The sequence below is a fragment of the Hemicordylus capensis genome, chromosome 3, assembly GCF_027244095.1.
Source record: "Hemicordylus capensis ecotype Gifberg chromosome 3, rHemCap1.1.pri, whole genome shotgun sequence".
In the NCBI taxonomy this organism is placed as follows: domain Eukaryota; kingdom Metazoa; phylum Chordata; class Lepidosauria; order Squamata; family Cordylidae; genus Hemicordylus; species Hemicordylus capensis.
Window position 1 is genome coordinate 222541616 of NC_069659.1, and position 144179 is coordinate 222685794.

Genomic DNA, 144179 nt, shown 5'->3' on the forward strand with positions numbered 1-144179 from the left:
TTCCTGGCTCCAGCTGACCCCAGAACAAGCTCCATGGACAACTTCTGGGAAGATCCACTATAGCTTGACACTCTATCATGGGGTAGCAGCTACATCTATCCTCAGAGCAGGTTCCGTTCCATGGAGTAAGAACATACTGGGTTGGGGGGAAGATAGGGACATCTCAGCTGCATAGTTTGTGATCATGTCATCCACCCTGATCCAAGATGGTGGACGTGTAAACATTTGAGACTCAAGTACATCTGAGGTGCAAGCGGGCTAATTTGTGGACCATCTAACCAATTTGAACCAAATTAGGTACAGTTGCAGTGAGTGACAAACAGGGTCACCTCAATGGTGTAGTTTGTGATGATGTCATCCACCCTGAATCAAGATGCCGGACATGTACACTTTTGAGGCGCAAGTGGGCTAACTTGTGAACCACTTAACTGATCTGAACCTGAATTTGCTACAGCTGTAGGGACACATAGGGACACTTCAGCAGCATAGTTTGTGATGATATCATGCACCCCAATCCAAGATGGTGGTCATGTGGACATCTGAGGCACAGGCTGGCTAATTTGTGGAATGTCTAATCCATTTTAACCAAATTGGGTACAGTTGCAGTGAGTGACACACAGAGATGCCTCAATGGCATAGTTTGTGATGATGTCATCCACCCTGGTTCAAAATGGCAGATGTGTAAACTTTCGAGTTGGAAATGGGCTAACTTGTGAACTGCATAACCAATTTGAACCAAATTTGCTACAGCTGTATGGACACAAAGGGAAACCCCAATAGTGCAGTTTGTAATTACGCCATCCACCCCAATCCAAGATGGTGGGTGTGTTAATTTTTGAGGTGCAGGTGCACTAACTTGAGGACTGTCTAACCAATTTGAACCAAATTTGGTACAGTTGTAGTCAGTGACACACAGGGACACCTCAATGGTGTGGTTTGTAATGATCTCATCCACCCTGATCCAAGATGGCAGACTTTGAGGTGCAGAGATCTAACTTGTGGGCCTCAGTTTGAACCAAATATAGTTCAGTTAAAGAGACAGTAAAAGTTGGCTGATTAGTTCTTGTTTAATATAATAAAAATACTCCAAAATGGACAAATTCTTCAGTGCTCTTTCTCCCTATTTGGAGTAAAGGTTAAGCACTCTCTGTGTGCCAATATATGGCTGAAATGGGTTATCAAAGTGACAATCATTGTTCTTTGCAGGGTATTAAAAGTGCTGAGAGATGTTCAAATGGAATTATAATAAAAAAGAAAGAAATAGAGGGGCCATGGATAGAAATAAGTTTAGAGTTTCCTAAAGCTAGGAAAAATCGACTGTAAAAGGAGAAGATTTAAAGTAGATATTGTTGCTGTATCTCACAAAGCATATGGTGAAACTAGGAATCTTGACAAATAAAAAGGTAACGGTTCCCTGTACATTCAGAGCTACAAAACCTACAGGTAACTTATCCAGATAAGGCTCATGGAAGCAAGAAAAAATAAATTGAAGGCAGTTTTCCAAAAATTTGATATAAATCATCCAGCAAATGAGAGCAGACTTGTTCTAAGAGTCTTGCTAACACGAGACTCTTATGCGAATGTTGAAGCTTAGGAAATATACAACTACATTTTTCTTTTTGCCAGAAATATATCACATATTGTAACTGAAAAATGAACCTGCTTCAGTAAGGCATGCTCTCCATTTGTGGTTTGCTTTTTCCAAGAATTCTGGAAAATTTGGACAATTGCATCTGTTTGCATGCAAATGAATGCAGAAAGAAAATGTCAAGCTGACTTCCACAGGGTTTCAAAAAGCTGCTTTACAACCAGGCAGCATCCAGAACATGCTAATATTCCAATCTTCTTGCTTATCACCAGAGCAAGTATTACATATGCGCCTTATTGCTGGCAAAGAGTTATTACTGGAACTCAGATTTGCTGGGCCTGACCAGCATTCAAAGAGGGTATGAATCTGACATATGGGATATAGTCTGCTGTTCTCTGAGCTGGTGTAGTGTTATGGTTTAAGGGACTGAGCTATGAATTAGAAACTTCCTGGTTGGAATCTCATCATTTCCATGAATCATTAAATGGCTTGAGGCAAGGTACTCCCTCTTAGCCTCATCTCTCAAGATGAAATATAGGGACAATCTATGTAATATTTCCAAAAGTGCTGAGATTTGGGACTCTTATGCACAGAGAACCAGAGTGCCAAGTGGAAGATACTGGGTGAGCCTCAGGTACATCAACGTTAAAAAAAACCGGGGGGGGGGGCTAAAGGGGTTGTGGGGATGCAAACTGCCTTCACGTAAGTCAATGGGATGGAATATTCATGGGATGAGAGTGACAATCAGATAGGCAGAGGCAATAGTACTGAGTGGGGTGGGGAGGAGGGCTTGAGCAAAAAGAGCAGGACATATCTCAGCTTGAAGTATATTTCTTCCATAAATTAACAACCCCTTCTGCTCCTGAAGGGGAAAACTATCTAAAAGTTTCAACAGAAGAACATGCTGAAATTCTGTGGTCCCCCCACCAGCTAAGTAACCCTGTTCTGTTTCTGAAGGGGGAGGAGTTTGACTCTTGAGCCCCCTTTGGACACAACAACAAACCATGGGTTCATTGGATCCGTGGTTGTCCTCCAACCGCTTACCACTCACTCCCACAAGTCTGAAGTCTGGGAGCCAGCAAAGGGGGCGGGACTGGCTGCATGGGCTTCCTCCAACCATGGAAGGACAGCCTGCACCAACCAATGGGCTGGCAGCCCATGGGAGGAGCTTCCTCCCTTACCTCCAGTTTGGGGTGAAATCCCAATCCAGGTAATGGAGGAGAGAACAGACCCTTGGTTCGGTGAGTGGAACTCACTACAAACTGAGGATTCATTCTGAGGTTTGGGGGCAAAATCAGAACCATGGTTGGGTCTGGGAACCATGGTTCCAATAATGCGGACATTATGGGAGGCTAACCAGAGGTGAATTCACCTCCGGTTTGGCATGACGTCTGAAGGCAGCCTGGATGTTATTAAGTGCTGCCCTTCCAGGTGCTGTGGGCAAGTTTTGAGGGAGTTTCCTCATAACTCCCAGCTTTATGGGAACACTTTGGAGGTTCAGATTACCACAGTAAGACTTAACAGAAGAAATTGCCTTATCCCACTCTTTAGTAGTTACACAAAAACTGAAGTGCTCTGCTTCTTAACATTAACCATTAGAGCTTTAGGGTTGGCTGAAAAGGAGGTGGGAATGAGCACCAGTGCTCCTCCTCACAAAACAACAGGGGAAAATGCACATTAAGACCCAAATTAGAGGAGGGACTCCTATCTTTGTTGCTAACTCCCCCACCCTCCGCATGACCCACAACAGGTTCAGTAATACATGCACACCAGGAATATAGTGCAACGTGTGCGTCCATATTTGTAATACTCAATACCTTACAGGATTGTTGAAATAATCTCTAGAAGACAATGCATGTGACATGCTTAGGGTTGGAATGGAATTCATCCAAAGAGAAATTTGTAAGAGAATTTTGAGTTCCTCTCAAAGAGAAGCATTGGAGAATTTTCTCACAGTTTATCCATATCCCTGGAATACTTGAAAGTGCTATACAAATACTAAGTATTATTATGGTCCATACCATTTCTAACTTCCTAGAGAGCCAATGTGGTGTAATGGTATAGAGTATCAGACTAGGTCCAGGGAAACCCAGATTCAAATTCCTATATTGCCATGAAGTTCATGGGTGACTCTAGAGCAGTCACTGTTTCTAAATCTAACATGCCTATTGTTTTGAGCTTAAAATTTGTGGTAGACTTCTATATTACTTTGACTGAAATTGATAGAAATGTAACTACTAGTAATAATAATACTATTTCCCACTTACTCCAGTCACTTCTGATTCAATATTCTGACTCAGACTCAGTTCATACATTCATTCATCTGAGGATTCAGAAATAAAACCAACATCATTTAAAAGACTAAGGAGAATTCAGCAAGAAAAAGGATAACAACACCCCCCAGAAATCCATAATGCTAGACCAGGGGTTTTCAAGCTTTTTTAAACACATGTACCTCCTGTGTCTCTCAGAATCTTCAGCTCAGGTAGCTCATATATAGATATAGATAATATGTAAACAGCCAAGAATTGTGATCCTCTAGAAGTAAATGTTGCCAAAGCTGTTGAAAAATAAAATACAAGCTGAATCTAGAATCAAGCAAAAACAACAAAAGGAAAAAAAACAACCAAAACTCTATGCTTCCTCCTCCCATCCTCTGGTGCCTGATGGCCAAGACTCCACAGCATAACTCTGGCCTGGCCCTGCTCCACCCTCTTCCGCTCCTTGTGACTGACTGGCTAGGTGCTCAGGCTCAGCCCACCCCTTCCTTAGCCTGACTGACAGGCTCAGCAGTGTACCCGTGGCTTGGCCCTGCTCTTCTCTACTCCTCTTCTTGTGACTAGCTGGCTAGGTGCTCAGGTCCAACCCACCCCTCTTTCAGACTGTCAGGGTGGGGTTAAGCCTGAGCATCCAACCATCCAGTAATGAGGAGAGGAGGTTTTTTGCCTGACACTCCTCCACTCTCCACTCATCTCCTCCCTCATCCTGGAGAGGACTCATTGTCTTAACTTGTGAGATTGGAAGCCAATGAGGTGGTGTGCCAGTGAGTTTGAGAGGTGGGTGGGCTTCACATATCTCTACGAGTCTTCAAGTTATCCCCAAGGGTTTGTGTACCCCCAATTGAAAATGTAGGTGCTAGACGATTGCCATAGCAAAAGAGGCAAACCACGATGGACAGTCCTCGCAGAGGAGACAGTTCGACAGTCTGGGTGCTGCCACTGGGAAGGCCCTGTCCTGGGTCTCCATCAGCCTTAGCTCTGATGGCAATGGTGTTGCAGAGTAATTACTTATCTTGTATATTATCTTGTATAAGTATATTATCTTGTATAAGTAATTACACAAGAAGCTTACTTTAACTGAGAAACAAGAGTTTGATATTTATTATTAATTAAACATAGGCTAAGAAAACAATTAACTAACATTAGGTGGATTTGTACACTGTCTAGAGATTTACATATCAGGCATATAAAAATATGATAAATGAAATAATAAACTAACAGTCTCTTATGGAGTGAGAGAGAAAACCTCTAGTTTGAAATTCAAGACAGCAAGTGAGGAGGAGACAAACAAACACTGTGACTCCACCCGCAAGCTAGCACAGAAACATTCAAATATATGCAAGCATGCCCCACCCAAAGAACTGAGACAATGACCATGGCAAAATCCCAGCATTCCCCATCTCATTGTCCCCCACATTTTGAATTTTGAACCCCACATTTTGTTTTATGGTATGATGCAATCTTTTCTTTTCCTGATTGCAGCAATTTATCTGTCCCTGCATCTGGCATGCCTTCAGTTTTGTTCCAAAATTGTAGATTCTGGCATTTTCTCTTTCATGGCTGCCAGTTACTGAGGCTATTCCCACGATCAGGCAAAATCAGGCTAGGGGAGCCTAGCCTGATTTCGCCTGACCATGAAAACCACCGGGCTCACAGGTGAGCCTAGTGGCCTTCAAGCAGTTAACTCGCTTAAGTAACCCTCCTCTAAGCTCAGGTTAGCAAAGCGAGCACTCTGCCAACCCGGGCTGTATGATCGTGAGTTGCTGAAGTGTGGCTCCACACTGCGGCAACTCACGAGTAGACCCCCGACTGGGAGGCTGAAAAGCAGCCTCCTGGCTCAGGGGTCTCTCGCGCAGGGCATGCTGGAGCTTCCGGGGGCCACATGGCCCCTGATCCCCCCAGCCCCCACTGGCTCCATTATAGAGTCGGCAGTCATGTGGGTGGCCAGTTTGGCCACCCGGAGCAGACTGACTGCTTGTCTGTGGGGAGAGTGGGCTCATCCTTCTTGATTGGATCTCTCTGGTTCCATCTCAATCTCCCCTTCTTGATCGAGTCTCTCTATTGTATCATTATTACTTTTTCATTTTGTTGCTGTGGTTGCTGTTCAACCTCTTCACTTATTGGAAAATCCAGGTTACAGCCAGACATCACATTGCCATTTGACTTTTGCCTCTCATCAAAATATTCAACACTGTGCAGTTCAACAGTCTCTGTGACAGAATCAAGTATTCTGTAGCTTTTGGTATTCACTGAATAACCTATGAATATTCCTTCTGCACTTCTGAAATCTAATTTTCTTCTTAGTTCTTTAGGAATATATGCATATGCTTTGCATCCAAACACTCCAATATATGCTTTAATTTAGGTTTTGTCCCATTCCACAGTTCAAAGGTTGTTGCTCCTTTAGTTTTTGTTGGAAGCTTATTCTGCAAATAAGTTTCAGTCATTACAGCTTCTTCTCAGTATTTGTTTTCCTGGCCTGAGTGCACAAACCAAAAATTGTGGTTTGGTTCAAATTTGGACCGAATTTGAAACAAACTACTACTCCCCAAACAAACTAATACAGTTGAACCGAACCAGTTTGGCAGTACGAGGGCCTATACTTGTAAAAAGGAATCCAGTGAGGATTCTCCTTTACGAGCAAAGGGATAAGGGAATCCTTGAAAAGTATTCTAAAGGTGCCGGGGGGGCAGTGAAAGGAGTAGATTCTTACCAGCCTGGGGGAAGACACCGGCACTGCTGCTCGCCCCCTTGGAGTAGCCCAAGTGCACAGCACTCCCTCTCCAGCAACCCACTTGCATGGTTGCATGGTTCTGGCCTTTGTGGCTGCTGATTTTTACAGTTATTAATTAAACATAGGCTAAGAAAACAATATACTCAGTCTCATGCAGTGAGAGAGAGAACCTCTCAGTTTGAAATTCAAGACAGCAAGTGAGGAGGAGACAAACAAATACTGTGGCTCCACCTCCAAGCCCAACACAGAAACATTCAAATATATACAAGCATGCCCCACAAAGAACTGAGACAATGTCCATGGCAAAACCCCAACAAATTGATCCCAATGCAAAGCCTCCTGTGTTGTCCTCAGAGGGTGGGCAGTTTCATATGGAAACAGGCAGATCTTTAGGTACTCAAGCTGTTAAGGGCTTTAAAAATCAGATGTGGACAATTTTAATAATATTATCTATCAGAAACATGTGCCCTCAGATAATATTTTGGATTCCAGGCAGTTCCTCAGTCCATTAGATTGACCTAAACACCACGATCCCATTCATAAATTAGGTATTCTGGATTTTCCCCAGTTGGTCACCTTTTTCTCTCTCTTAAGAAATAATTAGGCAACTTGAACCAATGGAGTGTTCTTGATTCATTCAGAGAGAGGAAAAGCAATTATCACAATTTCTTTACTTACGTCCTGAAAAGATTCTGTGCTATTTCAAAGGCTTCCCTTCTGGTGTTTTACATGCTAAACTAGTGTAATGTGCCATTTGATATCACCCACAATGCATTTCTAGTATGACTGACACAGGATGCAAGTGTCTTAGATTGTATCATCTACATATTAATAATTCAAGATATTTCCTATGGGAATACCAACTTCTGCTTACCATCTGATAGCCAGAATGATACATAGTGCTCCTGGGTTGACATGTATAAGGATGCTATTTTTCTGTATTAGATTAACTTTCTGAAAGGTCTTCCCACACAGAAATAGATTCAGTCACCGCTATACACAATCAAATGCCATCAGAAATAGAGTGGAATCGTGTACGGTGTGGGAGGTAAGGGACTGAGTGATAGCCATATAAATGGGATATGGGGAAGTATTACATCTGGTTATAAAACCCATTTTGATGTTCTGAATGTTTTGAGTTTAGCCCATTCCCTTTGCCAGGGAAGGACAACCGGCAAAACCACAGGCTGGTTGCAGCCTCTGAAGGTTTTTTATATGGCTTACTAATGGCCTTATCAAGTTTTAATCAAAGTTTGAATAGAAGACTTCTTCACAGTTCCTCTTGTAAGGAAGAGAAGCTACGAGTCCCCATGTATATTTCATCTAAATTTTGCAGCATTGCTATTTCATGTGCTTTTCAAAAAAACCCTAAGTGTCCCTGAGGGGATATTTCAAGAAACACATTAATTCCCCAACCCTTTTTCCAAATCAGTGGCTTCATACCATCCATCCAAGCACTTGTGTTCTGAATCTATAATGGTCTTGCTGTTATATGATGCCAATTTTATTATACAGCCTGACCAACCATGAGGAAGCTGGAAAGCATTATGGTTCTAGTATCTAGAGAACAAAGTGACCCCTTTGAAAGACAGAAGGGGGCTATCCCTGAAAGAATGTCTTGATAGAGATGCCTTAGTATATCTTAATATGTGAACCCGCCAATAGGGATGTGTGGAGCCACAAAGCTCCTCTGCACAGCATTTTGGCTGAGAATAGAATGAAATCATTCTCTTCATTCCACTTTTCAAAAACTCCAGAGTGGATTACAGAAAATGGAATTTTCAGCAATTTCTCAGGCAGGTCTGAAGAACTCTCAGAAATATTTCAAAGCTACTGGCAGCCACCATTCTGTTCCAGAAACCAAATCTCCCTCAGAGTGACAGTACATAATGATTAGTGCTGTCATGGATGCCTGCAGAGATGTGGTGTAAACTAAAAAACAAAAGAAAAGTTACACATGCTGCTGCCGCCGCTGCCACCATCACCACCAAGAACAGTAAGCCATCCTTCTCAGAACTTTATCAGAAACTTTACAAAAATGTCTTCCCTTGGAATTGTTCTGTTCCATCCCCAAACCCTTTAGCACCTTCACATTTTGCTGGAACTGCACTGTTTGGCCCCATTAGTCCTTAAAGCCTTCAGCACCTTTGCATTTTAACAAAACTACAAGGCTGTTCTCATGAGCAGCCAAGACTGGGATAGGGAACTAAGCCTGGGCTTGGTTGCCCGTGGGAAAAGCTGGGAGCTGACTAGCTCCCTGTGGCACCTCGGAGGCAAACCCGGCTAAGAAGCTGGGTGCTTAAATTAGGTTAAGGGAGTGAGTGCTTCCTTAACCCCGTTTACCTGACCGTGTGTCAGCTCTGGCAGCTTTCAGCTGCAGCTGAAGCACTGACAGGTGGGTGCCCATCACTGAGGAGATCTCCACAATGCACCACGCACTCATGTGGTGCATTGTGGGATTTCCAGGGGGTGGGATGACACATCCTGATCCTCACACCTTCTTACTGCCCATGGCAGCCACAGACCATCTGGGAGTGCAGATTGTCTATGGACGAGGCAAGCTTCTGCTGCCCTCCCCGCCACCCTCCCTCAAGCCCTCTCACATGACTGTGAGAAAGGAATCTACTTCTAATTGAATTTTCTGATCGGCTCTAGGGTTGCTTGTGTGTGTGTAAGGGGAGGAGAGAGAGAGAGAGAGAGAGAGAGAGAGAGATGGGCCAGCCTGCATGTGTTGTCTCATCATTAGCCTAATTAAATATCTTACTTGCCAGAATTGTGTGTGTGAGAGAGGAAAATTACTCAAAGTAATCCCATTGAAATTAAAAGGACATGCAAGAGATTGCTTAACTTGTCCTTTTAATTCCACTAGGACTACTTTGAGTTATGTTCCTCTTCCATTGTTGTTGTTGTTATATATGTACTACTTTTCAATAAAAAAGCTCACAAAGTAGTTAACATAGAAAAAGAAATATGATGGTTCTATGTCCCAAAAGGGCTCACACTTTTAAAAGAATCACAAGGTAGACACTAGCAACAGCCACTGGAAAAGTGCTGTGCTGGGGTTGGATAGGGACAGTTAGTCTACCCCTGTAAAATGTAAGACAGTTACCGCTTTAAAAGGTGCCTCTTTGTTGGGTTAGCAGGGTTCATGGTAATATCCTGTAATAAATCTAATCTACATGGGCTACAAGCTTTCTGCACTAAAGTCTTTGCTTTAATTTTCTGCTTACCTTGCAGGAAATCAGGGATGTCTCTGAGTGTCTTTAAGTCAGCTGAACTCTCTGCAGCAACCTTCTTTTTATCACCTGCACTAAAACCATTTCCAGATGCAATAAAATCAGTGGCAAGTGACCTGAGAGAAGGCAATGCTGCATCCCTAGGAGTGCAGTATCTTCATTTCCATGCACTCTCTCTCTCTAACAAGGTCTTTAGTAGCAAAACAGTGAAGTGTTGCCTGATGCTGCTTGCTTCCTCAGTGCTCACAGTGATAATATGTGATTTTCATGTTCCTTTGTGTTGTAAGTGACCCTGACTGAACTGTTGTTTTCCTGCTGACTGATTTATATGTTGGTGGTGATATGATCCTTATTGCTCAACTGTTCTTTTGTAGGCTTTTTGATCCATGACTCATGCACAACTTCATTGAGGTGTGGAAGAGCTTCTAGGGAGGAATAGTTTGCAGTCAATAACATCTCAGGGTCACATGCATGAATAAGCCAATTAATTGATGTGTTTCCCTAGTTTGGACTTCATTGTTTTAAATTCCTTTTTTTCCCCCATCATGTTTGTGATGGGCAGCTCTAGGGTTATCTTTTTGACAACTTTGGATTCACAGGCATGTATGAAGCATGTTTATGAAGTTATCGGTGTCCCCTGCTAACTGAGCAAAGGGGCACCTTTTAAAAGTGGTGATTCTCTTTATATAGCAGAGGGAGAGCAACTGGCCATAACCATCCCCAACACAGCATCCCTCCAGTGGCTGTTGATGGTATCTATCTTGATTTTCTTTTTTAAGATTGTGAACCCTTTGGGGAAAGGAAGCCATTTATTTATTTATTTGTGCAATGAAGGACTTTGAACGCATATTTAGATGCCGTGATGTGACTATACTTACAAAGATTAGAATCGTTCCGACAATGGTTTTTCCCATGACACTCTATGGATACGAAAGCTGGACTTTGAAGAAGCAAGACAGAAAATGTTTTGATGCTTTTGAACTTTGGTGCTAGAGGATACCTTTGGTACTTTTGAGGATACCATGGACAGCTAGGAAAATAAACAAATGGATCATAGAACAAATCAATTCAGAATTTTCACTCGAGACACAAATGACCAGGCTCAAACTATCATACTTTGGACACATAGGGGCTATTCTCATGATCAACAAAAATTGGGCTAGGAGAGCCTAGCCGATTTTTGTTGATCGTGTAAACCACCAGGCTTGCAGGCGAGCCTGGTGGTTTATGAGCGAGTAACCCGCTCAAGTAGCCCTCCCTAAAGCCCGGGTTTGTGGTGTGAGCGCTCCGCAAACCTGGGCTTTCTCATCATGAGTAGCTGCGGTGCAGTTCCACACCACGGCTACCTCATTATATGAAAGCCCAGCTCCCTTGAGAAGTCCATAATGCTGGGGAAAAGTTGAAGGAAAGAGAAGAAGAGGACAACCAGCAGCAAGGTGGATGGACTTGATAACGACAGCAATGAATGCACCACTGAGTAGGGATCTACAAATCAGTTCAGGTACAAAACTATTTGTGTCCGAATCTGACTGATTCGGGTTATTTGTAGACAGAACAAATCACCCCTGTGCTCAAATGCCCAGATTTGGGTACAAAACAAATCACCCCAGATTCAGACCCCAAAAATTCAGATCCAGATCTCCATTTTGTGGCCAAAGTGTGTTGGGTGGTAGTGCCAACAGGTGGAAGCTACCACTCAAAATTCAAAGAAATTGGGCAAAGGGGTGTTTAAAAAAATATTTGAAGTTGGCATGTCTTTGTGGCAGATTTGGGCCAAAAAAGGGGCAGAAGATCGGGTCAGGTGCTAGTGCCCCAATTTTCATTTTTTTCTGAAGTGGATTCTCTCATTTCCTACCAGAGAATCTCCTCTCAGAATACCTCAGACGTGGAAAACAACAAAACCCAGTGCCCCATGGGCTTGTCGTTTTGGGGGTGGTTGGCACCCTATGTGTACTATCCCACAACCCACTATGGGTCACCCTAGTGCCCCCCAAGTGGAGTCATGGAGTTGCTGAAATTCCCCATTATTCCCTATGGGGAAACAGCTTAAAGAAGTGCAAACTGCAGGGGGGGAATTAAAAATCACCCCTTTCACCAATTTATTTGAAATCTGGGTGGTAGCAGGCATGCATTGGGGTACTACCACCTGACCCACTCTTCTGCCCCCGAAACCCCCTTTCTACTACAAAGACATGCCAACTTCAATTAAATACAAACTCCCCTTTGCCCAATTTCTTTGAAATCTGGGTGGTAGCTTCCTTTCATCCATTGGGCACCGCCACACACCACAATGCACTTTGGGACACCCTGGTGCCCCCCCCCACGAGTTATAACTAAGGCTGATGAAATCCCCATTATTCCCTATGGAGAAAAGCTTAAATACTCGCCAACTTCTACCTGTCACCTTTTGCGGGTCCTTCCAGGCCTTGCCCCGCAGCAAGCCAGTGTCATCACTCCCTCCCCTGCCCAGCAAATGACAGTCATATAAAGGCCTTGCTCCACAGCAAGCCAATGTCATTGCTCCACAGGCAAATGTGTTGGCCCCAGTGGTGTACTCCTCCAGCAGCGGTAGTAAGAGGTTCCACAGCATTCCTCAATGCCCCCAGCCATTCCATCTCCACATCCTCCATGAGGCCCAACTGGTTGCCCACGTTGGTCAGCTCAGCCCCCCGACTGACTTTTTTACTGGCTCCAAAAACATAGCTGTGACTGTAGATGAGTACATGAAAAAGGGAAGGAGGCTGCCGGTGGTCTGCAAAAAAAAGGCAAGTTAACATATTTGTCCTTGAAGCTCCCTTTACTGCTGTAACAAACATATGTAGTGGTGGCAGGTGGGTGAACGCTGTGTTCACATACATCCCCACCACTGCCATTGAAGAAGCTGTCTCAATCCTGATCTGCTGGGCTAAGGCCCACCCTCGGGCAATGCCTGGTTCAATAACAGGTAGTGTTATGTTACAAATGGAAAGTACTTGGTAAGAGCAATCTAGAAACAGGGCTTGATCACAAGTCATGTGACCTACTGTGGCACCGCCACCATGCTCATTGTAATATTAAAGTGATTCATGAGTGTGAGACGGGGGAATTAATTAAAGACTTTAAAATACAGCCATGTAGAGGGGCTGCATCCAGATGTGATTGTTGCCTTCATGCTTAAGGTGTGGAGCATCACAGCGCTCCCAAGCTGTGGACCCCACCTTCCACAAGGGAGAGAAAGAGTTGCCACACCCCCTATGGATGATTCACAGTAATCATTGTGATCCACTGGAAGAAGGCAATTGCTACTTACTTCCCTCTGTTGAAGTTTAGAGAGTATGTTGTACTGGCCAGTAACAAATTGGAAGGATGCCTCAGAGACTATGGCCCGGCATTGTAAGTGAGCACATGTCAAAGATAATGAATGAACACCTTCCTGCCAGAACAGGGGACTGAACATCAGACTTGAATGATGTGGCAGAGAGGAGGTTTGGCAAACAAGTTCTGGGGAGAAGATGTGAGGACTGCCTGCAATTTACAGAATGGAGCACCACCAAAGCATATGATCTGTGGTCAAAGGATCCAGATGATGTTGAACTACAACTTCCACCATCCCCAGATATGGCCTTTGTGGCTGAGGATGATGGGCGTTGTAGTCCAACAACATCTGGGGGCCCAAGGTTAAGAAACCCTGATCCAGAATCCTTAATGTTGAAACTGGTGCTACTAAAATTAGCAGTGTTGTGAGAAGACAGGTGAGTGGACTTTAATACTTCTCATGCCAGCCAGTGAACCTGAACCAAAACCAGATTCAGAAGGGGTGGCACAGCCTGGACTAGAACTGAGCTGTTCACAGAGGCCCAAAAACAGGATTCCACACCCAAAGACCAGAACCAGCCAGTGTGGCTACACATATCCTTCAATAATATTATTAGATGGGCTCCAGAAATGTAGGTAGAAATGTGTGTATGAATGTATGGTATCCCTCCGAAGGAAACTCTTCTGCAGTTATGTAGCACAGATTAACTGAATCCACTCAAAGTAGAGGGTCTGGTTTAGTGAACCACGAGGCAATTGAGAAATGTGAATGGACTCTTATTGATCAAAGAAAGAACAGATGACCATAGCCTCCGCTAGCCCGATTTTCTACAATCGTGAGAACCACCGGGCTCGGCTGTGAGCCGGTGGTTCTTGAGCGGGTAACCTGCTCAAGTAGCCCGCCCCTTAAACCGGGATTGCGGAGCGAGTGATTCGCATCTGATGACAGATGCAGGGGGAGTGGTCAGGCTCCTGAATGGGGTTGTGTGGCCCCATTTGGGAGTTAGATACAGGCCAGTGCTCACAGTGCAGGCAGGAACGGCTCTTCTCCTTGCCGCACTGCAAATGTAGCGCTGGCCATCTAACGCCCAAATGGGGCTGCACATTTGCAGCATGGCCAGAAGTGGTTCTCCCTGCCTTTAAGGCAGGAAGATCTGCTCCTGAACACACTGCAAATGCAGCTATGGTCATTTAACTCCCAAATGGGGTCCTGCCTGCGAGCTAAACGAGCCCCCCCCCATGTCTGACATCAGATGCGAGGGGTAATTGAGGCCACGAGGCATGGCCCCTGAGGGGTGGCAGCCCAGGTTCTTTGAACCCGGTCACCCAATGTTGGCTATGTCCCTGCATCGATCTTCTTGGGTGCCCCTTGGCTGAGAATGTTGGCGTTGTTGGAGTGGGGGCCTTTTGCTAGTCTTGGGGTCCTAGCAGATGCCCAACCACTCAGACACATGCTCTGTGTGAAATTTTAAGGAAATAGTTTTAGTGATGAGATGGAGCAACTTTAAGAGGATGGGCTATTAGTCATGCCGATGTTAAGAAAAATTAAAAAGTAAGAAAAAGTATCCTTAACTTGGTTCGTGATTGGGAATTTGGGGCACTCACCTACAGAAACACCTACATCCTAATATTTCGTGCTGCCAGGTACGCCTCTAAATGTTAATATCATTTATGGTAGTAGTAATTATGTTTCTCCTTTCAACAGAGTGATTTCTTTCTTTCTAAAGGAAAGTGGGGATTCACTCTGTCAGATTCATTCAGAGAAAGTAACTTAAAATAAACAGCAGAACCATTCTTCCATCCACAAAAATATTTCAAATGTATAATTTTAGACTGCTGTCAGAAAGTGACAATTGTCTGTTTTCATTAAAATCTTCAAGAACATTCATCTAATTGACAAGCTTTGCAAGATACTATGAAACTCTACACAGCTTTTTGTGTTACCATGGCAACTGAGCCCCCAACTGCTTGAGCAATGATGTGTTCAAATTACTTATATTCACTTATACTGAAGAGAAATGACTCAACTTTCACATGAATATACTGAGGTTCCCAGGTCTTTAAATATTTGTAGGTTAAGAGCCACACTTTCTTTAAAATCAATCAGCATTTAAGTGTATTTGCTTCTGTTCATGTTTGTAGTAATTAGCTTGTATAACCAGCTGTGGTTGCATGACAGCAAAGCTGACCCTAGACCAGGCTTGCCCAACTTGTGACCCACCAGCCATGTATGATATCTGCAGTTTGATAAATCTTTTACTTTTTGCTGCCTGACTGCAGAAATGGGGTATGGGCTGTGCACCTGGAAGGCCACGATATGGCTGGTAGGTTGTTTGGGTTACAATATGTGTAGGCCTGCCTTAGATGCTGATATATCCTGAACTGCAGTGGTACTTTCCTGCTTCAGACCCTCAACTCTTAAACTTTGTAAATGGGTTCCTCCTTTTCCTTTCCTTTTTGCTTTCAGCTTGTGTTTTCCCCAGATTCACCACAACTCCACTCTATGATTTTGCTGGATCAATGATATTAACTATTTTAGGAAACCAAGTTACCTGGCAACCAAACTGCTCTGTCCTACACCTGGCCCATTCTCACGCAATGCCAAACTGGAGTTGATTGGGGCAGAGGTTGGAATCCATGTATGTCCAAATGTGTGAAACCGCAGTTTCATGGCAAAAGTGACCTGTGGTTTCCCTTGCCAAACTCCAATTTGAACCTTGGGTTTGTAGTGTTTCATGTCTCCAACCTGAGGTTTGAAGGTGGCAGCATTACATTTAAATACAGATGCTGCCATAACCGGGGTTTTGTACTGTTTCTGGAATCAAAATCATAGAGGCGGTGGCCCAGACCCACCCAGGAACGTGCCCGACCCATCCCTGCCATGCTTCTTGCTGGCTGCCTTGCTGAATACTTGCCCTGCCCCCTATCTCTGCACTCCTCAAGCCATTGCTAGGCGACAGGGACACCTCCTTGTCCCATCCCAAGCTTCTTAGCCTGTCCAAGGGAAAAGTCACATTGGGGGATGCTGGCTTTGCACTGTGCCTACTGTTCCCACTTCTGGCAACCAGAAGCTGAAGGGGACAGGATGACGAGGCGTGTTCTATGTGTTTTGATCTCCAAAATAAATCAATTAAAAAGTGTGTTCACAAGCACATGCAGTCATGGTGGCACCATAAATTGGGCAACCCAATTAAATAGTTGCAAAGATAACATATGGCAGAGCAGGGATACCCAGTGTCTGCAGCCCCACCCAGGAGTTCTTGAATGTCTCTGCTCTATTTTTTGTACAATAAAGTTGGGGAATGGGGACCCAGCCCCTTCACCTTAGGTGCAAGAATGCAATCTATGGTTGGGTGCAAGAATGCATTCTATGACATTACTCATGAGAACAGTCCTGGGGTGCACAGGGATGGGTCAGAATCTCTAATACTGTGTGACACTGCCCCTTCTCACACGGACCGCTCTCTCATGAGAGTGAAAGGCCATGGAGACACCCATGCACTACTCAAGAGAAGAACCATCCTGGAGTACACAGGGACCACTGTCTCATGAGAGTGAAAGGTCATGGAGATACGCATGCAGGAAAGATGGCAGATGCCACCCATCCCGGTTGTTCTACACAAGCAAGCTGTGGAGACAGGTACCCTGGCAACATCTTTTCCTGTCTTGGCAATTGCCATGAAGATGCAGACCAAGCAGGCCCTGTGCCACTATGATCATCCATTAGCACATATCCATGGTTGTTTTTGTCCAGAACAGTGACCCCGCTTGCCAGGGATCACCGATAATCAGGGCTCCCGTCTCCTGTGATTCCCCATGGTGGCCGATCTGCATAGGTCACAACACTGGGCCAAACCTGGGAAATTTGAATGAGACTAAAGAGCTATCCCCAGTCCTGGTATCCTTCTAGTCTGTCTACCCGGGACCACCCAGACACATGGAGTGGCCACTACTCCTTGGGAGAATGAAAGGATTGCCTGGAGAGGAGGTGATCATAGTGTACAAGTTATATTATTTACCAGAGATAACGGGGGCTCCATACAAGGGGGGACCCCTTTATTTGGATGGCCTAACTCATTACAGTGCAGTGCGATGGAGGACCAAAGGCCTTGGGGTACCTGGTCCTCACTAGTGGACTGGTCCTGTCATGAGAGGTCTAATCCTTGAGCGGCAAGCTGACATGGGTGCAGGAGTGTGCTTGAGTGTTCCTGGACTGTTTTGCCTGGGTCTGCCATCATGAGATCATTCTTTGTCACTGTGGTGCGGACCGCAGGATCCTTTGCCCTCTCTCATATACATATTCCCTCCTAGGAATTCATCATGATCCCTTCCTGGAGTAACAGAAAAACAGTGCCCCTCAGCATTCCTCCCATTGTCAGAAATTGTGCTTGTGCAAGACTATTTTGGTCCAGGGCTCTTATGAGGTTGGCAGCGCATTTACAATTGGAATAAGGGCTTAAATGCCATTTAAGGGGATTTAAAATCCCTTTCCCTGCCGAGGGTGGGCGGTCCATGCTGAAAAGGCACATCCACACTCGGCTTACCCCCTTGAAGATTGTGGCCAATGGCTGCCACTCTGTAGACATTCTGACACCTTTCCACAGTCTGGCGACACGAGTGCTGCAGGGCTTGCTGGGATGTGGACTTGGGAGACCAGGAAGAGGGAGGGGCTCCCCTATGCTGAAACTGGAGGATGCCAGGCTACAGTTGGGTGAACATCTGCAACCCAATTCATAGTAACAAAAATTAATCTTGGTTCGTCTACCCATGGTTTGCCGTTATGTGTGTATGTGGCCCATGTCACCATTACTTTATTCCTCCCTGATTCATCAAAATCTGACAAAGTGTTTAGAAATGTAGTTATTAATTACAAGTTTGCCAACATATCAAAGATTACAATTCAAATGTTTATTCCAAATTTTGCCAATGAAGTCCCAAACTTTTTCAGAATGTGAAAATGTGCATCAAAATACAGTTCCTTTAGGCTTGTTGGTATAACCTGAGTGTTTTTCTTTTCAGGCATCATATTAATAAATACTGTAAGTTGTTGACTGCCCAGCAGCGTCAAATAATAAATACCATTGCATATAATCAATCAGCAGTACTAAATGTCAATACAAATATTCAATGGATATGTGGCAAATATTTGAATATTCGGGAAATATTGAAAGGACATCAGAGAAATGTATATTTGAAGTAGTATTCTGACAGCAAATTCATTTCATCTAGAGATATCTAGGAACCTCTTGAATGTTGCTTATCTTGTTGAAATTCTGTTTGCTTCTCTTACTATTCCTCAGATTGTTTTTCTTGAACAGGAGCCTGTGAATTCACCACAAGATTTCGGTCAAAGTGAACTTCATTGTCAACTCTGGAACTCTGGTCCCAAGAGATATCAACTGTCCCTGTTGTGGTGAACATTCCTTCAGCTGCTCTGGAATCCCATGAGAACAACCAGTGCTGATGAGAGGCACAGGATGACACCCACAGTGCTTAGGAGTAGCTAGTGGCAAGATTGTTTAAAAGTTTTGAGAACTAGCTGCTTGAAGCCCTTCAGAGGGCCAACACTTTGGCACATGTCCCACCCCAAGGCATCACTGAGAACTGTGGCAATTGTTCATGGGCTCTCATTTGTTTGGATAGAGATGGTTTCTTTAAAATTATCCTGCCCTTCTTCCAAGGTGCTCTGGACAGCATACATCGCCCCCCACCCCTACACAAAGGGTTGTTGTGAGAAGAAACTTAAGCATGTAGTACACTGCTCTGGGCTCCTTGGAGGAAGAGCGGGATGTAAAATGTGTGTGCGTGTGCGTGTGTGTGTGTGTGTGTGTGTGTGTGTGTGTGTGTGTGTGTGTATATATATATATATATATATATATATATATATATATATATATATATATATATATATATAGTCTTTCCTCACAACAATCCTGTGAGATACGTTAGGCTCACAGTAGGTGACTTGTCCATGGTCACTCAGGGAGCTCTACATTTGTGTGGGGATATGGAGCCGACCCTAGTCCAACACTCTAATCCAGCCTCATTAGTAAGCCCTCAGAGCAACTTGCCACCACCCACCACCAAATTTACTCACTTGTTCTGCAATTCTGTGGGGGTAGGATCATTTTATTGTAAAAAAATGTTTTCACTTCAGTGACAGCTTCGAACAGTGCCTGAAAGCACTGAGGACCATCTTGGAAGCCAGGTGCTTCTGATTACCTTTTTTAAAAGTCTAGCATGAGGCATGCTCATTATAGAATTAAAAAAAGATTGCAATTGGCAGCACCCGGCTGCTGCAATTGTTCTTTGCAGAATCTCCAGGAGCTCTTAGAAGCCATTGCTGTGGCAAAAAAGTTTCTTAAAATAGTTAGAGACTGCAGTCATAACAGGGCTGGGACAGCCCCCAACACAAGAAGCTTTCTCTCATCCAAACTCTGTGAAGACAGGAAGCAAAAGCAAGATGCAGGTGCATTGCCAGCTGAGGTGATGAAGGGTAGGGGTATGCATGGAACCAGTTGGTCCAGTTCGGTTCAAGTCTGAACTGGACACGAACCGGACCAGGCCAGTCGGGTATGGCACCCCTTCAACCCCGCCTGGTTTGTAGGGATGTGTGAAACGTTTTGTACCCAAAACAGCCTGTTTCGGGTGTTTTGTAGACAAAACAAAACACCCATTTTCCAGATCCAAAAGTTTTGTATACAAAACAAAACGCCCCTGTTTCGGCTACAAAACGTTTTGTTGTTTCGGATCTCCATTTTGTGGTGATCTCTGAGTCAATTTCCATTTTGTGTTTGACATCTCTGAATTTCCCACCCTTCCAGCCTTCTGATCGGTGACCTAAATCATGGGCTGACCGGCTGACAATTCCATCCTTATTACCCATTGGCTCTTTTGCTTCTTGCCACTCTTTACTGACCCCACATAGGCCAGGGGAAGGGTTGCTAACCCATGGGGTGCTGGGTTCTATTGTTTCTGTGGTGTTCTGAGTGTAGATTCTCTGGTAGCATATGAGAGTGGATTCTTGTTTTTTCACTGAAAATCTCATATGCTACCAGAGAATCTACACTCAGAACACCACAGAAACAACAGAACCCAGCACCCCAAGGGCTTGTGGGTATGGAGGTAGTTGGCACCCTATGTGTACTACACAACCCCTCACTCTGGGAAACCCAGTGTCCCCCAAGTGGAATTATGGAGCTTCTGGAACCTCCATTATTCCCTATGGGAGCAATCTTTAAACACACGTAAACTTCAACAATTCACAAAAGATCAGCCCTTTGCCCAATGGAGAAGAGAACTGGTCTTGTGGCTGAGCATGACTTGTCTCCATAGCTAAGCAGGATCTGCCCTGGTTGCATATGAATGGGAGACTTGATGTGTGAGCACTGCAAGATATTCCCCTCAGGGGATGAAGCCGCTCTGGGAAGAGCAGAAGGTTTCAAGTTCCCTCCCTGGCTTCTCCAAGATAGGGCTGAGAGAGATTCCTGCCTGCAACCTTGGAGAAGCTGCTGTCAGTCTGTGAAGACAATACTGAGCTAGATAGACCAATGGTCTTACTCAGTATATGGCAGTTTCCTATGTTCCTAATTCTTTTGAGATAATTCTGGAAGTTTCCTTACCCCCATTGGGCACTACCACCCACCGCACTCTGCTCTGGGTCATCCCTTTCCCCTTGATTTGAAGTGATACATTTGCTGGAATCCCCATTATTCCCTATGGGAAAATTCTTAAAGATGTGTAAACTTAAAAAATTCACAAAAAATCAGCCCTTTGCCTAATTCCTTTGAAATTTGGGTGGTAGCTTCCACCCATTGGACACTACCACCACCAACCACTCTTTTTGCCCCAGACCCTTTTAAAAAATCCAAATCGATTCGGATTTGGATTCGTTTTCAGATTTGGATTCGGAAAATTCGGCTACATAACAAAACAGGGCTGATTCGGATTCAGAAAATTTGGGTGCAAAACAAAATGGGGGTGTTTCGATTCGGATACAAATTTAAACAAGAAAATTGCAAAATGCACACCCCAAGGTGCTGACATTAGGGTTTTGCAGGGGCTGAACAGGGATTGAAGTGTCACTTGACTCACCCCTAGAAAGAGCCCAACAAGCTTCCATGAGAACAATAAACTATTTAATCCTGAAGAGGGCAGCACTGAGGAGGAGTGGTTTGTGAGTGAGACTGTTATTCCTGGGGAAGGTGTCCATTCAAGGACTTTGGGGAGTAAGTAAGGTGAACTCTCCCCAGTAAGAACTTGGGGGAGGAGAGAACAGATGAATGCAAACTCCCTCCCCTCCATATCTGAGGCATTTGTGTGAAGGAAACCATTGTCAATTCCTGGTGTAGCCAAGGGTGGAATTCACAAGTCTGAACAAAACTAAAGATCTCTCTCTCTCTCTCTCTCTCTCTCTCTCACACACACACAATATTCTAGGTTGTCAGTGACAACTGGGGGGATGGTTAGGGAATGCTTTAACCAGTGTATCATACTGTCTGGCTCTCCCTGACTTTGCTCGTAGACCATTTTATTTTCTGTTTGTATTATTTCCCCCCACATTTAGAATAATGCATTCAGAAGTCTGAAGGGACAAAAGTGTTATTAAATTACACTGTAAGGATCAAACTGTTCAATTAATTGGTGTGATTCATTGATTGATTGCGTATTAAAAACTGTACTCTGATTACTTGGAGCTGGCCATCTGGACTTTTTTACAGCTATTATTAGAATCCTTTCCAGATGATCAATTTATGCAGCTATAAATGCACAGTTGTTACATAGACTCTAGTTTTCACATTTACAAGCGACAGGCACTATTTTCTGCTACATGTTCCTGGTAAATGACTACCCAATTTTGCCTTTGTGAGAAGATTTGGAAAACGCCATTAATTGTGTGGTGTGCTAATGCACTGCTGTCCTTCAACCCTTGCCTCCTCCCCACCTTGGCCTCTCTAACCTAAATAGTAAATTTTATGGAATTATTTGAGTTGCAGCTGTTATGTAACAACTTTTTACAGGATTTGGATACCAGAACTGACAGTACACACACACCCCTCTTTAATGTTTGGCATGGTTGACATGTGTCTGTGAGGGAAAAGGCCCGGAATAAGTAGTTTTAGCACAGGAGATTGTAATAACCTAGGAAGCTCTACAGAGGGAGAAGCATAACAAATGTGTTTTACTCCCAGGAAAGTCCAATACAGGATTCATTAAAATCAGGCTGACCACATGGTTCATTCCCAACAGCCTGAGGCTTCCCTCAGAGGCAGTCTCAATTGCTCAGACACCTTCAGAACAAGTTTGCAATTTTTCTGACATTCCTGCATTCAGGTATCTAAATGGCTCACTCTCCTCTTGGATCCATTCTATTGCCCCAGGGAGACTGAGGGGCTATTCTTAAGATCACAAAAATTGGGCTAGGAAAATCATAGCCTGATTTTTGTGATCGTAAGAACCACCTGGCTCGCAGCCGAGCCCGGTGGTTCTGGAGCAGCTAACCTGCTCCTGTAGCGCACCCCTTAGCCCGGGTTTGCAGAGCGAACGGTCCACAAACCCGGGCTATCTGCTCATGAGTAGCCACAGCGCAGCTCCACACCGTGGCTACTTGTGAGTAGACCCCCGGTCGGGGGGCTTAAAAGCAGCCTCCTGGCTCAGGGGTCTCCCCAGTATGCCCTGCACACTCGCCCCCGAGCTCCTCTGCCCCTGCTGGCTCCGTCTCAGAGCCGGCCATCATGTGGGCGGCCGATCTGGCCGCCCAGGGCTCCCTCCCCACTCGTGAGGGGTAACTCTGACTTTTCTTAATTTCCCTTCCCCTCCCAAGCATGATTGAAGATGTATGGATGTATGTGGGTGAGTGAGCGTTTAAGGACCAGCCAGCCTTTCAGCTTTTAGACTAGAATAATGGGACTAGAATAATGGGGAAAGCCCTTATCCCTCGGGGAAGACAGCCAACTAGGGATGTGCATGGACCGCAGAGGTGCGGTCCTACACCATGCAGGGGGGTCTCTCTTTGACGGCGGCGGGTTGTACTTACCACTCCCACCGCTTTCCCCCCTCCAGAGCTCCATTTTTCAGCAAAACTTTAAAGGCGGCAGTATTCCTCCCTGCCACCCCTGCCCCCTTGTTGACCGGTAAAAGCAAAAGTATCTTCCGTGCATGTACCCACTGCGCAGCATGTGCACGCGTGTGACATGCATGGCAGGTGCGTGCATGGCAGCGGCAGGCACATGCACGGAAGTTACTTCCGCTTTGACCAGTCAAGGGGACAGGGGCGGCAGGGAGGAATGCTGCTTTTTTGCTGAAAAATGGAGCGCCAGAGGAGGAAAAGCAGCAGGAGGGGTAAGTACAACCCCCAAACACACACCCTGGTGTCGGACTGCCAGACTGGGCCACTTGCAAACCAGTTCTCAGGCCTCTAACATGGCCTGCAGACCCGTTCATGCACATCACTACAGCCAACTCCTCCCCAGGACAAGAGAAGAGTCAATGGGGACGCTCAATCCAAAGGGCTGCCCCAGGAGGCAGTTTAGAGGCTTTGGGGCTTTCACTGCCCAGCCATAGGCACAGGTAAGGATTCCAATCTTGCGTCTTTTAAGCAACTCCTGTCTCCAGAACCCCTCTAAAATGGATCCCAGTAGCTTAAACTCTGTAACTTTGCTCCAGTCACCCATTTCCTTGCTGGTGCCCCCCTGGCCAGCTAGGGACAGCCACCTCTGCAGATTTTGCTTCCAGCTTTAGCCAACTGCTTCATCCTAGAAAAGCTCAGCAGTCCTCCACTCCAGTTCCATTTCACCCCAAGAGTTCCTAGTTCACCTAATAGGTCTGTCTTTCCTCTTACTGCTTCCTTAATTGACCCAGTCTATCTGCTTATCTTGCTTTTTCTGCTCCCTGTGTCTTGGTTGATTGCAACCTCAGCTCTCTCTCCCTCCCTCCCCACTCCTTTCTCTCTTTCCTTGTCTCTTCTCTGACACAGTTTGCTCTTCGACCTTGGTTGCTTCTCCCCGCCTTTTTCCTTTTGCTTTCTTCCCTCATCTGTAATAGGAATGAGCCATGATTAGGAATTGACTTTGATTAGGAAGTACTCTGACTCTGCTTCATCTACATAGCCTAGACCTGTCTCCTAACTAGGAACCTGATAGATTTCCTTGGCCTCTGACTCTGCTTTTCGCTTAATCCTTGTCATTGTCCCTCCTCTAACGCTCCTTTTCTCCTAGTCCTTGTCACTGTTTCTTTGCTTCAATCATTATGGTATCTTGTTTTCTGGGTTGAGGTGAGGCTTCCCCTCACCCCACACTTCCCCAGATCCCTTCTCTGATTATTCTTAGGCCCCGGTAACTGCTCTTAATCTTATTTCCTTACTTCTTCCTTCCTCTATCCTCATTAGGATTTAGTTTTGGTTAGTGATTTAGATACATTTACCTAGTTTGTTTCAAGTCAAGCTCGTTAATCTTTTAATTAACAAATTATGGCACTACATGATAATTTTGGTATTTCTGGACCAGTTTTATTCCATACTATGCTCTTTAAACGGGGGAGGAGTGTTACTTGTTTTGCAGGACCTTCAGTGAATTTATGACAATAACTGATAGTTGCAGTCCTTCATTCTTGGGCATCTACAGCTAAACAGTTCCTTTATTTCCTGGCTTGAATGGGTAAAGCCCTTTCTTTGGTATTTCTGTAGAAATCAGAGGCTTGTTTTTGCGTGCAAATTGCACTTGTTGGGCCATGAAGCTAGAATACAAGTTTCTAGCTTTAAAATTAGTGGATGGTTTTTGCTCAACACAAGAGAATGTCTCCACTTCTGTGCCCTGCCTATTTCTACCTCTGCTTACAAATGACTTTGCCAATGTTTTACAAAATCCCCATACATATACCAAGCATGCAGCACATCTCACAATACATAGGGAGGGCAAAAAGTAATGATTCAGCCAAAGTTCAGCACTTTCAAGTCCCATTGATATCAAGGGGTGGGGGGCGGATTTAAGTACATGCCTGACCCATGCTTGCTTAATGTAAATCAATGCGAGTTTTAAAAGTGCTGAACTTTAACTGGATCTTGCCCTGACATTATAGGAGTTGTGTAAATGTGAAGTTGCATTAGCACTGTATTCCTTCTAAGGGTAAATAATAGTTTTGGCATCAGACCTTCTTTTTCTTTATACAATGGTCTCTGGAAATTAAAAGTGAAGACAAAATGTGAATGCAAGCAAATATATGGACAGGATGCATACATTTTAAACACCAAATCTGGTATTGTATTCTGAACCTTTCCTAAATTTACATGTAGAATGTATCTGTCTATATCAAGGTGGACAAGTGTGTGTGACAGCATGGTCTTCTGAATATGATTTAATTTGGAAAGGGAGAGAAATGGTCATTGTACCCTGGATGAAAGGATGCTTGTGGCTACAAGTGGGTCATGAAAGCAAAACCAGCCTCTGTCCTGCTTTTCAAATAGTAGGCATCACACATGAAAAGAATCAGCTGTCTCCAAATACAGAGGAGGAAAAACGGGAATTGTACATATTCAATCAGGGAATAAAGCCAAACAGAAAGGGTTAAAAATTGTCACTTTTCTCCAGTGTTTCCCTTAATTCCCCCAGGGTTCAACATGCTATGGGAAGAAAAGCAATTAACAGCCCAAGGAAGGAGGGATTTCTGTATGTGCCTTTCCTTTGCAAAGAAGTGATGGCTCTTACTAGATATGAAAACAAATAAGCTGAAAGCTTTTAGCTTTTGAAATCCCAACCAGTTTAAAAAATAACAACACCTGAATATTTGGAGAAGAGGAAAGCACAACAACACAGCTAATGTTAATCTATGGCAGGCGTGCAAAACACAAATGACCTGGTGGGCCAAAACTGACCATGACTTGGCTCATGGGGGCCGAGGTCAATTTTTAGGGTGCTGATTATTAAAGTAACACTTAATTAACTAATTAAATCAAATTAATTAAATCAAATCAAAGTGAAATTAATTAAAATGAATTTAATCAAAAATTAACATTTGAAGTTCTGGCAGGCCAAGACTCATTTAAAGTAATATAAAATAAATTGAATTAAAATTCATTCTAATAAAATAAAAACTATACAATCTGTACAAAATACATAATAAAATGCATTGTTCTTCCTTTCCACCTCTGCCAAATCATCACACTTAACATGGAGCAATTTTAAGGAGGGGGAAATTAGAGAAGCTTTTCTCATAATTTTGAAAAAGAAGGGAGAGGGAGAAAGAGAGAGAGAGAGAGAGAGAGAGAGAGGATGGAGGAGTTTTGGCTTGAGAAAAAGAGATAGTGAGATAGAGAAAAGGAGGGCAATGATGAAGGAGGCATGATTTGAGAAAGAGAGAAAGTGAGACAGAGAGACGGAGGGAAATGATGGAGGAGGCTTGGCTTGAGAAAGAGAGAGAGCTCACGTGCGAGATAGAGAGGAGGGAGGAAATGATGGGGCAGGAGGCTCAGCTTGAGAGGGAGGGATGCAAGGTTTATGAGAGGAGCCACCCCATCCTGCCAAACCTCCGTGCTTTTTCTTTTGCATCTCTGCTGCTACGTGGCCGAGGGACGACCACCTGGGGGGTCTGAGCCCACGATGGCAATGGCTCCCATTCCCAGAGCAATGCAGGGCTTGCCATTCGACTCCACCACCCCATGAGGTGTGCCTACAGTGAAAAGATCATCGCATTCTCCCCTACCGCATCAGATTTTACTACTTCCTCCTCCTCTCCTGATTAACTTCCATGTCATGTCTTGTCTGAGTTTGTTCATGCTCAGTCTCCCTGTTTGTAGCCACTCAGTTGCCCATACCTTTATGAGCATGCTCAGATGCACAGGTAAGTGTTCACTGAGGAGTAGGAAAGACTGTCACTACACAGGCCCTGCAATGCTGTGGGAGCCGCCGCCGCCCGGGGAGGGGGGAAGGGAAGGACCACCCCCAGCTCACCCTATCCCCTGGCAGCCATCCCTCAGCAGCATGGCAGCAGAAATTCAGAGGAGAAAAGAATACACAGAAGTTTGGGTCATGAGGGAGGCGAGGGGACAAGTGGAATGGCCCCATGGTGCCCACCTTCAATGGTGCCCAGCCAGAATGAACAATGAAGAGCAGCAGCACACACAGCATGCAAACTACCCAACAGCATGCGAAAGAACTCCCTCACCCAGCTGCTAGTCTCTCGCTCCAGTCCAACCCACCATGTGGTCATGCAAGCACATGCAGATTGAAGCATGTGCCCTCTCCGCCAGCAGGCAGCAGCCAATGGGAGCGCCCGCTGCTGTCCCTGCTGCACACCACCCACCCGGACTCAGAGACAGAGATCTCGCAACTCGTGAGTTGAGTGCACTGCTGGCTGTGCCTGTGTTCAGTGCTGTGCCTGAATGAGCGGGGGGTTGGGTGGGCTGGAGGGAGATGCTGGCCATGGTGGAAGCAGTGATAACAGTGAGTAGTTGTGGCAATGGCTCCCACTGGCTAATTGAAAAAAATTAAAAATAAAAATTTGTGCATGGCAGGCATTTTTTGCACCCTCTTCAACTGGCACCCAGGGCACATGCCCTGACTGCCCAACCCTGGATACGCTTAACCAGCACTTTGTATTTTGCCTGAGAACCTATTGCCAACCAGTGTACTTTCAAAATAGGAGTGATAAGGTTTCTTCAGAACAACCCAGAGACCAATCTAGTGGCAGAATTCCACACCAATTGTCTCTACGCCCCTGTGTGGTTTTCCTGACACCATCCCAGAATGCCCTTTTATCAGCTGGGGGTCCTCCAGTTCATCTGAATGGTCATTCTACCAGTGCTCAAAAGGACAATTTGCTCACACATGCTGCTTTAGAAAAGAATATTTAACAATGTGTTTAACAGAATGGATAGAATAATTCTCTGAAATAGTGTCTTCAATTATAATTAATATACTGGTGAATATCCTTTTCTGATTCTAGTACACCAGTGTAGAGTGAACTACTCCAGGGCAAATGGACAGAGCAAATGGCATACAGAACCTATGGTAAAGTTCAACTGGTGTCCATCATAAGTGGCGCAGCGGGGAAATGCTTGACTAACAAGCAGAAGGTTGCTGGTTCGAATCCCCACTGGTACTATACCGGACAGCAGCGATATTGGAAGGTGCTGAAAGGTATCATCTCGTACTGTGCGGGAGGAGGCAATGGTAAACCCCTCCTTTATTCTACCAAAGAAAATCACAGGGCTCTGTGGGCGCCAGGAGTCAAAATCGACTTGACGGCACACTTTACCTTACCATATGATGAAAATATTAGCATCCTTAGGAACAGTCTCTATCCTAAGTATGAGAATATCAGCATTATGAGTATGTGTTTTCTTCTTAGCACTCTAGCACTGTGTGGATCTTGCATGTGCCCATCATTCAAGTTGCAATATATGCTGCTGTGAAATGAAACAATACATCATCATCATCATCATCTACGACAAGCAACATTTGCTGCTGTGAAGACATGCTTACTAGCAAATGTTCATCATTATAGTGAGTGCTGTGAGGGATGTGCAAGGGAATAGTAGTTCTGTCCACACCCTTACAGCTTTGGAATTCCACATTAATTCTTCACTCCTTGCTTCTAAGCCTGGCAGTTTTTGTCTCTTTAGTGCAGGATATATTGGTTGTGAAACATACATGTAGATGTGAGACTGGAGGAGCGGGGATGATGTCATGGCTGCTGACGTCATCAGGGAATTGATGGCTCTTTAAAGCAGGACAAAAATGTCATCTTTCCATCTGCAGTCTCTAGAGAAAGGGGCTTCTCCCTAGTGGACTATGCATCTTGATATATACAGTAAATTATTTCAGAACATCCTCGCTTCATAAAAGAAAGAAAGAAAATATGGTCTCCTTTTTCACTGAAGATATTTAAAGCTCTTTCCTCCCTCCTATGTCACTATCTGCAGCTGTTCACCTTGCTTGGGCCAATGCATAAATCAAGAAGGAAAACTCCAAGAAAGAAAATGACATGTGTATATCTCCCTGTTTGCTCATCTTGCTACTTACTCTGAGTAGATTGTTTGGCATGGTAGTAATAGATGTTATCGGTTAATTGAATCAGTCACTGTCCATTTACCTTTGCATCCTTGATAGGATCAGTAAATTCCACCCCAGTCTCAGGCTTGTTTCAGAAATTAGATGAAACACTAAAACGTAATGTTTGCTCCCTGGTGGGCATATTCCAAATGGGAAGACAAGGAAGGACATATCTTGTGCTGATGTGCAGCTTAACCCCTTTTGGGACTCTGTGATGGTTGGGAGGACAAATAGATATTTAAATTTCAGAGACATCATTCTTGCTCTCTCTCTCTCTCTCTCTCAAATATCACTGCTGAATTGTTGCCTCAGAATGAAGACTCATTTATCTTCTGCTATAACAGCACTAAATATCATTGAGCCCCATACCTTAACAGCTTTGGGTTATTATTGTAGTGACATAAAATCTTTAATTGGTCAACAGGGTGTGTCAATTTTAGGTATCTTTTAATTGTAATTGTGGTATCTTTTAATTTTAATCTTTAATTAATTTTAATCTTTAGGTATCTTTTAATTGTAATTAATCTTTTAATTTTAATTGTGTCAATTTTAGGTATCTTATTGAACCCTTCTGTAGTGGACATGCCCATTAGCATCTATATATAGTATATTGGAGATACACTACTGTCACATGTTCTGTGTGGGTAGTTTGAAGACAGTCCAGAAGTATCAGCTAGAGCTGGTGGAATACCCACCTCTTCACAAGGGCTGCCATTTTTTAATTTCAAAAATTCTGGTACCTGGGCAGGGAAATGGAACCAAGGACAGCCCAGAGGGTGGAGCCTGGGATGGGTCAGAGGCAGAGCCCAGAGGATGGGTGCATCAGAGGCAAAGCGAGTATCAGAAGCTTTTTGTTTACTGCTGTGGTTGATGTTATCAGGCAAGGTGGTTTTAATCTACACATCAAGATATCCAGTTCATGCAAGTGCCATGTTAGTGACCTGCCAGTCTGACCAATGCTTGCTTTAGTTATCATGGTTCTAGCTCCTCACCGACTGTAGATGAGGAATCGTGCACCATCCCAAAGTTTGCACCAGTGGCCTGCCATATGTATAGTCTGTTTGCCTAGACTTTGTGTGAACTAGTCTTATATTGGTATTTTTAACTTTTATTATTACTACAGCCCATTTTTGTTCTAGCCTGGAGAGCAAGCCTATATAGCAGGGCTGCTCAACTTCGGCCAACCTGCAGATGTTGGCCTACAATTCCCATAATCTCTGGCTATTGTCCACTGTGGCTGGGAATTATGGGAGTTGTAGTTCAAAAACAGCTGGAGGGGACTAAGTTGAGCAAGCCTGCTGCACAGGCTGTGATCCAAACAAACACAATTCATTAACATTGTATGGTGATCCACCAATTAAATAATCACCTGTTTTTCTTGCCTGCATGGGACTAAACAACAGGGCAGGGTGTCAAGCAACTGGCTGGGGAGGGGGCTTTATAAGCCTTGGCAGGCCACAAATCCAATATGCCTCAGCTATATTGCATCATCTTTTTGTACCTGGAGGGGGGAAACATACAGTACCTCTGCATGGACTACACCTGAGCAGAACACAGGAGAAATAATTTAGTTATAACTCTCCCACCTTACAACTCTTTCTTCTGTGCCATGGTCTCTTTCTCTCTTGTTATTTGTAGCCTTTACAGTTGTTAGGGAACATGGTTTTAAAACAAGAATAGTTGACAGCGCAAGCAGGGCATAGTTTATAACTCCCAGAGCTACAGAAAACAGCTGTATGCAAGCATAAACGCAGAGAGCTGTCTGTCTGAAAACAGCTCCAGGTTACTATCGGCCCAATTCTCAGTTGTAAATAAAGCCCCAATCATTCCAGTCTTGTAGAGCCCAGAGGCCATAACGTCAGCTTTAACTAGTTATCTGGGAATTCCTCCAGCACTGGAGCAATCTTTGCATGGTAGAAAGCTCACAGAGTGAATGTCTACAAATTCCTCAGTGGGTGGCAAGGAAAAAAAGAAGAAGAAGACAGGCACACTTGACTTTTTCTGGCTTTTGGAGTGACCCCTTGGTTTCCTGGGAAGCCAAGTGCAAGAGAGGTCACATCTCCTGCTGCTCAAACTCCAGAGTCGTCTATTAGAATCCCACAAAGCAGTATTACTAGCCATCTCACCCAACCCTTGCACTGGAAGATTCTGTATCCCTGAAAAATATATTCTGTATTCTTAAAACATTATGAAGCTATTCACACATGCATGCAAAACTGGGCTAAGGGAGCCCAGCCTGTTTTGCACACATGCGTGTGCGCCAGAATCAGGCCCAATCCTGGCGGCTACACAGTGGCAAACCAGCCTAAGTAGCGTCCCTTTAAGATGAGGTGAATAAATAACCTCATTTATTAGTGTGTCCACACACTTGGGGGAGGGAGTGGGGATCCCAGTAACGCACTGCACACTCACACCGTGTGTTATTGGAACTACAGGCGGGGCACTTCCTTGCAACCTGAACTCTGGAGCTGCAGGGAGCAGCTGCCAGTTGTCTGGACAGGTGATCCACCCGCCCAGAGAGACACGGACGGTTGTCTGTGGGGAGGGTAAGTGAAACCCGCTCTCCCAGCAGACCTCCCCGGAGCTCTTCTCAGTGATTGTGAGAAGAGCTCCTATGTCAGTGATACAGCTTCACAGATCATGGTTAAATGTTTTTAATGCATTCCTTTCAGATCCCTGTTTCTGGGTGCTGACAGGGGGCTGGATTGACACCACAAGCAAAACTCAGATTGTCAAGCATACCGAAGCTCTTATATCCTCTCCTATGTGTGAGCCTCTTTCTACAGTAATTAGAACCAGGAAGTTTGGCCATGACCATGTCTGTCATATGAAGGAAATGGCCTTTGCCATTTGATATGGCTTGTGATTCTAAAGCAAGGGGAGGAGGGATTAAAATGCAGGTTAGTTGTAAAGCAGAAAAACCCTTTAATCCTCAGGCCAGAGGCATAGATCTTTTGTCTGCTTTGTTGAAAGGGAGTTTTGTTGAAAGAAGCCACATTGCCATGGCCTGACTTTTGGAGTAAGTATCCAAAGCTCCTCTGGCAGAGAAGCTGAGCCAGGGAATAGCAAAGACTGGAGAAAACATTGGAAACAGAGCACTCACATCTTAAAAACTCCAGAATATGAGAAGAATCCTACTGGATTTTATTAGAGATCTCTCAAGCCCTGTATTGTGTTTCTCACAGAGGCCAGTCAGGGGCTTCTGGGAAGCCTACAAGTGGGTCATGAAGTCAATAACTCTCCTCTATTGTTGCTCCCCAACAACTCGTATTCAGCAGAACACTGTCTCTGAATTTAGAAGTGACATATTGTCATCATGATTAACAGCTGTTGATAGACCTATCCTCCGTTCATTTGTCTAATCTCCCTTTACAGGGTTTTATTTCTTCTTTCCAGCATAGTAACATGCTTTTTGAAAATAAACCAGAAACTGGCATTTTAGTAAGCTCATGTCTTTGCTATAATTACAGATTCTATGATGTGTATTGTTTTATAGTACTGACAGATACAGTTCGTTCACAGTACTTGTCTACTAAACCCAAAGTGCAGGAAACTGGCAAGGCATACCTTCAAAATGCAGGTATCCTTTTTACATGTTTTCTAGACTCCCTCTCTCCCACAAAGCCTGCCAAATTGATAATGCACAATGGTCTGTGTGCACCTGGATAGCAGTAAACATCTATCCAGAGGAATATCTGTTGGCAAAATTATACACAAGCCGTTTGGGCTGGCCAACATTAATCGCACATTCATGAAGAGCCACTATAATTTCATAAATCACAAGTGGCCAAAAAATACATTGCAAAATGCTTCCATTTTGGATAGATGCAATGGAGAAATCAGCACAGTTTCTGGCTTCAGATAAGGTACACTACAATGGCACTATTTCTATAAGGCAGGACAAACAACTCACTTGGGGCAGGCTAGACCCAAAAAAGATTCAAAAGGGGTGTGTGTGTGTGTGTGTGTGTGTGTGTGTGTGTGTGTGAAATACAATTGCAAAATATCAGTGTATTTTTCTAGCATATACTGTATGGTTCATGCATATTCTTATAACAATCTCGTACTAAGGAAAACAACATTAACAACAGAGGTCAAACATTCAGTAGTGCAGTCCCTTTATTAAGCAAAGAGATTTGCACTTTTGGCATGCTTTCCAAGCACATTTAGATCAATTTAACTGTTGCTAACCATGCTTAACATGTTGAACCCATGAGCTGGCCAGAGATATGGGTATTCCTGACAAATTATGGCATATGATCTCAAACAGGAAGATGTGAGGCAGGGGGGGAATGCCTCCTCCTAAATTATGCCCCCCACCCATCTAGCTAAAAGGCTAGAAGTGGAACTCATTTGCAGAGGTGCTCTTACCACTGGACTTCAGGGCCAAATTTCAGGGCCTCCACAGTCCCTGCGGGCCCCCAAATCCTCTTTAGTCTGTCCTAGGTGGTGTGGTCGCCCGGTGGAGCATGCTAATGCTTAATTTGCAGGGGATGGGGGAGGCCTCCAGAGGCTCTTAGGTCCAGGCTCCAAAATTACCTAGGTGCACCACTGCTCAGTTGCCTCTTCTCAGGCTCAGCTGAACATTTCTCAGTATCACACCTAGTTTTTCAGAGATGATTGCCATGCTGTTGCCATGCTGTTGCAGGAGATCCATTTCAGACAACTGGAACTCAAAACACAGAGCAAATGGTTAGCTACCCACAAGCGGAACCTTAGGTTGCTCCAGTCAACTATTCTCTGTCCCATGTGCAAGTACATTGGAAAGGACATCTGCTCTGCAGAAAGTTTTTCAGTGTACAAAGACCGGCAAAAAGCCTGCTGCACTCAAGAAGGTCTGACACAACATGAAAATATGCTTAGTTTGCATGGACTTCCTGTTCCAGGTTAAGAGGATCCACTGAGGGTGTTTTGCTTGAATCCCCACTCACCCCGCTCCAGTATCCAGCACTGTAAAGAAGTTGCCTTTCAGGTGTTTGCATAAGTGAAGGTAACTGAATGAGTCTCATATTTATCTCACATGTGAGGAGCCCCAGGGAATATGGCCCACTGTAAGGACCTGATATCCTTAAATCTGGGTATCCAGATATCCTAAACATCCCAGTAGTTGGGGGTTTTTGTTTTACAATGACAGCCTTTTGTGTTGCCTTTGTGATTCTTTTCAACTCTAATGATATTAAAAATAGACACAGAGCACTTACAGTGCCATAGAAGAATACATAGAAGAATACATAGAAGAAGCCTGCTGATACATCTTTCCTGGCACCACAGAAATAGCAATCCTTCACCCTTTAAAAAAAATTCTATATTTTCTTTCTGCAAAGATCAACTGTCTATGAAATGAGAAGCAGTATAATGAAGAAATCATTTGATTGAATGAAAGAGACCGAAACTCACAGATGTAAACTACCAATTTGCTACTCTTCCAGAGTACACCTCTGAATGTATACTAAGAAGTTCCAGAAGAAAAATATCTCACCAAAAGGCAGGTAACCCTTAGAGCCATTGGAGGGATCCACATACAACCTCTGGGAACAGCTGATTTTGTTTTGTTTTTTTAAAAGAGCAAAGTCTAGGAAAATATTTCTAATCTTACCTTTTATGTTAACTCTGTCAGCACAACTTGTGAGGCTTTTGACCTAATTTGCTGGATCAATATGGTAGAGTAGGGGTCAGCAGCTGGCATATTATATCTATTTATACAGCCTGAAGAATGCCTCCAACTGGTTTATTGAAATTCCACCCCTCCACAGCTACAAACTTCAGGTTGTTCTCTGCCTCTCAAAGTTATGTTTGAAAGTAACGTTACACTGTTACTGTAGCTGGCTTCATCCTGACTGCTCAGGAAGGGAAGGGGAGGGGAGGGGAGGGAAGCACTTCTGTGTGTTGTTGCTAAGCAACCACTGTTATATCCTCCATTGTAACTTGGACACCAAAGGAGATGCCTTTCTGGTCACCTAACAGCTAATCATGCTACCTCCCACTCTCCTTCCTAGTTATATTACTAAGGCTGCAATCTTAACTACACAAAGGAGTAAGTTCCATTGAACACAATTGACCTAATTCTACGTAGAGGTGTGTGTGGCCTGAGGTTCGTGGTCGGGTCTGAATCTAGACCGAACAACGGTGCCGTGAACCAGTCCGGTCCAGACCAACTGTGAACTGGCCCAGTGGTTTGAGGACTGGTGAGGGCAGCGCTGGGGGAAGGGGGTAAGCCGTACCTTTAAGAGTAAATAAGCACGTCCTTACCAGCATTACTGCCATTCCAGGAATCTTCCTGCTGCAGTAGCACTCCCACCAGCAGCCCACATGTGGCAACATGCATGGCGGTCAGGTGAGTGCTGGTACTGCAGTGGGGGGGAGAACCACTGCCACAGGAAGCTGCCTGGAGTGGAAGTAATGCTGGTAAGAACCTGCTTGTTTGCTTTTAAAGGTGCTGCTCACCGGCCTGCCCCCGGGCACTGCCCTCACTTGGGCTCAAACCACCAGATTGGTTCATGGTTGGGCCAAACCAGAACACACCAGTTCACAGAACCGTGGTTCAGTCCAGATTCAGTCCCGACCACAAACCTCGGAACATGCATACCCCGAATTCTAAAGGAAACATGCATAGGATTGTGCTGTGTGGCTCTTGAATACTGCGTGAGATTGACTGCACATTGGCAGCAGCAAGGGCAGCTGCTGCCTGCCACAAGGATTGACATAAAGCTGCTGGCAAATTGAAAATGGTGCATGTGGCAATAATCTTGACCTTGCCCCACTCCAGATGAATAAAATGGACGATCTGTTTGACAGGTAGGAGAAGAAGCAGCTGAGAAAGCCAAGGCATGGAGGTGGAGAAGGAAAAGGGGCTAAATTGAGACATTTTAGATATGGTAACAAGAAGGCCAATGGAAATTTTAATGAGGATAGTTTCTGCTGAGTACTGAGGGCAGGGGAAAGATTTTAAGAGGTCAAGAGAGTAGTTGAAAAGAGAAAGGCAGCAGAAGTAAACAGCAGGAAATGTAGCTTTCCCTCGTCACTATGTGTCTAGTTTCCCCAATGGAAACAATAATAAGCTCCCCTTTTTAATAAGATACTCCAAACTAGTAATTCTCAACACACTCTGGGCCTGTGGGATTTACCCTCCCTCTCAGTCCCCTTCCTTATCCTTACCTAGCATGAAGTTACTTTTGCTGTTGCCATCTTCAAAGGAAACAATGAAATATGCAGGGTTGGAGGCAAGAAGACATACAATTATAAACATCTCCTGCAGAGAACATTAAGCCTCAAGGTTTGTAAGTACCTTTTAAACTTCTTGATTTTTAATCACCAGCCTGAGATGGCCAGGAATAAACAGGCGTGCTATACCAACAATGAAATAGGGTTGCTCCTGTAAAATGTAGTACAACAACTTCATAACCTTGATTTGTTTTTCAAAGCAAGTGAATGCTTCTATTCCTATATATTATATTCAAATTTATATGCTGCTTTTCCACAATAAAACTGTGCTCAGGGCAGCTCACAATACACAAACATCAATGAAAATAATTCAAAAAACAGAACAGCATATCAATGAGCAATTCCATTCTATAATACAAGGAGGCTATTCTCGTGCGCAGTAGAAACTGACCCGGGAGGCTACCACAAGCCTCCTGGCATCAGGCAGCTCCCCAAAAGGGGCCATGCACTTGCATGGTGCCTTATGGGACTTCTGGGGGCTGGGAGGCCCCCGAACCCCACAGTCCTAACCGGCTCCATGACAGAGCCAGTCCTCGTCTGGGCAGCTGACCTGGCTGCCCAGGAATGGCTGCCTGATCGTCTGCGGGGAGAGCGGGTCACCCACTCTCCCCGCAATCCCCTTTCAGCTCTACATACGGATCATGTGTAAGGCCTTAATATGCACTACACAATTTCCCTAGTAATCAATTTGAAAAAAATATAACATTGCCAGTTGTAAATATCAATACAATTATTATCAGTTATTTAAAACACAATGATATTTCGAATAACCTACATTGCACAGTTTAGGAGGGGAAAGATTAAAGCTAATCAGTTGTGAGAAAGAGTAGACTCTGGCACAGTAATAAACTAAAGGACAAACAGGTCCAGATAAAGGTCAAATAAGCAATTTTCAGCAGTAGAAAATTAAAGAATTTAGTGCATAGGAACAGAGGAAGCTGCTTTCTATCAAGTCAGATCATTGGTCCATCTAGCTCAGTATTGTCTACCCAGACTGGCAGTGGCTTCTCCAAGGTTACAGGCAGGAACCTCTTTCAGCCCTATCTTGGAGATGCCAGGGAGGGAACGTGGAACCTTCTGCATGCAAGCATGCAGATGCTCTTTCCGGAGCAGCCCCATTCCTTAGGGGAATATCTAACAGTGCTTACATGTAGTCTCCTATTCAAATACAAACCAGGGTGGATGCTGCTTAACAAAGGGGACATTTCATGCTCAGTACCACAAGACCAGCCATCTAATGGTGCAGTGGGGAAATGACTTGATTATCAAGCCAGAGATTGCTGGTTCGAATCCCCGCTACTACACCTATATTGGGCAGCAGCGATATAGGAAGATGCTGAAAGGCATCATCTCACACTGCATGGGAGGGGGCAATGGTAAACCCCTCCTGTATTCTATCAAAGACAACCATAGGGCTCTGTGGGCGCCACGAGTTGAAACTGACTTGACAGCACACTATACTTTACCACAAGACCAGCTCTCCTAGTACATAGATAAAACAAACATTCATTCAAAAATATAATATAAAAATGCATATCCAGTATGAACAAAATTCATCTAACCCAACCAGGGGCTTAGCTATAATTGAACAAGGTGGGATAAATGTCCCTGGGCCCCTGAGGAAGATAGTGGTGGCTGAAGGATAGGTTGCTCTACATTCTCGTGCAAGAAAAATGTGTGATATTATTTTTATAGAAACAAGAGAAAGGGCATGCTGAAAATGTTTTATTTTTCACCATTTTCTTACAGTTCTACAGCAAAGACAAATTGAGGAGGGGAGAAGTGTGGGGGAGGAAATGAAGGGGCCCATCTTTACTTCTTGTCCCAAGGTGAACTCCAACCTTGCTATGTCCTTGATGTAACCCCCATACCAGTGCAGAAAAGAGAATATAACAATATAGATCTTCCACTCCTCAAAAGCTATGGAGGGGGCCATATATACTGTGCATGCACGCGCGCGCGCACACACACACACACACACACACACACAATCAGCAGTTCAGTGTCTCACTTGGGACAGCTACCCTCCCAGTTCTCACCTGGACTTTCTCCACAGAGTGAAGCTGTCTGTCTATCTTGCTTTATTTATCTGGACTTCTAGCTTGTCTCACTTCTCCTGCTTTGGCTCTCTGATGATAGGATGCTTTCACCATTACTACTACTACTTCTACAAATATTTATATACTGCTTCTCAGCAAAAGTTCCCAAAGTGGTTTATTATTTATTTATTTATTCAATTTCTATACCGCCCTTCCAAAAATGGCTCAGGGAGGTTCACACAGAGAAATAACAAATAAATAAGATAAACAAAATGGATCCCTGTCCTCAAAGGGCTCACAATCTAAAAAGAAACATAAGACAGACACCAGCAACAGTCCCTGGAGGGATACTGTGCTGGAGGTAGATAGGGCCAGTTACTCTCCACCTACTAAATAAAGAGAATCACCACATTAAAAGGTGCCTCTTTGCCAAGTTAGCTGGGGGGTTTACATAGAGGAATAACAAACAACATACATACATACACACATATAAAGATGGATCCCTGTCCCCAAAGGGCTCACAATCTAAAATGAAACATAAGATAGACACCAGCAACAATCCCTGGAAGGATACTGTGCTGGAGGCAGATAGGGCCAGTTGCTCTCTCCCTGCTAAATAAAGAGAATCATCACTTTAGAAGAATGCTTCTTTGCTCATTTAGCAGGGGCAGTTAACAGGCCACTGTCATATGACTCATTGACCTTCCAGAAGCTGATCCTGCTTCCTTTATCAGCAAGTGCTTTGTCATGTTCTTCTTGATACCCCTCTTGGGACACCTAAAGCCACTGACAGACAATTGTGTCTCAAATGGCCACTTCCACTGGGGTCCTCTTTGGATAAAGTATAACACTGGGTACTGGTTTCCCTCACTCTCCCATGATCTGCAAGCATGGTTGAACCCCAGACAATGTATTTATTCGCATGTAACATGGAACCACAGGTCCAATGAACATGCAGTTCTGCTCCTCAGCCCACCCTGCTCTCCTGTCTGCATTTGGACAAAATTGAGAGCAGGGTCTCTGCAGTCAGGAGGGGGAACTGGCTTTGTGGGCTTCCTTCTTCCATGAAGGACAGCTTGCACAGCCAATCATAGGCAGAGAGAGGGAGGAACTTCCTCCCTCAACTCTGGTTACAGTGAATTAAGCCTCCAGTTCTGCATTTGCACATCACACTCCAGAACTCAAACCTCAGGTATGAGCAAAGAAATTCACTACAAGCCATGGGCTCAAATTGGAGTTTGCCGAGCACAACCTAGGATCGCTTTCCAAATGGGACCAGAGTTGCAGGCATTCAGGTGTACAAGTTTGGAAACTTCTGGCTCCTTTTACACTGGTTTCCCATTATAAGCAATTCAGCCATTGTTATCAGTCCTGGACCACAGGTAAATGTCAGAACTGATGAAATGCCTCACAGGTACATACAGGTAAAGAGAAATATAAGATCCCCCAACTTTTTGGTAGATGTAAATCAAAGTCAGCAGCATAATTTATTTGAAATTTATTTGTAAACTGTATTGATCACTTGTCTATAAAAAATACACTGTGGTGTACAAATATAAAAACCTAAAGACTACAACCAACATTCAGATAAAACAAACAACATATCAAATCAATAGCAACCAAAAACTATCAGAATAACCATGAGCGTTATTTATTTAAAAGGCTTTCCTAAACAAAAAAACTATTGTCCCTATTGGAAGACAGTGGAATCTGGTGCATGTACAAGGGTAGCAGTATCCATAAGGTTGGCAACACAAGTGAATAGGCTGTCTCAATGCCGTATACATCTCCGCTCCTGAAAATGAAGCCTCTGAATACTAGGTGCTGAGAAGCAATAACAGGGGATGGCTATTGCTTTCATGTCCTGCTTGCTTCCCAGAGACACTCTGACTGGGCACTGAGGAGAACAGGATGCTGGACTAGATAGCCTTTGATCTGATACAGCACGGTCTTGTGTCCTTTAGGAGCAGACCCTCACCTGCCAATCTGGAGCAGACATTCACCTGCTTATCTGAGGGAGAGGATATATCAAGAGCAAGTGCTCCACAGAGTGTGCAGAGTGCAGGCCATTCACAGCTTTAAAGGTGAGACGAGAGCCAATGATTTATGATAGTGGTGGATCATCTTGCAGGCCTCCAGCTGTTATTTTGAAAAAGCAACATTGCTACCAATGAAGCATTTATAAAGCACCAGGAGGATTGTTTGTTGTAACACAAAGAGAGACGAAAAACAACAACAAAAATGGAGGGAAAGGATTTCCTGGCTGCATTAACCTGCCAAATCTTCAGAATCAATTCTTCTCATCCATGCAACACCTGGGAGCATGGGCAATTACCGTCAATCCAAATTAGGGCTGCGATACTCTTGCAACCAGGGGTGTGATTTTAACTAAAACAAATACAAGCCCAAAGCTGCATTATTGATCGCTGTTATTAGCATCTCATCCCATAGTGGGGCCCCATCATTTAAACCTTCCCATTAAGGCACCAAAAATGTTTTCTTTTTCTTTTTCAAAGCAGGGCATCCATGCAATTATTGTGCCGAGTGGGAGGTAGAAATGTAATTATGTGTGCTAACTAAATTAAGGAGCTTGCATGGTTCATTATAGTTCATTTTTCGGTCAGCACTTTGGATCAGCAGCTGGTGCAACATTTCTTTTTCTATTAAAACAAGTTGATTGCATCTTGTCTGGGTAAGTAGCCCATTCCAAGTGCCTCTTAAAAACTCACCTCTTTGGGACTCTCAAACTGATCTCTTTGTCTCCCTTTTTCTGCCTCCATACCCTTTTCCATTTGTGTCCAGTCTCTTAAATTATAACTCTGAGGCTAAGAACTGTGGCTTTTATTTTGTTTTGTTTTATTTTGTTTACAGTAATTAGTGCCTAATTACTATAAGTAAAGTAAAGTTGTACCCTTGAGTCGGTGTCCACTCCTGGTAACCACAGAGCCCTGTAGTTGTCTTCGGTAGAATACAGGATGGGTTTACCATTGCCTCCCTCCACGCAGTGTGAGATGATGCCTTTCAGCACCTTCCTATATCACTGCTGCCCAATATAGGAGGTTCCCACAGTCTGGGAAACATACCAGTGGGGATTCGAACCAGCACCTCTTGCTTGCCAGGTAACTCACTTCCCTGCTATGCCATTAGGTGGCCACTCTAAATATAAATAATAAGAAATAAAACTCCTCCCAATTCTAAAATGCCCAAACCATTGTGAACAAAGCTCAACCTCTGCTACAGTTAAGCTGAGCTCAAAATGCTGTGCTTTCTCCTGTGCCAATTTCTTTCCTCCCCATTTACCTAAATTAACTAAGTTGCAAGCAGGAAGAGGATGGAAAAAAGCAGCCAAGAAGGCTTGCAAAAACTGGGGGCTTCCATAAATTCCAGACTTCCTGTATGCTAATATGAATTCTGGGGAATTTTGTTGTTCCATGACTAGGAAGAATGAAAATGGACACAGGTAAGGTATGGGGACATGCAGACATTTGATATGATTTTCTCATTGCTGTCATGGCTCATCTCGTGCATCGATCAAGAGCAGGGCTGCACAACTTTGGCCCTCCAGCTGTTGTTGGACTGCAGCTCCCATAATCCCTTACTGTGGTTGGGAATGATGAGAGTTGTAGTCCAAAAACAGCTGGAGGGCCAAGGGGAGTAACAGCAGGAGAGAGGGCATGCCCTCAACTCCTGCCTGTGGCTTCCAGCGGCATCTGGTGGGCCACTGTGCAAAACAGGATGCTGGACTAGATGGGCCTTGGGTCTGATCCAGCAGAGCTGTTCTTATGTTCTATGTTAGGTTGTACACCTCTGACCTAGAGCATTTGCTAGTGTTTTTAAAGGCAGTCAGTGAACTGGAACCAAAAGTATGGGGGGGAACCATGTAGATCCAGAGCCAGCACAGTGTAGTGGTAGTGGAGTGTGTTGGAAGTGAAGGATTATACGCTGTCTCTTGTCTCAATGACATGGGAGGACAGACTAGTGAGTCCGAGGGCTAGAGGGTCAAGACATTGGTCATTGCTTCTCTACTGCTCTGACACTATCCCTTTGATATGTAGATTGCTAGTCTTAGGGACTTCCTTCCTCTCTCTCTTCTCTTCCCTTCCTTCTACCTTGCAACATGCAAGCTCCTCTCCCCTGCACCATGTGTGCAGAGATGCAGAATCCATCTGCATCCAGCTAGATATATAGATTAGAGATCCTAACTCCTCACTTTTCTATCTAGAATGGAGTTCTCTAATAAATATCATTTATATTGATTTGAAACTATGAACTGGCTCCAAGTTACTTTATTCTCAGCATACATGCATGCCTAACAAAATTCTACTGTGTTGTGCCTCTGTGCACTCTGCTATAATGAAAAAGGGTTTCTCCTACCAGAGAGAATTCCCAACAGAGTGCTGGACTAGAACATATTCATATCCCTTATCAGCTATGAAGTTCCCTGGCTGGCCTTGAGCAGGTCACCAACTCTCAACCCAATCAACCTCATAGGGTTAAAATGGGGGACAGGATACCATGTGTGCCACCTGAGCTCCTTAGAGGAAGAATGGGAAATAAATGAAATAAATACAATTACTACCATCAACTTTGTTGTTACTGCAATATAGATGATGTTTAGCAGATCCTATGGCTGAACTTGGAGGATTCTGCTTTGAGGAAATTTAATGGTAGGGAGCAAAAACAATTTCAGTAAGACTATCATATTTTTAGTGGAAACCTAACATTGTATTTATTGTATTCTAACACTGTATTCTCTCTTGGAAAATACACATAGCTTCTCAGTTATGAATGATTTCATCCTTTCAGTATATATTCTTCCCTGGAAATGCAGCTTGAAACATTCATGTGGTAGAAAACATTAAACTGGAAGAGCCTCTTCATCATTCCACCTCTACCCTATTCTTCTTATGAATCTGTATTACATAGCCAAAAGGAGCAATCATGAATAGCAGCAGAAAGAACCAATCTAATGCTGCTGGTAACACACAATGCCTTTTTTGTACCACTTATGTATTTACGGAATATTTATATGTCCTCCCCACCAGTACAGGCTGGTGACCCCTGCTCCAGGGCTGCAGTGAGGATGGGAACATATCACTTTAAATAGTGTCAAACTTACCTACCTCCAGCACCGGACACCCTATATACCCCAGTGGTAGCCAACCCAGCATCCTGCAGAGAGGGTGCCACACCCCTGACACTCCGCTGACCTCCATGCCTGTGTGGCTGTGTAGAAAGTCGGTGCAAATAAGCTAGCTCCCACCCACCCTTTTTCAGTGAGAGACTAGCTGGCCGGGGGTGGGGGCAGAAGGAATTTTTTTGTTGTCATCAAAGCTGTTGGTGGGAATTTTTTCATCTAGACCTCACTGATGTTTGTTTGACACCAGGCCTATAGTCAGGGGTGGGAGCCACTTACTAGTGTAGTTTGGGTCATGCTGGCAGGTGAGTGTGGGTTTTGGGAGGCAGTTCAAGAATTATTTTTATTTCTTTATTTACATTTATATCCCGCTCTTCCTCCAAGGAGCCCAGAGCAGTGTACTACATAATTGAGTTTCTCCTCACAACAACCCTGTGAAGTAGGTTAGGCTGAGAGAGAAGTGACTGGCCCAGAGTCACCCAGCTAGTATCATGGCTGAATGGGGATTTGAACTCGGGTCCCCCCGGTCCTAGTTCAGCACTCTAACCACTACACCACGCTGGTAATCCTGGAACAGCTCCTGAGGGCTGTGTGGCCCAGGTTGTCGGGGAATGAACTCCCTTTGGGGTGACATTTGGTGCACCCATCAGAGTTTTGGGGCTCAGGTGCCAGTGACTCAGGCAATTCCCCCTTGACACAGCAAACTGTGTGGCAAAGAGGAAGTTATGGAAGTTGCATGGCTGCTGGAAGCCTCCAAGCCTGGTTGCTTTGCCCAGCAGTGGATAAATAAACCTCATAGTGAGGCTAGTCTCTCCCCCACAGTGGGAGGAGTTACCAGCACTCTAGTTGTAGCTTAAGTTGAGTATTGCACTGTTGCAGATCTTTGTTAGTTAAGCAAGTATGGCCTTAGTTCAACCCATTAGCTGTTTCCTGACTTCACTGGAGCCCAGGGGCAAATTTGTACCATGATCGATCTAGTAAGGACTCGCTCCAGCCTGGAAATGACTGCCAAAGCAGCCATATGTTAAAAGTCTCTTTCAAGGTAGGGCTTCCTCATCCAGGGTGCTGATGATGTCATCCATAATCACACTGTCCCCCTCACATTATTATGTCTGTACTAGCTTAAGTAGTAAACTATATACTCAGTTGCAGTGATCTTATACGTGTCCTATATCACATCTTAATACAGCCGGCAGTGGAAAGGAAAGTTGTTGCAGCTGAAATTCTTGCAAGACGGTGAAAGGTTTCCATAGGTTTCTTCTGCTTGGTCACTCACAGTAGATGCTCATTTGTAAAACAAAGTGCAGAATCAGATTCTTACTGCAGGCAAAACCTTTCCAAAAAAACTCATTAGTTATTGGAATAAAATAAACATCCAAATGAAACTTGCATAACACAGGCATCCATCTTTTCACCCAAGCATCCAAATGCAATCCTCTATCACAGATATTTCAGGAATGCATTACTAAAGCACAACTTTGATGCTGGGATCATATATCTTCTGTTGGATACCTATGTCTTTGTTTTTCAGAAGTCTACCCACCCACCCCCGCCTCCCCCATTAAGCTGTACAGCTATTAAACTAAAAATAAGTGTGTTGCTCATTCACAATTCTTTTAAAAACACAGTTCCTTAAATAATAGGCTGAAGCGTCAAATGACTAGGGAAATGCAGAACTGGTCTGGGGGACCGTGGTCCGACGGTTCAGTCCGGGGGTTCGTGGGATCGTGATTGAACTGAACACACACACCGCGGTTCCATCCGGACTGGAACCGGACCACCGGGTCCGGTCTGGTAGGTCCGCAAACTTTTTTTAAAAATAAAATTTAAAATAAAAAAAGTAACCTTGCTGTAGCTGTGTGTGGGGGGGTGTCCACACAGGTTCCCTCTCCCCCGCCGGCCTCCTTCATCACTGCTGCAGCCAGGTAAACATAGTCTTTTTGGCTCTTTGGGGCCTCCGTAAAAGCAAGCGGCTACCATTTTGGTTGCCACCGCACATGCGCAAATGCCCTATGCGAGGCCTGCCATGGCCTCTGGCTAGGCAGATGGCATGTGCGCATGCGCGCAGCAGCCAAAATGGCAGCCGCTCATTTTTACGGGGGCCCGAAAGGGCCAAAAAGACTCTGTTTACCCGGCTGTGGTGGTGATGAGGGAGGCTGGTGGGGGGAGAGGGAACCCACACGGACCCCCCCCACAGCTACAGCAAGCCCCCCCCCCCCCCCGAAGGGGCTACAGGTAGTTACTTTTTTGATTTTGATTTTTTTTTTTAAGTTCGTGGACCAGATGGGCGGGTTCGATGGGGGCCGAACCACTCTGGCCTCGAACCGAACCAGGCTAGACGGTTCCGTGCACACCACTACAAATGATCCATGAAGCGAAATGGAACCCACCTAATTTGTATGTACAATTGCTACAGTTGTAGCCAAATTTTGCTGAAGTAAAATTTGAAGCAGATCTGTGAGGTTTCTTGTGTTTCCCATGAAAAATATAAAAATAATTTTGAGATAAGTCAATAATTTTGACAAGACTGGTGGCATTGCTGGGTGAGGGGGAATGTATATTTCCCACACACCCCTACATTGCCACCAGAATTTGCCTACAATAAAATATTGAGTTACCTCTTTGGGTGAAATATCCAAGGAATTTTGAAGGAAACTGAAGAAGGTTTAATATAACACATTAAAGTTCTCGGTTTTCTTCACACCTCCCTAATGGCAGCCTACCATGAACTCAATACACCTCCTGTTTTGTTTCCCGCCTGGGACTGCAAAACTGGAAAGTGGGTACAATTTTGGGTACAGTTGGGTACAATTTTGTGGGGCATAAATTGTATATCCCTCTTCTGGGATCTACAGCATCTATTAAACAATATAATGGGTTCTTTTATGTAAACCACTCATTCAGCTCTCACTTAGAATCAGTTTCTGATTATCCTATTACACACACACACACACACTCACTTTTGAGTCTCTCAGTAAATTTAACAGTATTATCCACTGGATTCTAAAGCTGCTATATAGATCTAAGGAGTCTTGTTTTGTCTCACTTTACCCATGGGGCAGGTCAGATAGTCAATTCATGTGGATTTAACTGTGCTGGCACTGATGTGTACCTACTGGATACCTTGGCAGAGGAGAATGAGTTGCAAGAATGGATTGTACTATAAATTTCCACATTGCTCTGGGGGCTGTGAAGGGGTTCTGATTAGCTTCTCTTATCTTATCTGTAGCTTCAATGCCAGAGGAGAATGGGCCATGATTAGGTGATGATAAGCTCACCAGTATGAAAGATTTTGTTTATAACTTTCATTTTCACTTGTAGACATCAGCAGTTCTGCTTCTCCTGCAGTTCTGTTTCTCGTGTACTCCTACTTTTTCTTTTTTTTAAAGGTCATTTATTAAGTCTGATTTTTTCCAGTACTGCGGTCTTCCTGCATTTGTGAGTAATTTTATATATATCATTGGGACCCTAAGTCAAAATAATAAAAGGAGATCATTCACACTTTCAAAAACTCTGTTCTACCTGGGTTTGGAAGCAGAGTGTGCTCCCAATTTTCAGTTGTGTGGAAGCAGGGTAGGATGAAAACCTGGGTAGAAGCGATCGCGTGAAAGCAAGGTAGGAGGAAAACTTGGCTAGTTTTTCACCTCAAGATATGTTAAAGTTAACATAAAAGTTAACAAAAAGGCCATTGGCCAAGAACACATCCATGGCTACCTTCGCACATAACACCAAACTGAAGACAAATGAGCCCAAAGTTCAATTTCATGGTAGTCTGAATGCCTAAAACCACTGTTTCATCACCAAAGCAACCAAAGGTTTCCATCCCAAACTGTAATCTGAACCTTCAGCTGCCTCTCTGATCAGTTGCCCTGCCCTCCCCAGTCCCCGCATTCCTGCTGTTGCCACATCCCAAGCTTCACTGCATCTAAGTTTCCCTCATGTGAACCACACTGGGGGAAGCCTGCTTTCCACTGAGTCTTATGGTCCCCCTTTGTCCACCCACACAGAAAGGATGGGATAAAAAGACAGGCACAGTGAGAGAAATCTGCAGCAATCAAGGGCTGCAGAAGTGTTTTCACAAGCACATGGAGTCATGGCAAAGTTTGGGTTAAAAGACAGCCAATGGAATTCTTGAGTGGTTCTGTTCTACTTTTTGTACATGTTTGTAGGGGGAAGGGGCCCCAGCCCCTTCCCCTGCGATGCAAGCAAGCAAAATGAGCCATACCTCATGAGAAGAACTGTCCTGGGTAACACCTATGTATTAGTTACATTAGCTGGGCAATGAAGCCAAGTGTAATGATAAAACCTTAGACATCCCAAGGACCATTCTCTCATGAGAGTTGCAGGTTATAGAGGCACACATGCAGGCTGGAGGGGTATTGCCACTCAACCCAGTTGCTTGCTAGATCTCTGCAAGCCCCAGAGAAGGGTACCCCAGCAACACTGACAGGTGGAAAGCAGAAAGCATGAGTCAAAGCACTCCCTCTGGCAGTCTCATCATCCCTTAACACAAATGGATGGGTTTTCCACCCCAGCACATCTACTCAGCTTGGCAGGGATCTCTGAGAACACAGGTTTCCCTGAGCTGGGATTCCCTGTGGCAGCTAATCTACATATGCTGCAATGCCGGTCCCTGCCCAGGAATTTTGAATGTGTACTAGGGACCATCTCCGATGTTACCCTACTCTGCTCACCTGAGACCATCCAGACACATGGAGTGGCCCAGTCTCCTTGGGAGCCCATAAATGTTGAGAGGGTAATGCACAGAGTATGAGTTCTATTGTTAGATACCAGGGCCCACACATCAGCAGGGGCTCCAATAGTTGGACGACCTAACTCATGCGAGTGCAATCTGACAGAGACCTGAAGTTCATAGATCCTCTGGTCCTGCCCAATGGATTGGCCCTCTCATGAGAGGGCTAATCCCTGGCCCATAAGCCATAAGAGGGGCAGGAGTGTGTTGAATCTTCCTGGACTGCTTGGCCCAGGTCTACCATTCCAAGAGCATCCTTTGTCACAGTAGACCAAACCCCAGGATCATTTGCCCAACCTCATATACAAGTTATCTTCTAGGAAGTCCTAATGACTCTCTCCAGGAATCACAGAAAACTGGTGCCCCTCTGCTTCCCCAAATACCAGTAGTTCTGCTTGTCCATGTGAGGAACGGGTTTAAATGTCACTTTCCTGCAGAGGGCAGGTGATCGATGCTGAAAAGGCATGATCATGCTGGGCATCCCCTTGACGATCATGGCCAATGGTTGCTGTTCTACTGTTGCCCTGATACCTTGTCTGCAGTCTGGTGATGTGACTGCTATGGAGCTTGCTGGGATGTGGCCTCAGCAGATCAGGGAGAGGGAGGGGCCCCTCTGCTCACAAGCTGCAGGCTGAGAGCCTGTGGCTCAGTGATTGTCTGTGGATGATTCATGGGCTCACGGATTAACCACAGGCTCATCTACCCAAGGTTTCATGTTATGTCTGAAGGTGGCCCATGTTTCCAAGAATCAGACAGAGGCTACTCTCAACTGTCATGAAATTTAAAAAAAAAAAATTCAAGTCTGAGAACCATCTATCTATATAATTCTCTTAAACGTACCAGTTGCTAATCCCATGTGTGGCAGCTCTCACAAGAGTTCACGAGCAAGCTGCGGGGGGTGGGGAAGCAAACAGACAGACTAATGGATGGCAAGATGGCCAAAAGTAGTGCTAGGTGAAGTGGTGGATGGGAAGATGGGAAATCGGCAGGGGGTGGAGCAGCACGGGGGGTGCTGGAAAGCAGTGGCTGAAATGGGCTGAGAATAGAGAAGAGAAGAGAAGAGAAGAGAAGAGAAGAGAAGAGAAGAGAAGAGAAGAGAAGAGAAGAGAAGAGAGCCAGTGTGGTATAATGGTTAGAGTGCTGGACTAGGACCGGGGAGACCCGAGTTCAAATCCCCATTCAGCCATGAAACTAGCTGGGTGACTCTGGGCCAGTCACTTCTCTCTCAGGCTAACCTACTTCACAGGGTTATTGTGAAAGAGAAACTCAAGTATGTAGTAGGGACTCTGGGCTCCTTGGAGGAAGAGCGGGATATAAATGTGATGATGATGATGATGATGATGATGATGATGTAAGAGCTGAAGGGGAGAGGAGGGGGAAAGGCCAAGAATGAGCTGGGGGGAGAAGCAGGGGAGAAAACTAGAGGTGCAGATGCTCTGTGCCCGGGCCAGCTAGTATCTGTTTGATTCCTTATTTAAACAAAACAGGCCTCGGATACCAAACATCTAAAACATCAAGTCAAATGAACCATCTATTCTACATGGATGATCTGAAGTTGTATGGAAAGTCCTAGTCAGAAATTGAATCACTGCTAAACACTGTCCGTATATTCAGTAGCGATATAGCAATGGAGTTTGGACGAGACAAGTGTGCTGCATTAATAATGAACAGAGGAAAAATAAGAAAAACAGAAGGAACAGAACAGCCCAATGGAAGCAACATCAAGAACCTGAAGGAGAAAGAGCATTACAAATACTTGGGCATTCTCCAGGCTGATAACATTGCACACACTGAAGTTAAAAGAAAAATTGGAAGTGAATACATCAGGAGAGTTAGAAAAATCCTCAAGTCCAAACTCAATGGCAGGAACACCATACATGCCATAAACACCTGGGCTATACCTGTTATCAGATACACTGCAGGAATAATAGACTGGACCCAGGCAGAGCTAGAGATGCTAGATCGTAAGACCAGAAAAATAATGACCATCAATCATGCTCTGCACCCCCGCAGTGATGTAGATAGGCTATAGCTCCCTCGCAGCTCAGGTGGAAGACGAATGCTGCAAGTCCATCAAACAGTAGAGGAGAAAAGAGGCCTTGAAGAATATATCAAGGACAGTGAAGAAGATGCACTTCAAATGGTCAATAACGAGTAGGGATGTGCAAAAAATTTCGGGCACAGAACGATCTGTGCCCGAAATGAACAATTTCGGGTGATTCGGGGCCGAACCGAATCACCCCCGATGCCCCCCGAATTTTTTTGGGCACGAGCCGAATCACCCGAATTTCGGGCACAAAAAATTCGGGTGATTCGGTTCATGGTTGATTTTTGGCGATTTTTTAAAGTTTTAGTGACTTTGGGGCAGTTCGGGGGCATAGCATGGGATTTGGGCAAAAGGAGTGGGGTGGGGTGGTAGTGCCTAATGGGTGCAGGCTACCACCCCAATTTCAGGGGGATTGGGCAAAGGGCTGATTTTTGGTAAATTTCTGAAAATTTCATGTCTTTGGGGCAGATTGGGGCATATTGGGGCAGAAAGTGGGGGCTGGGGCAGAATAGTGGGGTGGGGTGGTAGTGCCTCATGGGTGCAGGCTACCACCCCAATTTCAGGGGGTTTGGACAAAAAACTTCTGAGGTGTGAATTCTCATTCTATCATAGCAAATGAGATTTTTTTCAATTAAACAACTCTCATGACCCCACTTTCACTTTTTCACACTTTCCTTTAATATGAATAATATGAGGAAGTAATCAATTTAGCACACTTCACCTTATGAAGACAAACCTCATACAAATAAATTCACCATAATTCACCCCTCTGCCCAATCACTCTTAAATTGGGGATGGGTGGTAGCCTCCAGCCATCAGGCACTATCTACCAGCCCACCCCACTCCTTTGGGGCAGATCCACTTTCTGCCCCCAATCTGCCCCAAAGACACCCAAACTTCAAAAATTCTCAAAAAATCAGCCCTCTGCCCAATCCCCCTGAAATTGGTGTGGTAGCCTCCACCCATGAGGCACTACCACCCCACCCCACTCTTTTGGGGCAGATCCACTTTCTGCCCCCAAACTGCCCCAAAGTCACCAAAACTTCAAAAATTCTCAAAAAATCACCCCTTTGTCCAAACCCCCTGAAATTGGGGTGGTAGCCTGCACCCATGAGGCACTACCACCCCACCCCACTATTCTGCCCCAGCCCCCACTTTCTGCCCCAATATGCCCCAATCTGCCCCAAAGACATGAAATTTTCAGAAATTTACCAAAAATCAGCCCTTTGCCCAATCCCCCTGAAATTGGGGTGGTAGCCTGCACCCATTAGGCACTACCACCCCACCCCACTCCTTTTGCCCAAATCCCATGCTATGCCCCCGAACTGCCCCAAAGTCACTAAAACTTTAAAAATTCACAAAAAATCAGGACTTTGCCCAATCCCCCTGAAATTGGGGTGGTAGACTCTACCCATTGGGCACTACCACCCCACCCCAAAATTTTGCCCCTGGGCCCCTTTTACCCCCCCGAATCGATTCAGATTCGGATTCAGATTAAATCCAAATCAGAACCGAATCAAGGGTGATTCGGGTGACCCAGATTCGGGCACAAAACAGAATGGGGGTGATTCGGCTCGGGTCCGAGCCGAATCACCCAAAAATCCGAATTGCACACCCCTAATAACGAGAAACTATTCAACACCAATGAAAAAAAGCAGGTCTACAAGAAAGAACAAGTCAAGAACCGAGCAGAAAAATGGAAAAATAAGCCACTGTAGGTGGTCTTACCCTACCAGACTTAAGGTTGTATTTTGATGCTGTTTGACGTGGTTAAAAGAATGGATAACATTAAGAAATCCTAGAATACTTGATTTGGAGGGATTTGATAGAAGGTTTGGATGGCATTCATATTTGTGGTATGAAAAAAGTAAAATACATAAAGACTTTCTGAATCATTATGTGAGAAGGAGTTTAATGAGGGTATGGTTAAAATATAAAAATTGGCTGGAACCTAAAACTCCGTTATGGGTATCTCCGACTGAAGCTTTAACATGTAAAGAAGTAAATATGCAATTGCAATGGGGTACTTATAGGGATTTGTTATATTTTCAAGAAAAGGATTGTAAGTTAAAGAGTTTAACTGAAGTTCAAAACTTGGTTAGAGATTGGTTTCAGTACCACCAGCTAAATGAAATGTATAAGAAGGATCTTAAAGTTGGATTTGAAGATCAGACGTCGAGATTTGAGAAGGAGCTATGTGAAAATGATGAAAAGTCAGTTTCTAAAATGTACAAGCTTTTGCTTTTGGAGGAGACAAGAGATGAAATGGTTAAAACGACTATGGTAAAGTGGGCTCAAGATGTGGGGTGTAATATAGAAATGGCAGCCTGGGAAAAATTATAGAAAACTGATTTAAAATTTACAGCATGTTATGCTTTAAAAGAAAATTATTATAAAATGATGTATAGATGGTATTTGACACCAAAAAATTAGCATTAATGTATAAAAATGTTTCAAACAAATGTTGGAAATGTGGAGACACTGAAGGTACCTTTTTCCATATGTGGTGGACTTGTAGGAAGGCTAAGGCCTATTGGGATATGATATATAATGAGTTAAAGAAAATATTTAAAAGGACATTTCCTAAGAAACCAGAATCCTTCCTGCTGGGAATAACACAAGGAGTATTTTCTACTACTGCTTTAAAATTTTTCATGTACGCTTCCACGGCTGCCAGAACAATATATGCACAGAAATGGAAGAGCAATGAACTCCCTTCAAAAGAAGATTGGCTAATAAAATTTTTGGAATATGTGGAGATGGCAAAACTTACAGTATTGATAAGAGATCAAAATTTAGAATGCTTTAAAGAAGATTGGAAACCATTCTTGTTGTATCTAAAGAACTATTTTCCTACTATGGATTTTACAGCAGGGTTTGAAATTTAGTAATAATAGCATGTTGGGTAGATTAAAATTGTGTTTGTAAGGTTTAAATCTATGTTTTGAATTATTATTATAGCAAAGGTAAATTTTATAGTTGATGATTCACAAAGAGGTGTGAGCGGGAAGTCCATATTTGTTTATTTGTTGTGCATGTAAATAAGAATATTGTCAAAATCAATAAAAATTTAATTTCTAAAAAAAGAAAGAAAAATAAACCACTGCGTGGTCAATATTTGCACAATATAAGTGGAAAATCAGACATCACCAAGGCCTGGCAATGGCTTAAGAATGGCAACTTGAAGAAAGAAACAGAGGGTTTAATACTGGCTGCACAAGAACAGGCACTAAGAACAAATAATGCAATAAGAGCAAAAGCAGAAAAGCAAACAACAAACAGCAAGTGCCACCTTTGTAAAGAAGCAGATGAAACCGTGGACCACCTAATCAGCTGTTCTGACTACAAACAAAGGCATGACAAGGTAGCAGCAATGATACACTGGAACATCTGCAAAAAATACAAGTTATCTGTAGCCAAAAATTGGTGGCACCATACAATTGAAAAAGTTGTTGAAAATGAAGATGCAAAAATCTTATGGGACTTCCGACTACAAACAGACAAACATCTGCCACACAATACACCAGATATAACTGTAGTCGAGAAGAAAGAAAACAACTCAAAATAATCGACACAGCAATACCAGGGGATAGGAGAATAGAAGAAAAAGAAATAGAAAAAATCACCAAATACAAAGATCTACAAATTGAAATTGAAAGGCTGTGGCAGACAAAGACCCAAATAATCCCAGTGGTAATTGGCACCCTGGGTGCTGTTTCAAAAGACCTTGAAGAGCACCTCAACACCATAGGGGTCACAGTAATCACCCCTCCATGAGAAATCACCCCTCACAGAAATCATACCCCTCCAGCCCGCATAAGCCAATTACAAAAAACAACTTTACTGGGAACAGCCTATATTCTGCGACGATATCTATCACAACAGCAACAACATTTACGATAAAATTCAGCCATCCAAGGTCCTTGGGAAGGACTCAAAGTCTGGATAAAACAAACCAGTCAATAACATCTGTATGACTGTGTAAATAAATAATAATGTAAGTGCTGAAGGGGAGAGGAGGGGGAAAGGCCAAGAATGGGGTGGGGGGAGAGAAGCAGCAGGGAAAACTAGAGGTGCAGATGCTCTGTGCCTGGGTCAGCTAGTATCTGTTTGATTCCTTCTTTAAAGGATACCCTAGGTCAGGGGTTCCCAACCAGTGGTACTTCAAATGTAGCTGGGGATGATGGGAGTTATACTTTAGCAACATCTGGACTTCCACCAGTTGGGAACCCCTACCCTAGGCCTTTTCAGGCTTTTTTCAAGACTAATGATTGCATGCACACTCATTAAAACACCTGTAGAAGATCCTGGGTGCACAGCTATACGGAGGCAGGGGTCTATGAATTTAATATCACTAGATGGAAGTGTTTTCTGCATAAGGGTAGGTTTGCTGCATAAGAGTACAGATGTTTTCCACTATCTTATCTCCAATAGTGGCAAATACTAATGTAGAAGAGTGGTATAGAATTTAAATAGATTAAAAATACATAAATATCAAGCCAAAGTTTGTAGGAGTTTTTTCCTGACAAATTTACCACTACATGCATTAAATATTTCATTTCTGGGGGAGGGGATTCTTTCAGGCATATTAAGATAATTGATATCTACCTTAACTGGGAGTTATTGATATTGCTACACTGAATCAACCTACATCTTTTTTAATTTGTTTCACCTGACAAGTCCAGGACATTGGACATCATCATGTCAATTGGTCTTCCTAGAATGTTCAGATGTGGCATGATGTTTCTATCAGACTGCTCCTAACATTTTGTAAATTAAATTTAAGTATTTATTTCCTTGATATGGGCTCAAAGTTCAAGGAGCCATATCTTCTTTATATAGTAATGGTATACCCTGTTTCATTCAGCTCCTCCAACTTGAGGATTTGGTTTAAAGCTTGATACACAATCAGTAAAAATCTAAATAATCTAATTAATAGGTGCAAATAGCATTACTGGAAAAACAGAAAATCCAGTGCACTTTGAGCTATGCTCTCTCATTGTATAAGCTTTATAAGTTCTGTAGTTTGTAGTTCTATAATACCAGTATTTTGTAAATATATAACACAATTTTATTGTAGGGCAGTAGTTGGCTAATAGTGATATTTTAGATTATGATGTATTTTTAGCATATGATTTTTTTTCCCTTGCCAATGTCCTTGTATGCTTTTTTATTCTTGTGCTGGTCTAGGACCATAATAAAGACTGACTGATTGATTGACTCCGTGGGATTTTGATTCAAAAAATATCTCATTCAAAAACACATCTACCTTACAAAAGGTTCTCTCTATTATATTAAGCATTATTTAAGCATTATACAGTATAATGCTTAAAAGATACAGACAAAATGGAATAGAATGGGAGTGTTTCGGTTTTTTATGCATTCATCAAATTGTTTCAATGTATCTCTTGATTTTTCTGCAATTTACATGCAAGGGAACTGTTCAATGGTTTAAAAAAGAACTCATCTGAATTGCAACCATTATTATTTCCTCACTAAAGCTAGGACTGAAAAAGGTGAAAATGTCTCCATTTTAGATATTTTGAGTGAAACATTTCTACCTTCCCCAGTTCTTGGTTGAAAGCACTACTTTTAACCCCAAATTCAGAATTTCAACAGTCTTACACAGAATATTCTGAGACATGTTCTTCTTTCTACTTGGATTCAGAAATGGATTAGTTCAAAATGTGGCAGCCAGATTGGTCTCTGGGGCAACCTGCAGCGACCATATTATGCCTGTTTTGAAACAGCTACACTGGCTGCTAGTGGTGTGCACGGACCGGTCCGGGGCCATAGAAAAGGCCTCCGGACCGGCCCGGAATTCTGGCGGTCCGGCAGGATGGGGGAGTGTGTCTTTAAGGGGGGGCAGTAGTACTTAACCCTCCCCTGCCGCTCTTCCCCCCTCCGGTGCTGGAGTTTCCAAAAACATTCTTGGGGCAGCAGAGTTCCTCCCTGCCACCCCTGCCCCCGTCGTTGTCTGTAAAGGGTTACGGTAGAAAGAGCTGGTGGCACGCATCCGCACTTCGCATGCACGCCGCCAGCTCTTTCTACCTTAACCCTTTACAGACAACAACGGGGGCAGGGGCAGCAGGGAGGAACTTTGTCGCCCCAAGAACGTTTTTGGAAAACTCCAGCACCAGAGGGGGAAGAGCAGCGGGGGGGGAGTACTACTGCTCCCCCTTAAAGACACACTCCCCCCAGTGCTGGACCACGCTTCTGTGGTTCCGTGCACATCCCTACTGGCTGCTGATGTGTTTCCAGGCAAAATACAAAGTGCTGGTTATTACCTTTAAAGCCCTGAATGGCTTAGGTCCAGGTTACGTAAGAGAGCGCCTTCTTCTGCACGATCCCCACTGCACATTAAGGTCGTCTAAGGAGGTCTGTCTCCAGTTACCTCTGGTACATCTGGTGGTGACTCAGAGGCGGGCCTTCTCTGTAGCTGCTCCTGGACTGTGGAATGTACTCCCCGCAGAAATCTGCAATTTGAATTCTTTACTGGCCTTCCGGAGAGCCCTTAAAACCTATCTGTTTGGCATAGCCTTCCAGGGTTTTTAAATAGTTGTAATTGGTTTTAATGTTGTAACCTGGTTTTCAGGGATTTTTAATTGTTCTGATTGTTCAATTGCTGTCTTATGATGCTTTAATTGTTGTTTTTCTGTTTTAAGTGTTAAGGGTTTAAGTCTGTTTTAAGGGTTTTGTTTTAATTGCAAACCACCCTGAGCCATTTTGGAAGGGTGGTATAAAAATTGAATTAAATAAATAAATAAATAAATAAATAAATCCTCTATAATAAAACCCTAAGGTACCTGCGTCTGTGTCTCTTGCGGGTGTTCTGCGCATGCGTGGCGCGCGCGCTGCTCCGCTGGTGAGGAGGCCGCTCGGATCCCCGGCGGCAGGGCTTAAGAGCCCTCCGCCGCCGCTACAACCCCCAAGAGCAGCCGCTCGGATTGGGCCGCGTCTGTGGCGCTGCCCGGAGCAGCCACTCCGGTGGTGGGGAGGCCGCTTGCTGTCCTGGATCCCCGGCGGCAGGGCTTAAGAGCCCTCCGCCGCCACTACAGCCCCCGGGAGTGGCCGATCGATTATGCCACGTCTGTGGCGCCGCTGAGGGAGGCCGCACCCACGGCCTCAAAGCAGGGGGCCGCCCTTGATTCTTGGCGGGGGGGCTTAAGAGCCCTCCGCCGCTGCTACAGCCCCCAGCGCAGCCGCTCCTATTAGGCCTGGCCACGTGCTCCTGACCGGCCTAGGAGCTGCTACGGACGTCCTCTCTCCAGTGAGTCAGAGAGAGGACTGAGCTGGCGCAGGCGCACAGCCGGCTCCCCTGTTCACAACTCTTCTAGCACCTGTTAATGTAACGGGCTTAACGGTCACTAGTAAATAAATAAATAAATAAATAAATAAATAAATAAATAAATAAATAAATGTTCACAATGTATTAAGTGTAATCAAATAGTTATTTATAACAAAGGGGAATGAAGGCATTTCTGTGTCCATGTTCATAGTGGGGTTATGTAGGGTGTCCAGTGTGCTCAAGTCCTGAAGTGGCCATGTGTATCTTTGCCAATGGTTTGGCAAAAGCCAAGAGGCACAGAAGCTGGTGGTGGATGTGCCAGTGGAGCAAGGCTGGTGGAAGGGAGAGTCCTGCAGATTCCTGGGAGTGTGGTAGTCTCACAGGAGTATAAATCATGAGATTGGGGGGCTTGTGCTCTCATAAGATTTGCAGCAGCTTCCTGGATCTATGGAAAGCCCTGGGTGATAAAGAGAGTGGCTATGGTCAGAGGGCTGGATTGGTAGAATAGAAGGGAAGGCCGTGCTGCTTTTTTCAAAATCAATATTTATAGATGATATTTTCTTATAAGAAAACTGCTATTAAGAAAGAGATTAGACTGAAAGAAAAAATAGAAATCACCTATAATAGTAAAGGATTAAAATAAAAATATGAAAGTTTTTTGATAGTTTGGTAAACAATGTACTTAAAAATAAATTGATATTGGGTTTAGATGCTGCAGTTATGAAAGAGGACTATGTGCATAAATCCATTAGATCAGGGAGCTCTAAACTTGAGATAAATACAGTATAATCTACAAATGGCTTTTAAATTCAAAAGAAATGACAACACTTTCCCATTTAGTGCTTCATAATGGAATGCTACCTTCATACATGTGGTGGAAATGATCTTTGTTTAGTGAGTTTGCGGGGGAGGGAGTAGTATATATAATTTTTCCAATAACTAGGTTATGCTGATCATTTAATAATACTGCTAAATTTTCTTTTTAAAATGTCTTCTGCTTTATGTGAGTATAAGGCCTTTATTGAAAACTTGTAGTGTCTGCCAATATCATTATTCCAACCACTGGAAACCCAATTTTCTGTTGCACATCATACAAAGTGGACAACCTAACTAGGTTGATAAGAGTGTAGAAGGGAAGCAGAAAATGCAATGAACAGCTGCAAAGATTAGTCCATATTTTTTGTACCCCAGAATCAATCATTCTTGTAAGTCTACTCAGAGGAACAGTGGGCTGTACTCTAACTTACACTGGCACAAAAGTGTGGGCACAAGCAAACTTCCCTGCCCAGCCTCCTCACAGCAAAGCCCCCAGGAGTCACACCTGAAGGTTTGGGGATTCTTAGGAACAGGATGGATGCGAATTGGGGAACAGCAAAGAGTGTAGGGAATTCTTGAAAACTTGCACAATCACATTCTGGCAGTGGAGTGCACCACTGCGAAAGTGTATGTTAGGAAACTGCCCTTTTATTCCTGTTTGGCAATGTATGCTTTTAATCAGTGTTCCCTCTAACAGGAATATCCAGATGTTGTTGACTACAACTCCCGTAATTCCCAAGCAAAAGCCATTGCAGCTGGGGGTTCTGGGAGTTGTAGTCAACAACATCTGGGAATCCCTGTTAAAAGCACCACTGCTTTTAATAAATGAAATACCCATGTAAAATAAAACATACACATACATACACACACCCCTCATATTGGCTCAACTATTTCCATTCATGATACCAAAAGTCCTTACTACTTTAAAAACATTGAAGGCATTATCTTCAAAAAAAGAATAATATTTCCATATGTTCCATATGTTAAGTTGTGCTATTTCTTTAAAATAATAATGTCATAGTGCCCCTGTAGCGGATTAAAGCCTTTGTCTTAGAGCAAGCTCACGTGAGGGAAAGGAAAATGCTGTATCATACCTGAGCTTTCTGGCTCAGGCGTCTCCTAAAACCTTCCTGTAATTTTTGCTAGGTTCTAAGGGCTGCCACCACCACCCTGGGCTTGGGTGGAAATCCCAGGGAAAACTCTCTTTCTCTTGCTATTGAAAAAGTATACAAAAATCCATGTGCAAGCCTACATGTGGTGAAAGCTGATAGCTTGAGGTGTGTTTGCACCAGAGGAAAAAACACCCCTATCAACCCCCACTTTCCTGAGTTAAAAACCTACTCAGAGAAGCTTGTAAATTGCAAAGAAAAAAAGGGGGGGAGTTTTATTCAAATGCTACAGTCGGCTTCCACCTGAGGCTTTCTCAGCTTTTAGTTACAGGTAAAAATACTCAGTATATTGACTGAGTGCTCAAAAAAGCACTCCAGATAATGTTGGGGCAGCACACTTTAAAAATCGTGGTTACCCAGTTGCAAAGAACACGTTGAAGGAAAATGCAGAAGCACACTTAGAACAAGATCAGGGTTATATCAAACACACACACACAAAACAGATAGTCTAACACAAAATCTGACTAAACAAACTTTTCCTAGACTAAGCATCTTGAAGCCAAAGCTGTGGCTTCATTTGCCTTGAACTCACCAAACCCTAGATTGAGAATTCAAGCTCCTGTAGTTCTATGTTTCAAGAGCTACAGCCACATTTCTGCAGCCATCTTCCATGGCTACATGTTCTGCTCAGCACCCACAACCTGCTTCTTTTCTAACAAAGAAACTCTTCGCTTCCTGCCAATGGCTCTTTAAGTCCCACCCAACTGGTGTGCTGATTGGCTGACCCCTGGAGTTTACCAGCCTGTCAGTCAGGACAGGGTTCACATCCAGTTTACTCTTTAGGGGGAGGTGGCTGATCAGTACAGCCCCCATGTATCCACACAAATACACTTCTTCTGTTTGATAACTTATGTACTCATGCTTACTGCACACCACTCGGGACTGCAGCTATATATGGTAGGGTTGGGCATCCCTCAACACACACCCAGGTTTGGTTTGGTCCAGGGGGGGATTAGAGAACATTTTTTTAAAAAATGAGGGGTACTTACCCCCTCTGGGGGGGGCTTCTCTGAAGCTGCAGGGGGGGTCCTTTGGAGGTTCCCCCTCTCAGCCAGCCCCTGTTATGCAGCCAAATACCCTGCTCAAGTGGTCTTCAGCCTGTTCCAGGCCTCACCCCCATCACACCAGCCATTTTGGAGGTTGCCATGCATGCCCAATGGGCCTCTGTGTGGCCTGGGAACATTTGGAGACCCCCCACAGCCTCAGAGAAGCCCCCAGAGGGGCTAAGTACTATATATATATATATATATATATATATATATATATATATATATATATATATATATATATTCCATGAATCCCCCAAATGGCCTGGGGGGGGGGTTCGGTCCAGTGCCGAACCGGGGGCTTCTGTTCAACATCGGATCACCGAACCGAACACGTTTGACGTCAAACCTTTTCAACATTGAATCTGTTTGCACTTCCCTAACATATGGTGGAGGAAATGGCTTAATAATACTGCAGTCATTTCTATTCCTTGTAGAAGAATATGCTGTCACAGCATTTAAGGATGTTTCTGACAAAAATGATGGACTTTCATTTTCACAGAAAGGGAGTGACTATTCCATGTGGTCTAGCTGTCCTGATTTTCTTTTTAGTGCATTCTTCTAGTGGGAAAGACCTATTTGTAAAAGGAGAAGAAAAGGCTAAGAAATGAAGTTCTTCCCTAAAAAGTAAATGGCATTTAAAAAAATCTACAGCTGCCATGGGTATTGGGCATGACTAATCCAGAAGAACACTGGAGTCTCAGATATGACCCACTTGAGGATTACTTCATATGTTATTTCCCAGCAATAGAGATTAATAGAGATTTATCACTATTTCACATCTTTATCACAATGCTTTATGGCACAAAAGTCTTGTGTGCCAGCCTCTGAACTCCTGTGCATCACAGAAGATTGTATGGCACATTCTATTGTTTATTACTGTTTGTGTTTTTCGTTGGAGTATTCATACGCTGTCTTTCAACCAAAAATTCTCCCAGTGTTTTAGGAAGCTATTAAAACATCTTCTAATGTCTTCACTAGTATCTCACACTTCTTCTGAGTCTTGTAGGCCTCATGAGGTAGATGGCATCAGCATCTCCAGGCTCTCAGAATTATCAGTGAAGGAAGTTTAGACCAGCTGCTGAGGTAGTGTTATAAAAATTCATCTCATCCCTCTTTTTACTGTTATTACCTCATTAGGCCTGTGGTGGCCACAGTGGAATATTCTCCCCTACCTGGAAATGTGTTACAAGCACCAGGCCTAGATAACATGAAATGTTAGTGCCCAAAGAAGGCAGGGGCTACTGTTCAACTGGGCAAATAGTAGGGATGTGCATAAAACCGGTTCTCCCGGTTCGGTTCGGGTCCGAACCGGGTCCGGACCGGACCGGGGTGGTTCGGTTTTGGTTTTGCCAGACCACCCCCCCGGTCCGGTTCGGTTTCGAACCGGTTCGGATCCGAACCGAACCGGTTCGGATCACAAAAAGTGGCTGGTTTTGAAGGGGACATTGTGTTCTACCTGCCACCCAAATTTCAAGTCGATTGGACCTTCCTCTGATTTTTTACAAATTTTTTTCAAAAAATAAATTTTTGCCCATAACTCACAATGTGGAGCCCTTAGGGGCAAAAAAGCTGGGGTGGGTGGTAGCCACCCATGGGTGTCCTCCACCCCAAAAATCCCAAGGCAATTGGTGGCTCCTAGTATTATTGGTGAATTTCTGAAGAAAAATTTTTTTTCCATTGGCTAGAATGGGGGTTCGGGTCTGCCCCAGACCCACCTCTGTGGGGTGGCAGCACCCCCAAAGTGGGTCCGGGGCCATGGCAAAAATGCCCTCAGTCCCTCCCAGCAATCCCCGTAGAGATAGGAGTGATGGTTCTGTTGTTTTTCTGAGGTATTCTGAGTGTAGATTCTATGATAGCTTATGAGATTTCCAATGAGACACCATGAATCCACTCTCATTTGCTATCACAGAATCCACACTCACTCAGAACACCTCAGAAAAACAACAGAACCATCACTCCTATCTCTACGGGGATTGCTGGGAGGGACTGAGGGCATTTTTGCCATGGCCCCGGACCCACTTTGGGGGTGCTGCCACCCCACAGAGGCGGGTCTGGGGCAGCCCCGAACCCCCATTCTAGCCAATGGAAAAAAAATTTTTCTTCAGAAATTCACCAATAATACTAGGAGCAACCCAACAATTGCCACCCCATCTTTTTGGCGCCTCTCTCTGGGCGCCCTAACACGTAACACCTAGTCAGTCCATCTTAATGCCTACCTACCACCACTCCTATCCAAGCAAGTAAGAGGAGGACACTCAGAGAGACAACACCCACTCTCTGATCTAACAAAAAGGCCACAGCTGTGCTGCCTGCCAGCACAGCAGCAGCAGCGGAGCAGCACACTAAGCACAAGAGCAGCACACACAGAGAAGAAGCAGGAGGCGGAGCAGCAGAGCAGCAGACCTGCTGCTCCGCATGATGGGTGACGTGATGCCCAAAGGAACCACCGCCTCACTCAGTGCCTGCCACTGACTAGGCCCGACAGACAGAAGCCAGCCAACCTGCTCTGCTCTGCTCTGATGCTCCCCATGGATGATGCACACACACCCTACATCTGCATCCCAATGACCAGACCAGACCAGACCAAGTGCGCAGAGTCAGCACAGGCCAGCAGCCACCAGCCCAGCAACAACAACAGCTACTACTGCTACCACCACAGCCAGTGTTGCCGCTACAATAACATTCCCAGTCCAGTCACGCGCGCCACAGCCTGAGCCTAGCACACAGCCAACAGCTGCTGCCAGCCAGTGCCTGGCAAGCCCAGCCAACATGAGGAGGAGAGAGCTAACAAGTAGACGGCGCACGCACATCACCAACCCATCACGACGGCGCAACTGCAAGGGGAGAGGGCACAATTACAGGCAGGAGGAGGAGGAGGAGGAGGAGGAGGCGGGCGAGGCAATCCTAGCACAGATTTGAAAGTTTAAAATCCACCAGGACATCTTCTAGAATCTAGACTTCTGTTTTTTCTACCACCAGCTGTAGTGTCTAGTTAGTCAGTGTGCTGTGCAGCTGAGCTGAGCTGAGCTGAGCTGCATGTGAGGAAGGGTGACTGTAGCTAGTTCTTTAGTTTCAGCAGACTGAGCATTGAGCATGGGCAGTGGCCTTGGGAAGCAACACAATTACACGACACTCACCTGCTGCTGCTGGTTCTAGAAGTTGCCTCTTCTCGTCTTCACCTCTTCGTGTGTGTGTGTGTGTGTGTGTGTGTGCAGTGAGTGCATGCCTTTTGCCTTGCTGGAAAGAAATGCTTCTCTGGTCCACCACCACATATCTGCTCAAGGACACAGAGGCCCAAGGCAGAGGTGGTGGCACCAGTGTGAGTGCATGTGTGCTGGTGGTGTTTGCCACCACAGGTGTTTTGTGTGTGTATGTGTGCGCTGCTAGCTAGGAGGGGGGAGGGAGGCAGGGAGGGAGGCTGGGAGGCAGGGGGGAGGAAAGGGGAGGGGGAGAGGGATGTAGAGGGGATTGAAGGGGGGAGGGTCCGGCTCAGAGTTGGTCAGCCACATATTTGTGCACACACGTGCTCACGTGTGTGCTTCGGTGGGAGAGACCAGACTCTCATCATCTGCCAGACCGGGGTTGGGGGCAGTTGAGGCGGTGGTGGGCTGGAAGGGAGGGAGGATGGAAGGTGGTGAAGAGGAAGGGGAGAGGATGAGAGGGGAAGGATGGAGGGAGTTGGAGGGGGGAGGAAAAAAACATGTAGACAGACACACACCACACTACACACAGAAAGCATCCACACACAGAGACAGTGCTAGGCATCCATTCACACAGACAGACAGACAGACAGACACACAACAGGAAGAGACAGACTGAGCCTGCACCACACACACACACACACACAGACCCAATTCCCCCCCTGCACAGTTATCAATCAATATGTTGTGTTGGCAGCCAGTTCATTGCTATTCTGATGGTTTTGGGTTTTTTGCCATCAGCCAACATCAACAGTGACCACAATCAAGATGAACATAAGATGATAATAATTCATTCGTTTCATTTCAAAAAATCACCCAATCATTTTCTCCATGTAAACCAAGCCCCCCACACATGATTTCTGGTGACATTTTCAATAAAATCAATTCATTTGGCATTCATCATTTTGTTCTCCCTTTGTCACCTTTTTTTCTTTCTTTTGCATAATTTTGAGGCTTGATTTTGACATGGGGTTTTTAAAGAAAAAATTATTTACATGTTTATTTACATACAGTATTTACATATCTACACTGCATTTTTGAACGTATACCCGCCGCTGCCGCTAAGTCTAGTACTCCGTGGGCTGTGCTACTTTGGGGGGGTGTGCCGTGCCCACGCCAGGTCCCCAAATGCTGACAGGTGGATAGATAAAGGGCCTGTGCTGGTCAGCATTGGGTTTCTTTTTAGGTGGGCGTGGGCATTGTAAACATCTGGCCAGTCGCAGCACTACAACTACTACTACAACTGCATCTCTGTGTGGGCACACTACACGCTGCGACTGGCTGGCACGGCTCAGCATCTGTCACGTCAGCTCAGCTAGAGGTGGAAGGGGGGAGGGTAGGGATAAGCAGAGGTCGAGCCAGGCAGGTGACCAACCATGGGGCAACCCACGGTAATCACTCGCCCGTCTCAAACTGCAGCTTGGGGTAGCCCAACAAGGGGAGGTTCACCTTAAGGAAGACCAGCTGCTCCACCAGACCAGGGTCCAAGCGGGAGCGAGAGGGTGTCACCACGTCCCCGGCACGTGAAAACACCCGCTCGCTCTGGACACTGGTTGGGGGGCAGGAGAGGAGGCGCACAGCCACCACCGCCAGGTCCGGCCAGACTTGGCGGCGGCTCGCCCAGAACTGTGCGCAGTCCACGCCGTCTCCCTCCACAGGCTCCTCCAAGTACTGCGCAACGCATTGCTCAGCACTGGAGGGGGGCCTGGCAGGTCGAGCCTCCCGCATACCAGGCATGGCGCCATAGCAGAACCGCTGAAACCACTGGGCGGATCTCGAGTCGGTAGCAAATGGCTGCTGCGATGGCGCCGCCTGGGATGCCGCGCTGCTGGACTGGGAAGAGGGAGGGGAAGGGGAAGCTGACGCCGGCTGGCCGCCCATGCTGCTGCTGGGTGCGGGTTGGGCCGCGAGGGCTGCCCCCGCACCACTACCAACACCCTGGTCTCTGCGGGCCCTAGCGGCCTCCTCCTCCCTAACCTTCTCGACCAGGATGCCCTTCCACCTGGGCAAGTCGTCGGCACTCACGGCATTGCCCTTGAGGGCTGGGTGACAGAGACAAGCGAGGACATACTCCTCCCTGTCTCCCAGCACATCAACGAGCCGCTTGTCAACCCCAGACCTCAGCCTCCCAGCCAGAGCACGACCCTCTGGCGTGGTCAGAGAGATATGGAGTCCACCCATCAGCTTCTCGAGACCAACAGCTGTGGGCAGCGCCTGGCTCAAGGGAGTGGTGTCGCCACACAAGCCCTTCGTGGCAAGCTGGAAGGGCTCGAGTGCCGACACCGCCTCGGACATCTGCTTCCACTCTGCGTTCGAGAAGTCGCAGACATCCAAGGACTCGTCCCTCGCCAGGGCGACAAGGGCTCTCTCCTGCTCCAACAGGCGCTGGAACAGGAGGAAGGTGGAGTTCCACCGCGTCTCCACATCCGTAGGGATGAGATGGCGAGGAAGGCCAAGGTCATCCTGCTTCTGGCGAAGCAGTCTCCTGGACTTCTCGCTGCGGTGGAAGTGGGCGGCCAGCTTGCGGGACTTATCCACAAGCGTGGCCGTGGCAGCAACAGCACCTGCGATGGGGCGGGCCCCCTTCTCCTGGGACGCCCTCAGCTCCTTAAGGCCAAGGGCGTCCCTGACGGTCAGATGGAGCGTGTGTGCCATACACCGTATGTTCACACAGTCCATGACTGTCTCGACAGCGGCGGTAACGTTGGCTCCATTGTCGGTGACAATGAAGCCGCGGGAGAGGTGTGGACACCCGCCAATCCACTCCTCTATCTGGCGGTCGAGTACGGCCGCCACCTCCTCCACGGTGTGCCTCGTGTCCATCGTCTCCACGTGCAGGACGGCCCACCTGTGCCGTAGTGCATCGGGAGCCGCGCCGGACCCGGAAGCATCGCCCGCGGAGGTCCCCTCACTCTCCGGTCCCCACCAGTGGGCAGTGAGGGCCAGGAAAGAAGCGTGCATCCCACTGACACTGGTCCAGAGGTCAGTCGTGAAATGCACGCTTGTCCCGGCCGGAGCTGCACGCAGCTCGGCCGACACGAGCTCCCTGCACCGGCGGTACAGGGAGGGGACCACGTTCCGGCTGAACGTCGTCCTTGAGGGGATGACGTATTCGGGAGCCAGGTATTGGAGAATACGGCGGAAGCCGTTGTTCTCGACCACCTGAAACGGCTGGTCATCGGTGGAAATCATCTCCCCTATGAGGCGGGTGAGGTGATGATGGTCCACGCGAACAATACGCTGGCTGCCCGAGGACTGCGTCCACCGCTGGACGGGCAGTGTAGCCTGCCTGCTGGCTGGCACACTGCCGCTGCCCGCCCTAGTGGCAGATGCACAAGGCGCACTAGCGCTGCCAGCCTGTCCCCTGAGACCTGGGTGGTGACGCTCTAGGTGTCTCCACATAGGCGTCGTACCCAGGTGCGCAGGGTCCCTTCCACGGCTGACAAGCATCCTGCAGTGGACACAGCGGGCGTGGAATGGGTCATCTTGAGGAACCTCAAAATGCACCCATGCACCACTGCCCTTGGCCTCCTGCGCCCTGGGCGCCGTCCTAGGCCGTTTCTCGCAGGGTGGCTGCAGTCCTAGGGGGGGGGGCGGCCGCCGCTGCCTGCCCACTGCTGCCACCCAACCCGCCCCTTCCGCCCTCCACAGCGGAGGAAGGGCCCGGCTGAACTGGCATCGGAGAGGCAGGCCTCTCCTCCACCACCTCGCCAGACCGCTCCCCACCAGAGTGTCGGGCTTCACGAGGGGGGGCCCCACTGAGCGGCGAAAGGATAGGGGGAAGGGGCCCCAGAGGGAGGGAGAACCTGGCTGCATCGCTGCCAGCCGCACGGTCCTCACCGCCCTCTACCTGCTCTTCCAACTCCACAGTCTCCTCCACCTCAACAACTGGCGGTAGCTCAGCAGCACCTGGTGCCGCCGGCGAGGAGGGACCCGCCACAGCCCTAACAGTGCCTCTGCCTCTGCCGCGATTGGCGGCAGCAGGCGTGGGGAACTGAATCCTGCGCACCAAAGATGGGGCCGGAGCAAAGAATTCTCCAATGGGGAGAACTGGGGTGTCCTCAGGCTCCCCGCGTCCTCTCCCTCCCCGTGCCGCAGGCGCACCCCGCACCTGGCCTCTCCCACCTCTGCCTGCCAGCCTTGAGCGAGCCCTGCCCGCCACACGGTGCTCAGACATGCTGCTAGGTCAGAAGGAGGGAGACTTTAGGAGGAAGGCCAGACAGGGTCAAAAAAATAATTTGGAGGGGCTTAGGGGCCAAAAAAAAGGCAGCTGATTTGGAGGCGGCGGGGGGGAAGTTTGTTTTGAAAAAAGGAAGCCAATGGGGGGGAAAGGAAGACTTTTTGATATGGGGGGGGAAGCCAATCGAAGTGAGGGGGAGGGTGTCCTTTTTGAATTTGGGAGTCAACCACCAAGCCAATTGGGGAGATGGGTCTGGGAGGGTTTTTTTTTAGAAAAATAGGGGGTTAAAGGGTGGAACCCCGGTGTGGGAGGGTGGCACGGGCAGTTGGGTGGAGTAGTTGTGGTGTGGGTGGCAAGTTTTTAGCTTTTTGGGGGGGGGGAGTGGATGGGGGGAGGGCACAGCACCTACCGGGGGTGGGGGAGGGATGCAGTCAACGCTTGGGAACCTGCAGATCAAAGGAGGAAACCCTTATTTAGTGAACTGGAACACAAAGTGTGGGTTCTGGGGGGTGGTTCAAACTCAATGCAGCCTATTTAGTGACTCTAAATTGCACACAACCAAAACCAGAACCCAGTCACACCAACACAGAGGTTGAACCCACCCACTCTGTGACTCTGCCTGCCCAATGCCATGGCAAGCAAGCAGCAGCAAACACTTGATGGCAGCCTCATGGATTGAACATCATGATCATCATCATGCGTGTGTATTGGCCCAGCATGTAGTGGCAGCATCAGAGCCCAGCCAGGACCCCACTCAGACTGCCCCAGAGGCAAGGAAGCACTCTGGCATGGCATGGGCCCAGCATGTAGTGGCAGCATCAGAGCCCAGCCAGGACCCCACTCAGACTGCCCCAGAGGCAAGGAAGCACTCTGGCATGGCATGGGCCCAGCATGTAGTGGCAGCATCAGAGACCAGCCAGGACCCCACTCAGACTGCCCCAGAGGCAAGGAAGCACTCTGGCATGGCATGGGCCCAGCAGTGGCAGCATCGCATCAGAACCCTGGACCCCACTCAGACTGCCCCAGAGGCAAGGAAGCACTCTGGAAGGCACCTGTTCAAAAACCACCTGCAAGACGCATGCAATGCAACGCAACACACAGCAGCAATTTCTTTACTGGGCATGGGCATGAAGACACAAGTTTTACAACAGTACATCTCCTCTCCAAGGTTCCCTCCCTCCTCCCCACACCCAAATGCATTTCAGAATAGGGGTGTCCCTATTTAAAACCGCCAGCTAGGGAGAGAAAGGGGCAACAAAAGGTGCACAATCGCACACGCACTAACCCCTCTTCTTCCGGTCCTTCTCCTGCCGCTCACTGCTGGTCACGGATTCGCCGCCGCCAGCCAGCCACCCTGGGCTGAGACACAGCAGGGCGGCCGCACGAGGCACACAGGCAACCGGGGTAGTTCAACAACGATGGAGGGGCAGAAGTGAGGAGACAACACTGTTTGTGTCGCTCAACTCACCCCCAAGCAGAGACAAAATCAACCAAAAACTATAAAAAGAAAAAAAAACCGATGGCAGCCGCCAGGTGGGTAGGCTACTGTGTGTGGCTGCAGCTGTGGGAGAGGAGGTGGAAAGTGAAGGGGAGCAGAGAGAGAAAAGACTAAGAGAGAGAGAAAAGAGAGGGGGGGCAGGGACAAAGAGAAAGAGAGGAGAGAGAGAGAAAAGAAAGAGAGAGAGAGGAGAAAGAGAGATGATAGAGAGAAAGAGGAGAGAGGAGAAGCGCAGCGCAGCAGGGAGGGGGGATTCAGGTGTGGGGGGAGGACACAGCAGTAGCAGCGGTCCAAAGAGGTGGGGGGAGCAGAGAGGGTGTGTGTGGTTGGGGCTAGTGTGTGGCAGGGGGCCTGGGGTAAGTGGAGAGAGTCGGGGGCAAGGAGGAAAAGAGGTGGGGTGGGGGGAGCAGAGAGGGTGTGTGTGGTTGGGGCTAGTGTGTGGCAGGGGGCCTGGGGTAAGTGGAGAGAGTCGGGGGCAAGGAGGAAAAGAGGTGGGGTGGGGGGAGCAGAGAGGGTGTGTGTGGTTGGGGCTAGTGTGTGGCAGGGGGCCTGGGGTAAGTGGAGAGAGTCGGGGGCAAGGAGAAAAAGAGGTGGGGTGGGGGGAGCAGAGAGGGTGTGTGTGGTTGGGGGCTAGTGTGTGGTAGGGGGCCTGGGGTAAGTGGAGAGAGTCAGGGGCAAGGAGGAAAAGAGGTGGGGTGGGGGGAGCAGAGAGGGTGTGTGTGGTTGGGGGCTAGTGTGTGGCAGGGGGCCTGGGGTAAGTGGAGAGAGTCGGGGGCAAGGAGGAAAAGAGGTGGGGTGGGGGGAGCAGAGAGGGTGTGTGTGGTTGGGGGCTAGTGTGTGGCAGGGGGCCTGGGGTAAGTGGAGAGAGTCGGGGGCAAGGAGGAAAAGAGGTGGGGTGGGGGAGCAGAGAGGGTGTGTGTGGTTGGGGCTAGTGTGTGGCAGGGGGCCTGGGGTGAGTGGAGAGAGTCGGGGGCAAGGAGAAAAAGAGGTGGGGTGGGGGGAGCAGAGAGGGTGTGTGTGGTTGGGGGCTAGTCTGTGGCAGGGGGCCTGGGGTAAAAAAAAAAAACAACACCTGGGAACAATGGGCAGAAAGTCTGGGGGGGGGGGAGAGGAACCAACAACAACCAGCAGGGAGGAATGGGACACACACACAGCAAAACCAGAACCAAAAGAAGCTAATTGATTTCACACAAAAAACCAAAGTAACTAAGACAGGACTCAACAGGCAGCAGCAGCAGCACCAGGGAGGATGGGGAACAACACTCAGTCTGGGTGGGAGGGGGCAGGCAGGGCAGGAGTGGAGGAGGAGGTGGCAGTGGGGGGAGTGGGTTTCTGGAGGGGAGGGAGGGGGGAAGCTAGGAGCAGGACCACAGGGGAACAATCAAATTTGAATCCAAACAATCTATACACAAAGTAAAAAAAAGGAAACCAAAGGGCAGCCAGAAAGTCTCAGGGCGGGGGGGGGGGGGTTTACAACTACCAGGGGGAGGGACTGGGGGAGTGGGTGACACACACAGGGAGCAAAACCAAAACCAGAACCTAATTCCACAAAGAAATCCAAAGAATGCAAGGCTCAACAGGCAGCAGCACAGGAGGGAAACAATCTTATCTGGGTGGGAGGGAGGGAGGGAGGGAGGGGGGAAGCTAGGAGCAGGGCCAGAGGGGAACAAATTAACAATCAAAATCAGAACACAAGGAATCAAATTGCAGCAATAATATAAACTAAATCCTCAGAAACACAACTCAGACAGGCAGCCAGCAATAACAATAGCTATTAATTAAAAACCAAAATCAGCAAATATATAAATTTACACAGAAGCAATAATTGAATGCAACTCAAAAAGTGGAACAAAAGTCAGGCAAGGCACAAAAACAGGAAAGCAATGCAGAAGAGGGGGGTGGGGGGGGGGGGAAGGAGGGAAAGCCAAAACTTTGGAAGAAGGGTTGAGAGAGAAAGGGTGAAGAGAACAGAAAACACACAACAGGAAAAGTTGGAAAAAGTTGAGGGGAAAGTATTAAAGAGGTTTGGACAGAGACAGACAGAGGGCAGATGGACAAGGTGGCACACAACAACACACACAGAGAGCAGAGAGACAGACACACACTAATGTGACACACAGTCAGCAGGGACTCACAGCAGACACCAGCAGCAAAAGAGCAAGCAAGGTCTCAGAGATGATCCCACAACTGCAGCCAAGAGAAGTTTCCAGAGAAGAGGCTTGGGTTTATATAGGTTTGAAATTCCCTCCTTTGGGAGCCCCCACCTTTGCACTCCCCCACGGCCAACAGGGTGCCACCTCTCAACAGTGCAACAGCCAAGCAGCCTACCAGACCAAAGGACTCATTCTGGCCAATCAAAGGATCAATAGCGCAGCCAATACAATGCCTGAAAATAGCATCACAAAATGGATGCTAGGAGCAAAAGTTTCAGGAATGAGCCACAAAATGGAGGACACACTTCAAACTTTAAAGGGACACTCCAGAGACTCAATTGAACTCCCGAACCGGTTCGGGAAACCCGAGCCGGTTCGGAGCCGAACCGACTCGGATTCGGTCCGGATCGGTCCCAGAAGGGCCCGATTCGGTCCGGGATCGAACCGCCGGATCCGGACCGGTTCGGGACGAACCGATCCGGATCCGGACCGAACCGCACATCACTAGCAAATAGGATGCACACAGAGTTCATATGGAGTGCTGGCCAGGACTGTCAGGCCTCATAATTTCAACACATGAAGTATTGCAGTTGCCACCAGCTTGTTGGGTGGCGAACCAAAAATGGGTCTTCTCTAGGGTTGCCCTGGGGCTCTGGAATACACTACCAAATGAAATCAGAACCTCTCCACCACTGGCTGTTTTTAAGCAACTTTTGGAAGTACACCTATTTGATCAGGCATTTATTTCATTTTAATTTTTATTTATGGTAATTTTAATCTGTTTTATATTATTTTTAGCTTTTAGTTGCTGTTTGTTTAGTTTGTAAACCATCCTGAGATTTTATATAGGGTGGTATATAAATACGATGGCAGATAAAGAAAAAGGGAGCATGTGCTCTAGAATATAACCAGTTTTCCCCTATGGCTGTGTACTACAGGATAAAATCAGTAATTGTGTTTCCAGGAAGCTTGTCAGTCATCCTAAGTTTCAGGGCATGGCCTGAGAACATAAGGTGCAGCTCCCTTGCTGAAGCTATGCTGGTGTCAGCAGTGGCATACCTACAACCAAACAAGATGGGCACAAATGTCCCTGGGCCCATGAGAGAGGGGGCACACTGGCTGAGAAGCAGCCCACTCTTCATTCTCCTCTCTCACCTGCCTGACTCATGAGTCAAACTGATGGCTTCTGATGTGGGGGGGTATGTGATATTATTATTATTTGCATAGTAGTGGGAGAAACAGCATGCCATGAATGTCCTGCTTTTCATCATGGCCATATAGTTCTCCTGCAGCATAGACAAGGAGGTGGGGGAGAAGAAAAAAACCAGGGGGCTGAGGGACCAAATCGTCTCTTCTTGTCCCAGTGCTCACTTCAGCCTTGCTATGCCCCTGGGTCTCAGTCTGGTGGTTAGCGTCTGGACTAGGGAACCCCATGCTTGCTGCCTTGAGTTCCAAGATGGGAGAAAGGTGGGATATAAATATAATTAATTAATTAATTTAATTGACAAGCTTCCAAAGAATCCCTGGGTTGCCTGGAAAATAGTTTGAAAACCACTACTTTGTCACATTTGTATTCCACCTGTCCTCAAAGAGCTCAGCTTAACTGGGATGATCCAATTTTATACTCTCAACACTCCAGTAAAGTAAATTATGCAATGGCTGCCTTAAGACATCATACCAAATTGGAGGTGAACTCACCTCTCTGGTCCCCCCCCCCGTGATGTCTGAATTATTGGAACCGTGGTTCCTGGGCCCAACCATGGTCCTGATTTTGCCCCCAAACCTAGGAATGAACCTTTGGATTGTAGGGAGTTCTACTCATCCAACACTTTCCATTCCCTTCTCCATTATGTCTGGATTAGGATTTCACCCCAAACTGGAGGTAAGGGAGGCGCTTCCTCCTGTGGACTGCCAGCCTGTTGGCTTGCCCGGGCTGTCCTTCCAGAGTCGGAAGCAACCCGCACAGCCATCCCACCCCTTTGCCGGCTCTCAGACCAGATTGTGATTGTCTGGGAGTTGTTGGGTCCGACAGATTGCTGCTGTGTCCAAAGGGGGCCTAAGAATTTACTCAAGGCCCTAAGACCATTTGGTGATAGGGCTGAATCCAGACCTTTCCAGTCCAAATCTGATACCCTAGCCATTATACCACACTGCTTTCACTTGCTAAGAAAACCATGTTCATTTTAACATAGAAAGGGTGTCACAAGATTGTCTTGTAATACATTTACTTACATTGGGAAACCACCACCTGTAGCAATACTCAGATTTTGCAGTAGTAAGATGTTGTCCTTTCCATAGGTATGTACAATAACTTTCCTCACATTTGTTCTCCATGGTGGCTCAAGCACTCTGCACGCCTGAGGCAGGATGCCAAATGCCACACACACACCCATGCGCACGCCTTCCTTCTCCTCTTTCCCTTTTTTTAAAGAAGAGGGAGTGCATCTTGCTGCTTTGCTGGTGCCCCAGTAATCTGCTGCCTGAGACAACCTTCTCAGCAGGAGTGTAGTGAACTGGGTGGTAGCTCAGGGACAGGCCACCACAACATCCCCTCCATGCCACTGCATTTTCCTCCTGTGCCAGCCATGCCCTTCCGCTGCATGCAGGAGGTATGGCCAGTGCTGGAGAGGAACATGCAGCAGCTCCCTTTCCATCTTCAGCTCATGAAGCACTTGCTTTGCTGGCTGGGTGCTTCTTCTTTTTCCCCCTCCCTTGTGCAAGGGAGAAAAAGGAAGCATTCAGCCAGTGAAGCAAGTGCTTTATGGAATGGAGAGGGAAAGGGGGCCACCACACATTCCTTCCCAGTGCCATCCATGCCCCTGGGTCTGTGTAATGATCTGGGAAGAGGGGCATGGCCAGCGCATAGCAGCATGCCCTGCTTGGACAGGGGGAAAATGCAACATGGGTACCACAGTGGAGGGAGGGATAATGGAATGGGGGTGAGCAGGTGCCCTGATGGTCCCCTTCCTCCATGCCCCAGGGACATTTGAACTCCCTTGCTCCACTAGCCCTATACACCTGCTTATCACCTCACCTCATGGAAGGCCACTCCCATTTCCTCTGTCAATTGCCAAACAGGAAGTTTCCTGACAACATAGATATAGGACATATCATGGAGGAACTTTCTATAGCTATCACATTGTGGATGCTAAAAACAGGAGAGATGGTAATGGCCTGCTTTGGCTCCCCTTCCAACTTGCAGATTGGAAACCTCTACAGACTCACTTCAGGGTTTCAAAGGCTTTTCAGGAGCAATTACCTTGAAGACGTCAGTTCTGTCCCTGCCCGCGGTGAATGGGTTTTTTGGGGGGGGGATACTGCTATAATATTCTGTGAGGCTATTCACACAAGCGTGCAAAATGGGGCTAAGGGAGCCCAATCTGGTTCTGCATGCTCATATGAACCACCAGGATCGGGCCCGATTCTAGTGGCTACACAGTGGCAAACCTGCCTAAGTAGCTCCCTCTTAAATGAGGTTAAGGGACCTTAACCGCATTTAATTGATCATGTGTCAGCCACGGCTGCTTGCAGCTGCAGCTGGCACACTCAGTGGGGAGGGGGGGATCCCAATAATGTGCCGTGCACTCAAGCTACACATTATTGGAGCTCTGGAGGATCATGTCGTGGCACCCCAACCCCAGGAGCTGTGTTGGGAGCCACTGCTCGTCTGGGTGACCCAGGGACGAAGAGCTGCTCATCTGCAGGGAGCATGAGTCAAACCCGCTCTCCCCGCAGGCCTCTACAAAGCTCTTCTCAATAATTGTGAGAATAGCTCTTATAAGTTTGTGCTCCTTACCTGAACTTCCTTATACATTTTCTCCACTCACTCTTTTTCTTAGTTTCCCCCCTCCAAGTTCATCCTACGCTTGTACGCTTGTGTGACCGAAATGTGGTGAAAGATTCACTTTCCCCTTTGTTCCTCCTGTTAAAACATTCTTAAAGTGTTATTTTTGCACTCTTGTAACTCAGAAATAGATTCTTTTCAAACTTCAGACTTGCCATGATCTTGGCTTCAAGGAGGGCAAGTGCCTTTGACATGTTCGAAGAACTTTGTTTCAGGAGAAAGCGAAGGTGGTACTTAAAAAGGACACACAATAGATAATATCTCATTATATTATTAACATCATAAGGAGGCACATCTCCAGTTATGGAACATTAGGGCTGTGCCAGAGGTTCTCCTGTTTTAATTTTCCATTTGAAGTGATGTTCAGGGTATGCGGGGAAAGGGGAGAAACATTTCCTGAAAAATTCAAATTATGAGTGAATGCCTCCCCCCTTTTCCCCCCAATCCTGTACACTGTCTGTTTCCTTGATCTGCTGGTGTTTCAGCACCATTTAAAAATATATATATTATTGGATCTTCTTGCTGGAAATAGTCACATGGGTGATCCCAGCCACTTGTGGATAATGGCGATGGATGGCATAACGATGCCATGCTGTCAATCAGATTTGGCTATGTAATGATTAGAGGTGTGTACAGAACATTTTTTGTGTTCCATTCTGAGCTTGGAACAGAACGTAAATTTGCGGAACATTTAATTGGCTGAGCCATTTCATTTCATCGGCTGAGCCAATACTCCAAGGTGTTCCAAATGCCATTTTAAACATTTTTTAATTTTAATTTTTAAAAAATAATAATAATAATGTGCGGAGGCCAGGTCAGTGCTGGAACCACAAAGCAGCCTTGCAGGATGGCAGGCAGGCCAGCAGTGCTCTGACTGGGAAGGAGACTTACAGATGCCGGCAGCCCAGTGGTACTGCCAGTAATCACTTCTTAAAGGTAAATAACTCTTTCTCCCCACCAGCACCACCCTTACCAGACTTAATTTTTTTTAAAAAAAAGTTTAAAATGGCACTTGGAAGACTCAGAACAGTCTGCTTCGGAACTGGGCTGTTGTGTTTTAAGCTAGGAACAGGTTCTTCATTCCAAGGGCATTCTGTTGTGAGCTTGGAACCATCAAAATGGCCCATTCCAACACAGAATGTTCCAAGCTTGGAACATTCTGTATACCTCCAGTAATGATATTATTAAGGGGAAATGAAACCAATGAAGAAAAAGGACTTCCTGTCAGTAATCACATCAATGGTGCTAACTGGTTGGGGATCAGATTATGAATGTGATGATGTCAACAATGCTACATAGCCAATCAGGATTCACTATGTGACAATGTCACCAGGGGCAAATGAAGCTAATTTAGAGTGGGCAGGAGCTCCTTGCACCGAGTACACACCCATGACTTCTTCCTATGGTAAATAGTCATACATGTGGCACTCTGTGCAATACACTGGGGAGTGCCCCCTTCCCTACCAGCTTTCTATCTTCATACTGGTTTTGTTGGCTGTTTACAGTATTTAGAGATAGTTTATCAGAAGGATAGGTCTCAGCTGTAATGGTCAGCTATTTACCTGTCCAAACAGCCTTTTTCAAAAAAAAATATGAGGGAGGGATTTGTACTTACCTTCTCTTCTTCACCAGGCTCCTTGTGATCACAGGGCTTGTTCCAGGCTCCCCCGCACACTTCCCGCTAAACTCCTGCAAAATTCCAATGTCCTGTTCGCTAGCAAGCCGATCGCAGCTGCTCTAGGCTGCGTGGCTCGTTTGCCTCAGCCCCCTAGGAGGAGCACGTGACGCTGGGAGCTGACTCCCATTGGTCAGGCATCCTCCTGGGGGCGGGGCCAGAGCAGGCCTATGGCCTGCTTGCAGGCACCTGCCCAGTCCGTCTCTCGGAGGTGCACCCTCCCTCCCACCCTAGGATATAGACTGGGCTTTGCTGGTCACCATTATGGGGCTGGGCAGGAATTTTTTGGGCATACACCTGATTGGCTGTGGGTGTGCGTCTTTTTTCACCTGCCTCAGGCTATATCAGGGGGCATAGTAGCTAGTGAGGTGTTTAGTTACAGGTATTTTTGCGGGTCACTTTGTCATGGGCATGGCAGGTACAGTGAGGGTAAAAACTGGAGAATAACTGGTGCAGCGCCTTAGGTAAGCTTTTGGGCTTCAACTAGGAGGCACTGATCCCCTGAGGCTTGACAGATCGGGGATGCAGCTCAACTCCTACCCCGCTCTAGGCGGCTTCCTTCCGTATGGCTGTGCAGCGTCGGAGGGATAGTGCCGACAGCAGGGACCTGACATTAGGTCGGCTGAAAAGGGCGTTCCTGCTTGTCAGCGGTCAAACTGCCTCGAGCCAAGGTGCCAGCGCCCTAGGCCTTAGAGTAAGGCGGCCACACACGTGGCCGACCTGTGAGTGCCCACACTGAGGGGGTGGAATGCCAATCCCAGCTGAATGCCTTAACAAGTCCACTGCAATTGGAATGTTAATAAAGAGGCCAGTTTCACCAAATGTAACTGCGTCCATGTCTCCTTGGGTCTGGGTGCAATGCTCTTGGTCCTTCACCTCTTATGTAGAGAGTAGGCTTCAAACTGAGACACAGGATGTGGGTCAAAGGAATGTCAAAGGAACGTGGGGCCTCCCCCAGCCCTAACTGACTCTACCCCCTCCAGGCAGGACAAACAAAAACACTGGAGTTTGTTAGCTCTGGCAAATGCTAGCCCTGGCAAATAACGCACACACAGAGAGTCTAGGACGTATCCCTTAAAGAGAAACCGGCCCTGTTCTGAATGATTAATGTGCATCCTTGCATAACTGGCTTTCTATTTCTGATCAGTGTTCCCTGAAACATTGATAAGAGCTCGGAGGCTGCTTATAGACAATCAGCTCTTAAATGCAAGGCCTGCAGAATGTCTAAACAACTTATTAAAAGCAAAATTCAGGAAAGCCATGACTCTTGCTCGCCTAAATGCACTCCCCACAGCAGTTCTAGAGGGGAAGTTCAAAAAGTTACCATATTCAGCTCGCTTATGCCCATGCAGCTCGGGTGATATAGAAACCACTGCACACGTGATTCTCTACTGCACTTTTTACAGGGATATTCATTTAAATTGTATTTCCCTGTTGTTAAAGAAGTTTCCGTGCCACACTGATGAGTTTTATTTAGACTATCTACTGTCCAATTTTAAAGAAACGGTTTCTGGTAATGCGGCCAAGTTTTGTTACATTGTTTGTAAAACTTGTAAAGAATTTATTTTTTAATTGGATTTTACTATGCATTGTTCATTTTATGCGGGTCAATGACCAAAATAAAGTATCTATCTATCTTGATAAGAGCTGGTCTTATGGTCGCAAGCATGATTTGTCCCCCTAGCTAAGCAGAGTCTGCCCTGGTTGCATTTGAATGGGAGACCACATGTGAGCACTGTAAAATATTCCCGTTTGGATATGGAGCCGCTCTGGAAAGAATATCTAGGTTATAAGTTCCCTCCCTGGTATCTCTCGTTATTTATGCATGTATTGGTTATTTCATGCATGTATTTTAAAATCGTTTTAGTTAGAGCTCTATTTTAATATTTTGGCTTAATATTTTAATTGGGTAATTTTTATAGTCTTGTTTTACTTTTTCTTTGTGAACCGCCTTGAGATTGTTTTTAATGAAAGGTAGTATATAAATTTAACAATAAATAAAAAATAGATAAATCTCCAAGATAGGGCTGATTCCTGCCCTCAACCTTGGAGAAGCCGCTGCCAGTCTGTGTAGACAATACTGACCTAGATAGACCAATGTTCTGACTCAGTAGATGGCAGCTTCCTATGTTCTTATGAAAAATTGCTGAAAAATTGTTTTTTTTTCTACTCAAAGAAAGTAGACTAATGTTTTACTGATAACTGTTAATTTCAGATTTTAAACTTGTTATTTTAATTGTGGTTTTAGCCTGGTCTTTAAACCTTTTAACCTTATTAATTTTTTATCCTATACTGTATCTTTTTTATTAATGTTGTAAGCCACTCTGAGCAGTAGTTCACTGAAGGGATGGAGTATAAATATTCTAATAAAATAATAATATTAATATTAACAACAACATTAACTTAACTGTGAAAAACCTTGCACAAAGCACCACTTTTTCCACCCTTCACAGCTGGTATGTGTGCTTTGTGACAACAGTTAGGAAACTCGCTTCTTTATTCAAGACACTTATCTGTATCTATGGAAATTTGCTGTGCACCTAGCTATTTTGTGGTTTTTTTTACTATGGACGGATTGAGATGAAACACAAAACTGGAGTTCTGTTCACCTCCAGTTTCACTAGTTGAATGTCCAAAAAATAATAATGGACCCGTGGTTTCCGTCCCACAATAGGACTCTGCACCTGCACAGAGGTCAATAAAATGGCCCCTGCACGTGCAGAGAGGCCTGAACTGGCCTGAAAAAGGCCTGAATTGGGTTGCTGCCAGCCCAGGCTACTCTAGGGGAGGCCAGTGGGGGTAGGGGGAGCCGCCGCTGCCCCTACCACCCCCCATCTGTAGCCACCATTGCAGACATGGCTTGCACTGTAAGTATAAAGTTACTCCCCTGCTGCCCCCTCTAGGCTTAGGCAATCCCTGCCCCTGCCCCTTTATTGGTAAAGTGGAATGCTGTATTGGCAACGGTGGCCAGCTAGAACCAACAGGTTCTAGGATTCAAAGACAATAAGTTCACACCAGGGTAAATGCCAAAGAGGTTTTATTCAGTAGAGCTGAATAATACCTAAATAAGATTACAGAACAAAGGGTATACCACACGTCCCTTCTGCTCATCAGGAACCCTAGAGATTATGGCAGATGGACCCCCTGGAGCTGGCTGGCTGTGTAGCACCTTTCTGGGTCTTTAGGTCTACGACAAGGTTGGAAATACTGGGGTGTCCTGATGCCTTTTAATACTTTGAATGAAGGTGATTACAAGGTATTTTGTAAAAAAAACCCCACACACCAAGATATGAGCTTACAAAGTCTGTAATGAAACCCTTGATGTGTGTAAGTATAAGGAATCTACAAAATCCTCTATGAACAGAGGGGGAAAGTGGACCTTACCACGAAATCTCTTCACCATGTCTTCTGCAATGACACTACAAATCTTCACAGAATTCCCCTTTACCAGTAAAGCTCCAAGCCAGTTTGAGCTGGGTCCAGTTTGACCAGTGCGAAAACCAAGCTGGGCTGGGTTGGTTTGAATCTGGCCCGGATTTGAACTGAATTGGCCTGGCTAGTTTTGTGCACGTCCCTAATATATGGACATTATACAATATCCTAAAGCGACTTATTTTGGAGGAGCTTCATCTGTATCTGTGGACCTTGTCTGAAATCCGTGGTCAGTGGTGTAGCTAGGGGAGAGGGGGCCTGTGTTCACCCCTCTCTCTGGGAGCTGCTTGGGATGAGGGAGATTATGAGTAAGATAGGGAGGGGTGTAGCTGGTGGGCTCTCAGGAGCTTGGGGGCCCAGGTTCTTTGAACCCATCTGCTTAATTACAGCTACACCCCTTCCCCTGGTTTGAGGGGAAAGAAATCATGCAGCCAAAGAAATCATGGCACAAATACACCACTGTGCTGTTGTACAGCTCCCATCCACTGAAATGAGGGTCATTCAAAAGGACTTCCCAGCAGATTGTGCTCTAACCTTCTGCAACAGCAAGATTCCTAGACATCAGCTTTAAAACAACTGAGGAAAAGAGATCCATGGTCCTGCCACAATGCAAATTGAACACATTTCAAATCAAACGGATTCTTCTTGGGGAAATGTTTCTCTCCTACATCAAGATCAAGAATCTCTCTCTAAACACATTCTTCCAACACTTCATTTATGCTTGATGGATATCCAGCGGACCCTTAAAAACCCTTGAGCATCTGACCCTGATCTTCCTTTATTTATCCTTAACTTTTAGTGAAGACAGGAGAAGTTCTGGGCTTGCTAATCCCAACACAGAACTAACCATCCAAGGGAACAAGGCCTAAATACTCCGTTTCAGTGTTTGTCACAATTGCTGCACACCATTTAGCTCTTTTATGCTAAATATTACTGAAAACCAGTTAGCTAATGCAGTACAGCCCCATTAACCTCTGTCAAACTGATGTCATTAAGCCACAAAGACTGATTCAACCTCTTTGACAGGTCTCTTGAGCTGCATCACTGAAAATCTTGTTGCACATGCCCAAAGCTAAATGATGATGTGGTAAACAAGATGCTGCAATTGTCAAATATTCCAGAACTGAAGTGGGGACTTTATTAAACAAATATTAAGAAGCTTTTGAAATGCTTTCTGAATTGGACTTTGCAGTATTTTTTTAAATGCAGTTGATTTGCAATTGCTCAGGTCTTGGGAGAAACAGAAATTGGTTGGGCATATGCCCAATTTCTAAAATTGTTCCAAGGCTCTGACAATTATAACAGATTAACAGAAGATCAGACAATCTCTGTTTGATGGGAAATAATTTCTAAATTTACTATATATGGAAGGGTCTCTAATATTTTTAACTCCTTTGATTCTAGGAACATAAAACGTTTTTGTACAAAGTCTAGAATCCCTCTCAAATTCTCCAGAGAAGTTCCCTTGGTCAAGCAGTTACTGTTGGATGCTAGAAATGCATTATGAAGAGAGGATTTTGTTGTATATGGGTTTTTAAATTTTGTTTATGGATTTTGATTTTGATTTTTAACAAAACTGTTAGATATACATGCAGGTTTGTATGTTTTTCTCAGCATTTTTCAGGTTTTCTCCATTAGGGAAGGACCCCATAGCCAAACCGACAGATTTCAGGTGGGTACAGATGGTCTTAGTTATTTTAATCAAGGGAGAATTTGAGAGGGGATTTTAGACTTTGTACAAAAATGTTTTATATTCTTAGAATCAAAGGAGTTAAAAATATGAAAGAGCCTTCCAAATATAGTGAATTTAGAAACTATTTCTCATGGAGCCCCTAGGAAAATTAGCCACTAAGAATCAAACTACAAGACCTTCCTCACGATCAGTGAGAAGGGCTATGGGTTGCACGAGGAGGAAGGTTGCTGGAATTTACCTCCCCCACAGACAATTGCCTAGTCCATGCTGGGTGTGCAGAATGTGCGCCCACACGGACCCCAGCTGCCCCCAGCAGCGCAGAGTTTGAGGGCCAGAAGCTACTCCTTTTTCGGCACTGTATGGCACTGACGCACAAGCACTTAGCCCAAGTTATGGGCACCCTCATGCCCTTCACTCTGGCTAAGCGATGGGCTAACTAAGTGGGTTTGCCTCCACTCCATCACCGGGAGCCGCTCACCTCCCGGTGGCACACATGTGCAGGCAAGAGCAGGCTTGGCGGCCTTTGACTGGTCTTGGCTGTGTTTGTGAACAGCATCAACCCGTTACAATCAGCACATGCTTAACAGTGATGTACTTGTGTAATTTAGATGAAAAAATAGTTGGATTGGGCCCCACAGGGATTGGGACCATGGTGTAGGGGTGTTGGGACTGGGAGGCGGGGGGACTCCTTTAAGGCGTGGGGAGGGTGTCCTTACCTCCCCCGCCGTGCATCCCCGTCTGGTGTTGCTTCAGAAACCGCTGCTGTGGGGCAGCTGTCATGCACATGCATGCGCATGCGCACAGGCCACTTCCGATATTACGCTGACCAGGGCAGCAAAAGGGTATACAGCCACATGGAGGCCATTTGCTGGCCACACAAATGGCCTCCGCCAGCTGAGTGGCGGAGCCAGGCCTCTACCATAGCAGGTCCTGGGCGGCAGCCCACTGCACAAAACAGCTTCCAGGTGTGGCAGGAGGAGAGGTAAGCACCTAGTGATTTACAGTTAAAGGTGCCTCCTCCTGCCATAACACTGGCAGCACCCGCACCAGCTACTGTTCCCTTCATATGCAGTCATAGCATCAATGGTGCTAACCCCTGCTCACTTGGCAAAGAGGCTCCTTTTAACGTGGTGATTTCTCTTTATTTAGCAGGGGGAGAGTAACTGGCCCTATCCACCCCCAGCACAGTACCTCCAGTGACCGTTGCTGGTGTCTATCGTGTGTTTCTTTTTAGAATGTGAGCCCTTTGGGGACAGGAAGCCATCTTATTTATTTATTATATCTCTGTGTAAACCTCCCTGAGCCATTTCTAGAAGGATGGTATAGAAATCAAATGAATGAATAGATAATAAATAAATAAATGGTGGACTAGATTGAGCACATAGTGTTTTTACAGAGTAGTTTTACTACAGTGGCTGTTGCTGGTATCTGCCTTATGTTTCTTGTTAGATTGTGAGCCCTTTGGGGACAGGGAGCCATCTTATTTATTTTTCTATGTAAACTGCTTTGAGATAGTAGCAGCAGCAGCAGTATGTGGAAATCCTAAAAGGAAGTTCTAGGCATAAATACTACAAGAAAGAATGAGCAGAATCAGTTGCACAATGTGTGTGCCACTGAGGGTGATAGAATTTCAAAGGATGAACACCCTTGTTTAAACAAAATTTAAACAATGCCAAGGAGTAATGTCATATGTAAATTTATACAGAAAGGTTGAAGAAAAATAGCTTAAGAAAGGAGTCTCAAACTACCACTCAGGGGAATGACTACTTAATACAGGTAGTTTTCTAATAAAACTGAAACAGAACTATATTCATTGTGGTGCTTTGGGGGATTTGTTGAGGAAGTCTCTTACAGTCAGCTGCCTGTAATGATGGCCTCTTGAAAAGATTTTCATTACAGGTATAATATGGGAGGGGGGGAGTCTTTTACCATAAAGCAGCATGCAGCAATGAACTATTGTAAGCACGAACGCGCGTGCACACACACACACACACACACACACACACAGCCTCTTTGATATGGGAATTACAAGAACAAATCTTATTTCAAATTGTGACCTAGAGGGGAATATACCACCAGAGGGGAATATACCAGAGGGAATATAGAACCAGAGGGGACTATACAACCAGAAGCAAAATTCATAAAATCTGGACGGCTCCAGAACAGTAATTTGAAGTTAATTGTTTTGTAGCTGTCTCCTTGGAGACTTTTATTTTGATTTATGTGATCTTTTGTGCTGAGTTCAGACATAGTACAAAACCAGAGGTTGGTGAACCTGTGGTAGTGCAGTTTTGATTTCTAACTGTGGATTGTGCTGCCAGAATTTGTCAAATGTCTGGCAAAGGATGGCAAATGATGCTGGGTGGGGGGTCTGTCCCACCATAACCTGGGATGATTTTATGAGGGGTAACCCTGGCAAAGCAGTCCATGCAGACCCAACCAACATCCAGCTCCACTGGCAGCTTGCTGCTGGTGGGTTCACCATCTCATGAGAGGGCCAGTCTACTGAGCAGGACTATGTGGCTGTGAGGGCACTGGTTAACCCTTGGACTGCATGCAAATTGAGCCAACTCCCACCAACCTCCGGTTGGGGGAGAGGGGAGCCTCTCCTTGCTGCCCAGCTACTGAGGCGGATCCCAGCAAGCTTCACGGCCAGACTGTGGGCAAAGCGTCAGCAAGTCAGTGGAGCGGCTGCAATTAGCCACAGTCTCAAAGGGGGTGAGCCGAGTGCCATTGTGCATTTTCAGAGAACTCTGTCCACCCTCAGCATGGAAAGGTTTTAACCCCTTTAAATGCCATGCCATGCCAGCACCTCTTCTGACTGTGATGGCGCTGCCACCCATATCATCCCGCACAAGCATGAATCCGGGGGTGGGGTGGGACTGGAGGGGCCCTATTTTCCTGTTACTCAGGAAAGGCAGAGGAAGATGAAGACATCCAAAGAGGAGATATGTAGATGAGGAAGGTCAGAGGATGCTGGGGGGTCTGTCCCACCATAACCTGGGATGATGTTGTGAGAGGTAACCCTGGCAAAGCAGTCCATGCAGACCCAACCAACACCCTGCTCCACTGGTAGCTTGCAGCCATGGGAGGGCTTTGTGGCTGTGAGAGCACTAGTCTACCCTTGGACTGCGTGCTCAGAAGATGAGCCAACCAACCCAAGAGGCCCCCACTTGTCCCAACTCTCCGTGGTAAAAACGTTACAACAGAATTGCTGCAACCCCACCCCCATTCCCTGTGAAGCCTTGAGTGCGCCCAATGGAGATGTTGATGCTCCATGTGCCACAAACTGGCCGCATGCACAGAAGGGGGAGACACTGGGACAGACCTTTAACCCCATTCAAAATTCCTGGGTTCAGCTCGGCATCATGCTGTATGCTGATGTGCTGCCATGGGGATTCATGGGAGGGGAATCCTCCACTTTCCAGTGATCCTGGGATAGTGGGGTCACTGTTTGGGGGCACGGGCAAGGGTGCATATGTCCGCATAGGTGGAGGGGCTTTCAGCAGACACAGTTTGACAGCTGCTTGGTGGCACTCACCCGGACTGGGATAACACTGCCCCAGGTACCTGTCTCCTTGGTGGTGGGCCAGAGGGAGTGCTCCCATGCATGTTTTTTGAAGGTTGCTCTAACCACCCGCACCTCCCTGATGCCACCAGAGATCCTCAGGGGCTGCGTCAATGGGTCCACTTGCTGCTGGTGGGCTTGGTCTCTCATGAGATGGGCAGTCTACTTGGGAAGGCCATGAAGCTGTGAGGGCCCCGTGAATCCCTCAGACAGTATGCTCGGACTGCATGGCAAAGAGTTGAGCCAACCCACCTAAGGCCCGCCCCCCATGCTTGTGTGGGACCCAGCATGGCACCATATGTAGATCTTCCACCATGAGGATTCATGGGAGAGGGAAGCACCAGCTTTGCAGAGACCCCGAGACAGTAAGGTCACTGTTTCAGGGCATGGTTAAGGGTGCATGTGTCCGCATGGGCAGATGGGCTGGCAGGGGGCATGCTTTGACAGCAATTTGGCTGCAGTCGCTAAGAATGGGACAGAAGTAGCTGGGGTATCCATTAGGGATGTGCGAATTGATTTGAGTACAAATCGATTTGTACCCAAATCTAGCTGATTCAGGCGATTGGGACAAAACAAATCGCCCCTGTGGTCCATTGGCTAGATTCTGGTCCAAATCAAATTGCTCCAGATTTGATTTGAATTGATTCGAGATTCAGATTTCTCCTTCCTCCTATTAATTCCCCCAGATTCCCAGCTTTCATTTTTTAAAAAAAGCTAAGCTCTAACCCTTGTAGAAGTGGAATTAGGGAGCAAAATGTGTGGTCACTATTTTTCAAGTGTTTGGATTCCTTGGCATATACTAACTTTTCTTCAATGAAACTCTATGAGGATTCATTACACACCTTCATTTCTTCTATTCATTTTGACTGTCTTTGGACAGTGTCAATTGTCAGCTGCCATGGGTCAACTACACACACACCCCACACACACACACTGGGTTACTCAGTTTATTTTATTTTTTTAGGATTTTTTGAAGTGTTTAGATTCTTTGGTGTCTTCATTACACACCTTCATTTCTTCCACCCGCAAGCCACAGAGTACTTAGTTTATATTTTAGGAATTTTTGAGGTGTTTAGACTCTTTGGTGTGTAATGAATCCTCATAGGGATTCATTATGAGGAAAGGTTATTAGACACCAAAGAGCCTAAACACTTGGAAAAAAATCCTAGAACATAAACTGAGTAGTACCCCACTGCCTTTCAGGTGGGAGTGGGCTATAGTTGGCATACGGCTATTGACAGTTGGCACTGTTGAAAAGACAGTCAAAATGAATAGAAGAAATGAAGGTGTGTAATGAATCCTCATAGGGATTCATTGAGGGCTAGAATCTACAAGGGCTAGAGCTTAGCTTTTTTTAAAAAAAATGAAAGCTGGGAATCTGGGGAAATTAATAGGAAGTTTCTGAATCTCGAATTGATTCGAATCGAATCAGGCACAATTCGATTTGTATCCGTATCTAGCCAATGGACCACAGGGGTTATTTTTTCCCCCTCCAAATCACCCAAATCAGCTAGATTCAGGTACAAATTGATTTGTACCCAAATCAATTTGCACATCCCTACTTGAAATGCTGATTAATTGTTAATGGCTTATTTTCAAATACAAATCTGAAGTGCAAATCCAGACAGCCAATATTTCTAATTATCCACTGAGCAGCTATTATTCCTGATGTCACACCAGAAGCCAACAATTCACAGCCACAATTGTCTCTCACTTCATATATTTCATTCAGGATATATGTCCAATTTGACTTTTCCCAAAGTTGCACAGATAAGAAATACGTACTCCTTTCTGTAACAGCATTCAGTAACCATGGCAACTTGAGCCATCATGCAGTAAAAACAAGTTGTTTCATAAGGAGAATATCTGGGAACTCAAAAATAAAAAGATAAACAACAATAATAATAAGGTTCAAAAATTCTGCACCCCATAGAAGGAAACAAAAAGCAGAATGATGACAGGATGATTATTATTAATCATGCCGCACCAAAGATTTAAGAATTGCTTTGCAGAAAGTAAAGACTAACAAGGCCTTGCCAAGTTGGCTCACAGTCTGAGGAATATATAATACAAAGGAACTCCCATTGAATTTGTATGCGTTATTTTTACATTATTGTTCTCTCTAGATTCAGGGCCCTTTACAAGCTTAAGTGCTAACTAAAGGCAGAATCAAACATACATTTATTTTGTTGAGACAAAAAGATGAGGACAGATTTATTGTGTTCCCTCGCAATGTGAGCTGGAGGCTAATTTTACTTCCACACGCCATAATTACAAGAAGTTGGAGATCCATAATTTTCTACAGTTCTTTGGGGCAAATGAAATAATAAACAGATGCAGGCCTGTGGGACTTCATAAATCTTATCCTCAAAAGTTGCATGCTCAGGCTCCTGCTCCAAAACACTTGGCATGTTTTGTAGAGGGTTTGTAGTGGCAGATTTGCATAATGCCATCAAAGTCTCACCACTAATACACCTGTCAGCTACTCCTGAGCTGCATAGCGCTGCCTATTATGTCTGAGGTCTCATACAGAGAACAAATCGCAGTTCATTGACAGAGTTGTGTTGATTAACGGGTAAGCCATCATGTTCACAAAATGTGTACAGCAGTGTGAAGATTACACTTATAACACACATATACACACACAGAGTTTGCTGAGTTAACCAAATAGCTTCCTGTCCAATGCAGTCTCTGATGATGTGTCTATTCCACACATGTAAACAAGTTCTGCTACTACAGATATATTGACAGGTTCTGTCAGAGCTTCCCACAAAGAAAACTCAGGAACTGCCAGCCTATAAAGGGAGGCTGTTCTCACAAGCAGCCAAGACCAAGCTAGGGCAGCCAAGTCCAGGCTTGGCTGCCTGTGGGAACTGCCAGGAGCTGACCAGCTTTCTGCGGTACCTCGGTGGCAAACCCAGCTAAGAAGCTGGGCTCTTCAATGAGGAGCAAGCATTCCCTTAACCCCATTTACCTGACCATTTGTCAGCACCGGCTGCTTTCAGCTGGCACTGAAACACTGAAGGGCACCCACGTGTTGCTGGGGAGATCTCCACAATGCACCATGCATTGCACCAGTCAGGTTTCCCGCATTTGGGGAAATCGCAGGAGTCAGCATACCTGTAATTGCATGTTGCATTGTGGGATTTCTGGGGGCCGGGACAGTGCGTTCTGGCTCCCGCACTCCCCATGGCAGCCTTCGACCATCTGGGCAGGCAATCCACCGATTGTCTGCAGGGAAAGCAAGCTTCTGCTGCCTTCCCCACTGGCCTCCCTCAAGTCTCCTCACACGATTGTGAGAAATAGCTCAGGGTTTAGTCATGGCGTCCATGGAATAGTCAACACTCTCACAAAAGTTATAGTTCCCGGGCTCCTTTCACAAAATGAAGAGAGTTAACAAAATGAGCTTAATCCAGTTTAAAGTTGTAGTATAAATTTGCCCAGGGAATTACAGAAGGGCTGAAATTCACCTAATATTGTAGTCAATATGCTTCCCGAAGACAGGATTCTCCATATATCAGTCCCCATTGCTAAAATAATGGGTGCTCTGGAAAGCCTTACAGGATATGGACTGTGTTACAGTATTTTTCTTCTTCTCCCCTTCTGTGAAGCTTGGAGTGCCTGAGGGACTAAAGCACTGTCGGCCTATCATCTTCAGTTATAAAACAGCCGAGCAAGGAAAGGAGGAGAGGGACTGGCAGCTATGAAAAAAGAGAAGCTAACACTGTCCTGCCATCATACATGGCTTTGGGAAGGCCAGAAGTGGAAAAGGTCAAGAGATACACAGTGACTAATGGTGACAATACATAAACCAGCAATGAATGGAAGCATACATTCCAGCAGGGTTTCTTTAGAGAGAAAGAGTGGAAAAAAGAGAGGGCAAGAAAGATTTCTAAAGGTAGTGAAAGGAGAGCAGATGAATGCTCCAGTGCAGAAAGGAAGTTGGATGAGATTATTTGAAAAACCATGGAAGCGCATGATAATGGGAAATTATCATATTTTGGGGATGTCAGGGATGGAAGGGCATAGAAGGATGATGGTGGGCAGAAGTTGAGAGTGTGGTTGGCAGAGGAGTCACTTTCGAAAATTAACAAGGAGTATTGGAAAGATAGTAAAGAGGGGTGATTCTGATGAACAGATCCCTCAGATGATTAAGGAATGCCCTGAGAGCATGGTGGGAAAGGTCCTGAGTGGGAGCTACTGCCTAGTTGATGGCGCCACAAGACAACACCAAGGAAGACGGAGGACAAGGCAACCAGAATAATCCTGGCCCCATGTAGTTCACCTTATTGTGATTTTATTGTGAAAATCTTTGTAAGCTGCTTTGGGAGCCTCTTGGGTGATAAGACAGGACATAACTATTTTAGATACGTATAAGACTTAGTTGAGCGTATCAAAGCAAATCTGTATACTGGCCTACTTGATGATGAAAACTGCTCAAAGTGGTCCCATTGAAATTAAAGTGACAAGTTTGACATTGCCCTTTGAATTTCAATGGGACTACTTTGAGTAATTTTCATGTCAGCACTGTGTTTAAGGTATAATATTATGAAATAAATCTTTATGAGAAGAACTGTGTCATGGCAGCTGATGAAATGGAGCCAAGTACTCAGAAACATTCCTACTCGACTTGATATATTGTCATTGCAATTTGAATTTCTGACAGGTTTAGAATCACAACAAATCTTGGTGTTTTGACACTATCTGGAGATTCGAGATGCAGTCAGAACAACTTCCGTGAGCGGTCATCACTGCTCACGTTGAATTAGTTCCTGCCTATTATTTTCTATCCAATAGGTATAGCAGTTTGAAGAAAAAAAAACATTCACCACAAAGGTGGAGAAGCAAAACATTGAAACTATATTGGCACACAATTATTTAACAGAAATTACTCCCTCCAGATGTGGTGATGGGCATGGAATTAAATGGCTTTTAAAGAAGATTCGCTAAATTAATGGAAGATAAATCCATGAGTAGGTATGAACTACAAAGCTGTTGTTGAAGTTTGCTGAACTCAAGGATTGTAATGTTTGTCTCAGTTCACCTCTTTTAGCCCCCAAATGTCTCATTAAACCCCCTCCCATTTCACTAAAGTTGACTCATCTGAAGTAGCAGCAGCAATTACATTCTAGTTGTGGTAAAAGGGAAGTAAGACGATTCACTTTTTTCTTCCCCTTTCTAGCATCAAGGAGAAAAGTCTGCTGTCCTCTGGGAAATATTTATTCAGTAGCCCACAGAAAAAATACAGCTTCCAAGGCCTACCACAATTTTCTTCCTGTGCATGCTGGAAGGCGGATGGAGATATCAGATTTCCCTTCTTCCCTCTTACTCTGAACAGAGTTCCTCTGTCACCACTACCTCAGGTGAGTAAATTTTAGTGAAAGAGGAGGAGGCGGCATGAGGGTTGTATCCAAACATTAGATAGGCTCAGAAAATAAGCATCCCAGGTTGGGGTGGGGCGGGGGGAGTAGCTCAGTTTTAATTCCAGTCCAATCCAATGTGAGTGGGGAGAGGGGCTCACCCATCTCTCATTAGCTATGTTAACTAAATGGAACTTCTGTGTACAAAGATGGTATCCCATTGTGTATCAGAGGCTAGGGACAAACCATGGTTGCAGTTTTTAACCTTCACACTTGCTTGTGAACTTCCAGGGAAATCTGGCTGTCAGCTGCTGGAAAGGGAATGCTAGTTGATATGACCCAGCAAGGTGTTTCTTATGAAAAATCCACCTGATCTAGCAAATATACTTGTAAAGTGGTTCCGATTCTGTTTACTTTCTTATTTTCTTTTTAGCAGGCTCAGTTCTATGTTTGTTTAAATTGTGAAGTATCATGCACATCAATGGTACTGTGTAAATAATAAATAATGCAAATATATCCAAACCAAATTGCCTTATTCCTATCTATCACTCATCCAGTGCCATTTCATTACATCCACACAGTAGTACCATTCTCATGGGTAGATTGTGAACCTTATGTGTAGCCCAAACAGATGATTGGTACTGCCACGTTTCACAATACCAATCACCTGTTCAAAAGTGAGAGATGCACTCTGTGGACCAGGGTTAATACCATATTGCTTTATTCATTTCAATAATAATGGTTGCCATAGCTACAACACATTTAGATGTTGTACAAGTTTACAAACCAGCACCACCCATAGTTCCAGTCTGTTTCTAGAGATGAAAGCAATCAGCTAACTTGCTGAGTTGCAGTGAACACACAAGAATATTACATAATCCAGATTTGAACACATGATTCCCTGTAACAAACTGTGATTCCCTGTAACAAACTGTTAGCCTCTGTCCTGCTAAACAGAAAAGCACCTGCTTGCATAAAACAAAATAATATGGATGTGAACTCCTCAACAAATGATATACTTGTGGCAGGGTATACAAATAGAGGCTTTTCACATGAGCAGCCCTACCCAGGCTTGGACAGCCCTACTTGGGTAGTACTGCATGTGTGAAGAGTCGGGATTGAGGCTAATCCCAGCACTGCCTCCCTGGGTAGCCCAGGGATTTACCCCGGCCTTTTATCTGGGTTAAAGGGCATGACTGAGCCATTTTAACCAGGTCCCTGGTCGTGTGAATACTTGGGCTGCATACACAGAGCCAGGCGCCTAGAGTGCCCACTTCATGGGGGAATCCCTCAATGCACTTTGCTCATTGTGTGGTGCATTGTGGGATATCTGGAGGCCAGGACATATTTTCCCAGCCTCCAGAACACTGCGTGGTTCGTGGCAGCGCCAATTGTATGGGCACACAAACCGCCTGGCTAAGATCACCGCTGGATCATCTGGGGGGAAAGGTAGGTGATATCCTGTCTTTCCTGCAGCTGCCCTCCCCAGCCCAGCAGAAACCAAGGAAGGAAAAACAAATAGAATATAAGGTCATCCACGTGTCCTTATATTCTATTTGTTTTTCCTTTCTCAATTTCTTTATTAAGGATGTCACTCCCTTAATAAAGCATGGTTCTTTTGAAACCTATCCACACTAGTAGGTTCCTTTTCTCTCGCTCTGTGTGCTTCTTTTCAGATGTTGAGTTATGTCAAGTCAGGCCATTGGTCCATCTTATTCAATATTGTGTACTCTGACTGGAAGAGGCTCTCCAGGGTATCACACAGTGGTCTTTCCCAGTCCTACCACAGATGTCAAGGACTGAACCTGAGACCTTCTGCATGCAAAGCTCTAGCACTGAACTGAAGGGTGGTGCAAAGAAGGCTTGAGTAGGGAGCTTCTTCCCTGAAAGAAGGTCAGCCAGTTCCTGATGGGCAGAACTGAGTAAAGCATTCTCCTTCCTGAATAAGTGATCAATGGGGTCAAAGTGGACAGGGCTGCATACACAAGTGCAGCTGAATGGCATATGTGTATCTCTCTGGATTACAGCCTCTGTACACTGAAACATATTTAGCAACAATCTAATTGAAAACATGATGTTGTGGGACCCTCAAATATTTGTTATTCCTCAACATCAAACCACACTAAAAAAAAGTCTTTGGCACAAAAATGTGCTACGTGAAAGGTGAAGCATCTGTAACAAAAAGAACAATTCCTCCTCCTCCTCCTCCTCCTCCTCCTCCACCACCACCACCACCACCACCACATCACCATCACCAAAAAATAAAGGAGGCCTAAAGAAACCACTGCTTGCCAAATGGATAACCTCAGCTTTTAAAATACCTGAAAGACTTCGAGCATTCCTGGAGATGAATGCTTATGTCTAGCTTGCAGAAGCCAGACATAATGGAAAATATATGTTTTTGAAGTTTGCATTACAAGCTTTTCCTTTTGTGTAATGGCTCTTGCAACTACAAGAGCAGTTTTTTAAAAATGCAGATAATGTTAATAAAGTGAGAGACCATCAGTTTAAGTCAAGACATAATCTTCAGGGGTAAAATGAGAAGTCACTGGCAGCATAGAAAAGAAAAGCAATTCTTGCTGAGGCTGTAGTTGAATTTGTTGTATTTTAAGTGAGGTTGGCAGCTCAAGATCTGAATCCCAGCACAGTGGGAGAGGCTACAAATTAAACCTGCAGGGCTTAAGATGCAAATTTCCACTCTGTGCTTTCCTGAATAGCTGGAGCCTTCGACTAAGTAATGGAACTGACACAGTGCTGCCAACTCCCTCTCTTTCCCATGTCCATCTTATTTTATTTATCTAAGGAATGGATGGGTATATTTATAACACCTGAAGTGCTCAGCTATGAAGGGGTCCACAGAGATTGCTTGATGAATCCTGAAGGATGGTGCCTCGCACATGTCTCAGCTGGCGTTCAAAGGAATTAAGACACAAAATATCAGTAGATTAACTGCCCTACATCTGAGTGTTTGTCAGGGTTGCCTTGTTCTTTGTTAGCGAGTGAGATACAGCAGTTTTGAAATTGCACCAGGGAAGCCAGAAAGACTGCTAACTGTGCTGTTCTAGTTGTTACGACATGTGCTCCTACCCATATCCGATACAGGAGCACACCTATGCTTTGATATAAAATTGGAAATTATTCCAAACAGAATTTGCAACCATGAAGGACATATGGATCACAGTCCAGTCTGGGGAAAGACAGATTAGAGTACCCTGAAAAAGCAAGCAGACTGAGAGGCAGACTTGAAAAATAAGAGATGAAGTTTATTTTGGACAAAGCAAAGGTGCAATGCAAAAAAATATGGTATTTAGCTACTTTAGTAATACAGGGAGTAAAGACACTTTCCAGGGAGAGACAGAGAAGGAGGAGATGAGGGGGAAGGGACAGGCTTGGATGACCTAGTGGTTGGGTGGGCAATGAGAGATGAGAGGAGGGGGGAAGAGTGAGAAGGAAAAAAGAACTTTTATATCACTGCTTTTATCTCCTGTTTTGTGAGCAAAGTCAAGGGAATTGATCTCATTGGCAAGGTGCAAGGGGTCCTGCAAATGTACTGCCAAAGTGAGAGACAAAGTGAGACAGCAGAATGCCAACTCAACACCAAGTTCAAGGGCTATGGCACTCAGAAAGGCCAAAGATGTCCAGGGCAGTCTTATGCAGATCTTTCGGCAAAGAAGTCCACAAACAAGGAATCATCCAAGGGGAGTGATCTCAGCTCAGGAATGGGACTCAGCAGTCCCCATTCTGCTGAGCAGAAGAAGCGGAATTCGGCTCATGAGGGAAGGGGGGTTGAGTATAAAAGTGTGTACCCAGCCAGGTGAGGCTTCAGAGCAGTACAGGGGAGACCATGCCACTGGATCCCATGTAAGAAATGGAACACATTTATCTAAAAATGGAAGCAATTTATAAGTTTTTCCCTCAGGGATCTTGTAACAAGGACTACAAAAGTATAGAGGTTAAGGTTCAAGACCAGAGGAGCTAATTAAGAATTTCTGTTGCTGAAGCAGCAGAAAACATGTGAATGGGGAGGTTGCCATTTTTATGAGTTGCCCAGACAAAAGGGCACTAGTAGGCACAATCTACTTAACTGCCTTAGAGCTTGCCTTGATTGCATTTTAGTGTGCAGCTCCTCTGGTTTTCAGGGCTTGTCTTTTGCCTAAGCCTCTGGTTTGCTCCATATGGAAACTACACTTTGTTCAGAATCCAAAGATCCAGGGTGTTTTTGTGCCTCTCCAGGCTGTTTCCACCAGTTCAGATTGCATGACTCTGCTGTTTGGCCCTAATGGGGGCTGCTTCCCATCAATGCACCAAACATTTGTCTGTGTATAGTCGTGCTCATTTTCTATGATGAAATCCAGGATGGAGAATGACCTGCTAATAAGGAGAGGTGAAGCAATTGCTTCAGGTGGCACCTGCACCTAGAGGCGTTCTTACCTCTGGACCTTGGGGCCCTGGTCCATGGCCTCCAAGGTCTGGGGGGGCCTCCAAAGACTTGGGGGCCTCCTGCCACTACCCTGCACTAGCTCTGATGCTGCTACCTGCCACATTGAACCATGGCTTTTCTGTAATTTTAGCCACCACGTTCAGGGGTGGGGGTGAGTTGAGAAGGCCTCCCCCCACCGTGGTGGTGGGCAGAGCAGCCACTGGGCCTGACTGTCCAGCCCAGCAACCCTTGAAAACTGCAAGGTGCACCTGCTCAGTTTGAATATATTGGCCATGACATCACAGGCTTTTGGCAATCTATTCAAACTGCACAGGCATGCCTTGCAGTTTTTGAGGGCCGCTGGGCCAGACGGACAGGCCCAGCAGTCGCTCCGCCCACCACCACCATGGGGCTGAAGGCCTGCTTGGTTCACCCCACACACACACGGCTAAAATTACAGAAAAGCCACGGTCAGTGCAGCTGGGCCTCGCGAGAGAAGCGGAGACAGGCCTCGCAGTGGCAGCGGGGCCTTGCGGCAGTAGCAGCAGCAGCAGCTGTCCAGGCACCAAAATCAGCTAGGCATGCCACTGCCCGGGCCTCAGGGTAGAGAGGCTCAGAAGCCGTTGAGAAGCAGAAGGTTGGAGGAGGGGGAGGTGGTGCCTCAAATACCACCTCCGCCTCCTCCCTTCTCCTGCCCCTCCCTTCTGGGTGCATGGGGGTGGGATTTTAACATCTCATCCCCACACACTCAGAAGCCAGTAAGCTGCAGGGTGAGAAAGAAATGGGAGTTGGGGGTGGAGCTGGCCTGCCGAGTTTCTGTGTCAAGGGATGTGGTCAACAGTGATATGGTGCAGCATAGTCGATGATGGCTCTTCTGACTGCACTGATGGAGGGAAGGCTGTCTGCTAACATAGTGGTTATAAGAACAGCCCTGCTGGGTCAGACCAAAATGGAGACACCTAGTTCAGCATTGTTTTCCCCCCCATCTGTTGCCAGTCAGATGCTTCTGGGAAGCTTGCAACTAGGGCATAAAGGCATCAGGACAATGAAAAGTAAAACATCTGAATTGGTGCAAAGCAACGATCAACGATCCTTGATGTGACAGAAGAAGGCTTCCTCCAATGGAAAATCTGCTTCCTCCTGAGAAATATTCCTTCCTCCGGTGAAAGGGGGCCTTAGGGTCTAGCTGAATGGTGATTTAAGTATCCTGACATGTGTCAAGCCTCAGCTCTTCCTCAGGGGAGCAGTTTTTACGCAAGCAATGTGAAATACTGTAGATTCATATTATTGGGAGGGAGCTTTCTGAGCCACTGCATCTCTGCTCACATACTGTTTCCAATTTCCATGAGAGAGATGGTAGTGGCTGCTGCCACTCTGCCACCCACTGCAGCTACACAATGAGACTGTGCCCACATTCTGCCACACATATGCCCATCTCAGTGACAAGGCCCACACGTCGCTACATCTACCTCCCTCAGTATTAGAGGAGGACATAGTGTCCACACTCCACGGCCACCTGTTTCACTAAGAGAGACTTGCCACTCTGAGCTCATGCTCAGGCTACTGCCTGAAGGAGAGAGACTGGACATTGTGACTTCATGCTGATGCTGCCTGCCTGACAGAGAGATACAGGCCATTGTGACCTCAGGCTTCATGCTGATCACCTGAAGGAGAGAGAAACTGGCCAAGGTACCTTTCCACAGATATTGTCCATCTAGTGTAAAGAGAGAGAAACAGGCTCTCCTAAATTTATTATAAATGGTATGAGAAAAATGCTCTTTGCACCTTTAAAAAGACCCCCACACACACACCCTATCAAATGCAAGTTTCACCTCACTTCAGGCAGCCCCCTCTGCCAGCATCACTTTCCAGGAGACAGGATGACCACATCTTGACTTCCTGCTGGCTACCAGTGTGAGTTTGTGCCTATGTCTTCTTGTTGTTGCTGCCAGCCATTATTCAGTGAATGGGAATCTCAGTAGGGCTAGAAGCCACTAGGGATGTGCACGGAACTGGCTGGCCCGGTTAGGTCCAAGTCTGGACTGGATTCAAACCTGACTGGACCAGTTCGGTCCAGCACCCCTTAGAACCTGCCCCCCCGGTCCGGTCTGGTCCGAGGGGGTGGTGTACACAATTGTTTTTAAAAGATATCATCATCATCATCATCTTCATCACCTTTAGCCCCTTCAGGGGGCTTCCTCTAGGCTGTGGAGAGGGTCCACGAAGGTTTCCCCCACCCCCACTGGCCTCAGTTATCACCGCTGCAGACCGTTTTAGCCCCTTTTTTGGCCCGTTCAAGCCTCCGTAAGTTGGCGTGGTGGCCATTTTGCCCACTGCTGTGCATGCACAAACGGCCTCTGTTAGGCCTGGCCTGGCCCAGTAGCCATTTTTTAAAAAAACAATATTTTATTTGGGTCAAAAAAGGGGCTAAAATGGGCCACGGTGATGATGACCGAGGCCAGCGGGGGGAGGAGGAATCTTCATGGACCCCCCTGCAGCCGAGAGCAAGCCCCCCAAAGGGCTAAAGGTAAAAAATTTTTTAAAAATAGTCAACTCCCTGAACCGTCAGTGTGTGGGGGGTTGGTCTGAGGTCGGACCAAACGGCAGTGTGTGGGTGGTGGTGGTTCGACCCCGAACAGTTGAACCGAACCGGTTCAACCTCGAACAGGTTTGGGGTCGAACCTGTTTGCACATCCCTAGCAGCTACCACTGCGGGATGGGGGTGGGGTGGGGGGAATCAGAAATCCAACTTGAGAAGTGTTATAGGACCATGAGATTCTACAACTGAATAAAAACAAACTGTAAGATTTTAAAAAGTTAAAACTTAAAATCAAAACTAAAACTAAATGAGAACTCTTGTTATATGGTCAAGAAATCGAGCATGTAAAAGAATTTCTTGAGAACAGGTAGACCATTTAAATATGGAGAACATATTCCCAGTGCCTGAGAGATGACAACATAGCCAGTCTGTGCTCTTTCTCACGGATGCACACACACACAGTCAGGGGCTGTGCAACCACACACGCTACACATAGTTCTTCTGTCACTATCTGAATAGCAGATGTGGGGGGAAATGACTTGCAGATGCTATTGCCCTGCTTCTGAACTGACCAGGAGCTCTTGGAATACAGGAAGCTGCCTTGTACCGAGTCAGAACATTGGTCCATCTAGCTCAGTATTGTCTACACCAGACCTGCTCAACTTTGGTCCCCCCCAACTGTTTTTGGACTACAACTCCCATAATCCCCAGCCACAGTGGCCAATAGCCAGGGATTATGGGAGTTGTAGGCCGACATCTGTAAGAGGGCCAAAGTTGAACAGGCCTGATGTACACAGACTGGCTGGTCTACACAGATGTCTTCAAGATTACAGGCAGGAATATCTCTCAGGCCTATCTGGAGATGGAATATGGAGCCTTCCGCATGCAATCATGCAGGCGCTCTTCCCAGAGCGGCCCCATCCACTCAGGGGAATGTCTTACAGAGCTCATATGTAGTCTTCCATTCTAATGCAAACCAGGGCAGACCCTGCTTAGCAAAAAGAACAATTCATCTTGCTATCACAAAACCAGCTCTCCTTTGGCTGAGCACATTTTTTTGATTCCATGTTTACTGCTGCAATAGAATATCACATTCACAGAAGGCAAACTGGTGAGGCTGAGAAACAAGTAAATTGTCCAAGAAACTGGATTTGAAACAGAGCTAGGGTCTGACTCCAAAACATCAAACCACTCCTTTGAGCTCATGATTTCAGATTGTGAGTGTGCCCCTTTGGGACAGAGAATCATTTTTTCATGACTTTTGCTTTGTAAACTATGTTGAAAACTTTTGCAATATTAAAAATAAAAATAAATAAATGATGATGATGATGATGATTGAAATCTGGAATAAAAACATTGCATGAGAACTGAAATCTCATGTGTTTTACTGGTGAGGAAAAGATACAGTCCCTAAACACTTCATTAGTCAGGATGTCAGACAATGACAGAGAAGGACAAGGAAAATGGCATTGAGAAAAACAGCACTGAGCAAATATCAATGTGTTTGCAATGAGTTCCAAAGGCTGCCAAAATGGGAAGCACTTTTCAAGTCATAAACACGACTTGAGATAAATAATTTTGGTTCACCCTTAATTACAATGTTCACATTCACAATATCTTTTTCTTAAATACTCACAGAACCTATATTTTGACAAAATGTGAAGTAATGTTTCCCCTCTGGACAGATATTTAAGATCTGAGGAAATTAGTCTTTTCATATTATATTTTAAATGTAGCTCTTCCTTGGTTAATTAATATGCAGTTCAATCACCTTGAGCAAGAACAGGACAGTAAGGAAAATAACATTTAAACACACCATGTTTACACAGAATACTATTTAAAGCAAAACAGGGCTCCTCTGAAGTACTGCTAAACAAATCATGCAACGCATAATATGTTGACTTTTTAAAAATAATTTTGCAGAAGGGAATATATTGAAGCTGAATATTTTAACAAGAATTATGGTAATGACTGAAGCACCCATTTTGAGTAACTGCATTTTCCAGATGAATAAGTTTGAGAATACATACTCAATAAATATTTGAAAGGGGAGGTGACACACCATGTTCTTGGATCATGGATTTTGACACATGATATGTGGTTTTAATTGTTTATAATTATGAGCTTCTGGCAAAAACAGTGAGATACAGTTGTAAAAAATAATGAAGCTGTAGGACATTCACACACATCCAGTGCCTCATATATTAATGTGTAATTAACTTGCAGGATTCAGTACTGCAAGATGGGCTGATGGCCATTACCTTAGATGGCTTCAAAAAATGAAGCGGGGTGGGGGTGGGGGAACTTGAACAAATTCAGGGAGGATAGGTCCATCAACAGCAATTGGGCAAAACTGTTAAATTAATCTTCAATATTCAGAGTGCCTCTTAATATCAGATGCTCCAGTACGGTATTGGGACTTCTTAAGCATTCACTCCTGTTTGTTTTTGTTTGTTTGTTTGTTTATTAAGTTTATATACCACCCCATCCAAATGGCTCTGGGTTACGGATGTGTACAAAACTGGTTTGCCCAGTTCAGTTCAAATTTGAACCGGGTTCAAACCAGGAGGGGGAGGTTTGGTTTTGGTTTTGTTCAAACCCCACACCCGGTTTGGTTCGAATTTGAACCGTTTTGAACCGTTTTGAACCGGTTTGAACTGGTTTGAACCTTCTAAAGTGGGTGGGGTGGTAACTGGCACCCATGGGTACCTACCCCCCAACCCCAAAGTAATCAGGCACTTGTAAGATTTTTAATGAATTTTTGAATTTTAATTTTAGTTTTTTCTCACAGGGTATAATGGGACTCAGAATCAGAATCAATTTTATTACAGCCTTAAGCCAACCAGAAAGAAAACAATAGGAAGAACATACAGCAGTACAATAAATATCAATAAGAATATCAAAAATATAAAAAACAGACATGCAGATAAAACTAGAAGTACATTATAGAGAACCTGTTAACCCCTGCTAACTGGGCAAAGAGGCACCTTTTACCGTGGTGTTTCTCTTTATTTAGCAGGGGGAGAGTAACTGGCCCTATCCACCCCCAGCACAGTACCTCCAGTGACTGTCGCTGGTGTCTATCTTGTGGGGTTTTTTAAGACTGTGAGCCCTTTAGGGACAGGGAGCCATCTTATTTATTTATTTCTCTGTGCAAATTGACCTGAGCCATTTTTGGAAGGGCGGTATAGCAATCGAATTAATAATAATAATAATAATAATAACAACAACAACAACAACAACAACAACCATGGCGGGATGTCTGTCTCATAGCCCCATAAATGCACCTAGCCACTATTCTGGTGACTTCATCATTAGTGTCAGCCAGGCAGTAATTAAGATAAAAGGAATCAAACTTACCAGGGAACTGCTGTAAAATAGGAGCCAATAATTCTCTCCTAGAATCATGATATAAGGGAGAAGATAACCAGATGTGAGTGACAGTTTCAAGGCTACCCTCTCTGCATGAGCACAACCCCAAAGCAGTAGGATTTGCTGAACCAGCCCATTATCCCCTATTGTGGAGCACCTAGTGGCACAAAAGTGGGGTGAGTGGTAGGCACCCAGGGGTGGGGTGTGTGGTAGGCACCCACAAAACCCCAAGGCAATCGGACACTCCTCCGAAGGAAGCTGCCCCAGATTTCAAAGAAATTGGGCAAAGGGGTTATTTTTAAATGATTTTTGAAGTTTACGCGTCTTTATGCTTTTTCCTATAGGGAATAATGTGGATTTCAACAGCCTTAGTTTGTTTAACTTAACTTAGTTAACTTAATTATTTAGCCTTAGTTAGAATAATGGGGAGTTCAGCAGCTTTAGTTCACCCGGGGGGGATGGCACCAGGGTGGCCCAGAGCAGGTTGTGATGGGTGGTAGTGCCCCAATGGGTGCAAGGAAGTTACCACCCAGAGTCCAAAGCAATTGGGCAAAGGGATGGTTTTTATATGATTTTTGCACATCATTAAGCTTTTCCCCATAGAGAATAATAGGGGTTTCAGCAACCTTGTAGCTCCATGTAGGGGGCACCAGGGTGGAATTTGCTACCAGAGCATCTACTTTCACAACACCTGAGAAACAACAAAACCCAGTGCCCCATGGGCTTATGGGTTTTGGGTGGTTGGTATCCTATGTGCACTACACCACCACTCACTCTGGACCAGCCTGGTGCCCCCCAACTGGATTTATGGGGCTGCTGAAATCCCCATTATTACCTATGGGGGGGAAAGCTTAAAGATGCACAAACTTCAGAATTTTTTTAAAAAATCACCCCGTTACTGAATTCCTTTGAAATCTAGATGGTAGCAGGAACCCATTGGGGCAATACCACCTGACCCACGCTTCTGCCCTGAAACCCCCTTTCTGCATTGAATCTGCCCCAAAGACATGCCAACTTCAAAAAATCATTTAAATATCACCCCTTCGCCCAATTTCTTTGGAATCTGGGTGGTAACTTCCTTGCACCCATGGGGGCACTACCACCCACCACAACCTGCTCTGGGCCACCCAGGTGCTACTCCCCCAGGGAGTTATAACTAAGGCTGCTGAAATCCCCATCACTCCCTATGGGGAAAAGCTTAAAGATGTGTAAACTTAAAAAATCATTTAAATACCACCACTTTGCCCAATTTATTATTATTTACTTATTTATTTATTTACACAGTCAGACAGGTGTTATTGACTGGTTTGTTTTATACAGACATCGAGTCCTTCCCAAGGAACTGGGATGGCTGAATTTTATTATCAATATTGTTGCTGTTATTATAGATATCGTCGCAGAATATAGGCTGTTCCCAGTAAAGTTGCTTTTTGTAATTGGCTGATGGTGATTTCTGTGGCCCCTATGGTGTTGAGTTGCTCTTCAAGTAGTTTTGGAATTGCACCTAGGGCACCAATTACCACTGGGATTATTTTGGTCTTTTCCTGCCACAGCCTTTCAATTTCAATTTGTAGATCTTTGTATTTGGTGATTTTTTTCTATTTATTTTTCTTCTATTCTGCTATCCCCTGGTATTGCTATGTCAATTATTTTAGCTTGTTTTTCTTTCTTCTCGACTACAGTTATATCTGGTGTATTGTGTGGCAGATGTTTGTCTGTTTGTAGTTGGAAGTCCCATAATATTTTTGCATCTTCATTTTCTACAACTTTTTCAATTTTATGGTCCCACCAGGTTTTGGCTACAAGTAGCTTGTATTTTTTGCAGATGTTCCAGTGTATCATCCCTGCTACCTTGACATGCCTTTGTTTGTAATCAGTCTGTGTGATCTTTTTACAACAGCTGATTAGGTGGTCCACTGTTTCATCTGCTTCTTTACAAAAGCGGCACCTGTTGTTTGTTGTTGACTTTTCTACTTTTGCTCTTATTGCATTTGTTCTTAGTGCCTGTTCTTGTACAGCTAGCATTAAACCCTCTGTTTCTTTCTTCAAGTTGCCATTCTTAAGCCATTGCCAGGTCTTGGTGATGTCTGGTTTTCCACTTATATTGTGCAAATATTGACCATGCAGTGGCTTATTTTTCCATTTTCCTGCTTGGTTCTTGACTTGTTCTTTCTTGTAGGCCTGCTTTCTTTCATTGGTGTTGAATAGTTTCTCGTTATTGACCATTTGAAGTGCATCTTCTTCACTGTCCTTGATATATTCTTCAAGGCCTCTTTTCTCCTCCTCTACTGTTTGATGGACTTGCAGCATTCCTCTTCCACCTGAGCCGCGAGGGAGGTATAGCCTATTTACATCACTGCGGGGGTGCAGAGCATGATTGATGGTCATTATTTTCCTGGTCTTACGATCTAGCATCTCTAGCTCTGCCTGGGTCCAGTCTATTATTCCTGCAGTGTATCTGATAACAGGTATAGCCCAGGTGTTTATGGCGTGTATGGTGTTCCCGCCATTGAGTTTGGACTTGAGGATTTTTCTAACTCTCCTGATGTATTCACTTCCAATTTTTCTTTTAACTTCAGTGTGTGCAATGTTATCAGCCTGGAGAATGCCCAAGTATTTGCAATGTTCTTTCTTTTCCAGGTTCTTGATCTTGCTTCCATTGGGCAGTTCGATTCCTTCTGTTTTTCTCATTTTTCCTCTGTTCATTATTAATGCAGCACACTTGTCTCGTCCAAACTCCATTGCTATATTGCTACTGAATATATGGACAGTATTTAGCAGTGATTCGATTTCTAACTGGGACTTTCCATACAACTTCAGATCGTCCATGTACAGCAGATGGTTGATTTTACTTGATGTTTTAGATGTTTGGTATCCGAAACCTCTTTTTTTTAGTATTTGTGAAAGTGGAGTCATGGCGATTACAAACAATAGAGGGGATAGTGAGTCCCCTTGGAAAAGACCTCTTCTAATGCTAACCTGTCCAAGTGTCTCGCCATTGATTGTTAACTGTGTACTCCACATGCTAATTGCTTTTTAAAAATAAATATCTGAATGTTTTTGCTGACACCAGTTGTTTCTAAACATTTTAGTATCCATGTGTGAGGCAATGAGTCGAAGGCTTTCTTGTAGTCAGTCCATGCAACACTTAGATTGTTTTTTCTTCTCTTGCAATTTTCTAAAATCATTTTGTCAGTCAGCAGCTGGTCTTTTGTGCCTCTGGTGTTCGGGCAATTTCCTTTCTGTTCAACAGGAAGTTGTTTGTTAGGTAATAAGTGTTGCATTACTTCATCTGCTATTATTCCAGTTAATAATTTGAACATGGTTGGCAGGCAGGTTTTTGGTCTATAATTACTTGGAACTGCACCTTTTGCTGGGTCTTTCATGATGAGATGAGTTTTCCCAGTTGTTAGCCATTGTTCAATATCACCTCCTTGCAAAATGTGATTGAACTGTTTTGATCGTTGTTTATGAAGGCTTGTTAGGTGTTTAAGCCAAAAGCCATGTAGTTCATCGTCACCTGGTGCTGTCCACTTTTTAATTTTCTTTGCTCTTTCACTTATTAATTCTGGTGTTATTATTAGATCTTGCATTTGTTGGTTACATTATTCGACCGCTTTCATCCAGCCTGCTTTTTTATTATAATTTATTGGATTGTCCCATAATTTCCCCCAGAATTGCACTGTTTCTTCTTTATTTGGTGTTTCTAGGTTTCTTGCAGTTTCTCCTTCTATGCTTTGGTAGAAACGTCTCTGATTCGACTGGAATTGGAGATTCTGCCTGTGTTGTGTAATTCTGGCTTTGTATCTGCTAATCTTCTTTGACACTGCTGTTATTTGCTGCTTTATTATTTCCAGGACTTCTCTAATTCTCCTTGAATCTAGGTGGTATTTTTGGATCAGATACTCTTTGGTGTTTTCATTCTTCAGCTTCTTGTCTTTCATATCTTTCAATTTGCTAGCATCTGATCTAAGCCTGGAGATTTTATTTTCGAAACTAATCTTCCATTTAGGTGATGTACTACTTTCTTTTTTTACAGGTCCACTGATCTTATATTCAAGCTCTTGTGTTGTTATTGTTGCTGCACTGTACATTAGTTGGTTTGTTTCTTGCAAATTATAGGTTGTTATTTCTGCAAGTGCAGCATTGACATCTTTTAATACCTGAGCAAGCTATCTTTTGGCAACTGTTTTTAGAGCTAGAAGTCGAACCGTGGTGGTTGTTTGGTTCATGTGCTCAGTTATTTTTTGCTTTAGTTCTTGTTGCTTTTCTGTTAAATGGCATTTGGGTTTTTGAGGTGAAGGCAAAGGGGAGGTTGCCTGGTTTTGATTTTGAAACAGTTCAGCAACAATGGCATCCTCGATTTCCAACACCTCCTCCACCTGCGCCTGAGCAACTGCTTCAGTTGGTGGTAATTCTTCTTCCATATCTCGAACCTATGTTGCTCTTTGCAGTTCTTCCAGCTCAACTCCTGTGAATACTTTATTTCTTATTATGAATCTTCTCTGGTCTGCTAGCCTTTGTTCTGTTATTTCTATATCTGGATGCTTCTCTTTCCAAATGTGGTACATTCTTTTTAAATAACCTCTTCTAGTTGGACTATACTTGTAATAGCAGATCATTATTTCCTTGTTGGCATTTTTCATATTTTGGGGGGGGTGGTTAAGTGATGTTTCTTCCAGTAACCTTGCAGTCTCCAGCCCTGGTTGCTCAACTGTAGATCCTGAGTCCTGTAGCCCACTTGCCACCAGATGTCCAGGGACTCCAGAACCTCGTGTGGTCGTTGTTGACCCGGGCGGTGACCGATCCGGTATAGATTTATTAAAGTTACGTCTCACCATATTATTGATGGGAGAGGCACTATGCCTGGCTCCTCTGGTGAGACCTGTCCAGTATGGTTGGACCTCTGGCATAGCTCTCACCTTCCTCAGAGCACGCAAGCCCCACAACCACGCCAAAGTAGTGCCTCACTGGGGGATGATGATGATGATGATGATGATGATGATGATGATGATGATGATTTATTCTATTTCTATACCGCCTTTCCAAAAATGGCTCAGGGCAGTTAACACAGAGAAATAATAAATAAATAAGGTGGATCCCTGTACTCAAAGGGCTCACAATCTAAAAAGAAACATTAGACACCAGCAACAGTCACTGGAGGTTCTATGCTGGGAGTGGATAGGGCCATTTACTCTTCCCCTGCTAAATAAAGAGAATCACCACATTAAAAGTTGCCTCTTCGCCAAGTTAGCAGGGGGAAATCTGCTAATTTCTTTGAAATCTGGGTGGCAGCTTCCTTGCACCCATTGGGAACTACCATCTACCACAACCCACTCTGGGCCACAGTGGTGCCCACCACATGGAGCTATAAGGTTGCTGAAATCGCCATTATTCCCTATGGGAAAAGGCTTAAAGATGCCTAAAGTTCAAAAATTCTTTAAATATCACCCCTTTGCCCAATTTCTTTGAAATGTGGGTGGTAGCTTCCGCCCATTGGGCATTACCACCCAACCCACTTTGGCCACAAAATGGAGGTCTGAATATCTGAATTTTTTGGCTCCTAATCGGGTGTGATTTGTTTTGTCCCCGAATCTAGGCAATTGAGGACAGAGGTGATTTGTTTTGTCTACAAATCACCCAAATTGGCCAGATTTTGATACAAATCATTTTGCACTCAAATCATTTCGCACATCCCTATTGTTAATGTTTTATATATTGCTTTTCAACACAAAAAAGGTCTCAAACCAGTTTATATAGCAAAAGGAGTGAGAAAGTTATTTGCTGTCCCAAAGGGGCTCACCATCTCAAATTAAACACATCAGCAAAGACCACTAGGAGGGATGGTATTTGGGGCTGAAAAGTGATAGCTGGTTTCCCCCTGCTTAATATGGGAGGCACCACCTCAAAAGGTGCCTGGCAGGGGTTGCCCCAATTAGCAGGAGTTCCATGACCTTGCTAAGGGCTCACACTTGCCAGATTTCAGACAAAGAGGATAAATGAGCCCACATTAAAAAATATGCATAGACATACAGCCTAGATGCTACTTAAACCTAACATAAAATAGAAACAGAAGCTATAGGAATGGCAGTGGGACCTAGAGAAGAGTGGACCCCCCTCCCATGTAAGTACTCTTGAGACTTTTGAGCTACATTCAAAATTCCTCACCTTCAAAAGAGCCCCCAAATTAACTTGACTGACATTACTTTGGGAACAGTACTAGAGGCGTAACTAGGGAAAACGGTGTCCGGGGCAAGCACTGAAATGGCGCCCCACTGCACCCCCCACCATACTACATTATACTTAGGTTTTTCCTCACAAGCGCCCGCTGCCGCCGCCGCCAAGCCAGGCCACTGACTGGCCGCCAGGCGCCAGCAAAGCAATGGGGGGGCGCAGGCGGCGCGGAAGGGACCGCTTGTGGGGAAGGGGGCACCGACGCACTCCCTTGACTGCTGCAGTGCTGCTGCACTGAGCAGGAAACATTTGTATTAACAAAAAATTAATTTTTTTAAAAAAAATTTGGTCATGGCAGCGCCCCCCATGTGACCAGAAAAGATGGCGCCCGGGGCACGTGCCCCCCTGCCCCCCCTATAGTTACGCCTCTGAATAGTACGGATGATGGCCATCACCTACAAACCCTGCTTTTGAACTTGTAGAAGCATCTGGCTGGCCACTGTCAGAAACAGATTGCTGAACTAGATTGACCTTTGCTCTTATCCGGCAAGGCGATTCTTATGTTTGTATTTAGTGAGCAATTGCTTTTTAAAAGGATAGATTAGTTGGCTGCTGCTGTAGTCTCACAAAATTAGACTTTCCATCTTCAGCAAGGGGGCTTAAATGGAACTGTGGAAGTTTTCACATTGGCTCCCTCAGGAATGCCATGAATTACTGATTTCTCCTTCCAGGCCTGTCATTCAGACTCCTTTTCACCATCACTGAAACTGTCTTAGGGCCATGCACTCCTTTTTGCAGCAAAAAAAATACAGAATGTCTCATGACCCACATAAATAAATGTATTCCTAACAGGCTCATGTTTGCCTTATAAGCCCCAGCCATCACTGTAGGCAATATAGAATAACTGTCACAAGACAAAACTTGAAGAAGGATTATGCCAAAAGGAATGAGATTCTAGACTGGAATTTCCCAGAATGCAAAGGGAATGTGTTCGCTCTGGCATTCATTGAGGTAAACCAGTAAACATCTTCCAGGATGGTCATTTTCACTCTGGGCAGAGTGAGAAGGCAAATGGATCACGATCTGTCTCATATGTGTTACCATTGACTCACAAAAATTTGCTGAACTTTACTATCTCTTGAATCTATATTTTAGAACCCCATGTGTATAACACACAGGATTGATTTTGATTTCTCTGTTCCTCTTTGGAATAGTAAAATACTCCTTTATAAATATCCTCTCAATCTGATAGGCAGCATCAGCCTGAGGTCACGATGGCCAATCTCTCTCCTCCAGGAAGGCAGCATCAGCCTGAGGTCACAATGGCCAATCTCTCTCCTGCAGACACTGACAGATAGCATTAGATCTGAGCAGTAGTGTAGCCACCCTAAGCAGTAGTGTACTGTAGGGGCAGAGCATAAATATTTTAAATAAATAAATAAAATCAGCCTATCACAATGGCCAGCCTCTCTCTTCCAGGCAGGCAGCATCAGCCTGAGATCACAATGACCAGTCTCTTTCCTTCAAGCAGGCAGCATCAGCATGAAGCCACAGTGGCCTGGCCAGCCTCTCTCCTTTAGCCAAGGAGCATCAGCATTGTCATAACTTCTAGTGTCTCTCCTTCAAATTGCCATTTTAGGCAAAACTTAATGGCAGCTTTGGAAAGTGCAAACTGCTGAAAATATTTGCTAATTTTATCAAAACAAGGTCCATCACATTTTTTGCCTGAACAGGATTCACTAAATTTCACTTGAAATTTTGGTTTAGGAAAATTTTAGTGGCAATTCTAGGGCTTGGTTCAGATATTAGTTCTCACATTAATAACCTAGTTTGTATGATGATAAATGGAACTGGTTCCAGGGAGAACCCATGCCTGACACAAATGAAAATTATGTCTTTGGGTGATCATATCCAATCTGTTCACTACAAGGTAAAGATTGTTATTAGAGGGACCAATGTCTAAATTAAATATGACTAAAACTTATTTATCCTGCCACAGTTTGTCAGTATGAGGGGTCTGAAAGAGCTGATATACTTTGGGGGGACCCTGAAATGTTTCCCAAATTTCATCCTTGGGGAGGAAATGCAAACCTGAGGTGGGGTGCAGTGGTTTGTGGCAATATTTCTTGCTAATTATTTCTTGAATAACACTTCACAATATTAAGCGCACACACACACACACACACACACTTTAAATAAAACACAGTGAGTGTACAGCATGTGGAAATAACATATGTTCTGTCTAAAAGGAAAATGTGCTCACTTAAGTTTAGAGTGCCAGAAAAGAAACTAAACACACGCAGATAGTGTGGGAAAGTACTGAAAGCTTGAATTATTGATTTAATCAGTATCACAGGGGCACATAAACATCTGTGCATTTGATGCTTTTTTCGCTAGCTTTCTATGGAACATCAGTGTGACATTTGAATTTCCCACTACTTATTTTTCTTTAGCTAAAGACTTTGCTTAGAGTTAAGGTAAGTTCTTGTTTAGGAACAGTACAAACACTTTCAATCAAAGTCATCAAACCACCATCAAGTTATTGTGCAAATCCCATTTTACTGGGGCCAGAGCCTAGCCGTCACTTGCAGACAAAACTCTGAACATGATTTGTACATGCCTCCACTGACTGCAAAATTCAGGTCAACACCATGTCATTCAGCATAGTGATTCAAGGCCATGCCAGAATGACATGGTACTTTTGAGAAGAAGAAAAAAACCACTCTGGTCTTCCTCCCATCAAATCTGGTAGCAAACAATAAGCCACAGCTTGTCCTGTTGTGATGGAAGTATTTAAACTTGAGACAAGGGTCACAGTCTAGTACAAATATATATGACACATTGATTTGAATGGGGTAAAGCATAGGCTTCATGCTGGATACAAAGTTCCTTAATTTATTGGAATGGAAACCCTGGCAGCTCATAATGCTTATTTTAAAAATGAAGTGAGTATTATGAACCTCAAGTTCTCTTTTTCATGTTTTTGTCTGAACCAGATAAGGGTTCTTTCCATTCTCCATTCTTTCCTTCTTCCTACACACCCACTAACTCATCCATGTACTTGGCTGCTACTATGGAATGTGACCGTAATATTTATTCGGTCCTTGACCAGCAGTATTACAAATACAGACATAAAAACATAAACTAAACATTAGCACATATTTCACAAAGAATATATTATTTAGCCACAGTTCTAATTTTATCTTCATCACATAGAGAAAATAAAAACCTCAATAAAACATCATCTGCTCTTCCATTAAAATTTATCAGAAGGGGAGAAAGTAACTTTCCTCTGGCTCACTACTGCTGCATTTTTCGAACCTGAAGTTTCCAGATTGTTTTCAAAGGCAGATCCATGTCAAGTGCACTGCAGTAGCCCAGTGCTAATGTTACTAAGGCATGTTTGACAGTTACCAGGTCCATCATAGCAACATAGGAAGCTGCCATATATTGAGTCAGTCCATTGGTCCATCTATCTCAGTATTGCCTACACAGACTGGCAGCAGCTGCTCCAAGGTTGCAGGTAGGAATCTCTCTTAGCTCTATCTGGAGATGCCAGGGATGGAACCTGGCACCTTCCCAGAGCAGCCCCATCCCCTAAGGGGAATATCATACAGTGCCCACATTTGGCTCCCACCCAAATGCAAATCAGGGTGGACCCTGCTTAGCAAAGGAGGCAATTCATGCTTGCAAACACAAGACCAGCTCTCCTCCCATCCTCCTTCAATATGGGCACATCAGCTGAAGATGGGCAAAAACACTCCTGCCAACAGCTGTCATCTGAACCTCAAGTTGCAAAGCTGATCAGGAGAAGCAAAGCAAGGTCCATCCTCCTAAGAAATTGTGCATCAGCTAAATCTGGCCCAAAGCACTCCTTGGCACAGTTGTCATCTGAACATCCAGGCACAAAGCCAATCAAACAAGGAAAGGAAGGGGTCACATTGGCTCTAAGTGAGCTACAATTTCCATAAGTTAATCAGTGGTTTCTTCCTATGGTGAGGTTGGAGGCTCTTTCGATACTCTTCCTGATAATGCTCACAGTTGGTGTAGCTCCCATCTTGCATTTCCTGGGCATTTAAATGAGATGCCTTTGGAATGCAAAGTGATCCTTAACTGTGACAAAGTTGTCTAAGGACAAATAGGAAAGTTTCTGTGCTTTCCCCCACAGTGCTGTGTATACATCCATTACATATGTAGAGTTATCTGTGATGTTATAACATTGTCTGCCCCCATAAGGAAAGGCGGACTGTGCCTCCACTCAGGGTCCCCAGACTGTACATTTATTCTTGAAATGACAGCACTTTTCTGGATCACTGGACTCAGCAGCTGATAGCAGGTTAGTTCTGGGCTGTTGGATTGCCCTTCCCAGCTGCTGCTGAGTGGCTTCCTTCAGCTTTCACCAACTGCTGAGCTGGTAGCAGTGTAGCAGAAACCTGTTTCAAGCACAGCAGACGCAAGACAAGCTCAACAGCTGGTGGAAATGTGCATAAGTGGAACTTGTAAGCAGCAATAAAGTCTCCTGCAGGGTTGATTTCCTAATAAGTCCTTCAGAAAGAACTCTCAGGCCATGGAGAAAAGGGACTTCATATTAAACGTAATCGCCATCCTGTCATTTGCCAATCGACACCAAGGACTTCCCAACATTCTAGAAGTTCCTTATCTTGTTAGCTTTTGACAAGTTCACTGAGCACTCATTGCATAACCTACCGTTGGGCAAATCCTCATTAAAATATAAACTCCTTAAATGGTCTAGGTCAAAGAGGAAGTTGCTGAAAAGTCCATATCTGGAGAATGTAAATGATTGCTAGAGTCATAATTCACATACAAAATTAATTACATTAATTTTAAGGTATTGGCTACAGATCATGCAATACATAAGATCCAGATTATTGGTACTGATTAGCCTGATTTAGCCAGGCTGTCTGAACGGATGTCTGTACACTCGTACACATTTGTGCAAATATAGATACAGACCTGAACAACATAAGGCCTGGCAGCCAGATCTGGCCCCAAGGGACCTTTTTGCTGGCCTGCAGGAAGAATATCCTTCAGCAAAAGCAGGAGCCATGAAGAGCTCTTAGCCTTTCCCATTAATGAGCAGCGTCAGCTCAATGCAGTTGGCTGCTTGAGACCAGATGTCCTCTGCCCCCGGACTAGGGCCTACTGACACCACCCCTCTTTCTCCTTGCTTTTCCCCTAGAGTCAAACCCTCTGTCTCCATACTTTTATTATTAATATTTTAAATAATTTTAATGTAGTATTTAACATGCGTTGAATTGACCTTGGACCATGGTCATGGTTGATTCCGGCCAACTGGAGCATTTGAGTTGTGCACCCCGTTACAAACCCTTCAAATGTATAATACAGCTAGGAAGTGTACTTCTGTACCTGCAATCAGCCTAACATGTGAATGAAAGTACCAGTGTACAGATCTGTACTTGTGTACACTGTCCACTTGTTGTATCAGTGTTTGACATAACATGTGAATGGATCTGTTATTTCAGTACAAACCACTTTCAAATGACTTTTCCCCCTCTCTGTAAAATCTTGGGATGTTTTCCATTCCATTAGAATATTCGAGTTTGACACAACTAGTAATACAATCTATTTGTGTGTGGTATGGGCTGGACTAGAAGCCAAGGGCATTTTCTTGTGGAGACACTGGTGAGTTCATTTCCTTCTGCTTCATGCATGCAGTTTCATCACCATATCTGGGGCAGGAAGGAATATTTCCCAAACAAAGGACTGGTGACACATGCATGTGCAGTGCTTTATGACTACCATGCCAAAGGATGGCTTGCATGAATAAATGAGGTATCACAAATCTAACACCAAAGACAGAAGCTTCATATCACCCAATGTCACTTCAAGCACCATGATTTTCAATTGTTCACGTTCGACAGCTAGTCTTCAGGTATAAAGTAATTATCATGTGAATCACATACATGTATGAACCAGTGTTACCACATTTGCTGAGACACATGTCAACTATCACAGGCTGCAACCATGTGACTATGTTACAGCACAGAGGGAATTAACTCTGAAACCAATTTGCAAGTATGTCCAAAGGATCACAGTCTAGGCACAGATAAATATCAACATTTGTCTGAGCCATTTTTGGAATGCCTGAGCCATTTTTGGAAGGGTGGCATATAAATCAAATAAATAAACAAATAAAGTATCCCTAGCAGAGTAATACACTCAAGGACTAGACTTGTGAAAACAGAAATGGAGTTTATTGAAATAACAGATGCACAATGCAAAACAGGAGTATTTGGTAACCAGTGCTAAGAATACAGACTGATTATGTGGTCAAAAATGTTAAAAAGAACCTGGAATGCAATCAGAAACCATGATGTGACCAGGAAGGGGATAGAGGGACAGAGCACAAAGTTTTAAAAGAAGAAGTAGTCTGTATACCTTTCCTAAGTCTGCTGATCTTCTCTGCTTCTTGCCCATTGGGGGAAGAGAGAAAGGTTCCCCTTTAGGCCTTCCTGGCAGATGGTAAGGACAGGAGGTGTGGTGGAGGCATAGCACTGAAATGGCAGCTTGCAATCTTGGGAAGATCTGAGATGCCCAGGGAGTCGAACAGTTGGGCTATTCACACACATAGGCAAAACTGGGCTAAGGAAGCCCAGCCAGGTTTTGCCAGTGCGTGTGAATCTCAGGGAGCCACGTGGCTCCCTGAGGCAGCATGGCAGCACACCCACTGAGGGAGTGACACTTAGCCCGGGTTATGGGTGTGAGGGCACCCGAAAACTGGGCTTAGTGCTTGTGTGTTGGTGTAGCACAGTATAAATATCCTACTGTGCAGTGCATAATAGGCGTTCCAGGGGCTGGGAAGACACATCCCAACTCCAGACCCTCCATTCTGCCAGTAATAATCTGGGCGGGTGATCTGCCCACTCAGGAAGGAGCCCTCGATCATCTGCCGGGGAGGAAAGCATTTTAAGGCTTCCTCCCATGCAGATCCGAGCCCTTTCTCACTGATCGTGAGAAAGTGCTCACAGTTGTATAGGCCATGGTAATTCCACCTTGGGGGGATTCAGCCTCAAAAGCTCATCTCTCTGGGTTTTCCACTCAGGGAGTCCTAGACTTCTCAGCTAATCAAAACATAGGACAAAGCCTGTGGAAGTCTGGCACTGAGAGAGACTCTGCCTGCTGAGAATGACCGTGGCAGTGGCCATGTGTTCCACTTGAGGCATGTTCAGAGCTTGTGATTCTCATGGTTCTAGATCCTGAGATCCAGGGCTCTAACGAAGGCTCAACAGCCTAGTGCTTTCAGCTCAAGGTAAGGTTTTAAGAGCCATTCCAGCTCTTGGCGAGATGAAGCTCTGTGGCAGTAGGTAGCAGCACAGGCCACTGAACTCCCATGGATCAGTCAGTTTAGAGAACTGGGTTCTAAAAGCAGAATGGCAGGAACTGTATCCTGACTGGAGTTCTGAGCAATAAGTAACAGTGGGGTGGGGGGCATTTTAATAAGGTCTTATAGAGGTAAATCTAAGAGCAGTAAAAGCTTGAAGTTTCAGTCCACTGTTCAGAGGGTATTGTGCGGGAGGTGGACAGACTCAGACGGCACTGTTCTATCCAGCACCTTTACCCAGCATATTATCACGGGTGGAAGAAATGCCACTGGAGCCTGTGTTCACCTTTCACGTGATCACTTTCCTCTCCTCCTGCCTAAATTTTTGCTGACAAAAAATCAGGAGCACACACAGTTCCTGAAGCTGGATAGGATGCATATTTAACTGCGTTTATGCTTATGAGAGCTGCCTTACTGACTGACATCCAAACTAAGTTACTCAATATTGCTACTCGGGAGTTACTCTAAAGGACCACTAATTTCAATAGATTTAGTCGTGTTCTTTCTTTCTTTCTTTCTTTCTTTCTTTCTTTCTTTCTTTCTTTCTTTCTTTCTTTCGTTAACTTTGGATGTATTCAGGGCTTTTAGATGTTTGGCTGAGGTGCCAGAATTATATATATTCTAATGGAAAAGTGGAAAGTCTCAACTCTGAGTGCTTTGAAGTTCATTAAAGAAAAAGAAAAAATGCTGCAAATGATGTGCCTCAGAACCACTGAATATTTAGATGCTGGAGACTTCATGACTGAAATGGGCTTTTCCTCTTCTTCTCTAGTCTGGAGTTGTGTGTGTGTTTATGTTTTACTTGGTTCTGCAGATGGGACTTTTTCACATTTATTATGGGCCATCTGACATTTGCCTATCTTTAAAAGAACACAGATATTCAACCAAGTAATTGCAAAGGTTCCTACCCACCTAGGAGCCATTGCTGAATGGTTCTGAATCTAGCAGTGCTGAAGCAGCTGAGCAAAGGCAGAAGTCCTGTCACTTAAAAAAGCAAGCAGCATTTCAAGCTCTCCCTTTGATAGCTCAGTCTCCTCCACCCCTCAAAAAACAACAATAATCCAAGCCTCATGGTGCCAGCTTCATGTGTATTCATTAAGTGTAAATAACAAGCCAAAGCTCTGCAGATGTCAGAGAAACAACTGGGCATTTACATAGTACAGTCCTTGGATTCCAGTAAAGCCAAGGGGTGGGGTGGGGCAGGGGAGAACATTATTTGGAAATGACCTATGGAGGGGTTCTCTATTGTATGGCCTAGTGCAAAAAAATAGATATGCCCTGAAATTCATTTCAAGGGAAAAGATGGAACTGGAGAAGTCTTGTGTTAGGCATTGTTGAATAATAAAAGATTAACTCTTTAACAGAATTCCTCCTGGATTGGGTGTAAAATGAAATGTAGAAACCAGCTGGGGATCTAAGAGGGTGGATGAGTTTGTAGAACTAGGGAAAGGGGCTTACCAGAATCTGTGGGAATTCCCCCAGTGAGTTGGACCTCTATGAGTACATCTAGGACAGTGATCATCACTATTTTTTTCAAGCAGGGACCACTTTAGCAAAAGCCTTCCATTTGAGAGCCATTTCCCATCATGCTCACCTCCTCAGAGTACTACACTTTTCTCAGTACTGGGAGGGCCCCTCTAAGAGAAATTGAGTCCTCTTAAGAGTTCGATGAGAAGAGCTGTAAGAAGGACTAAACTTCCCAGCACTCCATGCACACCATCCAGGATGGGGCAGGGGCTCAAGACAGCTCAGTTTCCTTTAAGGAATCCACACCAGCACTGGGCAAAGTGCAGCACTGCATGGTAGGAATGATCACCTCTGCATGATGCCAGGGGGACTGTGTAGAGGTTCTCCAGCTGTTGTTGAACGACAGCTCCCATCACCCACAGCCCCAGTTTACTGGATGGTGGGAGTTTAGTTCAACAACAGCAAAAGAGCCAAGGTTGCCATCTCCTGGTATAGAGTAGACAGCTTTGGCCAAAGCTTCAAACAGGCCCAATAAACAATTAGTCAGAGAGGTGCTTCACACCAATTGTGAAGGTGCTTCACACCAATTGTGAGGTGCTTCACACCAATTGAGCCCGCTCTCCCCACAATCGGTGGCAGAGCCCTGGGTGACGAGATCGGCCACCCACATGACTGCCGGCTCTGTCATGGAGCTGGCAGGAATGTGGGGATCGGGGACCAGCTGACCCCTGGAAGTTCCAAGATGCCCACGCAAGTGCGCGGGGCATTCTGGAGAAACCCCCGGGGCCAGGAGGCTTGTTTTAGCTTCCCACCAGAGGTCTTTTCATGTGTTGTCGTAGTGCAGAGCTACGCCGTGGCAGCACACAGTCAAGCAAATGGGGTTAGCAGAGCGCTAGGTAACCTAGTTTAAGAGGAAGGGTACTTTTGGTGGTTTGCTGCCGGGAGCCGTGTGGTTCCCGTGGCAGCAGATGACCAGGAGAAATTGGGCTAGGCTCCCTAAGCCCGATTTCTCCTGGCCGTGAGAATGGCTTCAGAGAGTCACACTTATGGTTGATGGGAGCCACCACTGCCCTCCGGGCCTTACAGTACAGTTACCAGGTCCAGATGGTGAAAGAAGTAGATACCCATCACCAAAAAAGTGGAAACAGAGGATGCTTTTCACCACCAAAAAAGTCTCCAAAAAGTCTCCACTTTGCATAACCTTTGCATATGTTTATTGGCATTGCTGTGAAGCTGATAACCAGGTGAGCTGTATGACGGCTCAGTCTGCTGTCTAGGTGCAGAGTTCTCAAAGCCCCTGCTTCTTAACCATAAATTCATCTCCAGGTTAGGTTTGCCACGCTCACAATCCTCTGTCTTCCCCCACAGGTCACCCAACCTGTTCTCCCCAGCCTGGCCTGTAACTTCTCCTCCTGACTCAAGGCAGGCTAGCCAGCTAGCTACCGAGCCAGCCTCTTTACATGCTGGCCCAGTGGTGTGTGCACACTCTCCCACTCACTTGCTGTTCTCCATGACTACAAACATGTATATACAGCTTTTCAACAGAAGGTTTCACAGTGGTTTTCAAAGGAAAATAAATCACAAGATGCTCCCCTGTCCCCAAAGGGCTCACAGTCTAAAAAGAAATGCAAAGTAACACCAGCATCAGCTTGTGAAGGAATGCTGTGCTGGAGTTGGATAGGGCCTGTTGCTCTCCCCATAATACATAGAAATAACTCACCACTTTAAAAGCTGCCTTTTAACTCAGTGGTAGCTGCTAACTGAGAAGGGTTGGTTAGCTAACTGTAGACTTCTCACTGCCATCACCTCCTCCACCACATGAGGGAAGGAAACTGCACCTGCTGGGTGCACCTATCCGTGCTCCTGCATCATGTGGCTCTGCAACCTGCCACTGACGCAGAACCTCCACTCTGGCTTCACCATTGGATGGATGGTCAGTAGGAAGGGGAAAGAGACAGCGGAAGAGAAGCTGCTCATGAGAGAAAAGTGTTCTGAGCGAACAAAATGTTCCAGCTGCTCCCCAAAACTTCAGACACCATAACGCATGTGAAAAATGTTCTTTGGTCTCCAAAATAGTCTCTGTTCCTCCTAATGCAAGAAGGTTAAATGGTCCCCAATGTAGTCACATATCCCCTGTGAAAGTCCCTAGTTGGCAAGCCTACCTTACAGTGAATAACACTTATCTAGGGAGTTGCCTTAGGAAAGGTTTACACCTCTCTGATTCTTCCTAGTAGTGACTAGAGATGTGCATGACATGAATTTTTTTAATCATTTGAAATTCGATTCAAATTCCAAAAATTCAATTTGAATTTGAATCAAATTTGAATCTGGTCTGAAAATCTGATTTAAATTTGAATCAATTTGACCCTGTTTTTGTGTTTTTTGAAACCAACCAGGGGGCCTGAATGGTTTTTAAAAGTTCCCAAATGGCTCTCAAATCAAATTCAAATCAAATTTCAAAAATTCAAATTGAATTGCCCTTTTACGGGGTGATTCAATTCAAATCCAAATCACTCAAACCACCCAGAATTAAGTTGAATGATTTAAATCAATTTGCACATCCCTTGTGACTAGAGCAGGCTACAAGCCTGTCCAATTTAAAGTAATGTGAGAGGTTGTGTGCTCCGTTCTTCATGTTGGGTTCCATAAGGGAAAATATTTCTCTGCCACTTCTGCTTTCAGTAGGTTTCTTTTTACATATTCATATAGCCATACTCTTTTTCCTCTCCTTTAATCTGCAAGTACTTTAGGCCCAGGACAAACTTGAATGAGTATCAATTACTTTATTCTAATATAAATTTACACAGCCTTTTTTTTTTCCCCCCCTTTGGTCACAAGTTGAATTTTTTGCAGTCACTTCTGGATGGAGGTCTACATGTAATCCACTTAAGAGAGCAGATGTCCCATCCACAAGCACCAACAATGCACAGGCATTTGATGACCAAAAATGATTTAAAATGAGTGACGTTTGAATTTTACACTACCCTCTAAAGTCCCCTGCTAACTGGGCCAAAGAGGCACTTTTTAAATGTGGTGATTCTCTTTATTTAGCAGGGGGAGAGTAACTGGCCCCATCCACCCCCAGCACAGTACTTCCAGTGACTGTTGCTGGTGTCTGTCTAATATTTCTTTTTAGAATGTGAGCCCTTCGGGGACAGGGAGCCATCTTATTTATTTATTATTTCTCTGTGTAAGCCACCCTGAGCCATTTTTGGAAGGGCAGTATAGAAATTGAATTATTATTATTATTATTATTAATAATAATAATAATAATACACTAAGGCTATTCTCACGGTTGCAGAAAATTGGGTTAGCCTCTGCTAGCCTGATTTTCTGTAATTGTGAGAACCACCGGGCTCGGTTGTGAGCCCGGTGATTCTAGAGTGGGTAACCCGCTCAAGTACCCCTCCCCTAAAACCAAGTTTGCGGAGTGAGCGCTCTGCAAACCTGGTTTTCAAGATCGTGAGTAGCTGTGGTGCAGCTCTGTGCTGTGCCTACTCATGAGGAGACCCATGGAGGGGAGGGGAAAAGCCACCTCCTGGCTCCGGGGGTCTCCCCAGTATGCCCTGCGCATTTGCGCAGGGCATACTGGAGCTTCCGGGGGCCACGCGGCCCCCGAGCTCCCCAGCCCCCGCTGGCTCCATCATGGAGCCGGCAATCGTGTGGGTGGCTGATCCGGCTGCCCAGGGCTCCCACGTGCTCGTGTGCGGGGAGAGTGGGTTTAGCCTGCTCTCCCCGGTTAGCTTCGCAAACCAGGTCTCACTGATCATGAGACCCAGCTCTGAGAATTCCTCTTTTCTATTGGGCAGCCACACATTGCCTCCGAAATTTGTTTTGCCCAATTGCTTTAGGCATTATAAAATAATTCTAGCATGACTGAGAAAATTATTTATTATTATTATTATCATTATCATTATTATTATTAATCTGATTCTGATTAATCAGATTAATCTGATTAATCTGATTAATCTGAACCCTTCCAAAAATGGCTCAGGGCGGTTTACACAGAGAAACAATAAATAAAATGGATCCCTGTCCCCAAAGGGCTCACAATCTAAAAAGAAACATCAGATAGACCCCAGCAACAGTAACTGGAGATACTGTGCTGGGGGTGGATAGGGCCAGTTACTCTTCTCCTGCTAAATAAAGAGAATCACCACATTAACAGGTGCCTCTACTAGTCACTAATGATCATACATAAGCCTCACCCCTACACACACCCCTGAATATTTGAGGGGTGTTTTTAAGGGAATGTTTTGCTTTTTAGAAAAGTGCTGGAAAATGCTTGACTAACAAGTAGAAGGTTGCCAGTTTGAATCCCTGCTGGTACTACAATTGGGCAGCAGCGATATAGGAAGGTGCTGAAAGGCATCATCTCATACTGCGTGGGAGGAAGCAATGGTATACCCCTCCTGTATTCTACCAAAAGAAAACCACAGGGCTCTGTAGGCACCAGGAGTCGGAATTGACTTGACGGCACACTTTACCTTTATGGGTTAAATGTTTCTTTCTGGTGGGGGTGACCACTTGCGTGTGTGAACTGAGCAAAGAAGATGGGCTCGATGAAGTCAGTGCTCACCAGTTGCCAGGAATTCTAGACCATCTCTAGTTCTTATTTTAAGCCACCATGTCTAAAGTTTATGAACCCCAGTGTTGCTTTTCTTTTCCTCCTCCAGGTAATGAAATCCTCATGAAGTGCAAAGAACAAAGAAAAGCAATTAGGCAGATCAAGTTAATTCATGCATATATACGCATCATTCTGACAGGAGAATTTGGGGTACATGGGCAAAGAAGTGACATTAAAAAAAAAATGCAGAATTCATGAAGACTGTCAAATTAATCCTGAATAGTAATTTAAAGACATGGTTTTAAATCATTTGAACCAGTCAAGGGTGTTTAATGATATGGATTGTATAACAGTTTATGGCTTCGAAATGCTAATTTTAAAAGAACTATATAAATATCCATTAACTATTGATATTTTCATTTAAGCAATTGTGTGCTTGTTCACAGTGATTGATTAACTATTGATTCATTTGGAGAGAGAGAGCGCGCTTCAAAGTCATAAATATTCTGCTTATTGGAACCTCATTGGTCCATCCTATAGCAAAGTGGGACATGGGATATAGGGGATGTAACTAGAAGCGTGGGGCTCAACTAATCTCCTGGGGCTTCCTGTCTGCCCCACCTGCCACAGAGTCCCAGTGAGACGACATTCACTCTCTCTCACCTCAGCTTACTTCATTGGATTTACACAGTCCTAAGCTATTTGGATATTGGTGTGCGTGCGCGCGCAGAATGACTTCTCACCAAATCCTGAAATATTTGTAGGTAGTTTCTTTTCCTATCCTGTTCACTGGTGTTCCCCAACCCCAATCTTCTGCTGCTTCAGTGCCTGCTAGATCTTCCCAGCTAATAATGAATGTGATGATGACATAATGCCACATAGCCAATCAGATGTGGCCAACATGCTGACATCAATGAGGACCAAAAAAAAAGGCAAATATGTGTGAGACAATGCTTCCAGGTCTGGTCACCTGGATAATCCTACCCAATTGGGTATCATGTATTGAGCTATTGCTGTTACTGGGGTCACTTAAATGAGTTCAAGCTAATGCATCCTAAACAGGCAAGGTATTTTGGCACTTATCTCTTAAAAATTGAAATTATAACAATGCAATCAAGAGGAAATCCAACCCCCACCCCCAACTCCACATCAGCGCTGAATGCATCTCTTCATCCTGGCTTTTCCTGACTGACCCTCTTCTTCTTTTCTCTTTAAACTGCCCTTCCCTTTGCTTTCTGATATATCCCAACTTTAATTACATCGTAAGCCTGTGGACAGTGCCTATCTTGTTTTTTAATCATTTTACAGAGCCTAGTGCCTTTATAGGTAGCAATAATAAGTGATTATCATTATCATCATCATCATCATCATCATAGTGCAGAACATTCAGGCCAGTCACAAATCAGCATGAATCTGACATATAATGAACCTGCTCATTTGTGATAATGCAGGCACAGTTTTAGACTCTTATTAAGTCATAAACAGACTAATGAATGAAATGTGGGGAAGGAAGAATTTGTTATGGCTCTTAGCATAGTTATTAGTTAGACAAGCCCCCGCCCCTCGCCAACCCAGATTTCATTCTCAGTAGTCAAATGTTGACATTATATTTAGGAGGTTTGGCTATGTAAGTCCTTATCGAGCCAAATTAGATAGTTAAGGGAAACTTGGATCTAGGTCAAGGACATCTTAAGAGCAGGTGAGCAGGGAGAGGGAAAGATTCATGAGGCAAAGGGATGTTTAATACTGAAGTTCTCCCAGCCTCTTTTCCCCAGCTGAGGTTCCTAGATGTGTTTGTCACAGCAAGGAGAAAAGTCGATGTGGGAGAGGAGTGCAAGGGAGAAGTGGCAGGAGGAGCATTAAGCATCCCGTCCCCTTCTGATGCTTCTCCCCTGCACTCTTTTCCCTCAGCAACTTCTCTTTAAGCTGCAATATAAGCATAACCATAGCTGCTCCTTTCCACCAGTGCTCTTGATGTTCAGTGGCGACCAGGATTCCCAGATCTGGTTTGGCACCTTCCATCTGGTTTGGCCCATAGTAGAAGTATTGCAGCAGAGTTGTGATTCTCACTGTTTCATAGCCATTTGACACTCTATGTGAACGGCAAGGAGCTGCCTTGCGCCCCTTTGCTGGTTTTGACCCCAGGTGGGACCCAGCGGTGATACCACCCACTCTCTTACTGCTCCCACCCTTCATTGGCCCCACCATGCCTCCTTCACTGGCCCAGACCCTGGCAGCCATTCTTCCCCCTCATGTTAGCCTCAAGCTGCTGAGTTAGGGTGCCACCATTTGATCACAGTGTACACAGTACAAGGCAATTTGGAGTGTGCCTCAGCCAGTGCCGGCTGACCTCTTCTTTGCATTTACCCCAGATTTCTCCCTCTCTCCTGTCTCTTTCCTCCAGCACCAAACTTGTCTGGGAACAAAGCAGACAAGTCTCAAGTCTGATGCTTGGAGGGGAAAGAGAGCGGAAGGGAAAGAGAGAGAGAAAGAGATGGTGCCAGCTTCTCTTCTCCATTGTGTTGCCAAACTAGCAAAGAGGAGAACAACAAATATTTATATCCTGCTTTTCAACCAAAGTTTCCAAAGCGGTTTAGATATTTTATTTAGTATTCATTTATTTATTCGATTTCTATACCGCCCTTCCAAAAATGGCTCAGGATAGTTTATACAGAGAAATAATAAATAAATAGGATGGATTCCTGTCCCCAAAGGGCTCACAATAGAGAAATAATCAACCAAACAACCAACCAATCAATCAAATTGATCCCTGTTCCCAAAGGGTTCACAATCTAAAGCTGGCACCAGTGCTCTTGTACCCATTCCATTTCCCTCTATCCTCTCTTCTCCCTCCAAGCATCAAACTTGTATGCTTTGTCTCCAGACAAGTTTGGTGCTGGAGGAACGAAACAGGAGCCTCACACTGTGTAAACAGCAGTCAGCGATGGCATGCCCCAGCAGTTGAGGTTGGCATGAAGAGGAAGAGTGGCAGCTGGGCGGGTGAAGGAGGTGGGAGTGGGGGCAATGAGTGGCAGGGACAGGGAGCATGTGAATGAGGTGGGGGGAAGGGCAGCAGCAGAGGTGAGAAGGAGGTGGTGGCAGCAAACAGTTGAGATGAAAGCCCAGGGGAGGGCAGGGGAGAATGCCTGCACATGTTTTCTCCTAGAACAGTTACCACCTGAGGCTGTCACTTGGTCTCTTGGGGGAGCTGCCCCTACTAGTTGCGATACTCCATTGGTTACAGCTCCCTCACTCAGATCTCTGCCTCTTTTGCTTCATTCTGCCTTCACCAAAGGTGTCTTTGCTTAACCATTTAGGTGTATTGCTTAGCACTCAATATTTTCCTTCCTCTTACATTCCCCTTCTTGCTTGGAGAACTGGCTGCTTATTGAATTGCATGTGGTGGAGGTAGGGACAAGTCCTTTGACTTAATTCCCACTAGAGTCATTTCTAAACAAGACTAACCAGAGCCACATTAGCCCTAAATCTTGTACGTTAGAGTAGGATGTGTCAGGCTTCAATTGATCCCTCTTGGGCTCACTCAAAAATCCCACTGAAGAAGAGGCTTGTGTTATCTTAATCCGCTGCTTGGGGTTGGTTGTATGACATCGATGCAAACATAGTCTTTAGGAACATTGTTAATTAGCTCCGGTGGGAAAGGATGCCCCAATCTACATACACATTCAAAAACGTGTTATGCTTCTGAGTATGGAGCAGCCATTCACTGTGTCTGAAACCTGATCTTTTATCAGTGTCAATGGGAATCCAAAAGGAGGCTATAAAAGAGCACCCATAGTATTATAAATGGCCTCTTCCACTTAGCACAATGCGAGCAGGATAAAGATTTGCCTTTCAGTGGCCAAATTCTCAGTCACATGCACTCTCTCAACTTCAGAGTCAGCAGCTGCAAAGGATCTTTAGCACTGGAGAGTAAATGCTAGGGATGTGCACGGAACTGGGCGGGGGAAGTTCAAAGGTGCGGGGGTTGACCTTAAGGGTGGGGGAAGGTGCCCTTACTCCTCCCTTTGTCAGTCTGATCTACGATCGTAATAAAGTTTATCTATCTATCTATCTCCCTCTGCTTTCTTCCCAACGTGCACACGTGCGCCTTGTACATCCGCTTATTTCCGGTCCAACAAGAAGACGGGGTGGCAGGGAGGTATGCTGCTACCCCGCCGGACCAGTTTTCAATGGTGCACCGGCAGAGGGGAAGCAAAGGGAGGGGTAATTGCACCCTCCCTCACCCTTAAAGTCAACCCTCCCACCTTCGAACCGGTTGAACCAGTGGTTAGGGGTGTGTAAACAGGTTCGACATCGAACACGTTTGATGTCGAATCGGTTCAGTTTGACTGTTGGGGGTCGAACTGAACCACCCCCTGATTTGTCCGACCCTGGACCGAAACCCACCCCCGATGTTCGGGGAGTTCGTGAGCTTGAAATTGTTTTAAAAATACCTTTACTCCCCTCGGGGGAGTTCCTGGAGGCAGCGGGGGAGCTGCTGAGGTTCCTCCTCCCCCTGCCGGGCTTCCTCATGCCCCCATTCAGGTGCTCTTTGGCCGGTTATTGGCCTTCACCCAGTGGCCCGGTGGCCATTATGGAGGTTGTGAGCTGTGCATATGGCCTCTGCGTGGCCTGGGCCCAAGTGCAGTGTATGGTTAGCCAGTGGCTCCCCATTTTTCCATGTTGCAATAGTGTTACAGAGAATCTGGAATTCTGGGATGGCTGCAGAAGTTCCTACTTTGCGACTCTGATGTGTTTCATGTTTTTGTTCCTGCCACTGTCTGTACAGTTGCATGTTATGAAATTGTGACTGACTGAGCATTCTGTGGAACCATGTGGCACCAGGTGCTGAAAGCTGGCAGTGCGTCAAGAAGAACAAAAGGCTTCTGATCTGATTTCATAGTCAACAGTGTGCAAGCATGTACTTCCCCCTTGCATTTCCTTACATTATGAGAAACAGAGATGGGAAAAGGATGTCCTTTATGGCTGGTAATTATACCACCAAACACCCATGCAGCTGCTCAGATTTTAGATCTCTCTTTGCTGCTGTATGTGATTTTCCTCAAAAGCAAATGTCAACTGGCCAGCAAGTTAACTGCAGTGCAAGAGGTTTGCCCTCTGGCCCACCTGATCCATTCAGAGTATTTACCTGCAACTAGAAAGCAAAGGTCACCATGCCTGCTCTGTCCAGAATGTACAGAGCTTTCTGATGAAGTTTCACCACAGCCAGCATTGCCTTGTCACCTGCAGGCTACAGTATAGAAGTGCAATGTAGTTGGTTAATCTACACACAATAGATACTGTGTCCGCATGCATGTATCAAGGATTCTAAGCTCTTTAGAGTCATGCAGGAGAGACAGCCTGGGCTTTCTGTGGAATCCAGGACTTCGGGATTTCACTGACTTTCCTTGATGGCAGACAGCTCTGCAGAATGCATGGGTGGAGTAAATAATATATCATTATTATTTATCTTATCTTATCTTATCTTATCTTATCTTATCTATCTATTTATTTATTTATTATCACAATTTTATACTGCCCAAAACGCGAGTTCTCTGGGCGGTTTACAAAACAATAAAAACTAACAAAAAGATTAACACATTAAAATTAAAATGTTAAAACTATTAAAACACAATTAGAACACAGTTAAAACAATGTCTAATTAAAAGCCTGGGTGAACAAATGCATCTTGACTGTCTTTTAAAAAGTTGTAAGAGATGAGGTGGCTCTTATATTATATTAATTATATTAATGAGGAAATGATAAACAGAAATTATGAAAAGAAGTTTGTTCAAGGGGAGCAAAAAAGAAAAAGAAACCATAGGAGGGGGAGCTAATCCAGTTCTTTCACTGACTGGCAATCCCTTCTCCTCTCATTCTTTAGGGCAGGGGTCCCCAACCTTCCCTAGACACAGAGGCTGAAAGGCTGGGGATGATGGGTGTTGTAATCCAATAGCATCTGGGGACCCAAGGTTGGGAAAAGGGGGTAAGGTGGGTTTTTTTATTTTTGAAAAAAAGTCCATGAACCCGCTGGACTGAACTGAACCAGTTCCGTGCACACCCCTACTCTAAACCTCATATCCCAATGTATTGGCATGTTGCTCCCTCAGACAGCATTGAAATAATGTCTTCGGCAACCTTTGCAGCAGATCCTGGAGCTCTAGAGACTCACAGGCCCCTTTACCTCCCCAGTCTTCTGACATGATTTTCAACAGAGTTCTACCACAGAAGCCTGAGGTTAGTTAAACCTTCCTAATGGAGCCAGCAGTTGCTGCTGCAATAAGCCATTTCATTTACTTACATGAACTCCTAGCAAGTTCTGCAAGCTCCCAGTTCTCTAGCTGCAAGCTGGAGCTTCTGGCATCTGGACAATTGGCTTCTTGGATCAGGACCTCAACCTAGTGCTTCCTAGGGATAGACAAAACTACCGATTCTGCTCCATAAAGCTTTGGCAGCTTGGTTCTATGATGCTCGATCGCAGAATGTTTCTATGATGCTCCATCAATCTTCAGACAGATTTGTAGAAGCCAGGATGCATTCTGCAATCCCTTCTAGGCATGCATCACAAACATGCTTAGCACTGTTTGTCTTGTCAAAAACCTTTGGGCATGCAAAGCAGCATCCTAACACAGCTTTGGTCGCAGTGGATGCATTCTTCTCTATCAATATGGTGAATGGCTGGCCTATCCATAATTTGCCGGTTTCAAATGTGGCAACCCTAAGTAGGCCACAGCACTAATAAAAACCTATTCTTTTTACTTGGCACGGACTACCCATTTTCTCTGGAGTTCAATTAAAGTGCCTGCTTAATCAGAAAGAATGCCTTCAGATCTTGTTGCCTGAAGATAATTTTCCCTTCTCTTTCTTCTCAGCAGCTGTGGAACTTGACTGGGACAGAAGCAGCTGCTATAGACTCAAGACCTCTTGAATTTCAAAACCTTATCTGCAGTAGTCAATTTCTTTAGTGATTTTTTTTAAAGAAAAAAAAACCAGAATTGGAGTTGCGGAGCGCTTCAGGCCGCAGTGTAGGATGAATTTGTTCCAGCAGGAATTAAAATTAATCTTTTAATAATGACTTGGAAAGCTTTTTGGAAGTAGTGGGCCATGTGGATATGTAGCTTTTCCATTGGAATTTGGTCAGCATGTACCGACAACTGAGAAGTAAGTACAGACAGTATACAGGCATCAGTGTATCAGAGACTTGAAGGCAAAATAATAGAGTTGTCCTTGCAACACAGGTTGGTGATGTCCACACACCCCCTTATCTAAATGTGGACTTGGGCTCAATCAACTGAACTTTTTTTTAAAAAAGGAAAATAGATCCCCACCACCACCCAAGGTGTTCCAGATTTGTAGCTCATTGTGCATCAGATAATGTCATTGGGAGCACAATTGATTCAGATGCCCCAGTTGCCTTGATGAATCACCCCAATTTGACCCAAATTGATTCTACCCTGAATCTGGCTCCTTTTTAAGGGTGTTTCAATTTGGGGCAGAATAATCTATCATTGAATCATCCCTGATTTTACATGAATCAATTCATAGTTGAATCAGTTTGCACAGCCCTAATTTTTAAGGTGTGTTGGACCTCTATTTCTCATGCCCTGAGGCCTCCAAGAAGGGGAGGTAAAGGCACTCCTTGCACTGGAAACAGGATCTACCACAGTACAATAGGTTCCGATTCTATTCCAGGACTGCACTGCTGGTGAAGGAGTAGTTTGGATGGTAGGTAAAAGGTAAAGTGTGCCTTCAAGTTGGTGTCAACTCCTGGCACCCACAGAGCCCTGTGGTCGTCTTTGGTAGAATACAGGAGGGGTTTACCATTGCCTCCTCCCACACAGTATAAGATGATGCCTTTCAGCATCTTCCTATATCACTGCTGCCAAATACAGTACCAGCGGGGATATTTTTTTTAATTTTATTGTTTTTCCAGAACACAAAAAGGAAGGTACAAATAAAACAAACAGACAGACAGACAAGAAAAGGAAAAATAGCACATAAGGGCATCCATCTCATCACTGAAACAAGTGTCAGTAACAATACCCAGGTCTTGCCTGTAGTTTCATCATTCTCCCCCCGATAAATCATACAAAAATCATCTCCGGGACATGTTTTAAGCATTTGTTGTTACCCCTCGAAGACCTGATAAAAATCCATTTTATAATGTGTTTTTAGATAAACAAGAAGAGGGTCCCAATCCCTTTTAAATACTTCAAGTTTATTTCTTAATAGTACCAGCAGGGATTTGAACCAACAGCCTTCTACTTGTTAGTCAAGCATTTCCCTGCTGTGCCACTTAAGGTGACTGGATGGTAGGACCTGGGAGTAAAGAGGCAGGAGTGGCCATGGCTGCTTTGCCTTTCACTAGGGGACTGAAAGGTCTGGGGTTCCTTAAATTGGTGGGCTCTTTTGGACAATTTTGTTATGAATTTATCTTACTTTTACCAAAGCCATCAGACGTAGAACAGAAGAGTGTTTATGCACAAATATGTGCTGAGTGAATTATGCTGGCAAAATGATTCGCTCATTTCATGCCCTAGTAAACCCATCTCTGCTATGTCTTATTAGTAGAATGCATCGGAATAAAGCTTCCAGTGAATAACACACACCTATGAATACAGAGAATTTTGAAAAAGCCCAATTTTGTTCACATAAGTTATGCTGCTTGCCACACCCCCTCTTCTATAGCACTTTGCCTGTAGAAACTGAAAAATATTGTATCTACATGGGGGGGGAAATACAGCATGTCTTTATGTTGACAAGGGTTGCACTGAAAACGTACCAGTTTTGCTTCTTGGGTGAAATAAATTATTTTGATGAGGTCTTCCTCAAACACTTAGATTGTGCAAATGTTCACCTTTTTGAACCAGATTCAAATTCCTTTATTACAGTCATCGACCAGCTAAATAACACCATATAGTAATCATCATACATAACAAACTGAAAAAGGGGATACGTATATCAAGTAAGTATCTCCTTCTGAATTTTATAAGCTACAAAACACAATTTAGCCACATTTAAGGAAACTGAATCATTATAATTGGATAATATATGTTGAAGATAAAACATATCACTATGGCCAGGATAATTTACTAAAAGTAGAGAAATAAAACTATTGCGAATATCCTTATAAAACCAATGATAAAATAAAACACGTGCTGTGGTTTCCCTCACACAAGGGCATAACTGAACTATATAAGGCATTTTCTTATATTTCCCATCTTATGCCACTGTAGGAAGTACATTAAATCAGGCAAGAGTCAAAGCTCTTCTGAATTTTGCCATCATTAGATTATTTAGATAATTCACCGGTTTTAAAGAGAAGAGCTGGTTAGTCAGAAATACATCTCTTGGAAGGCTAGGCTAGCTAAATCTAATTGGCCTTCCACATCCAATACTCACTGTTTGAGTGTTCTTTGCCTGATCAGAACCCATCTTAATAAGATCTTCTTGCGAAAGCCATAAAAATATAATTTCTGCTTTAAGCATCTTTTCCACCTTAGTCATAGTTATCAACCATAGTCAGGGAAACTCAGCCGACCAAGCAGAATAGCAACTGTAACCAGTATGCAAAAATGCCTAGCCAAAGCTCCATTTCTAACTTGATAACACTGGCTTCTCAATGGAGAACCATGCTGGGAATATAGCATGGCACCTGAAAAATAGATCTTAAGAATTTGGATTGGATGGTTTCTAGTGGAGTATAATTATCATAGGGACCAAGCCGAGTTCCATATACAGTAAGAGCTGTGACCAAGATTTTGAACCATTGTTTCCCCTAGCAGTGGCATGTTTCCCTTCCCTTCCCCCTCCTCCTCCTTTCAGAGATCATGTAGTGGACGGAATAACATCACAATGCTACATAACTAGCTAATCAGATTTACGTATCACTGAGGGAAAGTGAGGACAACTGAGGGTGAGGAAAATGTGAATGAATGAAGAACATCTTCATGAGGCATGCCAAAGGAGGAGATTTGACTTACCTAATAACATAGTTGGCCAATATCTTTCATTGTAGCCCAAATCCGAAAGGCAATTAGCTCAAAGAGCTTATCAAACTGTTCTCACAGTGAAGACTTTAATTATCTTGAGCTTAACACTGTCTGTTCATGACAATATACTGTATGCCTTTTCCTCCCTGCATAACTGAACTTTAACTGACCTTTTTATCACATGCCTTGCACATTTCCCATTAGAAACACTTTCTGTGTTCATTGATGATGATAGGGGAGGAAGTAGAAGTGTTTCCTAGGTGTATATAAAGGCAAGCATTGCTAAAAGCTGCACTGTGGAGATAGATGGATATCAGGTAGAGGATTACAGCACTTGTATAGCACTGATTATGCCACTGTTTGCAAGATATGTGTTAACTAGAGATGTGCAATTTGATTCAAATGTAAATTGATTTGGGTATAATCAGAGGCAATTTGGGACTGAAAGGAATCACCCCTGATCAACCCGAATTGATTCAGATGATTTGAATGCCATTTTGAGGCCCGTTTTTCTACCTGTTTTTTATCAGGTAGACCAGTCCTGCAAAGTGGGCAGATGCGCTAAGGCCAGAGCAGAGGGCTGGTCCACCTGCCGACCTGAATTAGTATAAGAGCTCTCCCCAGAAAAATGGGCCTCAAAATGGTGCCGTGTTTCTGGGGAGAGCTACCAATTGGGGTCAGTGGGTAGACCAGCCCTCTGTTCAGGAATTCATAATCTGTCTGCCTTGGAGGACTTGTCTACCTGGTAGACCAGCTAACTTCAATGAATCAATTCAAGTTTTGCTATTCGATTTGGGCTAGAATCAAATAGCAAAATTTGATTCATGCACACCTATAGTGTTAACAAATCTTCCAGATGAGCAAGTTTCTACCCAGAGCTCTAGTCTGGGTCAGAGCTCTGTAGTTCAGTTGAAAAGTTAACTGTGTGTAATAGGGATGTACGAGCAGGTTTGGAAACAAACTGATCATGCCCAGGACATGCAAAGGCCAATTGCGCAGGCACGGCGGCCTCCAAAGACTGGCCAAACAGGGCTGTTTTTGAAGGAAGGAAGGCTGGTGGGGGAAGGGGAACCTCCATGGACCAGCCCACCACCACCACCTCAGAGAAACCCCTGGAGGGGATACATTTTTTAAAAATTTTTTTTTATTTTTTTGTAAAAGGTCCAAAAACCAGCCCCAGACTGAACCAAACTGGGGGGCGGTTGAGGGCGTGCCAGACTGAGCTGGCCCATTCTGGTCCAGGTCCAGTTTGGACTCCAACCAAACCAGACCAGCCGGTTCTGTGCGCACCCCTAGTGTGCAATAGTTGAAAATTCTTTTCAGTGTGTACCACTTCAATGAGATATTTTACAGTCACATAAGGATGACATTAATGACTAGTGAAGAGTAGCTGGTGCTCCCTCAAGAAATTTCTTACTACCCCAACTTTCATTCACAACATATTAAGGTGTTTTCTTCCCATCCAATCTCAAGGTTTTTTTAGGGGGTGGGGGGAGTAGTGTTACCACTGTTTTCACAGGAATACCTGCTGAGTATAAAACAGGCAGATATTATGGTATTTTACTTAAAGATTTATATGCCACCTTTCTACCTGTATATTCACTCAAGGCAGTTTAAAACAAAAACAAATACTACAAATAGGATTGCTAACTAGGGACTTTTATAGATGGCATGCAACTATTTTTGGTACCAAATAACCTTTTTATTTTATTTATTTATTTTTATTTTTTTCCTTTTTTATTTTTTTGCACTAGGAGGAATAGACACTATTTGGGGGAGCAAACAAATTTGCATGTGTTGTGTTGTCTGAAGTTCTGGTGAACAGCTGGAACATTTTGTTCACTCAGAATACCTTTCTCAGCAGCTTCTCTTCCTCTGTCACTTTCCCCTTCCATCCATCCAATGGGGGAGCTAGAGTGGAGTAGGGGTGTGCGAGCCTCCTTGCCATCGAGCCAGACTGGTTCGGGTGGTTTGAGGTTGAACCAGACTGGCACCCAGTTTGTGGAAATGGCTCGTGGGCCAACTCAGGCGGAGTATACTTGTAAAAGGGACTCCACCTAGGATTCCCTTTTATAAGTAGAAGGGACCTCCTAGCCTAAAAAGGCTTTCCCTTTTAAATTTCAAAATAGGTTTGTGCACTTATTTTGTACCTTTTAAATGAAGCCCTGCCGGTGTTTGGGGTGGTGGGGGATACTTGGGAGGCGGTGGTGAGAGCTCCTCCAGCCTCCCATCTGGTGGGTAAAATGGTTAGTTTTCATCTTTAAAATGCAGCCCAGCCAGCAGTGGCGGCAACTGCTGTGGAGGTGAATATTTGGGAGGACACAGCAGCAAGGTTTCCTCCAGCCATCCCACCACCCTCCCAACTGATAGTCTGAGCCAGCTGCAGCCCTGTTTTGGCCTCTGCAAATGCACCCGAGCCAGAAGGGGTGGCTTGAATCTGGTCTGGATTCGAGCCAAACCAGGCTAACGTCCAGCTTGCACATCCCTAATGAGGAATTTCTGCTTCAGTGGCAGGTTGCAAAGCCACGTGATGCAGGAGCATGGATAGGTGGGCCCAGCAGGTGCGGTTTGCTTCCTTAATGTGGTGGCGGTGGCAGCAGTGAGAAGTTAGCAGTTGGCTAGCTAATGTGACTCAGTTAGCAGCTACCACTGCTAAATGAGTCAAAAGGCACCTTTTAAAGTAGTGAATCTCTTCTGTTTATCATGGGGAGAGCAACTGGCCCTATTCAACCCCAGCACAACGTTCCTTCAGTGGGGATTCTAGTGTTACCTTTTTAGATTGTGAGCCCTTTGGGGACAGGGGAGCATCTTGTGATTTATTTTCCTTTGAAAACCACTGTGAAACCTTCTGTTGAAAAGCTGTATATACATGTTTGTAGTCATGGAGAACAGCAAGTGAGTGGGAGACTGTCCATGCACCACTGGGCCAGCATGTAAAGAGGCTGGCTCGGCAGTTAGCAGCCTACCCGGCATCAAGCCAAGAGGAGAAGTTACAGGCCAGGCTGGGGAGAACAGGTTGGGTGACCTGTGGGGGAAGACAGAGGATTGTAAGTGTGGCAAACCTAACCCGGAGATGAATTTATGGTTAAGAAGCAGGGGCCTTGAAAACTCTGCATCTAGACAGCAGACTGAGCCGTCATACAGCTCACCTGGACATCAGCTTCACAGTGGTAAGATGTATTTGTCTCAAGTCATCCCATTTCCCCCCAAAATATACATATACTAGCTGACCCCGCACAGAGCATCTGTGCAGTTGTGTACTGAGCCTGTGACATCCCCCGCAGCTCGCTTCCCCCCTGCAGCTCTCTCGCTCGCTCTGCCCCCGCCACTCACTCGCTCGCTCCCCCCCACTCGCTCGCTTGCTCCCCCCCCTCCGCAGCTCTCCCCATTGGGGGGGCCAGGGCCAGGCCATCCCACCACCATCTCCTCCTCCCGGCTGGTAGAACTTTGCCCGCCGTCAGCCCACCTCCTCACCGCCGCCATCATTTATCCCCACCACCGCCTCTTCTTCCTGGCCAGTGGGGCTTTGCCCGCCATCCACCCACCTCTTCTGGCTGGAGGGGCTTCACCTGCCGGCGCTCCACCTCTGCATCCTGACCGCTGCCATTATTTCTCTTCACGTCAATGCTGGAACTCTTGCACGCTCTAGAGCATCTGTGCATTAGTACTTGATTGCTCCCCTCACCTCAGAGAGCTCTCCACCCTCATCTGAGCTGCACTCCTGCTCCTCTTCCATCCCGTTGCTTCCATCCTCCTCACCCTTCTTGGTCGTGGCTGCAGCATTGCTGCTGCCTATTGGCCAAACTGCAGCCCCCTAACCCCAGAGACCTCCCCACCCTCACCCGAGCCCTGCTCCTGCTCCTCCTTTCAGGAGCAGCAGCAGTGGTTGACTGGGCCGTTCCTCGCTGCTGCCACCACCATCGCTGCTCGTTCCCCTCAGGCCGCTGACAGGCCCAGGCCTATCCCTTGCCTGCCTGCCTCCCTCCCTCTTACAATAGCCTCAGTAGCCCAAAACAGCAGCAGTGGTTGCCTGGACCCTTCCTTGCTGCCAGTGCCACCATGGCCACTCATTCCCCTGTCAGGCTGCTGACAGGCTCAGACCCGTCCCTTGCCCTTCCTTCTGTCTCTCTCCCCCCTCCCTTCTTTCTCTCTCTCTCTCTCCTCCACTCGCTCTTCTCCACTCTTTCTTCCCCCTCCCTTCATGTTTTTTCTCCCTCCCTCCCTGAGTTAACAGATTTTGTTCATTTACACAACGGCATCCTCCTTCTCCTGAAGGGGCTCTTTCCTCCTTCAGGACCTGTCTTTTTGCAGAGCCCTGCCTGCTATTCTTTTATATCCAGAACATCTTCCGACCAGTAACAGCTGCATTCCAACTGACCTTAACCATCACAGCCCCCTCCTCCTTATCTGCATAGGGAATCCACACTGCCCAATCACCATGGTGCTTCTGCTCTCACAGGCTCCTTCTCCCTATCTGCATATGGAATCCCCACTGCCCAATCAGGTGCTTCTGCTTGCATACTCTGCATATGGAATCCCCACTGTTCAATCAGGTGCTTCTGCTTGCAAACTCAGCCAATCGCCTCCTTCCTACCACATCGCCACGCATGGCCCATCTTGGAGAAATAATAATATAGATAATACCAATAATATGCAAATGTTAAGCAAAGTGGAGACCTTTTGTGTGAAAAATGTCTTCTATTTCCACTTTTTTGGTGAGGGATATTGACCTTTTTCACCATCTGGACCTGGCAACCCTAATTACAAATAAACAATAAGAAATTCAAAACACCACCAGCTAGACTAGTAATCACAGAGTTCGGCATCTAAATAAGAAGATTGGAAAGTCCTCCAGAACTAACGATGTGCACAAAACCAGTTTGCCCAGGTTGGTTCAAGTCTAAACTGGGCTTGAACCAGACTGAGCATGATCAGTTTTGGCACCCTGAAAGAGGAGTCTGGATTGGTTCGAATTCGAACTGGTTTGGGCCCAGCTCAGGGGTGCTAGGGACATAAATTGGGGGGGGGGGCAGACTTACCACTGCTAAGGGCTTCTGCAGCCTCGAGAGGTGCTGCTATGGCTGTCAGGATGTCTCCAGCAGTTCCCTCTCCCCCCCCCCCGCTGGCCTCCCCCACTGGCCCATTTCAGTTCCTTTTTTGGCTCTCTGAGAATGTGGCAGCCATTTTGGAGGCTGCCACGCATGCACACGGGCCATTTGCGTGCCTGGGTAATTACCCCAGGCATGCAAATGGCTTGTGTGCATGTGCGACTGCTTCCAAAATGGCTACTGCACACTCAGAGAGGCCAGAAACAGGCCCAAAACTGGCTGACTGTGGAGGGGCTGATGGGAGGAGGGGAGATCACCAGAGATAGCAGCAACCCACCAAGACCTCGGAAGCCCTCAGTGGCAGTATGTCTGCCTACCCCTCTCAAAAAAATTAATTTCTCTAGCACCCCGAACCAGGCCCGAACTGTTGCAGGAGTTAGGGCTCAACCACTTTGATTCGAGTCAAGCCCTCAAACTGGGCCAGTTCAATGTCGAACGAGCTCAAGGTCAAGCCGGTTCACACATCCCTATCCAGAACTAAGCATATTAGGCCATATGCTTGGTTTTAAAAAAGGGTGTGGGGGGGTCATTCAAATTATCCTCCAGAGCAGGCATCCTCAAACTGCGGCCCTCCAGATGTTGCTGAACTACAACTCCCAGCATCCCTAGAAACAATTTTTTGTGGCTGGGTATGCTGGAAGTTGTAGTTCAGCAACATCTGGAGGGCCACAGTTTGGGGATGCCTGCTCCAGAGAGTCATGATGGAGGAAGCCAGGTAGGCCTCATGATCTAGGGTGCTCCACAGCCTGGTCACAACTACAGAGAAGGCCGTGTCAAGAGCTCCCACCATCCTTTAATTCTTCAGGTAAAGGCACTCTGAATCGATTCTTCCCCAAATGACTTGAGAGAGTACAGTTTCATATGGAGTCAGGAAGTCTTTGCAGTACCTGAGACCCAAAATGTTTAAAGCCTTAGAGGTCAAAATGCCTTCTGGGCCCAGTTCAGTACCTTGAACAGGGCCCAGAAGCAAATCAAGAGTCAGTACAGATTGTACACGATTGGAGTAACATTCTCTGCAAAAATGTGCTCCAAATGGCAGCCACATTCTGCACAAAGTACAACTTCCAAATAGGGATGTGCAATTCGGATTTTTGGTGTTTCGGCTTGGACCCGAGCTGAAACACCCCCGTTCTGTTCTGTGGCCGAATATGGCCCTCCTGAATCACACACACACACCCCCCCCGATTCGCTTCAGACCTGAATTTATTCAGGTCTGAATCCAAATTGATTTGGGGCAAAAAAGCGGGTCCCAGTGGCAAAATAGTGGGGTGGGGTGGTAGTGCCCAATGGGTGGAGCCTACCACCCAAATTTCAGGGGGATTGGACAAAGGGCTGATTTTTGGTGAATTTCTGAATTTTTAGTGTCTTTGGGGCAGATAGGGGGCATAACGTGGAATCTGGGTCAAAATAGTGGAGTGGGTTGGTAGCTCCTAATGGGTAGAGGTTACCACCCCAATTGCAGAGGGATTGGGCAAAGGGCTGATTTTTGGTGAATTTCTGAAGTTTACGCATCTTTAAGGTTTTCCCCCATGAAGGGTGTATTGCTTCATGTCGGGGGAAAAGGGGTGTCCTAGTGCCGGATGGGGTTGGTGGTAGTGCCAGGTAGGGGCAAGGAAGCTACCTGAATTTTTTCAAAGGATTTGGGCATAGGGCTGATTTTTGGCGAATTGTTGAAGTTCACGCGTCTTTATGGTTTTTCCTCATAAGTTATAATGGAGCTTTCAGCAGCCCCATAACTGCACTTGGGGGGTGCTGGGGTGGCCCAGAGAGAGTGGTGGTGTAGTGCACATAGGGTGCCAACCACCCCCATGGGTTTCTAACCCATGGGGTACAGGGTTCTGTTGTTTCAGAGGTTTTCTGAGTGTGGATTCTATGATAGCAAATTAGAGTGGATTCATGGTGTCTCCTTGAAAATCTCATTTGCTATCATAGAATCCACACTCAGCACCTCAGAAACTATGGAACCCTGTACCCCATGGGTTAGAAACCCATGGGGGTGGTAGGCACCCTATGTGCACTACACCACCACTCCCTCTGGGCCACCCCAGCACCCCCTAAGTGCACTTATGGGGCTGATGAAAGCTCCATTATAACTTATTATGAGGAAAAACCTTAAAGATGTGAAAACTTCAACAATTAACCAAAAATCAGCCCTCTGCCCAAATCCTTTGAAAAAATTCAGGTAGCTTCCTTGCCCCTACCCAGCACTACCACCAACCCCACCCTGCTCTAGGACACCCCTTTCCCCCCAACATGAACCGATAAACCCTTCACAGGGAAAACCTTAAAGATGCGTAAACTTCAGAAATTCACCAAAAATCAGCCCTCTGCCCAATCACTCTGCAATTGGGGTGGTAGCCTCCACCCATTAGGAACTACCACCCCACTCCACCCTTTTGGCACAGATCCCACATTATGCCCCTATCTGCCACAAAGACACTAAAATTTCAGAAATTCACCAAAAATCAGCCCTTTGACCAATCCCTCTGCAATTGGGATGGTAGCCTCCACCCGTTAGGCACTACCACCCCACTGCACTATTTTGCCCCTGGCACCTGAAATTCAAGCAGACGTCACATCCAACCTTTTTGCATTGAAGTCAATGGGATGCAAAAAGGCAGGAAATTCAAATAGACATCATAGCTCAAAACGGAGGGTGGGGAGAAGGTAAAAAAATGGAGGTCCAAATCACCCGAATTTTCGGGCCCGAAATTCGGGTGATTTGGTTCGTGCCCAAAATTTCTCTGATCTTTCCGTGGGTGATTCGGTTCAGCCCCGAATCACCCAAAACCCGCTGTTTCAGGCACAGATCGTTCTGTGCCCGAAACGTTTTGCACATCCCTACTTCCAAACACTCTCCAAGGGCAGCCACACTATAATCAAGTCTGGATGCTATCATGCCATGTGTTAGTATGGTCAGATCTGGTTTCTCCAGGAAAGGCTACATAATAGTCCCCCATTATACCCAAGACCTCAACACGCACAAAGAAGTCAGGAAGGAATGCAGCACCATTAAAGTCCTACTTGGCTTCTCCCCATGTCACTGAATCTGCTGCCTAGTCAGGTAGCCATTCGCCATGGAGGCTGCTGCATACCCCACTTATTTTGTATAGAAGTACCAAACTAGTTTCCCTGGAAATTTTGATCATTGAAACTCCTTGGTTTCCCCTGAAATTTTCTAGATGTTTTATCTGAGCCAGGGACCCAGAAATTTGCAATTGTTTTTGGCTTTTAGCAGAATTTGGAGCTCTTCTCACAATCAGAGAGAATTGCTCCATGGAGGTCTACGGGGAGAGTGGGTTTGACTCACCCTCCCTACCGACAACTGGGCTCTCTTCCCTGTGTGATCTCCCAGCAGCTCCAGGGGTCACGGTGCCGGGACGCACCACTGCACTTCACCCCCCCCCCCGAGCTCCAATAATGCACCATGCAAGTGCATTATGGGGATTCCCTCCCCGAGTGTGCCCGCTGCAACTGCAAGCAGACACAGCTGCCACACAATGAGGTTAAGGAAAAAACTTACTCCCTTATTTAAGAGGGTGGCTGCTTAGGCAGGCTTGCTGCCATGAAACCGTTGGGATCAGGCCCAATATCAGCGGTTCACATGAGCGTGCAGAACCAGGCTGGGCTCCCTTACGCAGTTTTGCATGCTCATGGGAATAGCCTCTTTGTGTGCTACCTCTATTTTTTAAATGTCAGTGAAGCAGACATTTCATTATTATAAAATTTTCTTTTAAGAACATGTATATAGCATTTTCAAACATAACAGTTCTCAAAGCAGTTTACATAGAAAAAAGTATGAACAGATGTCTCAAAAGAGCTCACAATCTTCACACACACACACACACACACACGATACACGCAGCAGTCACTGAAGGGATGCTATGCCGGGCTGAATAGAAACCGTTGCTCTCCCCCTGCCTGCTTTTCAAGAGGAGCCACTTTTTAAAGTCCCTCTTTGCTCTGTTAGCAGGATACAATTTCGGTTAGTATTTGGATGAATATTCTAACGGTAAGAGTATCACACCAGAGAACAAGCTTACTAGGGAGGCTCTCTGGGATCTCTTTGAAAAAATTCCCTTTGGCTTATCTCAAAATTCCTCAGCAGTTTGTTTGTTTGTTTTCCTGAGGAGAAACTGCACTCCAAATTTGTTTCCATTTTCACTCCAGGAAAAATTTAGAGACTACCTCTGATAAATGTTACCAGTTTTATCACGTCTCTTTTTATGTCCCTCAACATTCTACAACATGAGGAGTAACCCACAACCAAATTTGCTTCAAATTTCACTTTAAGCAAAGTTCTGGTGGCAACTAATTTGAGTAAAAGTTGTAGGAATTAATATACCACCCTGTTTTCTAATAGAAGCATTGGACTCAATTTAGAGAGATCTAGGTTCAGATCCCTGTACAACTTGCTAACTTTCAGCCTAATCTAACTTTCAGGGCTGTTGAAATTATCTTTGGATTTCAATTTTTTCCTTGGAGGATTTCTAAAATACTCTTCAGAATTCTGGAGAAATATTTGGTCCAACCCTACATGTTGTATCTCAGGTAGGCTGGTAGTAGCACAGTAAAATTAGCAATCATTCATTCAATTTCTTTCTTTCTTTCTTTCTTTCTTTCTTTCTTTCTTTCTTTCTTTCTTTCTTTCTTTCTTACTTACATGTCTATAGTGCCCCATACAAAAATGTCCCTGGGCAGTTCACAATGAGCTGTAAGCTTGACTTGACTATATGGTCATGTTGCTTCATGATTGCCAAAGCATATAGCCACTGCATAACACTGTGTAACCTACTGAACTAGCAGATAAGCTGAGCTCTTTCAAAAGGTCTTTCAGAACAGGCTATCAGTCTGAGGTGGTAGCATGGGTGGGCTAGCTTATTTTTATTTTATGTGAGAGAATAGAGAGTAGTCTGTATTCAAAATTTATATTAGAGCCACGCTGTATTAATAATGGGAGCAGAATAAAACAGCTTTTGTGAAACTGCAGAAGCAAGGCTACTCCTGTTTGTTATTTCCTGAGAGAATTCCCCTTCTTTACAGGGGAAAAAATATCTTTTCTTTTTCTATCAAAACCTCTCCCAGTCTAGAAAAAGTTCATCTACAAGGGTTAGATCAATCCCCTTTGATGCACAAGCCAGTGGTTGTGCTCTCAATAGGATCATGACCTGGCCATGCAAATGGCCAGGGTGCATGCATGGCAGCCTCCATAATGGCCACAATGACCACGGAGGGGACCAAAATGGGCAGAAAATAGGCCAAACCAGCCCATAGAAGACCAGGGGTAGGTTGGTGGGGGAAGGGGGGGCGCTGGAGACCCCCCCACACCGAGGCCACTGAACCTATCAATATTTTATTTAAAGGTTTTCCACTTTAGAACCGAAATCTGGCCCCGAGCCAGCCTGCAAGGTTCAGCTTGACCTAGAAGCAAAAAAAAAAAAAAAAGTAAGAACTTCCACCCGCTGCCCTACATAGACATCATTGGATGGGGTGAGGAGGAAGAAACTGAAGCTGGAGGGGAGGCTTAAAGGACAGAAATGCATCTTTCCTAACCTTTGCCAAAATGTACAGCTCCATTTGGCATTTCTTAGGGTATAAAGATAAATGTGTGTGTAAATAAATTTGGAGTGCAGTTTCTCCTCAGGAAAAAAAAACTGTTGAGGAATTTTGAGATAAGCCAAAAAAGTTTTAAATAGACAAGCACAATTTCTCAGCATAGTCCTGCACGTCCCTGATGCCAATGCATTTTGAAAGCAAGAAGAAGCTGAACAGTCCAGCATGTAATATTAATATGTTTTACATGGGCCCTTGAAGACATCCCAGAAGCTACACCTGGCACAGAAATAGCTGTGAGGGTTTTGAGAGGATATGGCTTTGCAGATCACATTACACCAGTCTTCTGGGCTTCACTAGCTACTCATTTGCTGCTGGGCTCAATTTAACTTAAAGTGCTAATTTTGACCCTCAAAGTCCTAGATGGTTTGGGATCAAAACACCTCATTAATTTCTTTTTTTAATATAAGCCTGCCTGTTACTTGCTTTCTGTTTCAGAGGCCCTCCTTCAAATTCCTCCACTGCCTAAGATAAGGTGAACGGGTACCTGAGAGAAGGCCTTTTTGACTATGCCACTCAGAACATAGAACAGCCTCCAAAGAGAAGCATGCCTGACACTTTCACTGCCCACTTTTAGGCAGTAGAAACAATTTCATTTAAATGAGTTCTTTTAGGTTTCGGACTTTGGTTTCTGCTGCTCTTTTAAATTGCTGTGAATTGTTCCGAGCTGGATTTCATTTCTCCTTTGTTTTTAAAATGTATTTGGAAGAAGAAGAAGAAGAAGAAGAAGAAGAAGAAGAAGAAGAAGAAGAAGAAGAAGAAGAAGAAGAAGAAGAAGGTGGGGCATAAATGAAAACAACAACTCATAGCTTTATGTGCCTGACAGCACATTTCCTTTGTTCTCTCCTCCAACCCAACTGCATTTCTCTTAGCTATCCACCAGAATGGTTGTTGTTGTTTTTTAAAAATTGCATTGCATAGTTTACTATAGGCAGCCTCGGAGATCTTTTAAATTAAAAGGTGGGGTATATACTGTATACTTAAAACCAATATATCTTGCATAGTTTATTCAACTATGAGTGATTTCTATAAAGACTTGAATCCTCAGAGGGAATGGACAAACTAGATTTTATTTATTGTTAGATCACATTTAGTATGAGGACATTATTTTAAATGACAACTGCTTTGCTACCCGAATGCTGGTTTTTCCCTTCCATAACGAGCCTCTTTTTTCTCTTCTCAGAAGTTCCAGGAGTAAAGCCCCCAACCCCCGCCACACACACACAGCCACTCCTGTAAGATCTAGCAAAAGATGCACCACGGCAGTGCAACATCGATTCACACTTTACATAGCAACAGGAGGAGGTGGGTGGGCAAGTAGGCTCCAGTTAGTGCCATTAATGTTTCATGAAAACTACTCACATCTTCCCTACAACTGACAAGATAAAAAAGATACAGGCATTAAAATTCAGATAACAGGGCACAGTCTTGGCATTCGCTGTGTTAGAATTCAGAGCGAAACAATTGTTTTGTGGGAATAAGAGGGCTCCTATATTTTCCTCACAGAAGCATTGCAAAGGGTGGCGGGGGAAACCACCTTGAAACTGTGCATTCTGCAGGATCCATAATTGACTTTGTCGCTTTCATTGTGCTGTTTCTTGCCATTGGCTTCTAGTTTTTAATACTCCCCCTCCCCTTTTGCTAATGCCATAGGGGCCTTGTTCTTTAAAAACACCATCTTGTGGGGTGGGGGAATAATGGTTATTCATTTAGAATTCTTTTCTTCCTTTCTTTTCTTGTTCTATTTTCACTTACTGCCACTTACACAAAAATTCCTTCGAGACTCAACTAAATGGGGAAACAGAAATAAAACCTAGGAATGTCTTCCTGTTTAGAGGGTGTTTAGAATGCAACCACGTATTCTAGGCCTTGGGGTATGAAGGAGTTATGTATTTCATTTGTGTGTCAGCCTTTTTCTTAGGAACTGAGGGAGGTATTTTAGCATCACAGCTACTGTGGGCCATTTCAGACAATACACCAATTGGCCCTCTTCAACAGCTTGGGGAAGAACTGTGGGTGTACATGTCTACTTCCCATGCATTGTATTATCACTGAACCCCTCCTCTACATGCAATTTAAACACAGCTTTAAAGTAGAACCAGCCCTACATGATTAGGGAATTAAAGGTAGCCAGTCAGAGTATTGTTGGAACTGACCCTTTGTGAGGTAAATCTGGCTTCAAACCACCTAATTATGCCATGTTAAGAGCATCATGGACCAGGCTGCCAGGTGATTCTAAAGAGGGTTTTAATTAAAGGATTCAAG

General features: G+C 45.1%; 1 long non-coding RNA gene across 2 annotated transcripts; it reads left to right on the plus strand.

Moving 5' to 3' along the window:
• The first annotated feature begins 35101 nt into the window (after nucleotides 1-35101).
• LOC128351777 (uncharacterized) lies at nucleotides 35102-91288 on the plus strand. Of its 2 annotated transcripts, none has more exons than XR_008320033.1 (3): nucleotides 35102-35211; nucleotides 40402-40521; nucleotides 91122-91288. It is a non-coding gene; the product is annotated as an uncharacterized LOC128351777 (long non-coding RNA). The 2 variants fall into 2 exon arrangements; XR_008320034.1 differs by lacking the exon at nucleotides 91122-91288 and adding an exon at nucleotides 89551-89642.
• The last annotated feature ends 52891 nt before the right edge of the window (nucleotides 91289-144179 follow it).